The sequence below is a fragment of the Astyanax mexicanus genome, chromosome 13, assembly GCF_023375975.1.
Source record: "Astyanax mexicanus isolate ESR-SI-001 chromosome 13, AstMex3_surface, whole genome shotgun sequence".
Lineage (NCBI taxonomy): Eukaryota > Metazoa > Chordata > Actinopteri > Characiformes > Acestrorhamphidae > Astyanax > Astyanax mexicanus.
This window is the reverse complement of record NC_064420.1, coordinates 32,952,007-33,096,185: the sequence shown is the minus strand read 5'-3', so window position 1 is coordinate 33,096,185 and position 144,179 is coordinate 32,952,007. Positions and strand designations below refer to the sequence as shown.

Sequence of the window (144,179 nt, the reverse complement as noted above, 5' to 3'; positions counted from 1 at the left end):
TAATGAATCATGTGACTAACCTTAAAGTTATCCAATAGATTCTCTTGATTAGTGGTTGCTGATGTCTTCATAAGTTGAGTGGGTTGTGTGTGACTCATATAAAAAAAAGGAAAAACAATATCATCTTCATGACTGTCAAGGAAACCTCATATTGTTTCATCACATCATGTTTGATGATCTTAACGACTGAACACGAGAAACTTGAGATTTTTCTTTTAGTCTACAAGGTATAAACATTTTAAATAATGAAAAAATCAATATATATGTGTCCAAACTTACGACTAGTACTGTATACAGGTGTGTGCATTCCAAAGCTGTCCCAATCAATTTACATACTACTATAAGTCTCTAAGATAAGTGTTTACATTTGGAATTATTAATTAAAAGTATACAATATGTCTGCCTAATTATATTTTGGCACAGATGACAACACATTATTTACATTATTGCATGTACTAAAAGGCATGCGGAAATTCTCTTAATTAATCATATGTGCGTTTTATGTGTAACATGAAATAAACCAATCAGTGCACTCTAAAAAACAGAGGTACGATATGAGTACTTTTTTGTACTCAAAGGTACACTCTTCATAATTGTACCCTCCAAGGTACAATATTGGTCTTTACAGGGTCAGATTTGTTCCCTCTGAAGTACAAAGTCATTTCTAACAGCAATAGGTACAAATTTGTACCATTTAACCAAACAAAAGGTACATTCAGTATTCTGTATCACTGTACTAATTAACAATATATATTTTAATTGCACATTTTTTATTTGAAAGCCAGTCAATTTTGCATCATCAAGTTTTTGAGCCATATTTAGTTGATGATAATGTTTATAATCTTTATAATCTTAACTGGCACAAAAACCATGGGTACAAAAAAGGACTTTCATGGAAAGGTACTTTTTTGTACCTCAATATAAGGTACAGCCCCAGCGACAAGCTTTGTACTCTTTTAAGTACAAATCTGTACTTACTTTTCTTAGAGTGTGTGTCACTTGCCTCACATTCTCTTTAAGAGGCAGATGCTCACTGACTTTGGCATGTTCGTATCTTAACAGCACTTTGTGCGTCTTACCTGAACACACCTGACCTCCAGACCACCACGCCCACCAGTGTAGATGTATTTCTTAAACTCCAACACGTAATAATAGACGTAATGTTGACGGGGTTTAAGGTAGCAAAGAGCATCGCCATCGACATTGCCATGCCATCATCCCTGAGGTAGCACTTGAACACATGAACAATTTTACGATCAAAAGTCTTTATGCTAAGTCCATACAGTTGGAATGTATTATTTATTTATTTAAATGTAATATGAAATACGTTTGCTTAAATATGACATGATTTTTGCACAGAAAACATCACATTATTTACAGTTTTAGAGATAAAAAGACAAGACAAGAGTTTTCTTGTATCTAAGCAGGTGTGCATAATGTACCAAGATACTCACAGTGAAACAGTAGTGAACCATTAGTAGCAATTACAGTATATCTACAGGACTGTTAGCGGCATGTCATAGTGGTTCATAGTGACTTGCATACACTTCTTCTCTGAGTGTGTTAACATTTAAATAGAGGACTGAGGCTTTATTATGCAGATAATATAGATTGAAGAAAAAAATATGCATTGTCATTTAAAATACTGTCCAGGAGAACGAAAGTTGCCTTAGACCTTGTCAGGCCTTGTCTCAGCCAGCCAGCTCATTACCAATCATCATCACCATCATCATCATAATCATCATCAATTCATGTTCACACCTTTTCTCTTATCAACATGATAAATAGATTCTTCTCTCCTTCTGGCCTCGTCTCTTTCCATCCGTAAACATGAAAAACAACCCTGATTGATATATAAAACACTCTTTCAATCATCAGAACCGCAAAATGTCCCAGTTAAGCCATGCGCCTCCGCCATATTAAAAGCTGAATCAGTGCATTCCGGTTCTGTCCTGCTCCTGAATTGGCTGACAATGGCTGAAAATGGCCATCTCACATCCATGCAAAGCTGTATTGAAGATGAAAGTCTGTCTTTTCTTGTTCTCACTGTTTATGAGACTTGTTCGACGAGATTCGCTTTATGCAAAAGAGTAGATGGCGACAGGGGAGGTGGCCTCAGAGCTCTCCTGGTACTGGCTGCTGTCTCTGTCTCTCTTGCTGGTGCCAGTGTACTCGCCAATGAACGAGCCATCTTCATTAAATTCAATCTCATCCCCCTCTCCATATTCCATCAGGCTGTCGTCACTGTTGGTCATCTTCTGCATGTGTTCAATAGTCCCCTGACTACGACCCTGACGGCTCTCCTCCTCCCTAGAGAAACACACACAGACACACACACACATGTACTGTCATAAATACATTAATACATGTATGTTTGAGTAAAATTAACACTGTGGTTTTATTCTATAAACTACGGACAACATTTCTCCCAAATTCCAAATAAAAATATTGTTGTTTAGAGCATTTATTTGCAGAAAATGAGAAATGCAAAGAAAACAAGCCCATATTCATAATTTAAGGGTTTAGAAATCAATATTTGGTGGAATAACTGTTTTTTAATGACAGTTTTCGTGCATCTTGACATGTTTTTCTCCATCAGTCTTACACACTATTTTTGGATAACTTTACCCCACTCCTGGTGCCTAAAATTCAAGCAGTTTAGCTTGTTTTGATGGCTTCCATCTTTATCTTGATTATATTCCAGAGGTTTTAAATTTGCTATAATCAAAGTGGTCTCTTTTTTTTTGTCTAGAGCTGTATATGCACACAGACTCCATATCAGCAATACTGCAACAGTTATCTGATTTTGTCTGGATTGCTCAAGTTGTCATATAACATCTCATCAGATTAAAGCTTTTATTGTACATTTAACGTGACAGTCTGCCAGTTTGGGGGATTATTGGATTTAGAGGCCTCTCTAGTGAGAATGTGTAATTGCACAGTTTTTGAGTATATTGTTTTATTTATGAAATACTGTCAAAATCTAGAGAGCAATTACATCTAATGAACCTACCAGACCATTCTGTTTTTATAATGAATGTAATTAGATGTTGCAGAGATGATTGTGTCATAACTCAGATATCATCAATTAGAATATCTTGTCTCTTCCCAATTCAAAAGGAAAAGATCTTGGGGACTGCTGCTTTAAGCATTTAGCTTGTTATGTTTATTAGTTACTTATCTATGCCGTAAAACAATAATGATGTTTTTAGAGTTTCCTATCCATAGACTTGCTGCAGGGTAATGTATGACTTTCATTTACTCATTATGCTTCATAATGCTCCTGAAGAAAATACATACCGTCTGGAGTAGGGCAGGGTGGACAATCGTGTTATCCTACAGTAAATGACATTAAAAACAACATGTAGTGAGTAGAGAGTCTCCCAGTGAGAAACATGCATTCATATGGACTTAAATTACCATGTTGATAAAGCATGGCACATACAGTATACTGTACAGTATAAATATACATAAACACATATACATAGACATGGTGAGTTTGATCAAGAAAAGCCATAGTAAATGATTCTGTATAGCATAATAAATGACTCAGTAAAGCCATAGTAAATGATTCTGTATAGCATAGTAAATGAATCAGTGAAATTATAGTAAATTGTGTAAAATGTCTATAGTATAGTAAACTATAGTAAATAATTCTGTACTGCATTGGAAATGACTGAAACTATAGTAAATGATTATTTAAAGCCATATAAAATGATTTGGTGAACCTATAATAAGTGATTCTGTACAGTCATGTGAAATGACTCAGTGAAACCATAGTAAATGATTCTGTAAATTCATGTGAAATGATTTGGTTATAGTATGATTATAGTAAATGAATCTTTAAAGGCTATGAAATGACTTAGTGAAACATTAATGGAATGATTCTGTAAAGCCATAGTAAGTGATTCAGTGAAACTATAGAACATTATTCTGTAAAGCCATGTAAAATGACTCAGTGAAACAATAGTGAATGATTTTGTATATCCATGCAAAATGACTCTGTAAAGCCATATAAAATGAAATGACTTAGTGAAACTATAGTAAATGACTCAGTATATTGGAATACATACAGCAGTTGGTTACTGCACAAAATAATATAATATTGCACAAAGAAACAGACTTAATAAAAATCATCAACCCTTGTATGACATACATCATACCTTTCAAGAGACCTTCAGGGGCACGATGAGAATAGATGTTGGATGGAAAATAAGAATAAGGAAGAATGAACAGAGATGAGACCAATAAATGATGAAAGGATGAATGTGAAAAAGAGAGAATGCAAGTTAGGGTGGTTCATATTCTTAACATACGTTGGTATAACAGGGTTAAACCATGATGTTCAAGATTGTATTGTTTGTATGTAGCCCATTTTTCAAATAAAAACATGCTATTCAAATAATGACAATATGCAAAGTTATGAAAACGACATACCTGTAGTCAAAAGTGCCTTCCTCCTTATCGTCCAGCGGACCAAGCGCGAAATCTCGCTTAGCTCGTACTATAAAAACAAAAGCAGGTTTATATGCATTAGATACCCTGTGATATATGTAGATATATTCTAAGGCAGGGGTTCTCAACATTTTCCACCTCACCACCCACCAAGATATAATTATAACAATATATAATTCTGCAATATATTTTTCTTTTTGTGTTTCTATATAATGATATAATGTTTATAATTTGAACATGATTAATTGCTGCTGTGCTTTCAAACACATTGTTTTCAATGGGATGCATGATGGAAACAGTAAACAGATTTGCTTGCCTCGCTTCAGTCGAGACAAAAGCAGCAAATCTATAAAGAGCAGATGGTCTTCAAAAGTGGTGACCGCGGTGCATGTCAAGTGCAGCCCACTACAAAGTACTGCCCTCTTTAAAGGGTAACTAAACCCCCTGATTTTAGCTGACTATACCCTCAAATCAAAATTAAAAAATGGCATGTTCTCCTCCACCAGTTTTACACATTGCTTTTGGATAACTTAACGCTACTCACTCCTGGTGCAAAAATTCAAGCAGTTTAGCTTGGTTTGATGGCTGTGATTGTCCATCTTTCTCTTGATTTTATTCCAGAGGTTTTCAACTTGGTAAAATCAAAGACACTCATACTTTTTTAAGTGTTCTCCTATTTTTTTTCCAGACCTGTAGATTGGATAGGTTGGACGTCATCAGGGGGTGGTATTATTGATTGACTGATTTGCATATTGTGAGTGTCTGCGTACCAAAGTATACAGACACAAAATCCACACCTAGAGCACAATTGAACCCGAGAGGGTGCTGCAGAGGCGAAATAAAACCTTAAAAAAAGTTTTTTTAAAGGTTAGCAAATGTTTATAAAATTTTAGGCAGGACTGGTATATTTCACAACTTCAAATGAACACTTTTAGCTACTAATGATAGAGTTTAGTGCCTCTTTAAGGACCCCTTAAGGCAGACTACTAGAGTGTGCTTCACGACCCACCAGTTGTCCATGGCCCATTGGTTGAGAAACCCTAGGTTACAGATCCTGTCTAATGGTGCGATGTGCATAAGGATTTTCTATAATGGTGCACTTATTGTGCCTCGGAGATTTGAGTTAAAAATCCTGGCTAATGGTGTGTTTATTGTACCTGGGTACTTTCCTCCTCGACTCCTTTTGATGAAGAAGACCGTCAGCATGATGAGAACCAAGAGTGCAATGGCGCACATCAAGCCGATGAACCATCCCTGAGTGGCTATATCCACTTGCTCCCGGGTAAATTCTGTTCAAGCGCACACACACACACACACACACAAATATGATATGCGTGGACACACAAAAAGAAGGACAATAACCTTTTATAGTACGTGAATGGCCTGTGTATAAGCCTGTAGGAATATGTTTATACCTTCAGTTGTGAAATGGGGCGACTCCCCGGTGACCACCTCCCCGACTCCAATCTGCGTCTGGGCAGCCAGAGAGAACTTATAGCGAGTGTAGCGGTCGAAGCGGCGCAGTGAGAAGGAGGTGGCGTTGGGGGGAAGGTTCTCCACCTGCATCCTCTCTCCTGACACATTCACTGTCAACAAAGGGAAATCACAAATAATGTATATATATGCTTTGAAAATAATAAAAATAAAAAAATAGAGGTGCTTTAAATGTCCTTCAATCAATGCCATAGACAAACCATTTAAATGCATAAGTGAGAAGAGCCTTCAACTGGTAAAGAAGCTTGGTTATACCGTATTTTTAGCACTATAAGGTTATAAGATTAGAAGGCACACTATCAATAAACGTCTATTTTCTGGTCTGTTTTCATAAATAAGGCTCAAAGGATTATGCAACACTAGTAACTAGTAGTAGGAACAGGGGTGTCGCCATGTTTTCCTTCTAAATTCAGCAGGTCTTGCCCTTTAAAGCTAAGCTAAGTTAAGTAAACAAAACTGTAATTCTTAAAAAAAGAAATTTCAAACAAGTCAGACAAGTCATCGAATGCTGGATGTTAATCTACACAGATTTCTCTCCTGAAAACTGTTTATTTGGGTGAGTAAAGCGCTTCCGTTTATTTACAGTAAGCTTACATTTACAGATTCCCCCTAAAGCTAAACCATTAGCATAACTGCTAGTGCGAAAAATATGGTCCTTTATTTAAAGGCTACCTACATAGAGGCTTCATAACACACTCATAAGTATTGAATAATGTATTTATAAAGCAATATTTGGATATTTATGTCTAACTTATGCTAGTAAGTGCAACATGACATAAGCTCTATGGATGGATGATTTTAAGACCCTCAAACTAAAGTGGTGACACATTTTTCACTCATAACACATCAGTAATTCATTCATTAGTTCATCTTATGTATTGGAACTGTTCTTTCATGCCTTAAATAACTGTTTTTCTCTTTCATAAACCATATCAATGAAGTTTTAAATTTAATATTCAACACTCATGCACGTCATTATAATATATTTTCATTTATTTCATTCATATTTTAGAAGTATACTGAATTACATTAAACTAAAAGTGTACTTCATAGTAGTCTATTTATTTAAAATACACTATATTGTACCGTTAAAAAAGTATGATCAAAGTTTACTTTCAAACATTTGATAAAAGCATAATAATAAATTCATTGAGTGTTAGTATATTTACAGCATACTTCTCAATATGTTTTAAATACAATAAAGTATATATTTTTTTTCACCAGGGATAATTTGTTAAAAATATTCAGATTGTGTTTTTTAAGTACATCAATTATGCAAAAATTCTTCTGAACATATTATGAAGCCCCTATGTAGGTACCCTTCAAATAACAAGCTACCAAAAGTTTTTTTTTTATTATTATTAAGTAAAGGTTCCAGGGATTCTGGATTTTGCCCCAAGAACAACAATGGAAAGGAATTCCATGATGAAGTATGAGTAATTTTAATAAAAATCTGCAGAATAAATTAATATTTATTGTTCAGTAAGTGTTAAAAAGGCATGCCATACCATCACTTTGACCAAATGCCAGTAGCCATTAACTAATTGTTAGTCTTTGAAATGCAACAATTCTACAAAGCAAAATGGCAAAATTAATAGGGAAACATGGGGGTGTTTTAAAACTTCTGAGGATGTTTCATTATAGAACTGAAAAAAAAAAAACACTTAAAGACCCATATGTAGCACTTTTCATTTTATGAATGTGCTACTTATTTGAGGGAGACCTCTGTAGGCCAGGAGAGGAACTACTTACATACCTTTGTGGTCTGAAAGCTCTCTGCAAAAATTGTTGTCTTTAGACAGTATGAGAAGCTAATGACTGCAAACTTTTGTCAAAAAAGTTATGTCTGGCTACCTTACTTAATATCCAGAGAGAAGTCACTCATCAGCTTGCATAAGTTCTTTTAGTTTCTAGGCTCTACCAAGGGCTTTGGTGCATAGATTGGTTTTAAGAAAAAAAGAGCTAAAAACCTCCATATAATAACTTCAATGTTTTTATATAATCAAACAAACAAACAAACAAACAGAATAGTATGTTGAAGATAAAGGTGTCTCACATGTCTGGTATTTGAGGGTATATCCAATGAGGATGCCATTGGGTTCTGCAGGCTCCTCCCAGTCCACATACAGGGTGTCATAATGCCTGTGCATGATCCTGAATGACCTTGGGACAGATGGCACTGAAAAAAGAGAGACAGAGAGAGAAAACATCTTCATGTGATTGTGCTTTTTTATCTCTGAGTCCAGCAATAAAATGACAACAGTGGTCATTACCTCCTTCAAGTGTCTGGAACCCAATCCTGTTGCTAGGTGGACCCTCGTATCGGTTGTTGGCCACGACAATGTACATCATGTAGTTGCTGTAGGGGATGAGACCAGTAAGGGGGCCGGAAAGCCGTGGACCATTGGCTTTAAAGCTTTTGGATTTGATTCTTATGCTGACGGTATGATGAGGGAGACGGCTGCTCTCTCGCCAGTAATACACCTGAATAACAACATAAACATAAATATGACTCCATAGACCCTGTAGCCCACACCCACAATTACCATCAGGGTTCTTTCACCATTTTAAACCTTTTTAAGACCACAAGAAGTATAATATAAGACCCACAAATTTAGTCATTATTTCTTTGGTAGAAAATAATGTATTGGAAATCAAAACTTTACATTTCTTATTTGTTATCTTTTTTTTCATTTTGTTCCATTGTGATGCAGAACAAAGCCAACATAACATATGTAAGTTACATTTTGTTACGGACCACAAATAATTGCATGTAGGATCCATAGAGAATACAGAAAAAACACTATTCTCTATTATAAATGTAAAAAAAACTAAACTTTTGAGAACCGCAGTTGTAAAATACAGCCTAAAATTATTTATTTATTATAGTCTTAGTTAAGACTTATTTTGACCTTCTAGTTAGCTAGCTTGCCCCTAATGTTAGCTATAGCTTTCCACTAACCTTAGTTCTCTTCCCAGTAATGTAGCTAACTCACCGCTAACATTAGCTAGCTTTCTGTTAACCTCAGTTCTCACCCCGATAACGTTAGCTAGCTCGTCGCTAATTTTAGGTAGCTTTCCGTTAACCTTAGTTCTCTCCCTGGTAACATAGCTAACTCGCCACTAACATTAGTATGTCAGCTAGCTCGCCACTAATGTTAGCTAGCTCTCTGTTAACCTCAGTTCTCTCCCCGATAACGTTAGCTAGCCGCTGCTAATTTTAGCTAGCTCTCTGTTAACCTTAGTTCTCTCCCTGGAAATATAGCTAACTCGCCGCTAGCATTAGTATGTTAGTTAGCTCGCTGCTAATTTGAGATACTTCTCCGTTAACCTCAGTTCTCTACCTGGTAACATAGCTAACATTAGTATATTAGTTAGCTCACTGCAAATTTAACCTAGCTCTTCATTAACCTTAGTTTTCGAGTAGGTAACTCGCTTCAGACTGGCACACCAGACTTGGCTGGTCTTGTCCCCACCAGCATTAAATGCACCGTCTAAAAATGTAATACCTACTGTAAATTTACAGTATATTTAAGACAATTTAAGACTTTTTAAGGACCCACAGGAACCCTGTACTATATATTTCATAAGCCCTACAATTTAACCTTATGGTCCTCCAAAAGATATGTTTAATCAAACTGTTACCAACTAATTAACTCCAGTTTCTGCATGAAGACTAACAACTTAACAATAAACCCAGGCTTCATTGGGTTTTCTAGAAGTAAATGCCACCCAGGCCTCACCGTATACTCCTTAATTTCTCCGTTGATGCTGGCTTGGGGCACAGGCTGCCAATGAACAGTCAGTTTAGTACTCTCAACATCTGAGACCCGCAGATCATCGGGAGCAGCAGTGGGACCTGTAAACAAAGCTATGTCTGAGGTTTATAACTTCATGATGTATAATTTAACATATGAACATAAGTTCCTTTAGGGCAGTGGGCTAAGTGCATAGGGCATCGGGCAATCAACAACAAGGTTGTGGGTTCAATACCTGGGTTAGGCGGGGTGTAAATTTGTGTCTCCTGAGCAAGGCTCTTAACCTTCACTGCTCTCTTGGCACTAAAGCAATGGCTGCCCACTGCTCTGGGCACGTGTTCTCACTGTCTTCTGTGTGTACTCACTAGTGTGTGTTTACTGCATTAGAGGGATAAAATGCCAAATTTTAAGTATGGTGTACATGACTGTCTTGCCTTAAACACAATCATTTTGCTAACATCAATGATGTCTTTAGTTAGCATGAAGAATCCATTAATATAAATGAGACGGAGTTGTTGTTGTTTTTTTTTTTTTGTCTCATGCACTAAATGAGGTCACATGATTACACATACCCTAACAGACCTATGGTGTTCTCAAGATGTTTAGTACATTTCAGTTGGAAACTTGAGTTAACATAAGTAAAAGTGCTGGAAGGATCTGTGACACATATGTCAGCATGGGTGTTACGCGGGAGACGGAGGGATGGACGTAAGTGCAATATATATTATTTATTAAACAAACAAGATAAAATAAAACAGTAAACAAAACTCGGGTAACGCACAAAACTACAAAGAAAACAAGGCAAGGATAAACTAGAACTAGGAACACAAAATCAGAGTGCACGGAAGACGAGGATTCAAACGAATGGCAAGGATACAAAGATACAACGGATACAAAGGATACAAAGATTACTAAGGATACAAAGGATACTAAGGATACAAAGGATACAAAGGATACTAAGGATACTAAGGATACAAAGGATACTAAGGATACAAAAGACTCGACACTGAACATTCAAACAGAGGGGCTTAAATACAAGAGGAGAGTGAGAAACACCTGGGCTTGGATGACGAGGGGGCGGGGTTACAGACAGGACACAGGTGAGAACACTAATGCTATAGGGCAGGGCTGGGGCAGAGCTAGGGTGGAGACAGATACTAAATACAACAATAGCACATGGCTGGGAAACATGACAGGTAAACAGAGGGGCAGGAGCACAAGAGACCAAATGAGGGAGAAACAGAAGACATGGGCTAAGGTGTAACAATGGGCTCTATTGGGTTAAAATCAGTGTTTTTATTTAATTTTATTTGTGTTTTTTTCTTTTTAGGATTACAATAGCTGAATAATCGTAATTAATAATTATCGTAGGCCTACCCATACTATACAGTGTCCTGATATATACCGCAAAATCACAGTCTCCGTTCGGTTCATTTTAAAGGTATCACTAAATTGATTTTACCATCTTCATTTATTTGCTTACGTGTCTAATTGTACATGAGCGTGTGTAGTTGTGTGTATGGAAGATAACATTACTCACGATCCTCCCCAGAGAAGCCAATGATGATAGGAGACTCGGGTCCGAGGCCAAAGTAATTGACGGCCTGCACTTTGATCTCGTAGGGTGTGAAGGTGTCTGTCTCGTAGATGATGTGACTGCACCACCAGTAGGTGGTGTAATTCTTCCACTCCTCTCTGGAGTCTCTCCGCCTCCACCACACCATGTAGCCCAGCTTTGGCCCGTTCCACTCTCTGTACTCCAACGGCTTTACACACAACAAACACACACACACAGTTACACACACAGTTAACCAACAGTACAGTACATTAAATATGTTATACAGCCAAAAGCCAGCATCTGCATCTGTGTGCAAGCTGTGAAATTACTATGCATTTGTTAGGTCATTATTGTGGATATAATGTTACAAGTAAGTTGCTATTCTGTACCAGGTGGAAGATGAATAATAGGTAGATATAGGTAGTTAGGGTGTTGTTACATGGCTGCTGTGATTTTCATGGCAGTTGCTATATGATTTCACCATTTATTTTTTGATGGGTACAAATTGAAAAAAAATGAAACGTGAAAACCATAAAAGGAACACTGGCAAAGGCTCAGAGTAAATTATTTAGAGTAAATTCACTCCTTAAACTGTATTGTTACAGATTTACTACTTAGTAACAGTTACTACAAAGTATGCTACTTCATTTTTATTTAGGAGGATGAAGCTTAAGTTTATTAAATAATTTATTTTTTTTATTATTTGTATCTAATACACTTCAAATAAAGTTTTGTTCTGTATGTTAGTTAATGCCCAATTGGCATTGAGTGATGGGGAGAGGGAGGGCCATCCAGAGAGAGCAAGGCCAGTTATGTTCTTTGGGACTCCTGGCTAAAAATAACTGTTGCGTCACTGGGGACCGAACCTGCAATCTTGCAATGATACATCCAACACTTAGACAGTTGCGCCACTTAGAAGCACAAGTCTTACGTCCTTAATACATAACAATATCTGCAACAAAAAAAGTATGATTACTGAAAGAACTAAATTCTAAAAATAAAAGTAAAACATCAACACAATAAACTCTAAGCTCTACATTAAATGTTATTTATTAAATTATTTATTCATTTTTTTTTGTTTTTGTTTCATTTTTATGCTCTGCAGTCCTCTACTTCTGCCCTGCATATTGACTTTATCAAATACATCAGCCTTAGGGGCTCATCGATTATCTGATTATTAACTTAACGTGTGCCATGGTAATAAAAACTAAATATTAATAGTAGTGGTGTCAACAGGTTTTAAAAAAAATCATCTGACTAATTACAACAATACCCTGAGATAAGTTATGATTAATTCTGATTAACTGCACTTGTTCTTACTTCTTTTTTTTAATGAATAATGAATATTCATATGCATGAAATATATTATGTAATTAATTATGATTAAAATCGAGACAGAGAGGGATGGGTAGTGAGTGTTTGTTATGAGATTTAATCCATATTTTAACATAAGTAAAAAGTAATCGAGTAATCTAGCTACCATAAATGCACTAATTAGTTGTAAAATAGTATTTATATAATTTGTATGATGATGATTTACTATGAAACGGCTTGTTGTATGAGACAAACAGTCTATTTATTTATGTATCCAAACATCCATCCGCACAGACAAACTTAGTTATTTATGAATCTAAACTTCTCTTACCTCCCAGCTGATCTCCATGTTATTTCTGAAGATTCCAGTCCCCACTCCTTTGATGTTTTTCGGGATGGCATCGGGCACTGAAATCACAGTACGCACACAGATTATATAATCAGGGCTCCACAAATCAAGTACTAAACACTAGTATGTACTAGTGCATCTCAAAAATTAATACCATTGAAAAGTTACTTTATTTCAGAATTAAGTTTAAAATGTGAAACTCATATTATATAGATGTATAACACACATAGTGATCTGTTTTAAGCGTTTATTTCTTTTATTGTTGATAATTATGGTTTACAGCCAATGAAAACCCAAAAATCATTGTCTCAGAAAATTAGAATATTATATAAGACCAATTGGTACTTTTGGCAGTGTGTCAAGTCCTGCTGGAAAATGAAGTGATGGTTTAGAGAGACATGTCATCTGCTGGTGTTGATCCACTGTGTTATATCAAGACCAAAGTCAGTGCAGTGTTTTCCAGGAAAATCTTACAGCATCTCATACTTCCCCCAGCTGACAACTTTTATAGAGATGCGGATTTCTTTTTTCAGCAGGACTTGGCACAATGTCCACAGCACACAAATATATGAGTGTCACAATTTGAACTGAATTACTGAAATAAAGTAATTTTTCAATTATATTCAATTTTTTAGAGATGCACTAGTATATGTGAAAAACTAACCAGCTCCTCCAGTTTCATAGTATTCAGACGGTCTGCTGGGTCTGCTGGGGCCGATGCCATTAATCGCAATAACTCGAAAACGATACTCCACAAATGGCATGAGTTTTAGCACCACTGAGTTTAGATGTCCAGGGTAACTGGTCAGGTTCTTCCATCCACTCTGTACAAGCCAGTAGTCAGCGAGGAGATCTTCAGTATATTGCACCAGATACTCTGAAAGAGAGATTTTAATTTAATTTAATTTACTCCACATAGTCTATTGAATGTAACATGATCAACATCTACATGACTGTGTGTGACAATATGAGTGTACCTTTGATGGGGCTATGGTGGCTGTCTCCTGGTATCCAAGTGAGTCTGGCACTCCTCTCATATGGATCAGACACCTCTAGGTCTGTGGGAGGGTCAGGGCGATCTAAATATAGCACAGAAAATGGAGAATTGTTTTTTTTTTCACAACTGCCTCAAATAAATGCTTGGTTTGCTCATTTTTTTATTTTTTGAGCAACACAGAAGATAGCTTTTGCAATCCATGGCATTTCACTATTCAGGAACTCTTTAAACAAGCATCTGTTCTCGTATGCAAATGTTTTTATGCATGCAAGCCAGCATGAGACAAGCATAAGGACATGCAAACATGCACTCACTGCCCAAAGCTGAGCTTATTAAAGTACACTTACTCCAGTCCTATCAAAATGGGGATTTTTTTAGGATATACTGTTGAAAAGCAGAAGTCATGCTAAAAAGTTGAAGCATCATGTTACAAAATGAACCATTCACACAACCCCACACATAGCACAAGGAGCAGATATCTTGAAACAAATTCAAGGCCACTGATGTCAGGAAAACCCAACATTGTTAACCTCGAAAGCAGCATTCACGCTTGACCAAACATACCAAAATAAGTATTACCAGATCCAGAAAAGCTAGTGTAGCAAAAACACCCGAAAACACCCTTAAGGCATCTCCCACCATTACGGTTTTAAGTCTAATCTAAAAAAACTACTTGTACTCTCAGGCCTTTCAATGTTTGTAGTTCTGTAGTTCTAATGACTTATCTGTATGTCTGGGGTTAATCTAAATCTGGTTTGCTGATGCTACTTTTATTTACTTATCTTATATCTTATTGTTGTTACATTTTATTGTTCATACTTCTGTATTTTACAGCACTTTGGTTGGTCCTTGTGGTTTTTAAATGTGCTTTAGAAATAAATTTGACTTGACTTGACTTAATGTTCACTATATGCTTTGTTTTTGTGTGTGCGCATATGTGTGTGTATGTTCTGCATACCCATCACAGTAAGTTTGGCGGATACACTGACGTCCTCCACTTCAGTCTTAACTCTGCAGGTGTACACGCCCTCATCCCTCCTGTACACGTCAGCGATGGTCAGAGAGTCCTCGTCCTTTGTCATCCTGCATATAGAGCACACACAACACGGGTAAGTCATGAATGTTAAAATGTGACAGTGACATTTCAAATCCAGCTTTTGTAGATGGATGCATGTACCTTCTACCTAAGATCAGGAACTTTTTGTCCTTGAGCCAGGTCACAGTCACGTCCAGGGTTGAGTCAGTTTGGAACTTACACTCAAAGCGTGCCAAGCTCCCCTTGATCACGATCACGTTATGTGGCGCACGGAGGATTTTGGTGGGCTCTGGAAGAAAACGTGTGTTAATTGAAATAGAGGGGGAAAAATAAATGTATTTTTCTCACTGAAATGCGCATTGAAAAATCCTTTATTTTCCCCAAAATCATCAGCGCGCCAATTTTACCTGTCAGGTTGTAAGGAGCAGTAAAGCCCCTTTGCTGAAATACAGCGTTATAAAAAAGTTTCTGTTCAGTTCTCCAGCACCGAGACTCGAGACTAGAGCAGTATTAGCATTAGCCACTAACTGCGCTAAGCAGCTCTTTGGCCATGTAGAGGTGAGTATTATCGGCCTGTAGTCTGCTGGTAACTCTGGCTAGCACTGCTGAAGCAGCATTAGCCACTAACCGTGCTAAGCACTTGCTTTTTCACCATTCAGAGTTGAGTATTATGGAACTGTTGCCTGCGCCTGCGTGTTTACAGTACTAAAACAAGCTACGTGGGACGAACCACTAGCTACTATAGCCCTGGCTTACCGAAACACTCAGGGTTCTTCAGTGTAGCACTGACGGATTTAGCGTTTAACTGTGGCTAGCCTTAGTGGAATTCTGCAACTTTAAGCCTGCTGTAAATAAACAGAAGTTCTTTGCTCACCCAAATAAACTGTTTTCAGGTGAGAAATCTGCATAGATTTAGAATTAGAAGGAAAAAATGGTGACACCCATGTGCCTAACTAGTGTCACATAATGTGTCTTATAATACTGTTAAAATAGATAAAATACCAGAAAATAGACCAGAAAATAGATAATTGATAGGGCTCCTTATAATCCAGTGCCCCGTACAGTACCTAATATACCCAGAAGGAAATGTTAGATTGCAATGTAAATTAGAAACTTGACGGATATGGGTCATATTTATTGAGCTACACATATAGAAGTAGTAACGCAACATGCCAGAAATGTATTTATGGAGTGGCAGAGGTTCTTAATGGTGTCCTGAGATCTACCATTCCATGCAGCTCAAATATTCTTGCATATTTTTTGGTAAGGATGGATATGTAGGAATAGCCTGTGTGTAGCATTAGGTAAAATTCCATAATATGGTGTGTAACACTGGCTCACCTTTAACCTCCAGCTGTACATCCATCTCCTCTCTCCCAATGACATTGCTGGCACTGCAGACATACGTCCCTTGGTCCTGGAGTTTGGTGCGCCTGATCTCCAGTGTTCCATTGGACAAAACTTTAAAACGACCTCCCTCTAACGAACCCATCCCACCTTTAGACCTACATACACATATACATATATAAAATACAGTACATATAATATAAACACATTTATGTAAGCAACCATTTTTGTGATTTTCCACAGTAATTTACAGATTAATTACCATCGCAAGTCTGGTTTTGGGGATCCAAAATATGGACAGTGCAGAAGAGTCTGACTACCTTCTGTCACTTTAACCAACTGATTTCTAAAGCCCAGCAGTCGAGGCTTCATGTCTAAAAAAAGATACATGAAAAAGATACATGAACATCAATGATGAACAAAAATGAACAGCTATAACAGGTTCTTTACACAATCCTGAATGTTTATATATCTTACCCATGACTGCGAGAAAGGCATTGGCCAGTATGTAGCCATATGGGTTGGAAGCATTGCACTGGAACACAGCTGAGCTGTCTGGCACCACAGAGCGAAATGTGAGAGTGTCTCCAGATACCTGTCTGTCTGCACGCTTAGGAGCATCTGGAAGAATAGCACACAAAAAAAACCTTTATCTATAGATAGACAGATAGATAAATCACTAGATGGACTGCTAGCTAGCTAGATGAATGGATGGATGGGTTGTATTGGATGTATTGAGAAGTTAATAAATTAACCAATAGACAGACTGACTAATAGATGGACAGACAATTAGAAGAATGGATGAATAAAAACCAGGCTGAATCCTCCCTTGTTTAGTTAAGCTTTTGGTAATTATGGTTATGTTTACCCTTAGATATAAGCTGCAGAGCCAGAGGTTCGTGGACATAAGGAACTGTGGTAAACTGAAATGTTGGAGCTGGACAACTGTTTCGGAGTGCTCTTGTGTCTGTGTTACCTTCTCGCTCTTTCTTTTAAGTTACGCGGAATAACTCACCTATTAGGAGCCAAGAGTTTTTACTGAAATGGGAAAATTAGCTTGCTGGTGTCACTCACCATTTTGACCCACCCCATGCAGTCTGCACCAGTTTTAGCTTATAATCTTTTAGATTTTATCAATTGTAATTTACTTTTTCTGTAAATAATTTATTACATTTCTAAACTCTTTTTTTTTGTGATTTTTACTCTTAATATTTCATTATAATTTTAATAGTTTATTTACTTATAGTTTATTTACTTATAGTTCTACTTTGATTTTATTAATCTCTCTTCATTTTTTTATTGTACCTCTTCTTCTATATAATGCTTGGCTACACTGTAAATGAGGGTCACCCTCAATGTATTTCAAGTTTAAATAAAGGTTGATATTTTAATTGTAATTTTATAATGAATCGATTATAACATGTATAGACAGAAAGTTACTGGAATAAACAGAATGATGGATGGATGAATAGATGGATGAATAGGAAGATCAATGCAATTTACCACTCAGAGGGAAGGTCTGGGTGATCATGGTAACACTCTGTAATGTCTCTTACCCTCAATTGGTTCTCCATTAACTAGCCATTGTATCCGAGGTCTGGGAATTCCATCAGCCTGACATTCTATCTGCCCACCATCATCTCGAGAAAGAACCAGACTTTCCGGCTTCTGGACCCAAAAGGGAGTCGCTGCAAAAAAGAGAGAAAAAAAGTATTAGAGCGAGTGATATCTAACGTTCTATATGTGTACAGAGTAAAAAACATTTAATAACAGGCTATACTAGGTTTGTATTTGATAACGGGCCTGTTACAATAATTATATTATCGATATATTTCGACTTCAGTATTACTAACTGTGTTAAGTAAGTAAAAAATAGCCAATTGACATGAAAGAGCCAGTATATCAACTTTGTTTAAAACCATGTTTTTTTTTTTTTTATATTCATTTAAATGTTTTATATATTTCAAATGTTTTATATCAGTGTCTGAATGTTCTTCATAATTAAAAGTAGCTCATTCTTCTTTAAAAGGGTATAATTGCATTATTATGCTATTATATTTTCACTATATCACTTATAAAGACAATAATTACTTTAATTGCAAGTATTTCTGGATTATAGTATATCATCCCCATTTTTTTTTTTTCGTGACAGACCTAGATGATATAAATATATATAGTGATAAATATATGAATTTACATTTAACTCTAACAGTGATGATGTGGTCCAGGTAGCCCATTCTGTTGCTGGCAGTGCAGATATATTCTCCTCCGTCATCCATAGAAATTTTCTTAATGCGCAGAGTTTTATTGAAGTTCTCCAGCTTCATCCCATCCATGGACAACGGTTCCCAGTCTTTAGTCCATTTGATGGAGGGAGCTGGACTAAGACAGCAGAAAAAAACAGGAACCAGCTGAGGATCAGTGCAGGGTTCAAAAATATCTAACTAAAGATTTCAACATTTGTAATTTTTTCAAATACAGATCCATAGTAAATGACTCACACTCCAGAAGCAAAACACTCCAAGACAAGCTCCTCCCCCAGCATGCCGATCTGAGAGCTGGCTGTCCCTTTGGGCTTCATGAATTTGGGAGCAATCTGAGCTGCCATACGAGCTGAATAGTGAACAAACCAGCATCAGAACATGACTTCAACTTTCAATTAGCATGTAAGGTCAAATAAACGTTGATATATGTTAGTGGGTCAGTACCAGCTTGTAGGAGGAATGTTCTGGGCTGGACAGTTCTTGATTCTTGAGGCCATAATCTGGACCTGCATTGTGTTAGACAGTTAGAGGCAAGTAATCATACGTTATCTGCAAGTATGCTGGCATGCCACAAGTCATGGGACAGGAACAGGAACTAAATTCATGACGCATAACCTTTGCCATGTCCTAGAGCTGCTAGAGCTGCCTGTTTGTTTGCACAGGCAGTTCTAGCCAAATGTCCATGGTCATGATTATTATCAACCACTGTGTGTGATGAGCAGTGCTGCACCAATGGCCACAGCAAGAGAACTGGACAACGGAGAGGAAATGTAAGTGGAGTTGGGTCCCGAAACTCCCTGGCGGTGATTAGTGTAACCAGCCACACCTGTCCAGCACTCCATATAAACCCCAGTCAAACCACTCATACAACACATTGTATGACTTGAAGAGCCACTAAACCATAAATCATATTTTTTTAATAAAACATGCCTGTCCTGCTTAAAAGTTCCTAACCTTTTATTGCAGTCATTGTCTGCCTGATGTGTCCCTGTACTTTGGTATGCAGACACATCACAATATGCAGATCAGTCAATCAATCATGAGGTCCAACCATCTGCGTCTCAACCCCTATCAGAGGCACACTGCTGCTGCTGCACCTCAGCAAATTAACTTTCCCTCCCGCCCTGCCTCTCTAAACCCATACATCACCCAATGCCCCTCCCAAACTACCCCTCTCATTTTTTTAGCCTTTTTTCAAATTTGAGCTGCGGGTGGAGTCAGCTAAAGTCAGGGTGTTTGGTGACCCTTTAATCATACTGTTAATTGAAGCATTACAAATTACAAACCAAGCCCAGCAAAAATCCTAAGCTATTTTTTAGGATCCCTATACCAAGCTTACTGATCATTTTTATGCTAAAGTTTATAAGAAAATTTCTTTGAAAAGTTCTTTTGAGTTTTTTTCTCACCTGTGTGCACCTGAAGGATAAGAGGAGGTTTCTGCTGGATGGTGTTCGAGTTGGGGAAGCGAGCTGTGCAGACGTAGTTTGTGAGGGCATCCTCAGCGACGATGCTGGAGAAGTACATGTCTCCGTTCTCTCCCATTGATACTCTACGGTCCTGCCGGATTGGTACCATCGCTGCAACGACAGAAAAAGAAAAACATGGAAATAGAGTTTAGTGCACTTTATTTGACCTCTGTTGAATTTGGTAAAACTGTGTGAAATGACTCGACACTGTTCTGAACTTTGTGACTGTGCCCATTGTTCTTTCACAGTGGAGGCAGTTGGTGCTCACAGCTGTTCATCCAGTAGGTCTGGGGTTTGGGAGGGCCAACTGGAGGATTACACGGCAGAATAAGAGGAAGCCCGACAAACACCGACACAGGCTCCAAATACTCCTTCAGCCACGTACGAGCCTCTGTTTAAAACACAGGAAGACACAGAACAGAGGATTTATATTGAATTATAATAACATGTATTTTAAATCTATATTCTACATATTTTAGTTTGTTTTTCCTGAGATCCAATTATGTTGTTTGTGTGGGATTAGTATCAATTTTAAGAATACTATTATAATGTCAGCTTAATTTTTTTTTACATTTTAATTACTGTACATTAAGCTAAATAACCCCAGTTCTGAGTGGCGGCTCTTCATTGACCTCATTTAACTGACTAAAGTTTCCTGCCTTGCCCTTTTCCTGTATTTTCAATTTTTAGAACTAAATTGTTACTATATATATATATATATATATGGAGAGAAAGTTGATTACTATTCGCAGGGTGAGGGAAGTCTGTTTATTGGTTTACTTTCTAAGGTTTTAATATGTTTGTAGCGTATCAGGAACACTTTTTAGTTTAAAATACAATAAAAACACAACTTTTTGCTTTCACTTTTAGAGGTTACATCAAGCTTAAATTAATAATTAGTTATTTTTTTATTAGAATTCAGTTTTTCAGGACATGAGCACTTTGACATTTAAAGATCTTCCAAACTATTTGCACACACATAAAAATAAAGTTGACAAAAGTTGAGGGGTTTCATAAAAACTTTTCAGTTGATGGTCATTTCAAACAAAATGAGATGTTTAAGGAAGGTTAAAGAACCTGCTGAAGTGACGATTCTATTCCAAATAAAAGATTTTTGATCATTTGTCCATATTTGAAATAGTTTAGACTGAATTGTTAACATGTATTAAAGCTGTACTGCTAAGACTTACTGGAGACACGTAAATGAATATGACTGGACACAGCCGAGCCAAACTCATTAGTAGCTGTGCACTGGTACATGCCCTCGTAATCTTCAGGTCGTCCCCAAAAGAAAATCTCCAGCGTGCCAGAACGTCTCTTCATAGAGACCTGAGGGTCCCGCGCCACGTTCAGATACACTCCATCACGTGTCCATGTGAAGCTACAAGAGCAGAGAGACGAATTTCAGATTAAATTAAATTGCATTTGTACTTATTGGGGGTTTACAGTAATACCACAATTCTATATACACATGTATGAGCAGTAAATAATGCATTTGAAAGCAATTCATGAGCATTTATGAATAGTTTTAAGGTTATTATGGGTCTGAAAATGTAAGGAAGCCTCATAGATGTCTAGTCAAGAAGACAACTGTTTTACATATAATATCTACTTAAGTAAAGTTCCATTAAGGGTACCTGAGAAGCTGCATACAGAAACATCTTGAGTTATTTAAATGTAAAACCCCAAAACTGTTTGGTAACTAGGGTTGCCACCTTTCAGAAATTAAGATAAATGACACCCACCAAATAAATAGATAGTAACAAAAATATATTTATAAATACATATATATTTTACAGTACAGGCCAAAAGTTTGGACACACCTTATCATTCAATGGGTTTTTTTATTTCATAACTATTTACATTGTAGATTCTCACTGAAGGCATCAAAACTATATGAATGAACACATGTGGAAATTTATGTACTTAACAAAAAATGACCTGGCCTCCACAATCACCGGACCTGAACCCAATCCAGGTGGTTTGGGGTGAGCTGGACCGCAGAGTGAAGGCAAAGGGTCTAACAAGTGCTAAACACCTCTGGAAACTCCTTCAAGACTGTTGGAAAACTGTTGGAAATTTCAGGTGACTACCTCTTGAAGCTCATTGAGAGAATGATGCCAAGAGTGTGCAAAGCAGTATTCAACGCAAAGGGTTAAAAAAATGTATTATGTTTATTCATAGTTTTGATGCCTTCAGTGAGAATCCACAATGTAAACAGTCATTAAAATAAAGAAAACGCATTGAAAAAGAGAAGGTGTGTCCAAACTTTTGGCCTGTACTGTATATATGGACATTTATGGAAATAAAGAACAAATTGCTTCACATATTGGTACAATATGGGACGCAGCATTTAATAGCCAAATAAAAGGCGTTCTGTATTTTACAGAACAGGTGGAAACCCTATTGGTAACCTTTTTGTCACACATTAATTACACTCCCAAAATTTACATGCATCCAGCTCACTAGCTAGCTAGAAGCTAATTCCAACAGCAGCTTCAGGAGAATACACTGTTACCTATTTTTTGCTTCCTCTATTGTTTGAACTACAGTATGTAGCTGCTCTGTACTACACTGTGTTACTAATTCTGGATAAGTAAGCCAAAAAATGCTCTAAAACTATAAGCTCTTATTTTGACACTGAGCCTGACTAGAGCCTTTGCCTGACCAGGAACTGTGACCCAGAGCCTGGAGAGAGGCTGTAGAAGCTAGCCGGGTGCTAGCTGGGTGCTATGCTAAAGGCTAAACCTACCTGACCCTACATTTTCTTAAGCTAGCTAACCAAACACTGTGACAACTGAACACTGAGAAAAAATACCGATAGGACAGTAACACTGGCTGGTAAGTCTCTGAAAAAATTATACAAAAGCCAAACAGGATTAGTTTCTCAGGGCTACATCTGTAAAAAAAAAAAAAAAAATCACATTTCTACTCAGAGATAAAAATCTTTCATCCGGACTGCAAATGAAAAAAACAGTAGGACCTGTGAGGTAGCTTCAGTAGCTCCTTCTCCATTTCCACTTCCTGTTGTGTTTACGTGGATCTCTGTGGTAATGCGCTTCCAAAGTGTAATTATGGTGTGTAACAGTGGACAAATAGCTATTTTATTAAACGCGAGGTGATGAAAATGCGTCCGGATGCAAATAAAATCACAAAAGACCCCCCATAAAAGATAAATTTACCCCAGGAACCCCTGAGAAACTAATCCTGTACAGATGCAATGCAAAAGTCTCACACATTAGGCCTATATGTATCTTACTGTAACATACAAGGTCATTAAAGGTGCTAAATTGTTTACAAATATATATTTTTAAATTTTCACATTAATTGTCACATACACAGGAGGAGGGTTTCCAGTGGCCTCACACTCCACTATGATGGGGTCAGTCGGCTCCACGATGTGATCCTGGACACTCTGCTTGATTATCATAGGTGGCTGTCTCACTATAAATAGGGTTTTTACACAAACACACATTAGAAGCAAAGCCACTGTAAATATGGGACAAAGTCTTCTGAATGAATATTACACAGTGTTACTGTATAGCTGAAAATGGCTCACCATTAGGAGGGATTTCCATTATAGAATCCACTCTCCATATTAGCAGGAGGAGAGTGAATGTGGCCAGAAATTCCCACCATCTCTCAGTCCTCATCTCTGTTCAGACCAACCACCACTTACACCACCAACTCACTGCCTAGCAGTTCTGACTAGAAAATAAAAGTCATATTAAATAATAATAAAAAAGCCCAACAATTGACCAAAAATAAATAAACGTAGCCTACACATAACTACACATAATATAACAGGTCTCTCATAGTAAATGTCAGTTTTAAAGGCCCTAAAATCAAACCCTCCGGGAAAACTGTTATTAAAATTATAGTTGTATCAGCATTAGGATTAAAAACACGATAAACCAAATATTTAAAAGATTAAGATTAAGCTTAGATAGAAAACTGTGTAATAAATTCCATTATGAAACAATTAATTATCTTTAACCCTTTAGAACCCGTATGTATGTAATATGTACTGTTATACTTAACATATAGCTTCATAGGTCCCAATGTAGAAACTCAAAGAAACATTGTGTTTTAGCATAGTCAAAACTTTAAAGTAAGACAAGTCATTAGAAAGAAAACTACATATTCCAACTAGTATTTGTGACCCTGTATTTGTGGGTAGTATTTGTGACCCTGTGTCATTCCACAGCACACAAATATGACCATTCATGTGTGTTTTATTCTTGCACTGAATATACTGTATGCACATCTTTCCCAGGTGCATGACTGTAGTGAATAACTTTGGTTATGTGACCGATTACTGTACATTTCCCACATAATTTCATACAAAATCAAGAAAACTCTAATTCCTTTCTATAGTGCAGCTCAGTAGAAAATAAATTAAAATTCCAGCATCTTATGGAGCCTTAAAAATTATATCCAAACTCCAATTTTAATGGTAGAGTTACATCCAACATTTTGGTTTACATCACACTTGGACATTTTATCCAATCATGCACCCTGGACAATACTGTAACCAGTATAAAACCGGGATATAATGGCAAGAGTTGTGAGCTTCTGGTAAATAATAATAATAAAAACATATAAGGAAATCGGAATTGAACACAGTTCTCAATGCAAAATATATCTACTAATCACCAGGGATGAATTCTCAGAAAATGTATATTGGCTATATAATACACTGGAACATATATACTGGAATAAGATTAGTTAGATGTTTAATTGACTTGATCTTCCATGAATTTCATCTTATGCCTTGGCTTTTTACACAGCCCAGATTCATTAACAAAAATTGCTTTATACACTCAAAATCGGTTGGATTTAATGTATTTAGTTATGTCAACATCGTTTTGTTAGATATAATTAAATCATATTATTAAGATAAAAAAAAATAACCAACATTTCTTAATTAACAGGTCTTTGATAGCTATAAATCTGACCACCGTAAACTCAATAAAATGTTATTTCTTTTGCTTAATTTTGTTTAATGACAAATGAAAGACAAAATCTTACATTCTACTGATTTAACTCACTTACATAAACATAGCTTTTGCATCTCTGCTATAGTAAAACCAAAAAATCATCATAGATCCATAGTTCAAAATTTCCACGACTGCATTTCATCACAATAAGCCGAACTGACTCAAGTTTCACTCACAAACACACATGTAACTTAGGTGTAAGAAACCTGAGTAAAAAAAAACAACAGGGTGGGATTATTGGTTTTGAGTGTACATTCAATGTACTACCAAATTCTGCAGGATGCTGATCATCAGTGTTGGCCATGTCCTCGGTCAGGCCTTGCTCTTTCCAGAATTAGCATTCTACTCTCTACAGAGCATTCTTCTACGTGAGACTTCAACACCACAAAAGATTTAGAAAAACTTCTGTCTGTCTAAACCACAATCCTCTTAAACTCTCCAGTGTGACGCCTCTGCTGAGATCATACTCGTAGGACGAGTTTCCCACTATTTGGCATCCTCAGACCTTAGTCAAGAAATGAGCTGCCCACTTCATTTAGAATCGCTTCCTTCTGGCACAGCTTAAAAACTAATATCGTAAAACAATGATGCCATTGAATCTGCTGCACTTTTTATATAGCTAAATATGTAGCTATATTGTTCAAGCTGTTATTATTACATTACTAAAAAAGAAGCTTGGAATACTTCTCTTTTATGTAAGTCTTTAGAATGTGTCTATCTATTGCCTATACACTAAATCTCTGTAGATATAAGAGCTAAATAAATAAATAGTAAAAATAAATGAGCCACAGAATGACCAGTGTTTGATAGCTATGTAAAGAGAGATTTGTAAGAGTACATAACCTTTTTTGAATTGAAATATTCAGTAAAGTTATTTTCCTAAAAAAATAAATTATATGGGAGTTCTTTTGATTTTATAAACTTTAAAAAGTTCTTCCTGCATGTAAATCTCATTTTCAAAAGGAAGGATATTTTAGTTTGTTATTTTATTATACTATTAATGAAATCAATGTTTATGGTGCCTTTTTTATTAACAGTGTAAATATGTGCCGTGTTTCTTAATCTATTTAACCTTTAGGTTTGTGTAAACATTTTGTCAATGAAATCTTGTTGTCTTTTAGTGTTGATTTTTTGTTAGAAATGGGCAGAGTATCCTAACTCACTACAGAAGATGAATATTTCCAAAAACAGCTTGATTAGTACTGTACCGAGTACATTTACTGGAACTTCTTAGTACAGACAGAATCTATCAGCATAGAAACATCAGTTCTAGCATTAGTTCTTCTGTTTTTAAAAAACATTCTGGTTCAAAATAAAATGATGAGTATCAATAAGTATGAATGCTCGAAATCTAAACTTCTTACATTTCTTTATAGGTTCCTTAATAAAGGCAAGGGTTCTGTAACAGTTAGAGTTACATAACTCTAGAGAATCAGAGAATCAGCTGAATGCTTAAATGGTTGAAGAATTTGTCAGATTGGTGGAACATCTATTGTGGTTGTCTGTTGTTTCAAGCCTTATGATTTATTTTCATTACTACATAGAATCTTCTTGCTTTGAATACAGAATCAATCTGATTTTAACAATAAGAGTCCACCACCAAATTACCAAATTCAAAATTTAATCACAACATTTAGTAAACAGCACATTCATGTTTTTTTCTTATTGTGGCCAAATAAATGTAAATATTTTAAGGTTAAAATCTTGATGTGACATAAATGACAAAACAACCATTTATTTATATAATTTATATAACTTATTTTAATATTTTGCAATAGAAATGGTGTCAGAATGAGTAAATTGTAAAACATTTAATCAAACCATTTGAATTGTTCAAATGATTGGAACAGACCTGTAGAAGCCAAAGATGCACTTTTAAAAGGATCAAGTTTTATCTCAAGTACTAACCCAGCACACCTACATTCTGTAAATAATGTGAGATGAACAAACATTCTCACACACTGTCCTGTAATGATGCTATCAGGATGTTCAGTAAGTGTCACTTAGGGACTTGTGACTTTTGGTTTAAATTAGTACAGAGTACAGAAGAGAATAAATCCAGCATTAGAACTTCCTACCTCCAGGCCTTAGTAAATAGTAATTTTACATAAAAGTATACTCCTTACTGTAGTTCCCTGTGAAGCACACGCTCAAAATGTTCTCCCTTACTAAAACAGTTTGAGCCATCTGAGGCCAGGTGGGAACTCACTGATTAATGATTATCAATTCCTTCAAGAGAACATGGCAATCACACAGAAGAACCAAAGTGAATAGTACTAGGAACGTCTGAACAGTCTAATACTTTCATAAATGTTAGTTAACAGATGCTGTACACATTAATTACTACATAAAACCACAATTATTTGATGTGTTAATCTTAAGTAAGCAACAACAGCCCTAATACTTTGAACACTTTTACGTATACAGCATTGTAACTGCTAACATCTGTTAACTGAACAAATGATAATGAGTAAAAAGGATAAATGCCTACCAGTTTAAACAGAAGCATTCAGAATCCAGACACACAGCTGACCCATCTACATCTCCAGCTCATCACAGTGCTGAAAAAAAAGAAGATCAATCATTATAGCAAATGTAGAAGCCTATAAAACGATTCGACAAGCAATTCAGATCAAGTTCAACACAGTTCAAGTTAAAATTGCTACCTCCGATATTAGTATTCCTCTTGTGTAATTATTGATTATATCAATGTTCAGTTATCCTTATTTCAGTGTAATCCCATCATAGATGCCCATCTCGATCACGACCAACATTAAAAACAGCATCAACACAAACAATAGATATCTCAGCAGATGCTTCCTTCACTGTACTCCACTCAGACTAATGCTCTCTGTTTGCAATTGCAATTCTTATCCACCCTATTCATGTGCCATGAATGACATGCCATCCCCCACTCTCTCCCTCTCTCTCTCCCTCTCTCTCACTCCCTCATTCTCACGTGAACCTCTGACTGACAGATGATGCAAATACTGATTGATATCCTCTTTATTTGACAGCCATGGCATTTTTTGCTTTTTTTTTTAGAAAAGTAGGTTCTTAGATTATAAAATAAGAAAAATAATTCTACTATCTAACATCTGTCTTTATTATCGGGAGAAGAAATGAATAATTTACTAATTATTAAATTTTTAAGGTCAAAGAAGAAAAGGTCAAAGGCTGATTCCCATGATCAAACTTTTTTATTTGTACTCATTTTCAGAACAGTCAGAACAGCTCTCCTGGCACACAAAACCGCACGCAGCATAAAAACTATGTAGCATTCTTTTTGATCATGACATCAATGTGTAGGCTGCATTGTTTGGTTTTGAAAAATGAGGCTGGCGCTCTGAATGAAATGCTTGTTTCTCTCCAAAAAATTAAAATGCAGCAAAAATCCCATGATCCCATTTCTAGAAAACTGCAGTGCTATTTGCTTTTAGATGAATAGACATTAACCCCATTATGCTCTGTGACTATTAATACACCCTAAGGGTTACAATTTAATTTTAGGGTAAAATATTTGTGATAATGGGAATGTTTAGTTATACATAAACTATATATACTGCGCTGAAAAAAATTAAAAGACCATTTAGAGAAATGTATTTGCAGAAAATGAGAAATGGCTGAAATAACAAAGAAGATGCAGAGCTTTTAGACCTCAAATAATGCAAAGAAAATCAAATCAATATTTGGTGGAATAACCCTGGTTTTGGCATGTTCTCCTCCACTAGTCTTACACACTGCTTTTGGATAACTTTATGCCACTCCTGGAGCAAAAAAATTAAGCAGTTAGCTTGGTTTGATGGCTTGTGATCATCCAACTTCCTCTTGGTTACATTCCAGAGGTTTTCAATGTGGTAAAATCAAAGAAACTGATCTTTTTTCCAGAGCTGTATATATAAGGTTTAATTTCTTAAAAAAAAAAAACATATGTTTTTGCAGAGCTCTAGCTGCCTGTCTTGATTACAAAGAAATCGGTCACTTCTTTGGTTATTGATTTCCATCAAGAAAGCTCTCCCATCAAAAAAACCTGTTCCATTCACCCTTAATTCATCCTACATGCAAAGCAAAGCAAACTGGAACCACTATTCATTCTAAGAATTTAAAAAAGAGCAACTCTACATCTTCTAATATCTAATAACTACGTTAATGTTATGTATTTGGTGACATTCAGGACTATACCCCAAACAGTCCACCTTAAATCCACCCTTAAATAGTGAAAACTGTGTGAAACCTTGGAGGAAAAACTCAGAAAAACGTACCTCAACCCTAGAGACGCATTCCTATCCCACACTTTTGCTCGTTGGCTGACAGAGAGAACAATTCACTGTGCGTCCAGCTGTAGGCTTACTGTACATGAACCTTCTGTAAATACTGCCTGTGAGCAAAGAGATAAACTCTATTCCCTTTATTGTTATACAGTACAAAATACATTTCAGGGCCTGGGATGGATAGATATTGCATTTTCAGTATTATTTTAGTATCATAAAACAAATATGACAAATATGATATTATCACGAGTGTCATTGTTGTTTATTGGTCAGATTATAACTCATCATAATTATATAAACATGCAAAAGTAGTCTTTCACAGTTCGTCACATAATGTAGCTGTATAAACACATGTTAAATGCATGTAGTTTCTGAAATAATTAAGATTTGGAATTGTATGATTATCATTGGAATTTATACTAGAATTAAAACACATTTCCTGAAGACAATGTATCAGGATGAACCTGTTTTTGCTAGGTGGTTGATCTGCTCAGCTGTTTTTAGATATATGTTATGGTGTTGCTAGATGAATATTATGGTATCCCAGGTGCTAGCTTCAGAATTGCTATAGCACTGAATAATAATAAGTGGTTAATAAGTGAGGTGCTATGTTGTTGCTATGTGGTTACTATGAACTTGCTTAGTCTTTAGTTAGATGTTGCATTTGAAAACCAGTCACAAAGCAAAAACCATAGGTTCAATAAAAATCTCTATACAAACCTGGGGAAAGTATCCTAGGACATAGCACATCATTCTTAAGAATGTTCTTAAACTTACAAACATATACAAAAAAACCTTCATAGCTAATGTAGTACTTTTACTCATTAATCATTTTGGAGACTAAAGCCCTATCCAGACAGGATTTGTTTCTCAGGGGGTCCTGGGGTAATTTCCTCTTTTATGGAGGGGGGGTCCTCTGAGATTTCATTCCCGTCCGGATGGATTTTTATTTTCTGTGTTTCTGTTTTTCACTGAACTCTGTGATCCTCTGGTAATTTTAGTCACATCCAGACATACATATCTGAGTTTTGTCACCTCACGTTTAATAAAATAGCTATTTGTTCACTGCCAAACACTGTAATTACACTTTGGACACGTGGTTCCACGGAGATCCATGTAAACACAACAGCGAGTGGAAGTGGAGGAGCTACTGAACGTGATGTCATGTGACCGAGAAAGCTAAAAAACTCACTGGTCCTCCTGTTTTTTCAATTGCAGTCCGGATGCAAGTGTGAAATATTTTTCACAGACGTCCCCCTGAGAAACTAATCCCATTCGGATTTTAAAATCCGCTAAGATTAATCGTTATTGGGAAACGCACGTATGGAATCCACATTCAGACCAAACAAACTAAAAATGGAATAAGTTAGAATAAAAAAGACTCTAAATCTGATCAGTAAAGTCAAATATAGTTGTATTGTTTTGCATTCTGCAGTCATCATTAAAACATTCCCAATTCTGCGCTAAACCACTGCAGTCTCTATGTGGTTAAGACCAGTTTTACTTCAGGAATAAGACAATGAAAAAAAGATCAGTGTCATGGCAGAAGACAAAAAGCTCTTGGGTTACTGAGCTACTGAGCTGAAGCAGAGGAGTGATCTAACCCTGCTGATGGTTCCAGGCCCTACAGTATCCTGGGCAGCAGGCATGACATCAGTGGCGGGGCAGTGCCATGCACCAGACTGCACAGCACCGAGCACAAGCGCTCAATGAGCCGTTTCCTCTGAGTACAGGACAACAAGTCCTCTATCCTCTCAGCTCAGCCACATCTGCCCCCGCAGCACAGCCCTGCAGGAACTCAGCCCCAACTCCACATGTAGAATTACGCTGCTTACAGACCACCTTAGCATAGCCTTACAAAATATATCATACAAAATGGCAGGGATGGAAAATATTCACGTATTTACTTTAAGAATTACTTTGAAAAATTTGTGCTTCCTTTTATAATTATTATTTAAAAATAAAATAAAAAATACACTTTTTTATACCTTAAAAAAGCAACAGAATCTCATAATTTCACAAACAAAAAAGAAACTTCTGGCATTCTATACACATTATTCTACCATCTAAGGTGAATAGCATGACGATATTGTTTATTGTTTAGACTATATATCCTTATATACTGTATTTCCAGACCTTCTGTAAACTGATATCTTATAAAACATATCACAGCTTTTACTGCCATAATCACATTTATTCCCTCATTATTCAAAAAAATGTGGACAAATATTGAATTTTCTTCACCCATATAAAATATACAGCAGTGTACAGTGTATGCAATGTGTTATTATTAATACTGCAGTTGTTATTGGATTGTTTACTATTGTCACACACACACTGAACACATTGGTCAGGAAAAAAACATGATTAATTATGTCATGATTAATTACTGATAATAATTTATAATAAAGTATAAATTATAATTCATTATAATATTTAACTTTTAATGGAGCATTTCTATTGGTCCATTCATCAATTCACTATTATATCGTTTATAAAATACTACAGAAACAAGAACTTTGTAAATGTAGTAATAAATTACATGTATGTAATTGTGGAACTTTCTAAATATCAGAAATACTTGTAAATATAACATAATAACACATTTCAAAAGTTTTTCGATAAATGTGCATATTAAGATTTAGTTAGAAATACTTTTTTTTTTTTCAATTTTAAGATATAAGGAAAAAGAGAATTTTGCAGATTTTAGCAAATATAAAAATACATGTCTTGTAAAATGTGTTTTTAATGTTAATTTATTCAATACATTACAAAAATACTACTACTACTACCACTAATAATAATAATAATAATAATAATAATAATAATAATAATAATAATAATAATAATAATCAATCAATCTTTCCCAGGATTTGAATCCTCTTAAATTAACTTTTAGCAGTAACCTCTGGCAGCTTTTGCATTTGTATCAACCAGCCCCTAATGAACACTAACATTAAGACAAGGGGACACAGGTATTTAGTAAGCAGGGCAAAAGATGTCAGTTGTGTACAGTATCTCTCAATAAACCAATTCTGCTGGAGACAATATCAGCCCTCCTCCTGAAGCCCACACAAAGCAGCTGACTCACAAACACATCTCCCGCAAAGTCAGAATAAACGCCATGACATCAGCACGCACTACAATGTATAACAATGACAGCTAGCTCTTTGTTCACACATGATGACACATCAGAAATGACACATCTGTGTCTGTGCGTTATACTTAACCTCAACACTTAACCTCAACACTTAATCCTGAACTTTGACTTAAACTGCATTTTTTTTTTCATTTTCTATAAACATACCATAGAAATATTATATATTAGATTATTCATCTTACCAGAGATGATGCTCTAGTGTCCATTTCTCAAAGATAGGCTAGATCTTCAGAATCATACTAGTGTGGATGAATCTTGCCTGAGGTCCAGCGGGAGTAGAACTTATTCAGACACACTCAGAGTCAGGGCGGCTCTACACACACACACACACACACACACACACCAAACACACACACACACACACACACACAGACACACACACACCAAACACACACACACACACACACCCTTTATGTCCAAATGTTTGCAATCACCCCTTCTAATAAATATATATTCAGCTACTTTACGTTGCACCCATTGCTGATACAGATGTGCAAATACAAACAGACAGGAAAATAGAGATAATTACTCCAACAAATTACTCCAACAAATTACTTACCAACAAAATCAGGAAATTACTTTTTTTAATAGAGGAAATAATGAAGTAGGTGTCGCAATAGTTTTATTTATATAGTGTTGTTCCTATAATTATTATCAGATTTGCAATATATGGACTCAAATGCACTAAATGTTATATTGAAAGTGTTTTAGCAGGATTTTTCAGCAGGGTCAAACTTTAGTAGAATATTTTTATGTTCCAGAATTAATTCAGCCTCATCTGGAAATTTGACAAAACTGAATTAATAACCATTTTTCGAAAACTAAATTACATAGCATTCCCCTACATATTTTGTATATTAATCCATGTCAGAAAAAAAACTTGTTAATATGTTAGCAACTTCATAGGAAAAACTAAAAAAAAAAACTTGCAACAAAAAAGATTTTACATCAAGTAATTCAAGTCAAGTCAAGTCAAGTAGTTTTATTGTCAATGCTGCATATGTACAGGACATACATAGAATTGAAATTACGTTACTCTCCTTCCCAATTTTACAGCAAGTACAGATAATGGATAATAAAGAAAAATAAAGAAAAAGGGGAGACACTATGTGTACAATACAGCAGCAGGGACACAGACATACATGAGACAGAACAAGGTGCAGTAGTGGTGGGGGTGAAATAGATATATAAATAGAAATAAAAAGAAATAAATATATAATCTAAATCTAAATGAGTGGGAGACACTATATGTACAATACAACAAAAACACAATAGACATTTGTGAGACAGAAGATAATAGTGCAATATTAATGGTGATTAAGATCAAGTGACAATATAAATAGAACCCGTATAACAGTAGTGCAATGTTGTATCTAGCTTAAGGCTGGTAAAGTTCTTAAAGTTCCCAGTTCTTGGGAAATTCTGGACCATTTCTGTTGATCTGTTTAACAAAACAAGACATTTTAGTACAGTAGACATTTCCAATTATGCAAACGAAAAAAAAAAAAAATATATATATATATATATATATATATATACACACTACCGTTCAAAAGTCACTCGAACAATTTTGTGTTTTCCATGAAAAGTCACACTTATTCACCACCATATGTTGTGAAATGAATAGAAAATAGAGTCAAGACATTGACAAGGTTAGAAATAATGATTTGTATTTGAAATAACATTGTTTTTACATCAAACTTTGCTTTCATCAAAGAATCCTCCATTTGCAGCAATTACAGCATTGCACACCTTTGGCATTCTAGCTGTTAATTTGTTGAGGTAAGCTGGAGAAATTGCACCCCACGCTTCTAGAAGCAGCTCCCACAAGTTGGATTGGTTGGATGGGCACTTCTGGCATACCATACGGTCAAGCTGCTCCCACAACAGCTCAATGGGGTTCAGATCTGGTGACTGCGCTGGCCACTCCATTACCAATAGAATACCAGCTGCCTGCTTCTGCTGTAAATAGTTCTTGCACAATTTGGAGGTGTGTTTAGGGTCATTGTCCTGTTGTAGGACGAAATTGGCTCCAATCAGGCGCTGTCCACTGGGTATGGCATGGCGTTGCAAAATGGAGTGATAGCCTTCCTTATTCAGAATCCCTTTTACCCTGTACAAATCTCCCACCTTACCAGTACCAAAGCAACCCCAGACCATCACATTACCTCCACCATGCTTAACAGATGGCGTCAGGCATTCTTCCAGCATCTTTTCATTTGTTCTGCGTCTCACAAACGTTCTTCTTTGTGATCCAAACACCTCAAACTTGGATTCATCCGTCCACTTTTTTCCAGTCTTCCTCTGTCCAATGTCTGTGTTCTTTTGCCCATCTTAATCTTTTTCTTTTATTAGCCAGTCTCAGATATGGCTTTTTCTTTGCCACTCTGCCCTGAAGCCCAAAATCCCGCAGCCGCCTCTTCACTGTAGATGTTGACACTGGTGTTTTGCGGGTACTATTTAATGAAGATGCCAGTTGGAGACCTGTGAGGCGTCTGTTTCTCAAACTAGAGACTCTAATGTACTTATCTTCTTGCTTAGTTGTGCAACGCGGCCTCCCACTTCTTTTTCTACTGTGGTTAGAGCCTGTTTGTGCTGTCCTCTGAAGGGAGTAGTACACACCGTTGTAGGAAATCTTCAATTTCTTAGCAATTTCTCGCATGGAATAGCCTTCATTTCTAAGAACAAGAATAGACTGTCGAGTTTCAGATGAAAGTTCTCTTTTTCTGGCCATTTTGAGCGTTTAATTGACCCCACAAATGTGATGCTCCATAAACTCAATCTGCTCAAATGAAGGTCAGTTTTGTAGCTTCTGTAATGAGCTAGACTGTTTTCAGGTGTGTGAACATGATTGCACAAGGGTTTTCTAATCATCAATTAGCCTTCTGAGCCAATGAGCAAACACATTGTACCATTAGAACACTGGAGTGATAGTTGCTAGAAATGGGCCTCTATACACCTATTTAGATATTGCACCAAAACCAGACATTTGCAGCTAGAATAGTCATTTACCACATTGTAACGCGCGAGCAGATGGGAGGCGGACGTAAATGCGGGTAAGAGAGACTTTAATAAATAACAAATAAACAAATAAACAAACAGGGGACTCACGAATAAATATATATACATAAACAAACAGGGAAAACAAACAAAGAGCTAAGCTAAACAGATAAGTGGCTAAACTAAACAGATAATAACAAAACAGGGCTAGGGAATATATACAAGGATAAATACGTGGATATGTACAAACAAGGAAAATAACAAGACTAGAAATAAACGTGACAAAATATAAACTAGAAATAAACAAGAACGTAAGAACACAATAACATAGAAAGAGCAATGACGTGGCGTAGTACACAATGAGAAACCGTGAACGTGACAGACAACAGAGGAAGGTGCAAAGACCGACAGCAAACATTAACAAAGGGAGACTATTTATAGCAACATGAAACACAGAACACCTGGGAAGGGGCGGAGTTACAAATTAGACACACGTAATGGAAAATAACAGTGGAAACACCGGGGAAACAGAGGGAAACCTGGCTAGGGCGTAACACACATTAGCAATGTACAGAGTGTATTTGTCTAGTTAGGACTAGTTTAACGTTATCTTCATTGAAAAGTACAGTGCTTTTCCTTCAAAAATAAGGACGTTTCAATGTGACCCCAAACTTTTGAACGGTAGTGTATATATATATCAGTGCAATTTTTGAAGGAGCTCAAACATTCCTAAAACTAGTTCCAGCACCCCTAAAAGCGAAAGCAAAAAGTTGAGTTTTTGTTGTTTTTAAAATAAAAAATAGAAAGTAGATCAATAAACTACAATGAAAATACGTCAGTCTCCCCTCACCCTGTAAATGAGAATCCACTGTCTCTCAGGGGAGCATTAGCACACATGCACACAATATTAAACAGCACATTTTATGCTCTTATTGATTGGTGTTTTTATATTTAGTAAGTTAATGCTGCAGGCTAATACTGTCTGTATGAGTATCAGCTAATTAATGTTACAGAATTAAAGAAGATATGATAAGACAGGTGATGTCCCACTCTTGATACATAATGTGTATGTGTGTGTGTGTGTGTGTCCAGCAGTTCAGCCATGAATATTAGTTTGTTTATCCAAAGTAAAGAGCTGGTGCAGGTGAAAGAATAAGGTAAGATTTTATTGCTCAGTGTAAGCAGATACTCTGTACCACATTTGTCCCCAGTACATTATAGTTTGTGTGTCTGATTTGATTCTAAATCATTCTATTTATTCTGATATGACCCAATAACCCCTCAACTTTCCTCAAATTAATCTACAGTTTTCATTTTTTAAGGGCGTTGCGGTGTGGCTGGGTTTTTTGGGTGCTCAGCACCTCTATCCCTCTGACCCTACAATATATCAGATCTACACAAACATCTTCAGTTGTTGTTTATTACAAAAATATAACCACTATGATAAATCCCATAATCAAGTACAGTAATTAATTAATAAATACATATAAATACATAATGAATCAAGTAATAAATACAATCACAGATGCATGAGTTTGCAATGATTTACAACCATACTTAACACACCATGAGAAACATAATATTATCTTTTTGTCACTTTTTACATTCGGATTTGATTAGCAGCCATACATGGCCGTTGTTAAATGACTGCTGTATTTTTTTTTATTCCCCGGAATTTAAAGAACTTTGATAATATCAGTTATCCCAAACGTTGCTGCAGTTCCCAGCCTTTCACACTGATCCAGTCCCAGGTTTTCCCCAGAGCTGTGCGTTCCTCGCCCAGCACTTTGCACAGCTGCTCCAGTCTGAGGTGGTTATGCTCCAGGTAGTGCTGCGTGTCCTCCTGAAGCTGCTGCAGAGCACTAGGTCTGCTCTCATCCAGAGAAACCCCGGCACTCAGCATCGGGTTAAAGCGAAAATACACGTTTGGCTCCAGAAGGTCAGCTAGAAGAGTGTGAACACCTGAAATGCACAGAGATGTTTGGTCACTTTATCTCCTTAATGACAGAACTACAAGTCTAAGTCTAAGAACTACATGACTTTACAAAAAACAATGCACCAAGCGTTATCCTGCTGGAAAATGGAAGTTGGAAGCCTTTCCATCAGAGGCAACACATGTGGAGCCGGATGTCTTGAACATCCTGTAACTCTGCCTTGTTAGATACTCAAGTATCACTACTAGGGATGACCAATTATTGTATGGAATGGCTCCCCAGATCATCACACTGACAGTGTTTTGCTCCACAGCAAAGGCAGGATTAAAGCACTCACCACAAGGCCTTAAAACTTAGATCTGACTGCCATCGGACGCAAAACAGAACCTTGATTTGTGACTAAATCGGTACATGCCTCGTTTAAGACACAAGAAACAAAGGCTTTGGCTGTGGCTTTTTGACGGAACAGCCTGGATGGTGAGCAATATGTTAAAATTGACCATGCTGCTTCTCTCAGTCCCCTTCTCTGCACTCTTCCCCCAGACTGCAAGTCTGTCAATTGTGCAAATTGTCTTTGACTGCATTGCAGAGGTATGTCTAGTAGTCTAGACCAGGGGTTCCAAACCTTTTGCAACTCACAGCCCACTTAAGGAACAGTAAAACTTTCCACTGTCCCCAGGAATATTTAATTTCTATTTAAAATCAAATTTAACACAACCATCAATTTTGTTATTTTCTGTTCCTTGTCATAAATACAGTGCTTGCTTCACTTGTAGATGGTCCAGGTTCAGGGTATTTTGTTGACCCTGTTTTTAACCATTTATCTATAATGAGTAAAAAACATACCACAGCACAACTGCTTTACTCAGACTCTCACTAATAACGGAACTAGCTTGTTAATGTACTAGCTAGCCCACTCTGCCTGTCATGTCTCTCACATCTTAAATGACAACAAATTAAATTGCATTTGTTGGCAATATATCGGAAGGATTTTTACTTTGCAAAATAGGAAAATAAGTAACTCAGTGGCCCACGGGTTAAAACCATTAGACAATCACTCACTGATACATAACAGTATACGGATTATTACAGCACTCTCAGAGTGTTTTTTGAAAAAAAAAATCACATTAATACTGTGTAGACTGACCCTCTGTGTCGGTGGCACTGCTAATCAGGTTGCTGATTTTGGCCCTCAAGCTTGTGGACGTGGCAGGACCCCTTCTGGCATTATCATATCGACCTGTTCCCAGAGACAGCACACACTGGAAGGGCTGGTTTGGCCAAAGCAGGCGGCTCTCGTGAACAGCGAGGGCGCAGGGGTTATTCAGAATGAGGCCTCCATCCTGGAAAAGAAAATTTAACTGTGAAAATGTAGAACCTATATCATATTAGAATTTTACACAATATTGTGAATATATTTATGTATTCAACGCGACAAGTCTGACCTGATGTATGTCATTGTGCAGAGGGAACTCCTGAAAGTATCCCGGAGCAGCGGAAGAAGCTCGTACTGCCTGCCAAAGCTGGTAACTGGACCCCCCTGCGTAACGGCTAAGGCGGCTCGGACAGTGATTATAGTTCCTGAAGATGAAGGGTTTGGGACTGGTCCCCCAGTTCACCACTGCACTGATTGCAGACACCTACAGTAAAAAAGAGAGATATTAAAGACATGGAGACTAGTAGAAAAACCTATTGGCAGAGGTGCACAACTGCAGAACAGAGTTACCTTAGGGCTGAGCTCATCTCTGGCTGTTTTAATAAGGAGATGGTCACCCATCTTCTCCCTGCGAGCCAGTTGAAAAGTAAAGAAGTGAATAGCATTAGAGCAACAGTTTGGACAGTGGTGGCTCAGTGGTTCATGTGTAAGCTAAGCTGCAACTTTTGGGCCATTTGGGCAAGGTCCTTAAGTTTTAGCTTAACTTTAACTTTCATGGGTTATAAGAAGTTAAATTAATTTAATTTTGTTGTTTTCTGCCAGTGTTTGAAAACTTGCGCCTTTGGTTTCTCAATTTGAATTAGAAATGTCACTTACATATAGACTCATTGACAGAAAAACAAAAGTAAAGCATCTCAGGCAGATATGCAAATGTTTACGTATACACTGGGTCTTCCCACAAAAGGGGTGTAACAGTGATCCTCCACTGCCCTATAAATAATCTCACACAGAAATAGCACCATTATCTTTCACAATTTCCACCAAAAAAGTAGGTTCAGGAACCAAGAATATTCATTCACAGAGGGAACTGAAGAATACTAGGTTCTGCATGATGTATAGTTGATGTATATATGATGTATAGTTTTGACGGTTCCCCTAAAACTGGTGAAAACGTGGGCACTTTCGCTGAAAAGCACAATGGTTTTTATAAGCTCCTACGGAAACGGAACTTAACCAGAGCACCTAGGGGCTAGTATTGGGTAGTGTACCTCATGGTGAGAGATCATTTACTCAAAGACATTTCGCCCAATTGACAGACTTTGAGATAGCTAACTATGAGAAACAGGATGATTTTCCCTAATAAACATATCCTTTCTTGCTAATATTTTAATATGTAGGGTGATCACTTTTTTCATCTTTACATTCACACACATACAATTTCTAATATCTAAAAAAATAATGTATATATGTTGAATTTCTAGCAATTTATTTTGTTCTTTTTGTGGGTTTGTGTAATTTTAGTGCATTAGTTACAACATAGTTTTAGTGAGTAAATTTGTCTTCTGCATCTTATATATATATGCTTTTGTAGTGTGTGTGAGCCTGTTCTTCTTCTTCAAGTGTTTTAAAACCTACTTTAGGATTGTCTCCCAGGTCTCTGTGTTGTAGTACGAGTGAGTCCAGCCCATTTTCATCGTGCCAACTAGTGGGTTCTGTCTGAAAACATCTGACCCAAAACGCCTGTACATTTCTTCACACTCTTCTAAGGAGAATCGAGCCAAAGCCAGAGTAAACGCCAAAACTGCTCCTGGTGGAGACAGGTGGAAAACAGAGACTTAAAAAGATAAAGACCATGTTAACTATAAGCGGGAACGAATAAGACCATATGGAACACCTCCATCACTTCACCAGATATTTTGACAAATGTATTAGCGTTAAATATATCAATAATATATATATCAATGCCTCTCAGCAAAAACTAAGGAACAATGGGTTTTGGAAGGTAGTTATAAAATGATGGCTGAATGGCATAATGGTGCCATCTACAGGGAGGCTTGACCTGACCAAGCTGATTGATCAGCATGACCAGCAAGACAAGAATGATCAAGCTGATTGATCAGTATGGCCATGCTTGACCACAACCAAATACATATATTTTGTTGGTCAAGAACTTCTAGATGGCCAGCATTCAATAATTTTGACAACCAAAGCCCAGTTCACCAGACAACCTAAAATCGAATTATTAATATTAATAAAAGCAGTTTCTCCATCACATGTGCTCAATCATGCAAGTGACACTATTCCACTCTTACCCAGCAAATCACTAGGCCCTTTGCATGCTTCAGCCCCCAAGCCTATACATTATATATCATCATGCCCTGACTTATAGGGTGAGTTCAAATTATACATTTTTGTATGATTTTTTTTACTTTTTATTTCCCATAAAATCTATGGAGATATTTTCACATTTAATCGCCATGATATAGTTAGTCACCTGTGCTGACCCCACAGATGTAATCGAAGAGCTCATAGATGCGCTTTCCTGTCTGAGCCTCCAGCTGCTTCAGCACTTGCAGTGGAACCACACCTCTGTGAAAAAAGAATTACAAGATGAATATCTGACATCATAAATGTTTAGCTATTGAAAACAATTCAGAGCATAAAAAGGGTTTAATCCCCATTTATTGTCACAGTTCCTATACCTGGTTCCACCTCCGTCGATGGACAGCACTCGTATTCCCCGACCTTTGAGCGGATCCACATAACCAATCAGCGCCAGAGTTTCTCTAATGGCTCCTTGGAGTTTCTTATCCATCCAGAAAAGCTGTCGATGCTTCAGTATCTGCAGTACTATTCTTTCCTGAAAGAAAGACACATTTAGGTAAAGAGAATCTAAAAGGATCTACTGTTGAATCACGAGTTGAATAAAGTGGATTATAATGCTATAATGAGTTATAAAGAAAAGTCAGTGCAGATTCGTACCTGCCATACAGCATCTTTGCATGCTGGGTGCTGAATGAGGTGAGCATTTAGTTCCTCGACACAGAGGCTGAGGGATGAGCGTGTTTTTGCTTTCTTTAATCTGTTGAGTAGAACTTGAGTCCTCTCTTCTGCCAACCTCCTGCCCAATGCCTTCAGAATATCAGAAAGATGTTTGTTTTTTTATACTGTATACAATAAACTATACAGCTCTGAAAAAAATTAAGGCCACTTTTGTTTCTGAATCTCTGAGTTTTTGTTTCTCTGATTTTGTTATTTATAGGTATATGTTTAAGTAAAATAGTTCATATACATAAAGTTTTAAGAGTTCAGAAATCAATATTTGATGGAATAACCCTGGTTTTTAATCAGAATTTTCATGCATCTTGGCATGTTCTCCTCCACCAGTCTTACACACTGCTTTTGGATAACTTTATGCCACTCCTGGTGCAAAAATTCAAGCAGTTCAGCTTGGTTTGATGGCTTGTGACCATCCATCTTCCTATTGATTATATTCCAGAGGTTTTCAGTTTGGTAAAATTAAAGAAACTCATCATTTTTAAGTGGTGTCTTATTTTTTTTCCCAGAGCTGTATATAAAGTCAAGTAACAATGTTTCTACACTTGATGTTCATTCTTTCAGCTTCAATGAACATATAGTAGCCCTTTTTATTTTGTATTTAAATAATTACAGACTGTATTATCTAATTTTTGCATACTTTGTTATTCAATCTGTTCTTCAATGGCCAAGACCCAACAGGACCACCACAGAATAGCTATTATTTTGGTGGTGAATTATTTCTATTACTGCAGTTCTACTGACAAGGTGGTGTGGTGTTAAGTGTCTGTAGTTCTGCTAAGATCAGACACAGAAGTGCTGCTGGAGTTTTTAAACACCTTAGTGTTTAATCACATATCACTGAAGGAGGACCTCTGATTTTTACATCTACAAGATGGCCCATACAGGTATGAGTGTTTAATAGAGATGTTTAAAAACTCCAGTAGCACTGCTGTGTCTGATTTACTTGTACCAACATAACACACACATAACACATAACCACCATGTCAGTGTCACTGCAGTGCTGAGAATGACCCACGTCCTCTGTGGTGGTCTCTCCTGTGGGGTACTGACCATTGAAGAACAGGGTGAAAGGAGGATAATAAAGTATATAAAGCAGAGAATGAATGTAGTAACAAGGTGTTGGTCCTAATATTGTGATTTGACTGTGTATATTTGATTAAAAAAAATGCATATACCCAATTGACTGCCTTCTTTGTGAGTTGTATAGCTAGAAAACAACTGGAGTAATACTCACCACTCTATCCAGCCTGGCCTCTGGAGCAGTAGAACCACTAGAGACCTTTCCTAGGTAGCTGCCCACAATGCTGGGGATGGCTGAGGGGTTGAAAAAGCTCTGGAAAAAGAACCCAGCTTCTCTCGCTGGAGTGACTGTGTATTCAGACTGTCCTCTGTAAGGATCTCTCTCTATTTCCTCTTCTGCGGCTGCAGAGCCTTTGAAGTAATGGTTGATGTGGGTGCCCATATAGGCGTAGCTTTCTCCGAAGTGCGTAGTGAGGTTGCTTATGTGGAATAGGGATTTAGGTCTGAGGGGCATTGGGTTCTCTGGGCTTTCTAGGGTAGGCTGCTTATGTTTTGAAGAATATGTGCTTTGATTATTCTTGTATTTTTCTAAGGTTTCTGCTGTTTTCGCCCCAAAGTATTGGTTGATACGACGAGCGAAGTGGAGATACCCCTCTTCCCAAGAACAGGAAAGATCTGTATTGTGTCCATCTCTTGCTGCTGGGCTTGAATTATAAGTGTCTGAGCCAGTTTCTGAAATTATATTTTGTTGGTTTGTAACTCTTCTCTCTCTCGTTCTGCATCTTCGAACCATATCTGCAGGTGTTTGCAGTTTCGCATAGGTTTGTTTTATTGGATTCTTGGAAAATACAGAGTTTATATGATTGGCTACGTAGTTGTAGGACTCGCCAAACCTGGTTGCCAGTGAGCTGATATGGAACAGCTGTAAACCAGAATATTTGGAGAACAGTGATGCTTCCTCAGGCTTGATTGTGAAGGCTCCCTCAGTAGTATCTTTCACCATATAAGATCTATCTTTAATTTCTTGCCTCTGCACTCTAGTGGCAGGCTCCAGTACTGCAGATGCAAAGCTAGCCTGACCAGAACCACCAGACCCAGTCTTCTCCTTCTGCTTAAAGTATACATTAACACGTCTAGACAGATGTTTGAAGGAATCCCCAAGTCTCGTCTCCAATAGCCGCATTTGAAAAGCAGCCTCGCTGTTCTGGTAAACTCCGATGGGAGCTTCTGCTTTAAATGTGTCCCTGCTGGAGGTGGAATAGCTCTGAGAAGCCTGAACCTGAGCAAAGCACAGATAAGGGCCATGTTTTGGACCAGTATTAATGAAGATCAGAGGCCTCTGTCTTGACCTTTTAAGAGAAATTCTTCCTATAGGAAGAAGACTACAGGAAGAAACATGGCAACTCAAATATGATCCGTGAGGCCTCATGGAAAAGGACTCTTTTAATGTGAGACAATAACAAAAAGAAGTTCAGATGCTAGCAAGCTGATTTACAGTCTTGAATATAAACCAGAACCTTTGGAGTCAAAGGTGTACAGAGGTGTGTGCCAGCAGTGATTTACAAGCCAGTCAGATGTCCAGACAAGAGAAGATCCAAGAGAAATTCCAGTGTCCAAGGAAGTGCTCCACACTGGACAAAACCTGGGGCAAAAACAGGCAAAACAGGGGAGAATGTTTAAATCATGCCCTCTTGATGGTACAGAGTTAGCCTTACTCACATGGTCTGTGGTACTTGCCCAAAGTGTGGTACTTTTGCACACTACTTTGGTTCAAAGGCCTGTCACAATACTTACATTATCAACATTTTTTTTGTGGATTTCGTTTTCCAGCAGGAGTTGTCACACTGCCCACACTGCCAAAAGTACCAATTGATCTTATATAATATTCTAATTTTCAGAGACATTGTTTTTTAGGTTTTCATTGGCTGTAAGCCATAATCAACAATTCAATAAATAAGCGCTTAACATAGATATATATAATAATCATATAATATATGAGTTTCACATTTTGAACTGAATTACTGAAATAAAGTAACTTTTCAATGATAACTTTTCAACTTTTTCAATTTTTTAAAAATGCACCTGTATAGTGTCCCATTGCTTTTGTTAAAATTCTAATGCTGTAAAATGAATGAAATATTCATTTAAATAAAATAAATAAACAGAGCTCTTATTACAGCAGTTTAGGTAACAGCAGAAAAGAACCCTCTGTAAGTAAAAAATAGATTAGTCAAATGATTTTAAAACTCATGACCTACGCTTGTACTGTAAAAATAGTTAGCACTGTGCTGCCCCCTCCTGGAAAGTTTAATGTCTTGATTGTTTTACATTTTAACTTAAATTACAAAAAAAAAAAACTTTTACTCTAATACATTAGTAAAACATTGCACATTTCAGCACCAGGATTATTACTGGAGTATTGTTTATATGCTAGGTAAGACATATTAATATCAAACATTTTGACTGAATTAGATTAGAGGATAGATGGAAAATAATTTAATACATATACTATATAAAGATTTAGATATACAAACTAAAATACAGTGCTATAATAATAATTATGTAATTATGCTGCGCTACATACCAGAAAGGTGACTGGAGACCTAAGCAAAGGGAGAATTCTCTAACAGTCACTTTCCAAAACATCCACATTAATCAATACAGATTATCTGAAACCAAAATGTCTTTGTAAAGTATTGACTTTATGCTTAACGGTGTCATAGAATGCTACCTTTTATAGTTACATGGCAGGTAAAAGTGGACCAAATCAGATTTGTTATTTGTGTGGAAGCAAAAATGCACTGAATCTGACATTTTCAAAGCCACTTCCATATATGGAATTAAAATCTGATAAATATCCGATATTCAAAAATGCGACATTCACTGAGAACACGGAAAAATGAACAACAGCAGTGAGGGAGGGTTTTAGTGGTAAACTAATGAGTTAACACTTCATAATTTTCTGGGGTGATGTTTCTTTTCAAACTAAATTAGAAGACATATCGCAACCACTCTGTGTGAGAAGACACTTTTAAAGAAATGGGCAAATATGTCCACAATAGGAAGCCACTGCTGTTTCTTTTGCACATGCACATCAGTTCAGAAGTGTAAACTGCTCCGACAAATTTTGGATTTATGCGACAGCCTAAAAAACAATATCCGATTTAGTGGGAATTTGGTCCACTTTAACAACTTTGTGAACATACAGCTCTGGAAAAAATAAAAGATCACTTAAAAATTATGAGATTCTTTGATTTTACCAAATTAATCAAGAGGAAGATTGAACCAAGCTGAACTGCTTGACTTTTTTGCACCAGGAGTGGCATAACGTGATTGAAAAGTAGTGTGTAAGACTGGTGGAGAAGAACATGCCAAGGTGCATGAAAACTGTAATTAAAACCAGGGTTATTAGACCAAATATTAGTTTCTAAACTCTTAAAACTTTATTAATATGAACTTCTTTGCATTATTTTAGGTCTAAAAGCTCTGCATCTTCTTTGTTATTTTAGCCATTTCTCATTTTCTGCAAATAAATGCTCTAAATGACTATTTTTATTTGGAATTTGTGAGAAATGTTGTCTGTAGTTTATAGAATAAAACAACAATGTTCATTTTACTCAAACATATACCTAAAAATAGCTAAATCAGATAAACTGATTCAGAAACTTGAAGTGATCTCTTATTTTTTCCAGAGCTGTATATATGTTATATGCATCTAGGTTCAGTAATAGCTCAGTCAGAAAATTAAATTAGTGAAATTAGAATAAATTCAATCTAATTTAAGACAGGAAGAGTAGTATATAAATAAACACATTTTAAACAAATTTAGGATAATCCATTAATAAGTAAATATTATAGCATATTTTTGCAGTCATATAACATTAACCTTGAAACTGCTGTATGCTGTATATTTCATATTACGTCGCATTTTAGAAATGGCAACTGCCTTCAAGGTGAATAGACTACTAAAATTCCCTTTTTGTCCCTTAGAATGTTATCAGGTAGCTTTTAACCTACTTGCATTAGAAAAACATTTAACCAACTAAATAATCTAAACCATGAATTCTACTTTAGCACAACCAACACAACCTTGAGTTTAACTCTTGCTTATAATATCCCACAAAGATTATTATTTTTACCTGCGTCTTTAATGTCCTCCTGATGAAATTTCTGAATGTGCTCACTTTCCCTTCTAAGCTTATAAACAGAGTGTTTCTTATTGATACGCTACCATTTATTCCTGTTTTATTTACACCCAGTATTGTTGTGACCTCATGGGGGTTGTTGGCTTCAATCCTATTGGTTGTTTTGGCTGAGGAGAATCAAGTGACACTCTAACGCACCAATCCCCGCGCTCTCCTGTACAAAATAAACATGTGCTCGTGCGCCTGCTTGACTATAAATGTTCTATATTTAGTGAAATGTACCTTCAGTGTCCTAAAAGCTTGTCCACGAGATATCAACCCCTTCTAGGAAACGCAGACATGTTTTACAGTTGGACGAGGCCGGGGGTGTTAACACAGGGTGCTGCCTGAGATCAAGTTTCAGAAACTGTTGTAGATATTATGTAAATGCAATACTGATTTTTTTTTTTCAATAAAGACAATCAAGATATCAGATTAAGGTGTATTAAATTGTTTTATTTATTTGTATCCTTTTTAAAATTATGCATTCAGATGTGTGTCATTTATATTGATGTATATTGAGCCTATACTGGACAAATTTGCAATCTTATTTTTTATCGGCTTCCCGAGTGTTTAACCCTTTCAGATCCTGCCTTCATTACAATGGACATGATGTATTTTATTAATTTTATTAAATTATTTGTAGTACATTTTTTAAAAAAGCGACTTTCATTAGGACATGGCAGCACTAGAACCAGCAAGGCAAAGAAAGAGCTCATTTTATGTATTTTTTGTCTTTTTTTTTTACCTGTTTAAAGATGGTTTGTAAAATAAAAAGATCAATATCTAACATAAAATAAAATGAGTAAACACAGGCAATGCAATGGACAAAAAATATGTAGTTATATATTTATACATGATTTTTCATTTATATACACTGCCTAGCCAAAAAGTCGCCACCAAAAACAATTTACACACTCTAATGTGATGTTTAGCTTTGACTGCAGCATGCATTCGCTGTGGCTCTGTTTCAACAAGCTTCTGCAATGTCACAAGATTCATTTTTCACCAAGATCTTGCAGCATTGATGATGGTAGAATCTGACCACTGCACATGAAAATGATGATCTCATGCTCCCTGAACCACTCTTTCACAATTCCAGTCCCATGAATCCTGGCATTGTCATCTTGGAATATGCTCGTGCCATCAGGAAATAAAAAATGCATTGATGGAATAACCCGGTCTATATTCAATATATTCAGGTAGTCAGCTGACTTCATTCTTTCAGCACATACTGTTGCTGAACCTAGACCTGACCAACTGCAGCATCAAACCCAGATCATTTACTTAGTTAAATCCACGTGGCGACTTTTTTTGGCCGGGCAGTGTATTTATTTAGACATGTATTAAAATAATTTATCGGGGTTCTCTTTTGTCTCTCTTATCACACTGTCCTGTTGTGCATTCTTCTCGTCCAGTCCACCTCAGTCTGTTCCTGGCAAACACATCATATGCACTGTCCATCAGAGGCCTGATGAGAGGCAGAGAGATTAACCTGGCCAACCAGCCCAGACCCACAGCTTTGTACATAACAGCAAATGCAGGAACGCCACGGTGAACCTGCCATCAGACAAAAAGAGAAGAAATATAAGTAAAGAAAAAACTCTAAATTTAAATTTCTGATGCTGCTGATGTATTTTCCATTAGTATTGCCATAAACCCCTTATTCTCAGTATCTTTTATAACACTAATCAGTAAATACATGCAAAGCAACACAACTAGATATACTTTCTAGATATCAGTGTGGAAAAAAGCCAGGAACCACCAGGAATCTTTAAAAAGTACTTTAATATTTAGTATTACATTCCTATTTTGGTTTCTGCCTTTTTATGTATGGCTAATCATGCCTAACAAAAAAAACAACAAGATTAAAATGTTTGCAGGTTGATCTCTTATGATATATGAATATAATATATGAAGGTCTCTCAAGATGCAGGAGTAACAGAAGATCAGGACACTGACCTCATCGTTCTCGTCAATCACAGTCATCTCCTTCATGGCCACTTCATAACTGACCCCTCTGTACCTCCCACCATCGTACTCTGGTACAGAAATATCAACAAACTCCACTTTACCAGTCCTGTTCTTCTGCACAAACCGAAGAACCTCGATTTCCTTAACACATATAGGACACTCTCCATCGTACAGCACCTGTTCATATAAAAGACAAACTTAAACTTTTATACAATTAAATTAAAATTTTTAAAATACAATTACATTTTTTTAATTTATTTAATATTATTTATCATAATCATAAGACATCACACGTCTACACAGAAATAATTTAATCACTTTACATTTTAAAATTGGAGTTTAATGAAAACGTGGTTGACGTAGAATTCCAAGCTTTTATAACTGTTCACAAAGACCTTCTTCTGTTTCAAAGATTTACCTCAGCTAAATGTTTATTAATATGTTTATTAGGCCAAATGCAAAAATAGAAAATTGTATGTAAAACTTCATCATTTATTAAAAATATATGATATAAGTTCCAAATTTAGTTTTTTCATCTCTGCCCCTTACAATCGGAAAAAAAAAAAAAAACTTCTTTATTTTCAGATTTTTCCAAGTTGGATTATACAATCAGCTTTGTGTTACAAGATACAAAAATGGACAAATCAAGAGAAGATGCACTTTTTCACTGTAACGTTTAATTTTCGAATTTAGCTAGATAGTCAGAAAATTAAATGACAAAAGGTAAACAAACCCAAGAGCACGTTATACTAATATTAACCCAAAACCAGAACCGAGCGCTGACTCACCCGGACAGGCTGTGGAGCGGAGCTGCAGATCAGCCGCAGAGGACCAGCAGCCGCCGCGGACCTGAGACCGGGGTTACACCGCAGGGCTGTCAGGACTCGCACAGAGGCCATATCGGGGTTTTAAACCGCGAGTTTAACAATTTATTACTGAAGAAAATAAAGACTTCTCGCCACTGTTTCCGCTGCTCAGGTTTTAAACAGAGAAACGTTACTAACTAACTACTTCTCAAACTTACAGAAACCTGTTTACCCGCCTGTTTTAGACCATTCCAGAAAGAACACTTACAACATTTCAGCTAATACGTATTACTGAACAACATACAGCCGACTCAAATTTATGATCGTCTTGCAGTGACCTTAAATGCAAAGATGAGATTGTTTGATAACATGAGTGCTGGTTTGGTAACATTTCACTGAGGCAGCCGGTAAGAGCAGCCGTCACCAAATTTCAATATAAAAGTCCCACATATAACTATAAAAGTCTCCATTTCAATTTTAACATACAGAGACCAACTAATTAAATAAGAGACCAACTAAAATGTAAGAATGAAGAGACATCTTACATTTATGATTTTACCAAATTGAAAACCTCTGGAATATAATCAAGAGGAAGATGGATGATTACAAGCCATCAAACCAAGCTGAACTGCTTGAATGTTTGCACCAGGAGTGGCATAAAGTTATCCAAAAGCGGTGTGTAAGACTGGTGGAGGAGAACATGCCAAGATGCATAAAAACTGTGATTAAAAACCAGGGTTATTCCACCAAATATTGATTTCTGAACTATTAAAACTTTATAAATTTGAAATCGTTTTCTTTGCATTATTTGAGATCTGAAAACTCTGCATCTTTATTTCAGCCATTTTTCATTTTCTACAAAGAAATGCTCTAAATGAAAATATTTGGTCGTTTTACTTAAACATATACAGTTACCAAAACCAGTATAACTAATTTAGAAAGAGGAAATGAGAAAAGGTCTCATTTTTTTCCAGAGCTGTATATGTTGCAAATAATCTAGTTTACATTAAATGCATATCTTAAATATGTACATTTAAATATTTGTCCGGAAACAACATTGCATTTTCTGATCTAACAGACTTGGTAGTCCATGGAAGTCTATGGTTTTAACTCAATTAATGAAAAAAAAGGGGTAACGAACTACCAAAGTTTAAAGAGGCATGACACTGCAGGGTGGACTCTACTTTCTAGCAGTATTTTCTGTAAGAGCTGTTTGTTCATGTATGATAATGCACAGGGGAGTCGCCTGGCCTGGGCTTCCATTAGCCCCGAATGGTTTCTCTCAGCTCAGCTGTATTATTAGTAAGGAGACAGGCCGCTGTCCGCTGTGAATAGAAATTCTCTTGACGCGAATCACGGAGACCATTTAAGTATAAAGTTTTCAGGAGAAAAAGCCAATCAGCTTGCTAGTTTTGCGGAGCGCTAGTAGGGAAGCCCCTGCCCCAGCCTCAAATGTATCGAGTAAAACAATAGTTACTTTTACTGGTAACTAGTTACTTTTATAGAGAAGTAACTAGTAACTATAATGAATTACTTTTTCAAAGTAATGTGCCCAACATGGCTAATTGTATTTGCATTAATATTGGGACAGTTTACAACAATTCCACAAACCAACCATAATTCCTTATAACAATCTGATCCCAATTTCCACAAAAGTAAAATTTGAAAACATCCAATAATTTTTTCCTGATTTTTATAGAAAAGAAAAAAAATATGTATTAGCTTAATACTTTGTTAAAGGGGAGCAGATTTATTGCTCTCATCTTAAACAGCTGCAGGTGAATGAATATCATTAAAAAAGAAAAACTGCAGACAACAAATTCATCAAGCCACAACTTTATTACTTTCGGGTATAAATTGTACAAATAGTGTAGATCAATTCAGCAACATCTCTTTCTGACCCACTCTAGTCTCCGCCTACATCGTCAATTCCTGTAAAAAGAAAGAGAGAATAGGATGTTAGAATAAGCTGCAAAACAAATTAAATTTCTTTAACCCCAAACTCTTCTCAGAACAGATGATTGGCTTCAGGAGACTCAGAAGAACGAAAGTCATGCTGTTAACTCATCACAGAAGTCATTTAAAAATAGTATTAATTTGTGTGTTCACTCACCATGATGGCATTGACGATATCGTTGTTGTTATTCTTCAGTGCGCGTACAGCCTTCGCCCGTGACACATTGGCTTGTGACATGACCAGCTCAATGTCCTTAACCTCAACTCCGGTCTCATCAACCTGGATAAAAACGCAGAAACAATCAGTACTTTTACAAACAAAGTGGCCTTAGAACTTAAAATGGACGGGAGTCAACAGTAGAACAAAATGTGGTCACCTCTTCCTCTTCGCTCTCCTCCTGTACTGTGGGCGTCTGTGTGTTTTCTTGGATGTTTGAAGCTGCTTCTCCCTGGACCTTGAACTTTTCTGCAGCAGCCAACTGAGCTTGCTGGGACAGATCCTCAATCTGAAGAACACAAGCACAAATATAACAGTAAGTTGGGTTTGTTTAGAGTATTTAGATAAGTGTGTTTAATTCAGGGCAGTGGCATTAATAAAAATCCCCTCTCAGGACAGAAAGTTTGGCTTCATCAGACTCAGAAGAACGAAAGTCAAACTGTTTAAATCATCATGAAGAGGATGCAGCTTTTGTGGAATATTAAAACACCTTCTCCCTATATTAAACCCAAAAAAATATATAACCCAACAAAATCTTTACTGAAATTGCACAATATTCTCTCACCTTAGCCTCACCAAAGACAATGTAAGTGTCTGATGCTGGGCTTTTGTAGACGTCTGGTTTGGTGATGACGAACAGAATGTTCTTAGATTTGCGAATGGTTACCCTGGTAACTCCTGTCACTTGTCTGAGACCCAATTTGGACATTGCCTGGTAAAACACAAGATTATTAAAGGTTACATACTGAAAACAACACAAGTGCACAAACATGAAAATGGGAGACTGGTGAATACCTTTCTTGCTTTCTTTTCGCTTCTGCTCTGTTTTGCTTTGCTGACAGGTTCCTCATCGATTTCGGCAGCAGCTGCGAGCTGTGGAGAGAAGTAGTACATGTCAACAAAGCAACAGAACCTACAAATATTGGCTACCCAAATAAGGGACTCTGCTAGGCTGAAGCGTCCCAAAACAACCCGTGTTATACAAACACCAATTATCTAAAATTGCAGCTGGAGAAGTGAGACAGTCTTACCTGTGCCTGCTGTGTCTGTGTCTGCGCAGAATCCTGCTCCTCCAGATCAGGAACAGACTCGTCACTGTCGGATTCAGTGCCAGACCCTTTGTATAGAAATTTAATAAAAAAAGGAAAAAAAGTTACATTACAGCAATGAAAGATCAAGTAAGAACAAAGACAGATTGAAGTCAAACACACCGTTTAAAAAACTTGAATCTTCCTAATTCCCCCTTTATCAGATTCTATTTAGAACAACCTAATCTTAAGCACAAGTGTCAAACCACAGTTGCAGGTTTTCATTCCAAACAACCAGCAGCACACCTAATTCCACTTGCTGAATTAATGTCAGTCCCGTTTGTGCAACCAATATGTGCTTCTGCTTGGCTGGAATGCCAACCCGGCCTTTTACCCACATGTTCACCCTATAAATGTGGGTAAAATTGCATTGTCTCTATATATACACTATACATCAGAACTAGCAAGGTAAAGAGGCAGTGCATCAGAATAAATAAATCTATTGAGAAACATTCATAAACAAACAAAACAAATCAATGAAGTATATTTACTAAACATTGTCTTTAAATAATCAATAAAAATAAAAAGCTACAAACAATTATATAATCCCTCATTCGCATTTAATCCAAATCAGTCAACTCCAAATAAAACCTGGTCTAGATTTGTTTTTTAAAAATGGGTTTAAAAGAGATGGGTGTGATTTACTAGCTGAAACAGGCCAGTAGCTTGTAGAGGACTTCCAGTATTAGATGACTTCAAACAGGAAATTTGCTTTGGCTATTCTCTAAATCAGTATTAGTGAAATGTGACAATAACACCTAATGACAAAGCTACACACCAGAAAGGAATAGCAGCAGGCAGGAAAAACAGAGAAAGAGATACCCTTGTCGTTCTTGATGCCCGATTCAGGTTTGGATGGAGTTTTGACAGCTGTAGGTGCAGGGGCAGATTGAACTTTAGGGGCCACGGTTGGGGCTTTTGGGGTAGGGGCAGCAGGGGGCACAACATTGGCAATCACAGGGGCTGCTTTCGGGGGAGCCGGAGCCGGAGCCGCAGCCACAGGTTGGGGTTGGAAAACAGGCATGGTTACAGGTTTCTCAGGTGGAATGAGTGGGGGCAGGTCATCATCCTCCTCCAGAGCTGGAGGGGCAACAGTGGGAGCCACATCTGGCTTCTTTTTGGGGGACTCCACCTTTGGTGGACTACTTGCTACAACTTCGGAGTATGATTTTGGAGCAGGGACAGTAGGTTTGGAAACTACTTTGAAAGCTACAGGGGCAACAGCAGCTTTAGGAGATGTTGGGGCAGGAGATGCATCCTTTACAGGTTTTGCCTCCACTGGTGCTGTAACAGCCTCTTTAGGAGAGGCTGGGGCAGGAGCTGCGTCCTTTACAGGTTTTGCCTTTTCTGAGGCAGGAGCAGCAGCTTTGGAAGGTGCATCCTTGACAGCTTTTGCCTTCTCTGGGGCAGGAGCAGCCTCTTTAGGAGATGCTGGGGCAGGAGCTGCGTCCTTTACAGGTTTTGCCTTCTCTGGCGCAGGAGCAGCAGCTTTAGGGGATGCATCCTTGACAGATTTTGCCTTCTCAGGGGCAGGAACAGCCTCTTTAGGACATGCTGGGGCAGGAGCTGCTTCCTTTACAGGTTTTGCCTTCTCTGGTGCAGGAGCAGCAGCTTTAGGGGATGCATCCTTGACAGGTTTTGCTTTCTCTGGGGCAGGAACAGCCTCTTTAGGAGCTGCGTCCTTTACAGGTTTTGCCTTCTCTGGGGCAGGAGCAGCAGCTTTAGGAGGTGCATCCTTCACAGGTTTTGCCTTCTCTGGAGCAGGAACAGCCTCTTTAGGAGATGCTGGGGCAGGAGCTGCTTCCTTTACAGGTTTTGCCTTCTCTGGTGCAGGAGCAGCAGCTTTAGGGGATGCATCCTTGACAGGTTTTACTTTCTCTGGGGCAGAAACAGCCTCTGTAGGAGATGCTGGGGCAGGAGCTGCGTCCTTTACAGATTTTGCCTTCTCTTGGGCAGGAGCAGCAGCTTTAGGGGACGCATCCTTGACAGGTTTTGCCTTCTCTGGGGCAGGAGCAGCAGCTTTAGGAGATGCATCCTTCACTGGGGCTGGAACTGAATCTTTAGGGGAGGTTGGGGCAGTTGTTGCCTTAGGAGGAGGAGAAGCAGCCACTGGAATAGGAGCAGGCACAGATACTGGCTTAGCCTCTTGAGCAGGGGAAGTTGGGACTTCCTGCAGAGGCTCAGCAGGTTTAAAAGCATCTGCTTTTTTAGATTTTGCCTGTTTACCAGCCTTCACAACCTTAGGAGCAGCTGTCTCAGCTTTCCCTGCACCTGCAGAGTCAGCAGGAGGAGATGCAAGTGGGGAACAGGGTGGGGTGGCTTTAGGGCCAGAAGCTGATTTTGGGGAGGTAGGGGAAGAGGAAGAGGCAGAGAGAGAGGAGCGCTTCCTTCGGCCCACAGGCACTGGCTTGGGGGCAGAAGGAGAAGAAGATAGCTTGGAGTCAGCCTTAACCCCTTTAGCCTTAGGTTGGGAGGCAGCAGGAGCTACAGCAGCAGCTGGAGTGGCTGAGGAAAACAAAGGGCTTGAGTTTTTCTTCAGAAATACAGCAAATGTGCTGAGAAAATGCATGCGTATTAAGGTAAAGGGGAGAACGTCCTCACACTCCTTGCACAAAGTTGTTAAAATCACACGAAAGCTTCCAAAATGTCACAACAAGCAGTCTATTTGGCCATTGCTGCCACTTTGTCACACCACAGGCATTATAGCACTAAACAGCAAATTAAAATCCTTTAACCATTATTAAACGAATATTATCTTGCGCAAAAGTCTGGGCACCCTTAGACAAACAACCCTAAAGGGGTTGGTAGTCCCTATAGGTTAAAAAAAAATGCAATATCTTAAATCATAAGCCTAAAACCACTGTGGAATCCATGAAGAAATGGAAAAAAAAGGGTGTCAGAATTACACATCTTACTGCCAAAAGAGAGTAACCCCTTTTTATGTTAGACAGTAACCGTGCATGTTCTGAGTGACTGTTTAACACAATTAAATAAAACAAAAATACAGCATTTGGCCAAGGGTGTCCATAAGTTTGCTGTGTATTGTTGTACAAAACCCAGTACATTTTGCACACAACCTATGTGAAAAGCTAAGCAATCCAACTATGCCTCACTCAAGTGGAAAGAAGATGCTGGTAATATGCTAACTTGAGCAAAAGAGTTGCTAAAGTTTAACATTGCCGTTGACAATAGTGAGATAAAAGCAGGCTCACACACAAACAACCAAATGATTAAGATTAATACTGCTTGAAAACCACCCCTAAAATGTTTAGTCCAAAGCTCCAATGATTAAACATGCACATTTTATTAGTAAAAAAAAAAAATCAACCACCATACAAGCAAGCTTTAGTGCACACTTTCAGTGTCTAAAGGCAAAATTAACAATTAATAAATATACACATTACTCTAGGATCACTGTGGTGACCCCAAAATTGCAGATAACTAGCTATGGTTGGCACCATAGAGCAACACAGTAGCCACATAAATCCACACATTTGAGCTTTCTAGAGCAGTGTTTTTAAATCCTGACCTTCGAATACCCAGAATGTGTCAGTGTTTTTTCTGTTTTAGCACAATATCTGCCAACATCCAAGCCTTTCAGGCTGAATGTCTTACAACAGAAAAATCTTGAGCTGTTGGGCAGAGGTAGTTCAGGACTTAAAACACTGTTGCGTTGCAAACATAAGCATTAGAAGTGCCTTCACTCAGTTATACTAGAGGTCTGCACTTATTTGCCATTAAAATAAAATCTGGAATCTCTTCTGCTTGTTTACATCCGAAAAACCTACCCAAATTACACCTACTTGCTGCAACCAGGTGTAACCAAGTAATTTATTTCCTGCTTTATCATGACTATATCATGGGTAAAACCCACTTGTGCAGACCTCTTAGTTGAACCCAAGAAAAATAATAAAAAAAAGTCACAGATAACGCAGATTACAGGCCCATTTATGCTCAACATTAACAGAAACTAATAACGCTCATTTTGTCCGTATACGTAAGCTGTCTCTGAACGCTTCCGGAACAAAGCATTACTGCTGGAAATTGTTTAAGCAAAAATGTACCTTTTTTCTTTAAACAACAAATGTTTAAGTACACTAAGCATATGATTGTTATACAGACCAGGGTCTGTTACATCACTGCCTTTTTGTAGTAAGTGTTTATTGCCATAACCTCCTCCACAGTTTATCATTTATTTATGGTAGTCAGAAACTTTCTACTTGAGCCTCCATCCATGCCAACAAAAATGGAGTATAAATGAGCCTTGAGTGTGAACAGAGGATCTGGGTAAACTTGACATCTGGCCTGATTCAACAACAGTTCTGTAGATGTCTGAGACACCTACAAGAAAGGTCCCAAAATACTATTATATTCTGTTGTACAAATAAACTAATATTTATTTAACCTATTATGTATTTATTAATTAAAGAGGATTTATATAATGGCACACCAGAGCACTGGTGTGCAAGAGTGCACTGAAATATGCAAAGGTTAATAAGGGCTCCTGTTTTGAAAGCAGAGGGTCAAACTTCACACACACTGACCCACCTGGTAGGTGCTGAGAAGAAAGAGAAGGGCCAGCATGATTAGCCTGCACCTTCGCCTGGACAGCCTCTGAATGGGCTACGACTTCATTCTCTGATAAATTGTTGTTTTGAATGACCTCATCTACAGTAAGATAAACAGGTTTTTCTTCCATCGCTGCGGCTACTACAACCTGCTCTTCTCTTACATCTTCAGTGGTGGCCTCCACACTCATGGACTTCAAGCCATCAGATAATGCTTCCTCCCTCTTGGGTTCAGAAATGTTTTGTGGAGAAACAAACACACCATCTACCACATCTCCAGTGGCTAAACTCTCCTCAACTGCAGGTTCTGCAGATAATATTTCAGCAATCACAGGCTGTTCATCAGTAGTAACTTCTGGTACTTGGGCTGTAGGTTCCACCAGAGCTTCTTTCACGTCTTCAACAAGATCTTCTTGACTTTTAACAAGAGCGTCTTGGGCAGGTGCTTCTGGTTCTTCAGAGTCTTCACTAGCAGTAACAAGCTTAGTTTCATCCTGTTCCTCAGTAGCAAAGGTTGGCGCTTCACTATTGGACTGAATGTTTTCTACTTTAGGTGCTGGTTCTTCCACAGATTGTGCTACAACCTCAGCCTTTGTGATAGAGGCCTCAGGAACAGCACTCTCCACTGGAGTAGGCTTGGGAAATTCTGGAACTGCTGCCTCAGAACAGGCAGGCGTGTTTACCACCCCAGGAGCTAAGAGGGTGGAGAGGATCGAGGAAAGTAGAAAGTATAAGAAAGGAGGAAGGGCAGTCACAGTGAAAGGGTCAACAGCAGCTTAAGAAATCTCTCCAAGATATTCTGTTGCATATTTTTTATTATTTATTAGACCTCACCAATTTACACCTGGTCACAGCATGTTCCTTGAGTATAGTGCTGGGTGGTATGAACAAAAATGCTTATCAGGGTATTTTGCAAGATTCTGATGGTTTCACAGTATATGACTAATTTTTTTTATTACTTATAGTTTCATGACTGGGCTTAAAATAAAGTACAGAAGTACTTTGATTACTATTGGGTTTACTTTGTCTCAAAATTACAGAATATATTAAGAAATCAGACTTTATTAAAATAACAGCTGAAGAGTTTAAACAACAGACTTTAAAAAGAGAACAACTAACACATCTTTTACCAAACTAAATATCTTAAATAGTTCCATAACCTATAAATGAACCTAAAATACTCAATGTAAGTATATAGGAGATATTTCTCAAAAGCTCTATTGCACAAGTAAAACACAAGTTTATCAATTTACAGTGTGTTATTATTGAAGCCATCAGAGACATTACAGTATTTAAGGAGCTGTTTATTAGTTTATCATAATTCCCCTAGTTCTCCAGTTGACAAATGAATTAAGTCCGGTGTGCATTAATATTATCCTTTAAGCTACAGTATTAATTAATGTATTTAAACACAGCTTTAGTTACTCATATTGCAAGAAATAACAGCAGAGGCTGCAGGAGTTCTAATCTCATGTTTCTTTAGGCAAACCAGCGTGAGACTGAGCTGAGGTTACTGTGCTTCTTCTACATATATAAACAGAGCTCCGGAGCACCTCTAGTGGTAAAGAGAAAATGGTATGAGAAAAAAAAAAAAACATACTGTTTCAAAATCTCTCTCCGGTGTACCATACGAACCAGTATACCGCCCAGCATTACTTGAGTATCAGGATTATAGCCACATAAGGTCAGACTAAGTGTAAACACAATTCTGGTGGCTAAAATCTTACAGGATACAATCCAGATACTAGTCTGATGAAGTGACCAGTTGTACACAGAATCTTATATATGCAACAGAAAGTGATTAATGTTTTCTATCCACAGAAAACACATTTAACAAAACTATATGTATATTTATTTACACGCTTACAATGGCTTGTCAGTGAAACATTAGTTGGTGCCCATATACCACTCAAAAAATGTGTGTGGAGGAAGGTGAAGTTTGCCAACAGTGCCCAACATGTCCAACTTCTACCATGCAGTGCCCACAGTTAAGAATGGTGAAAGTCCAACACCTGCTAGTACCATATGTGATGCTACAAGAAAGGTCTTTAAGACAAGAAGTCAACCAAAACAGCTTTATAAAAAGAACAAGTAACATGTTGCTCCTAAAAGTACATTTTACCACATTTAAGTACTGCTGAAATGACCTCTAGCTTGGGTAACCACACAGCATTTTTTTTATTAAACAGATCTCTCGTCAGTGGCTATTCATCAACCATTCCCTTTCTAAAGCAGATGCAATATGCAGTCAAAGTTGTAGGGTTTGAGTCGAGAATCCAACAGAATTACTTGTACAAGGTTTGTTTTCAGGGAGAAAAGAGAAAAAAATAAAACAAAAAAAGGTTACATAAAAAAGGATGAACTGAACTAAACCAATACTGAAGCTATCAATGTAGCTATAAAACTTGACTATTCTCCCTTTCAGTATGACTAAATTATTTCACACTGTGCTCCTTAAAAAAAGGGATATGGTTTTTGTAGGTATACCGACTACACAATACATAAAACAAATGATCTACCCAAAAGAACACTCAAGATTTTAAAGTTTTAACACAGCTTCAGTAAAACACTCACTATTAAGTGTGTAAAAACCCTAAAATCAAGAACAAGCTACGTACAATGTAAAAGAAGAAAATCAATGAGTAGCTTCCAAACAAAATATTTTTTTAAGTAGTCTCAGACAGAGATGAAGCCTATCTTAGACCACAGAGTATTCTGAATGGAGATTCTCCATCAAAAGAAAAAAATATTCTATGACCAGGGTCAACCAGGAGTCCGGCCTTAGTGTGTAGGGGTTAGAAACTGACATTCCATAGAACAATGATTCATGCACAGTTGACTTATCCAAATCCCATGCACAAAAACAACAGTGAACACGTGCTTTAAAACACTACCACAATGCCTCGTGGTCATAAAAACAACAGGCATCGCAGGCAACTATTTTGCTTTCTGGAAAAGGAGGTCTTGGATGAACTCAATTTAAAAATAATCCCTTTCAGTCTAAATTTGACAAGGTTTGGTCGGCCATCTTAACCCAACCAAACTTGCATTCTCCGTTCAACAAAACCCGACACCACCCCCCACCCACCAGTCAAACCTGCTGCACAAATAATGTCCACAACAGCTGGTGACAAGGAGTTAAAAAAGACCAAGTGTCAGACATAGTTAGTTGTAAATACCTTAAGAGGAAAAGCTTTAACTTACTGCCATCAGGATTTTTTTTAAATCAATCAATCTACAGCAAATGAGCTCCAAGACCCCTAAACACAGAGGTTAGTCTACAATCTACTATAAATGAGCACTACATACCCGTCTCCACCTGGGGCTGCTGCATCTCCTGCTCTGTCACTGGGACAGTTTCTGTGGCTTCGCCTGGCATTGTTGTCTACAAAAAAAATAAAAATACATAAATAAAGAGCAAACTTTTTCAACTTTACTCACACAATCAGTAAACAAGAGTTTAATTAAGTTAAAATCAGTTAAATGATTAAAAAGTTACAAATTTCTTTAACACAAGCTGTACTAAACTGAACCAATGGTTAACAAATAGTGCAGGGTTTGGGGGAAATAAATTATATCTTTAAGACCAATATTATGCAAATCGATATATCGATATAATCGAATATATGTCTTGAGTTGACCATCAAGTGTTGTCATATTATAAGCAAATTTTCAAAGATCAGACACTCAAGTAATTCAACTAAATACATGTGGGAAAAGAACAGCATTAGGTGTGATCCTTGCCCATTTTTGCTGAATCATTATTTTAACAAGCCAATTCTCAAAAGCTCTAGTGGTTTACGTATTTATTTGTATATTGACATAACCTCGTAATATATTTGCTGACCTTAGTATTGCCCCCTGCGTTTACTTAGCTAGCAGGAAGAACCCATTAATGTGAAAGAGTTTTACATTAATGATGTTTAATATATTTAGGATATGTAAACAAACATTAAGAATAGAAGTCCGGTGCTCTGTAGAATGTAATGTGTAATGCTTCATTATGGTTAAATCAGTAGCATTACACATGGCTTGGAATAACTATTGCAGTTTTAGCAGTATTTTCTGGGACTACAGCTGTTATATTGTCCAAAACATTGGTGAGAGGCCTACTAAAAACCAGAGTAGATGTGTTAACCCAAAAGAGCATATGATGAAGTAGCTGTGTCACAAACCATTTAAAAGATGTGTAAATCTCCCTACAGCATTCTGTCATTTTAACCAAGTGTAGTTGCTAAGTGACTGAACTTTGTAATTAAGTTCATTACAGGACAGTGTGTGTGTGTGTGTGTGAATCTGACCTTATTTGGGTTATGTGCTGAAGATAAAACTAGCTCTTTTTAAAAGTAGATTTTTAGCTTGCAGCTGTTACACCATTTAAGTTAACAATTTAAAATGCTTTAACTCGACGTTTTAGAATATATACAGCTCTAGAAAAAAAAAAGAGACCACTTAAAAAAGTTTTTTTGGATTTTACCAAATTGTAAATCTCTGGAATATAATAGAGAGTAAGAAATAATCACAAGCCATCAAACGAAGTTGAACTGCTTTAAATTGTGCACCAGGAGTGGCATACATTTATCCAAAAGCAGTGTGTAAGACTGGTGAAGGAGAACATACATGAAAACGGATATTGAAAACCAGGGTTATTTCACCAAATATAGATTCCTGAACTCTTAACTTTATGAAAATGAACTTGTTTTCTTTGCATTATTTGAGGTCTGGGAGCTCTGCATATTTTTTTTTGTTATTTCAGCCATTTCTCATTTTCTGCTATTTTTACCAGAGCCGTATAGTTGGCTAACTTGTTCTAACACAAACTCTAGAAACTGTTAGGATACAGGTTATGAAATTGTTTAATCATTTGTGTTTTCAGGATTTTAACCTTAAAATATTTGAAGTCATGTGCTCATAGTGACAACATAATCGAATGAGCTACTCACATGATTTTTTCTGAATATATTTCTGAATTCAATAATTAGAAGTGGGTCTGAGCTCTTGAGGGTTAAAAAGTAAATGTAACAACGTTGGTAAGTTAGCTAATTAAAACATGACTAACTAGTTACCTAAGGTCAGTCCAAACTACGAACTATCTAGTTAGCTAAGCTAGCTAACGATCTAGTAGCTACCCTATGTATTAAAGTGCTTGGGGAAAGGGCTTTAAGTCATGTTTAGCTAACTATTTTGGCCTTTTAAATAACGTTGGGCTACTCAGGCTAATCTAGCTAACGTACTAAAGGAACTATAGAGCGTTAGGTACTGTAAAAAACGAAATACTACACATACATTTCCATGTGCCAACGTGACTAGCTAGCTTAGCTATCTAAAATGTTCTCCATGAACATGCTAGCAAGACCTGAAGCGCTGCTACCTATCTAGTTAGCTAACCGCTAGCTCTCCAGTTCACAGGCAGCCCAGACCTTAGTGTTCATTAGCTAGCTGGCTGGCCAACCTTACGAACCGGCTCTCTCACTCACTAAACACTCTAAAGAATTTTAGCTTCACTAAAAATCATTAAGAAAAGCCTATATACATATATAACTAACTATATTACTAAAAAACACAACTGTCATGTTCCAGCCCAGCCAGACAGAAGGCGCTGCCTCAGCTCCCCCATTTTGAAGAGTCTGCCGGCAGCATTGAACCACAATATCTAATATTTGGAGACGCGAAACGGGCCAATACTCAGCCCTTATCCGAGAAGAGCTTTTACCCAACGATTCTAGCCGGTTCTGGCAAAGCAAGCAAGCGTAGAAAGCTCGGATGCCACAAGATTGAAAGAAGGAACACTTACTAGGTCTGGGCTCGGGGTCCAAGATGGCTGTGAGAGAGGGTTTCTGACCTCTGCGTCACTGTGACATACACACCGCGCTTCCTGTACAGAGACAGGCCGACAGGAAGGAGCTGCGCAGTTTATAGCTGAAGATTAGCGCTGTCTGCTTAGCGCTATACACAGACAGGTGAGTGCTGCTGCTGCTGGTGCTCGTTTTCCTGATTTAAATTAAATTATTTAACCTAACGGTCTCTGTTGGTGGATGGGTAATACACAAACAGTAGGCCTAGCTAGCGAGATTAGCTAGCATTCGCTAACTTTGGGCTAACGTTACTATAACGCTGTTGTTGTGGGTTAGCTAGCTGGCTAACCAAGCTAATGTGAAGCTAGCTAGCTCATTTAGCTAACCTGGGTCCACACACCGAATTAGATACTATTTAGACGTATTAACGGGTTGCCGTAAGGATTAACGACCTCTAGGGTGAATAACAGCTGTGTAAATATAAATAAGCTAGTTAGTTAGCTAGCTATCTCTTTTATAAACAAAAAGCCTCCCCTTCAGTCTAGCTAGGTTAGCTAGTTAGCTTAGCTAGTTTAGCTAACTAGTTAGTAAATAAGCTGAGTGGTTCTAACATAATATCCCAGTAACTCTTGTGCTGCAGTTGTGCCTTACTCAAAAATAGGTAGGTTTAACCTCTTTCATGTAGTTTTCGTTTGTTAATTTAGTAGCTAATTGTTTCTATTAGTCAGTAGCTAGCTAGCCTGCTAATGGAATGTGTCCAAATGTTTAACTAACAGATGAATTAAATGGGTACAGAGTACCAATCAAACGCTTGGACTTCTCATTGAATGTGTTTTCTTTTCTTTTTATGTTATTTTTTTTACATTGTAAATTTCATATTAAAGACAGTAAGTCTGTACAGGAACAGCAACATGTGCAATTATTTTGTCAACAAAAAGTGTTAAACAAGCAATACTTGCTGAAAGAAATTATAAAGAAAAACATTAAATGAGAGTGTGTCCAAACTTTTGGCTTGTGCTTTCTGACTGCCACTTTCAGCAACTATTGTGCTGCTGTTGTGCCCTAGTGAGAAACACAGAAACTAGCTTGTGATGAAGTTCATCTATTGATTGTGCAAATTTTGTCTGTTAGTGTGTAGCTAGCTAATGATATGTGTTTTTCTCTGATTAACTGTAGAGACGTATCTAGCTGGTGGTTTAGCAGATTATCTATATGAGTGGGAGATATGTCATAAACGTAAAAACACAAAAAAATATCAAAATAAAAGACGTTTTAGTTAATGTTCTATAATATCTATGGTATGCTCAGAAAAAAAACAGTACTGTCACATTGCCCAGTCGACTGAATGCCATTCATTGTATGTGCTATTTTAATTCCTGCAGAATAATGTCTATGTCCCATCTGTATGGGCGTAGAGGAGGAGAGGAAGAGGAGGATGGGGTCGAGATTGAGAAGTTTGAGGTGTCTGAATGGGACTTGGCCAATGAGTTTAATCCAGATAGACGTCGGCACAGACAGACCAAAGAGGAGGCTACTTACGGAATATGGGCTGAACATGATTCTGATGATGAAAGACCCAGCTTTGGAGGCAAGAGGTACCCAAACATTACTTTAATTTCTAAAATTAATTTATGGTTAGAGGTTGTTTTTTTTCTGATACCACACTCAGGAAAACACTTATTGGTTTGCTAATACATAATGTTTGCTATAAACAGTGTGAAAAATGTGAAGATTTACATAGCAAATCTGTCATCACCCTCTCTAAATGTAAAATGTGAACATTTATGCTCAGAGGGCTTGATATGACCAAAATTTATATTGTGATATGTCATGTTTTGGTCAATGAGATATAAAACCTTTAATAGATTTTAACAGTATACAAGTCACCACCTGGGGTGTATTTAATCATGCACAGATTGAGCTGGGCAATATGGTAAAAGTATTTTATCTCAATATAACACAATACAGATATTTTCCTGACACAATATTTATCACAATGTTTTAAACCTCTTCTGCTGCACATCATCCAATTAAACAGGATATTTACACCCCTTGTAATTAAATGTAAAGTTGGGTCAGAGTACTTTAAACCCTGATGATCCTTAATATATTTATTATGATGATGTTAATATGGTAGGAATATTTATTACCTTCAGTTTAGACCCATTCTATTCTTTCATTGAATATATAATTTACCAATTCCCTATTTCCAGAACCACCACTTTTAACCTTTCTATAAGCAATAACTGAAGTCAGTTACTAACTAAAACAATTAGCATTAGGATGGTTTGCTTCTGTTTTTGCCACTGAGAAGATTCTAATTTTGCTCCATATGTGAAAAACTGTGTAGATCGAAGGACTACTCAGCCCCTGTGAACTTTATAAGTGCTGGCCTGAGGAAGACTGCAGCTGAAGAGAAACAACAACAGCAGCAGGGCTCTGATGATTCAGACGAGAATGAAGAAGCAGCAGCACCACCACCACCCCGTGCTACTGCACCCAAAAAGCTTCAGACGGTAGTGCAAAATACTTACATTTGTAATGCTGTTTTTTTGCCATTTCATTTTGCTTTGTGGGTATTCTAGCATTCACAGCTAATTTCACTGAATATAATCTGGCAATTTGGGTCTAATGTCTCATTTACGATCATGCTTTTTTGTAAGATACATATTTCAACACAATTGGGTATACATACGTTGCCCATGATATCGCAAGACAATTCTCTATGATATTTCAAAGCATCTGGATTACTAAAGAAGATTTAAAATTTATTTAAAAAAAAAAAAGGTAAAGACCAGAAATGATTGGATGATTTGGATTATAGATTTATTGGTGTCAGTTTCCCAGATTTTGACAACCATTATTTTTTAACCTGTTTATTTGATTAGTGCCACCACGTGGAGTAATGAAGCAGTAACCTTATTAAGTCAAATTTGGGGGGTTTACAATGTCTATGTTTCAGGAAAAATATTGATATTTAATGCCTTGTGCCAATATTATTTAGCTTTTCTAAGACTTATAGATTTCATTGTAACTATTCATTTGGTTTACATCCTCCAGGGTGGGAACTTTAAGACTTCCCATAAGACATTTGCTGGAAATATCCGACCAGGGCAGGATATCGGAAGCTGGGAGAAGCATACAAGAGGCATCGGTCAGAAGCTTCTGCAGAAGATGGGCTACGTCCCGGGCAAAGGCCTTGGAAAAAACGCACAGGGTAGAGTATCTTTGTCTGTGAAGGCTAATTCTGGGTTTTATTCAGATATGTTTATGTGTTCTGATGAGTGAATGTCTTTACAGGTATTGTAAACCCAATTGAGGCTAAAGTGCGAAAGGGCAAAGGAGCAGTGGGGGCTTATGGGAATGAGAGGACCCAGCAGTCCCTGCAAGATTTCCCTGTGGTAGACTCTGAAGAGGAAGAAGAGAATGTGAGTCAAAGATGCAAAATGACACACATTTGACCTCATGAATGAGGAAAAAAAAATTTCTTTTCTTTTAGATCCCAAATTAACCTTCAAGGTAACTTTTTGGGACCAGACACATTTGATAAACTAATCATTTGCTCTCTATATTTCTACAGGAATTTCAAAGGGAGTTGGGTCAGTGGCGTAGAGATCCAGTATCAGGGAAGAAAAAGCCCAAATATTCCTACAAAACTGTGGATGAGCTTAAGGCTCATGGGAAACTCACCAGTAAGAGCATGAGCAAACCTGCTGGAGAACTTGCCCAGGTCAAGGTGAGGCTATACTAACCTGTTGGCAGTTTTAAACAACATTAAAGTGCCAGATTATCTTTTAATCTTCATAAATCTTTGTCGTAACCTGTATACCCAGGCTGTGTCCAAAATGCTTTTTAACAAATTATTTCTATTGTCAGCCTATAATACCACCATACATATTTCTCTATTGTACATTATAAGCGTACCAATTTCAGAGCAATATTATCCAATAATTTGTATGTTTTGCTCCTGGGTTTCCTCTATATTTAAGAAATATAACCCATATTTTATCTACATTCATTGTTATATTATTAATTAACCTATTCACGACCCCTAAAGTTGAAGTCTTTTTGTATGATTTGATCATTTGATGGAGCATATCTGTATAGTGTTTTTTGTTAATATTATAATACTAGTATAATATTCCTTTGTGTCTTGAAGTTTAAGGAATGCATAAGTTTTTTCTTAAGCACCTGTCTGTCTGTCTGAAGGTGACAGATATGACTGGAAGGGAGCAGAAGGAATTTAGAGCGCCTATGATTCAATAAAAATATTAATATTTTATGCAATGTATCGATATGATATACGCGAAATGATGCGATTTATCAATGTTTTGTTCCACCCCTAACATGGTGTAGGTTATTTACACCATAGATTTAAAAGACAAAAGTTAAATTTTTCTGAGACATATTGATGACTTTGTAACTTTTCTTGTGGTCTGTCTGTATGTCTGTCAATCTGAAGGTGATAGATATGACTGGTAGGGAGCAGAAGGTGTACTACAGCTACAGTCAGATGAGTCAGAAGCACAGCGTTCCTGAGGAGGCTCCGCTGAGTGTGGTTGCGCGAGAGCAGAAGAGCACCACTTTTGCTCTGCCAGAGCTTGAACACAACCTCAAACTGCTGATTGAACTCACAGAGCAGGACATCCTCCAGGTACGTGTGTCACATTTTCCAGAATAAGTAGGAAACGAACACTGTCAGTACTGGCCTAGTCTGATTCCTTCTTCTGTTGTTTGTGTGTGTCTCCATTTGATTAGAGTGCTCGACGTCTGCAGCATGAGAAGGACACAGTGGTGTCTTTGACGCATGAAAGCACCGCTCTGCAGGCCAGGCTGAGTGAGGAGGCAGAGGCTGTGGAGAGGCTGGAGCGAGTGCTGGAGCTGGTGGAGCAGATGGAGACAGCTGGAGACGATGGCAGACCGCCACTCAGCCTGCAGGAGTGTGCAGACGCCTTCCAGCAACTGCAGACGCATTTCTATCAGGAGTACAAAACCATGGGTTTAGCTGACCTCGCTGTGTCTGTAGTTCACCCGCTGCTTACTGAAAAACTCAAAACCTGGGATCCTCTAAAGGTGAGCATGCATGAGGATACACTTGTTGGAGAAGGAACATTTTTCATACATTATTTGATTGCAATTCACAGAGATATATATTCTTTTTGTAGGACTGTTCATATGCTTTAGAAGAAGTAGGCCAATGGAGAGCCATTCTGGAGGGAACGCAGCTTCAAAATGCTGCACCAGATTCTAGCAGCATGGACCCATACCACAGGTAAACATTAGTACTGGAGTATTTTTTTATACTGTTTGCAGTTTTAAGCAGATTTTCTTATAGTTCCTTTTAAGACTGATAAACTACATTCCAAATGAAATGTTGTACACACCTCTAATAAACTAATAAATGCTCTCAACTACGTTTATATGCACCCATTTCTGACACTAGGTGTGCAAATGCACACACAGACACCTTGTCTAGGCCCTGTAGAGAACATTTCCTAAAAGGATACACACACACAGCTTTAGGAGTAGTCCTGCCAATAGAATAGGACCCTGTAAATCAGGTAAACATAACCCTACAGGCCCCATGCCGAACACCAACTGTGGGATAAAGGGTATAAAGCCGCCCTAGCATTGATCTGTGGAGCAAAGGAACTGTGTTCTCTGGAATAATGATGCTCTAACATATACTCACTACTTTTGGATGAGTTAAGGAATTTGTTATGAGGTAGTTTTGTCATCCAACATCCTGTTTTTTAGTGAAGCTCCGTTTGCTAAATACAATTTAATCCATTCCACATAGCAATGTTCTAAAAACTAGTAGAATCACTCTCTGGAAACCAGAGCCATTTACTCCAACAAAAGCAGTATGCACATTAAACTGTTTAATACCTTTTAATTTTTGAAGAAACAATAAATGTGTCCCAATAGTTTTGTCTATATATCTTTTTATTTATTTATTTTTTGTAATGTAAATAGCCCAAAATGCTTAGGGAGAGGCGATATGAATTACTGAATTTCGACTGGATTTTTGGGGCCTGATAGTGAGTGCAATTCAGTGGGTAGCAATGATCATGTTCGACAGCATCTGGCTATAATTGTCCATGTGAACCTACAGCTCTGGGATAAAAATACGAGACCACTTAAAAATGATGATTTTCTTTGATTTTACCAAATTAAAAAACCTCTGGAATATAATCAAGAGGAAGATGGATGATTACAAGCCATCCAACCAAGCTGAACTGCTTGAATTTTTGAAAGTTATCCAAAAGTAGTGTGTAAGACTGGTGGAGGAGAACATGTCTAGATGCATGAAAACTGTGATTTTCCAGAGCTGTATAAATGACTGGCAGAAATCACATCCACATTTAAAGTAGGAGGCCTCTCATGCATATCCTGTGGGTCATGACAGCATTCTTTAGCATTTAAGGGACTCTGTTAAAGTCATTGAACACAGTTCTAATCCCTTGACATTTAGCATATCAGTATAAAATTTAACATTTTAAAGAAAATAAACATTTATTTATGAAAATTTGATATAACATCTAGCATCTCCTGTTGTAAACTAAAACAGCGCATGTCAGATTCCAAACATGCCTTGGTTGATCAACTGCATCTGTGCTTAGAAAAAAAATCAAATTTAATGATGTAATGATTGAATCCGTATTATTGGTTTTCTTACCGCAATTTAAGATTGTAATTTAATTTAATTTAATAGGTCTTTCTGTGTGCAGATTAATATGGGAAGTGTGGGTTCCGGTGCTGAGAGGCTGTGTGGCTCAGTGGCAGCCCAGGAACGTGGGGCCATTGGTGGATTTGGTGGACTGCTGGGCACCTGTGCTGCCTCTCTGGATTCTGGATTACATTCTGGAGCAGCTCATCTTTCCACGACTACAGAAAGAGGTCAGTTTAAACAGTGTACTCATGCCCATAACACATTTAGCCTTCCAAACATAGTTCACAATAGTGTATGTATGTATTTTATTCACTTTATTTACATTAAGTAAACTCTGAAAATGTTTTAATTATATAATCTGTTTTGTTTTGTATTTCTGCAGGTGGATAATTGGAACCCACTGACCGACACGGTACCCATACATTCATGGATCCACCCCTGGTTGCCGCTCATGCAGGCACGCCTGGAACCGCTGTATTCGCCTATCCGCAGCAAACTGGCCCATGCACTGCAGTGCTGGCACCCCAGCGATGCTTCTGCCAGACTCATCCTGCAGCCATGGAAGGATGTTTTTACCCCTGGAGCCTGGGAGGCCTTTATGGTCAAAAACATTGTACCTAAGCTAGGTATGTATGTGTTGATCTGTCTATTAAGGTTCTTGGCATGTGACCTTCAACTACTTGATTTAGAATGAACAGTTAATGGATCAGTTTCCCAGAAAGGGATTAAGACTATCCACATAGCTACCTGATCTGGCAAAGTCTATTAAGGATGTTTTCAAAAACTTCAAAGTAATATTGATACAAAGCTAAATACTTAACTGTTGTTTTCTAATGTGTTGGTTTGTGGTGCAGCTTTGTGTCTAGGAGAGTTGGTGGTGAACCCACATCAGCAGTTGGTTGAACCATTCACTTGGGTGATGGACTGGGAAGGCATGCTCTCTCTCTCCTCAATGGTGGGACTTCTTGACAAGCATTTTTTTAACAAATGGCTACAGGTGGGTTTAGGACTGTTTGTTCTTGTTAGCTGTCAAAGTATAATTTTTTTCTCTAGGTTTTATCCTTTAAGATAAATAGTGATGGAACTTTGCTGTGTTTTTGAATGTGGATAAATTGTTTGAAAATGCATGAAACCTTAAAAAATTAAAGGTGTATTCAGTTTAATTTTTTTATACAATTATTTTCGTTTGCACCCACTGTGTTTATGTACTTTGCAGATAATACATCTATGTTTTTCTTTGGTCTTGTGATGTTCCAGGTGTTGTGTTCTTGGCTGAGCAACAACCCTAACTATGAGGAGATCACCAAGTGGTATTTGGGCTGGAAGAGCATGCTCTCAGAGACTCTGCTCAGTCACCCAGTCATCAAGGAGAAGCTCAACGAGGCTCTTGATATCATGAACAGAGCTGTGGCTTCTGGACTAGGTCAGTCATCCAGGCAAATGCATGCATACCCAGTATACACATACAGATTTTTCACTTGTTTAAAATGCAAATTTTTGTTCAGAAATGGAATTATTCTAAGCTGGATAATAAATGCTTTCTTTTAAATGCTTTAAATGAGTTGCTTACCAAGGAGCCACCTGTCACGCACTCAGCTTGTAATTTTATCCCAACCATGCTCTTGGAAATCTGAAGCGGCTTTTAAGCCAGTCATTATCATCCTGGACCAAAAAAACATAATGGTCACGGAAAATGCGCTTTCAACGAATTCAGCCATTAGCAATATTTTTCAATAATGCCAACGCTGCCATCTGCAACAACTCCAGCGCAACATTTTATGCATGTTTATATAATCTAGGCTAAGTGGAAGCACAATGAATGATTATTTCAGTAACCAATTGTCTGATTAATTTACTTTATTTTACCCAATAATGGCTTACTACAATGTGTGAATAAAGGATATCTAAATAGTTGTAATTTCAATGCGTCACCTCCAAGTGTTGCCAAATGACAAAAACACAATACATACGTACAAAAAAATACGCCTAAAATGAAAGTGTCGTGGGGAAACGCACTTTCTCACGTTTGTCACATTTAGCACATCTGACCATGAGCGTGAAATATGACGTATGCAATGTTTTTGTGCGTACGCACCTTAAGTACATGAAGCCCCAGGTGTTTTATTACTTTTGATTTGTAATATAAAGGATATTGCAAATCCAAGTATGAAATATAGTTTTTTGTCACATAATATACTTAAATTAATTTCACTAAAGAAATATATAATCACATTACACAATCACATCCTTTCTTGAACAACCAAGTGCAAATGAGAGACTTAAGTGGATGAGGGCTCATAAAAACAAGCTTTAAAATGCAAGGCTTAGCACTCAAAATGCTTATTTAACTTAAAACCTTTTGCTCTATGCCCCACAGGAGGCTACATGCAACCTGGTGCGAGGGAGAACATTGCGTATCTGACCCAGACGGAGAGGAGGAAGGATTTCCAGTACGAGGCTTCAGCTCAGCAGCAGCAGCAGGAGCGGCGTGAGGTGGAGAGTAGTGTCCCACGCCCTCCAGGCACTGTCTCTGTTCCTCCATCAATACCCACCCACTTCAAAGACCTTATCCAGGCCAAGGCTGAAGAGAATGGCATCGTCTTCATGCCCTTGGTGGGAAAGCGGCACATGGGCAAGCAGCTGTACACTTTCGGCAGGATCATGATCTACATTGAGCGGGGAGTGGTGTTTGTTCAAGGCAAAAAGACATGGGTTCCTACCTCACTACAGAGTCTTATCGACATGGCCAAATAAAAGGAAAACATCTCAGCCTGACAGATGTTGTTGAGTGTGATGCAGATTCAGTTTGTTAGGTTTAGGTGACCGTAAGGCATGTTTTATACATTTTGTAAAAATGTGAAAAACTTTGAAATAAATTGAGAGGTTTTGTAGATTAAGCTTTTAATGACTGAAGCATTTTGTGCTGGTTTGGATTTCCCAAAAGGATCTTAAATGTTTATCACGTAAAAATAAAGTGACTTACGCTACTCAAGTACTCAAATACAGCTCTGGAAAAAAAACTGAGACCACTTCAGTTTCTGAAACAGTTTCTGATTTTGCTATTTATAGGTTTATGTTTGAGTAAAATGAACATGACATTAAAATATTGTCATTTAGAGCATTTATTTGTAGAAAATGTGAAATGGCTGAAATAACAAAAGCTTTCGTACCTCAAATAATGCAAAGAAAACAAGTTCAGAAATCAATATGTGGTGGAATAACCCTGGTTTTTAATCACATTTTTCATGCATCTTGGCATGTTCTCCTCCACCAGTCTTACACACTGCTTTTGGATAACTTTATGCCACTCCTAGTGCAAAAATTCAAGCAGTTCAGCTTGGTTTGATGCCTTGTGATTTTCCATCTTCCTGTTGATTATATTCCGGGTAATATAATGATGGTAAAATCAAAGAAACTCATTTTTAAGTGGCCTCTTATTTTTTTGCCCTAGCTGTTAAAGATACACTTATCCATTTCAATTGGGTTAAAGGTTCAGAGATGGTGATATTAACCCCAAAATACAGCTTTTACAAATATCTAGAACTACACCCAATAATGTGTTCTGTTTTGTTGGAGTAACTGTCACTACTGTTAAGGGAAGAATTGCTGTAAGGATTTGTCTGCATTCAGCAACAAGAATGTTTTTGTGGTCTGGATGTTTGATCATCAATATTGAATGGAGCACCATCATTTCAGAGAACAGTTCCTCTGCTCTGCTGAAGAACTGGCAAAACACAGGCAAATTTGCTGTGTTGGCTTCATGCTTCTCTAAGGCAGGATGAACAAATATCTTATGCCTATTCCTCTATAAATGCTAGATATTTGACAGTCATATCAGGGATGAATATTGAGCAATGTGGACGGTACAGTGCTACCTGTGCATTCAACATTCACACAGTGTATAAACAACATCTCAGTAAGTTAAATTTTTTGGTCCAATATAACTCGTTATATAGTTTGTATTAACTTCATAAACATAATTTGCCATTTCTATTCCACAATATACAAATTTCCAACAGTTATTAAACAAACATCTTTATTAACACATGTAAATATACAGTACAGTAACAATACTAAGTGATCAAAACAGTAACAAGTTTTAAAAAAATTAAGCAGGTTGAACAAGCCCAAAATAGAGTAATTATTTATTGTACAAAATCAGATGCTAGAAATTATGTACAAGCACTTGGAATGTACACTGCTTGGAATTTTACTGCTTTTCCCCAAATCCTTTTTATTCATCTTTTCTTAGTTTTAAACATGTTTGCTGGAAACCCCCCAAAAAGAAGTGCATTTAAACAGAGCTGAAAATCCACAATTTTCCTTTTATTCTCTCCAGGCCAAAAGGGATAATCTATTGAGACAGAAGCAACACATCTCTCTGGAATGATGTGTTTGGACCATCACTGACAGGTTAAAAGTCTTTCTGGAGATCTACAAAAAAAAAAAAAAAAAACATAAGACAGCAGAAACTTTGTCAGATTATAAAAGCTGAATAAAATCTGCATGAAATCAGATGAACTCTGGGAAAAGCGTGACTGATTCTTAACATACCGCTTTTCTTCAGCATATCTCCTTTCCTAGAGCGAGCCACAGAATCCAAAAACTGATCGAACAGTTTTATGTACTTGGCCAGGCTAGTACGCTTAAAATCTGTAAAGCACAAACATGATGCATGTAGTCAACAATAGAGAGAAATTTGCAGGAATCCATCACATGTAAAGGATGCTTTATATACTGCAGATGCTGCCTTGTTGAAGCACTCAATGTTTGGAAACATCTGGAGTGTTAAATGAATGTAAAGTACATGCTCACCTCTGATTTTACGCCGTTCTCCAGCTTCTATTTCATTCTCTTTATCCTTCGTATCGTCCTCCTCTTCTTCGTCAGGTCTGGGCTTGTCCAGCTCTTCACATATAAGGCTGTAGACATTGAGAGAGGGTTTTTATAGTCATTTCTTCATATGCTTCAGGATTAAGCACAACTTTTCAAATACAAGACTTTCTGAATGTTAATATTATTGACGCAAAATTTTCTCAGTCATAATGGAATCACTGACAGTTTTATCATCATTCAGGACATCTATTATTGCTTATTATTAAAGGTGAACTCTGGTGTACAGGTAAATCTCCGGGCATCGCAATAAAAGTCACAATTCAACAGTCGAGCATGAACGAACAGGATAGTTGAACAGATTGCAAAATTAAATCCTGGAAAATGCATGAATTTCAGCTGTTCTCCTTTAAATACTGTTTTTGGACTCAATACCCGTCTTCATTTGCTAATGCTAGACACCACATTAACCATTCCACGGACTGGGACAGCGTTAAAAGCTTCCCACAAGATTCATGCTAGTAGTACACATTTACAAATTTGAAACTTCGAATCAAACATTCAGCATAAAGAAGTGTGATTTCTACACTGGCTTTGATGGGAATATGCAATAGTGGACAAGATCTGTATTAGTTGAAAGAGAATCTGCAGGGTCTTGTGCCCTTGCACTAAAGCTGCAGCAACTCACAAAATAAGGAACATATGAATTAACCAACTCTCAGTTTTGGCCAAATTATTAGACAATGACAACATACAACTAACTGATCCTTATATCTCAATTATAAAGTGGATAATTTTACGAAGTAGAATATGAAGACAAAAGCTGGCATTATTAATTATTATGCCACAGTCAGTTCCAAACCTGCAATGTGATTGGCTGAGAGGTGTTCTATGAGTGCCATTATCAGCTGGTAATGCACTGTAACCGAAGCTCTCCATGTATTACTATGAAACATCCCGGGGTATTTATAACCAAACAGATCCGCACGGCAGTGCCAATATTACATGTTATAGCACTCCCTCTCGTGTAGTATCGCTTTAATACTAATTTAAGTTTCTATTTTTTATAAGAAATAATCTGGCATACAATGTCAGAATCCAGTTGGGCTGCAAGTCCATCTAATATTTCTGACATGGTTTTAAGAAAGTTACCCCTTTTGACTGACTAATAATAGAGAACAGGCAATATTAGTATGCATTAGAAATCAGATGCAGAACACTAACCTTATTGTAGGCACTTCAAAAGGGTCAAACTTGTCCAGATTTCTTAGGTCAATTGGCACAGAAATCCGGCCTAGAGATACAATTATAAATCATAAATGATACATTCATCCCGAGAACAATCAAACAGTTCAGGCAAGAGATATATATTATAAAAAATGAAATATACTTCAATAACTATAATAATTCTCTTACCTGTTTTAGGATGGACGCTGAATGGACTTTTCAGTAAATGGTTGACTCCTTTGCTGACGTTGACATCCAGGCGTGGGTAACAGTACTGTAGCATGATCTCCTTATCAAAGTACTGACCGCCTTTCTTACTGGTGGCCTGCTCCATTAGAAACATGTATGACCAAGTATTTTTAAACATTTTAAACATTCCAGTTATGTACGCTGCATTTAGGCCTGTCACAATAATTCAATTATCAAACTATTGTACAAAAAATAACATTCCAGCCTTAAAATTTGAATATTCTTTTAATAATTAAAGGTGTTTCGCTTTTTAAAAGGGTGCAATTGCATTATTATGCAGTTATATTATCCTTATATCAGTGGCATAATATGATTTTACAAACAACAAATTACTCTGACAGGCTCATTTACCCTTTTCTGATGCACCAGGGTCTTCAGCCTCTCCCAGCGCTTTGTTGGATTTTTCTCACTCTGATAATGAAGCAGCAGATCCTTTCTGACATGTACATTTATAACGTTAAAGAAACAGCACCACATTAAGCCCTTAGGGTTTCTGAAGTATTATTTTCTCCCATATTTCAAGGTTGCTCTACAGTCAGTTTACTTGACAGTAAACAAAGCATAGTGAACAATGTACTACAACACCAGACTAGTTAGCAAGGGAACCATTCCAGACACAGCACAAAGGATATCTTCTGGCAGCAGGTTGAGTACTTTGTCTACGCCCTCCTTGCTGCTTAGCAGCTCCTGTCCCACAATGGCGTACTGAAGGAAGTAATGCTCCACCACTGAGAGAGACTGGCTGTTTAACAGAAAATGATACACATTAGAAGCAGAATCAAAAGTAAATAGACTATTTAGGTACATTTAAATGTATAAACACGTTTAAAGGATATTTTAAACGCTGGTTAACGCAAGATTTCAGAATATTGCCTGATGATGCAAATAGTAGAGAAGGCTAAAAAAAAAAAAAGCTTTTTTGAACAAATAATCGATTATGTTTGCATGCATATGCAGACTGAAAAACTAAAAGAAATCAGAATAAGAGAATACATGTTATGAATAGATTATTGTGAATGTAAATGTGCTCAATGGTTTGCACTGATGGCATCCATAGCCAGTAAGTGTTGGCATTCAGAAAAGCACTAGCACAAAAAGTATATATATAATAAGGTTATTGCCTTGCTAGAATAAACCAGTCTTTCTAACGAAAGTCTTCCTTTACCTGATGAAGGGATGAATTGGATCGGACAGCACAACTTTCTTCACTGTCTCCTCGCCACCCTAAACATATGCATGCAAAGTCAGTTTTTGGAACAATGTCCATTTTAAACAAATCCTTATCAATTCCAGAACTAAAGAAACCTCTTTAATAAAAATATTACTTCTAAACATCCATCAGGAAAAGTTAGAATAGATAAGAAATTTAATATTTAGCAACAACAGGGACAAAATATTGCAAATATACTGTAATAAGGTCATGTGGGTGCCAGCAAGCAAACATTTACTTTGTAAGTATTTATTTTGATTATTTACAACAAATTGAAAGTGTTTAACTAAAGATTTAGTGGAGCCAAACATGTATTAACTGTGTAGAAGAACTATGTTGGATTGGTACAGTTCTAAAATCTACTTGTTTTTAGCATATCCCAAGCTGCTGTAAAATGTGAACTAGTATATAGTCATTGTCCAATGAAAAACATGTTAATCTTAATTTTTGACAATTTTTAGTTTACTACTTAATTTGAACACACAAACTGTGCCTTACATTGTGTCAACATTTCTTTATGATTGGACCAAGAGAAATTCTCTAAAATGCCCTGACATAACATATTTTTACATTGACTTCCATTAAAAGTTAAGATGGTTTTATCTGCTTTTTTGGAGAAACATGTTTTTCATTGGACAGCAACAGTAAACATTACACAATCATTGACAAATTACAAGTACATGTTTTAACTGCAGTTTGTGTGGATCAATCTTTGACCCTTTGTGTTTCTGTATTCTATAAACACACATCTTGGGATGTATTATTCAACACATACTACCCTGCTTACTGTTTATGCTATAATTGATGTATAATTGATATGGTTTTAATGCTGAGATGTAAGTATTGTTTTTTTTTTTTTTTTTTTTTCTCACCTTGACTAAACTGAGGTACTCTGCCACAGCGGAACGAGCAGCAACTGAGAGCTTCCTGGCAGCTTCATCACACACCCAACAGTGAACGCCTCTCCTGCCAGAGTACACCCAGAGGAGGTGCTGGAAGCCAAAATCCTCTAATCCACAAAAACATAAAATATACATTGTGTAGAATTGTTTTTCCACGTCACAACTACAGAGACAGTTCTGCTTTACTTGTTGTATGGTATGAGAATGTGTGCAGTACATTAGATAGTAGTGTTTAGCCTATAAGACAAAGAAAAGACAACTTTTACCTCTCAGTGCTCGGTCTAGAATTCGAATGGCAATGGTCATCAGTGTCCAGCACTTACTGCAAATATCTGCAGCACTGAAAATAAAAGTAAATAAATTAAATACCATATAAACACACAGTAAAAGTTATAAAGAAAAAGGTTTTTCATATAAAATAGTAGGTAGGCTGAGGTACCTGCAGCAGCTTCTGACATCATCATAGTCAGTCATATCAATATCAAACACCAGCTCCTTTTCCAGGGCCTGAAACGTTCCAGATTTCACCGTGTTGTGTTGACTGGGCTGTCAGTCACAGAAACACACAGAGAGTAAGATAGAATAATTACACATGCTTAACAACAGGACATTGCACATAGTGAAAGAATCATTAAGTCTCCTCACCCTGTGGCTGTAGACAGCTCCGATGTCGATCTTGTAGGGGTTCATTTTCTGCATCTCTTTCTCCAGTTCGTTCTGTGTGCTGAAAGACTGGTATCTAACATAGATATCATCTTTCAGGGTGAACGAGAACTCACGGTTCTGGAAGTAGTTCTTGGTCACTGGTGAATAGAACATTCACAGTGTTAAGATATAAAGAATGAACTATTAGCTAGACGGGTTATGTAATATGGGATAAGCATGATACTTCTTTGATATTTCTTTCTATTAAATACGCTTATTCAAAGAATCTTAATATAGCATTACAAACGTACAAATAATGACCAAATATTTTGTGGACACCGCTTTGAATGAATTTAACTGCTTTGGCCTAAAAGAACCCAAGGTGACATATCACAGACCCTTTAAAAGGTGTGAAAAGTTTATTACAGAACTTTGTCCTAAATCATGAAGTCCCATAAAGTGACATCTACTAAACATCCTGAGAGAATCATTACAGGACAGTGTGTGAATCTGTGTTCGTTTAAGTGACCTTATTTACAGAATGTAGGTGTACTGGGTTAGTCCTTAAGATAAAAGCAGCTATTTATAAAAGTGTATGTTTTGCTTTTACTGATCTGTTCCAACAAGTTTAACAATTCAATTGCTTTAATTTTTTTTTTTTTATGTTCTATATGACTAGTTCTGATAAGATTTCAAGAACAAAATGTTAAAATACATGTTATGAAATTGCTGTTGTGTCATTTTTGTTACATCAAAATTTAACCCAAAAAAAACATTGTCATGTTCCCACAAAAAGACAAATACTCACTAATTTTATCTTACTCGGTTTTAAATTTGGCTTTAATATGAAAAAAAAAAAAAGACTGTTAATAGAATAAGCCTGTCTGATGCGAATAAACATAAACCTATTGGCACTATGTCGTAGATCTGTGTGCCCAGGCATGATGGTGCTCCATCCTGTACTTTTGGGATGAGGTGGAGTGGTGACCATCCACCATCCTGATCTCACTAAAGCTGCTGTCACTGGATGCAATCAACCATCAGAGCAATACTCTGAAATGTAGTAACGTTAGAAAGTTTCAAAGTAAAGAATGAAAGAAGGAGACCATTTAAAATTGTGAGTTTCTTTGATTTTACCGAATTGAAAACCTCTGAAGTATAATCAAGTGGAAGATGGATGATCACAAGCCATCAAACCAAGCTGAACTTCTTGAATTTTTGCACCAGGAGTGGCATAATGTTATCCAAAAGCAGTGTGTAAGACTGGTGGAGGAGAACATGCCAAGATGCATGAAACCTTGGATTAAAAACACAGGTTTATTCTACCAAATATTGATTTTTGAACTCTTAAAACTTGTTTTCTTTGCATTATTTGAGGTCTGAAAGCTCTGCACATTTTTTTTTTAATTCAGTCATTTCTCACTTTCTGAAAATAAAAATACAGAGAGACAATTTTACATTTGGGACCCAGCCTTTGTCTACACTGCTCAATGAACAACGAGATAAGAGTTTTGCAACAAAAAGCTGGGTTATTAAGAACAGACTTAATGAGCCAGTAGTTCACATTATAAAGTTAAAAGAGAGGAGCAGCTTTTTAGTTTCTGAACTTCACTTTCTTGCCTCTAAGCTGCAGCCAAAGAGTGTTTATGTTATATTTACAGCGTTGTTAGTTTAGGACTAGACACTACTCTTATTCGGCTTAGAAAGGCAGTCGGTCAGTTACTCTATCTAGTAAGTAGGTTAGTTTGCGTAAACTAGTTATCCTACTGGTGATCCTCACTGAGATTATATTAAATTATAAAGATTAATGTACTCACCACCTCCGTAGCTCAGCCACCGGTAATACTGTGAGAAGGGGAAGAGCCGGCGGTAATAGAGCGGCAGTAGATCAGGTAAACAGGCAGGATCATAGTCTGAGTTTGACATTATTATTATTTATATGTTAAAGCCGCTGTCACTGCTCTAGCTGTATCTGTAGTACACACTGCAAACCTGAATCCGAGCGCAGCGCGGGAAACCCGGGGAAATGACGAAGCGCCTCCCTCGCCTGTCCCGCCCGGAGTCCCGACCGCTTCAGCTCAGGAGGATCTGCTGCCCTCTGGAGTCCTGGCTGACATCAACAGCCATGTCTGAGTTTCTCTGCAGTTATTATAAAAGCTATGAACATATAACATTTCTATATAAAACAGGAGTATTAATTGGGTAAAAAAAATCTGACACAATAAAAAAAACTCTTGAAACGTTCTTGAAAGCTTTTGCTATTTATATTTTTTATTTTGTTCATACCAAATCAAAGACTTCATAAGTTTATTTAGTTTCTATTTATGAAACTATAATACTTAAATTATTTTATTCTTATTTTGTTACAGAGTAGCATATTCTTGAAATTAGTTTAATCATTGTCAGTGTTTTGTCATGTCACCAAATATATTTTCACAAAAATACCCTGAAATATTGTGATATAATCTTAGGGTCGTATCGCCCACCCCTAGTATAAATGATTTAATATCTAATGTAACCTGACAATAGCAGTGTGTGTACTAATCTTAATTTACAAAAGATGGTAGGTTAACTAAGCTAACTACCTAGGTTACCTAGTGTAAAATAGAGCCTTTTTTGTAAATAAATAATACAACACAGAGATAAGAAGAAGCTCTAAATAATCATAAATTAGCTGATTTACCCACTGTTTAGTTTTGTCAGATTTCTTTATTTGTTTTTGCTCCACAGTTCCTTGTACATTCAACTACGGGCATGAAGGGGAAATAACCTCAATAAATTAGTTGCAATCTTGTAAATAGTGGATCTTGTAAATACCCTGGACGATGTTCAATATATACAGAGTGATGATAAATGTTGAGATGCCTTAAGATGTGTGAGAGTGTCACACTTTGGTATTTTAAACAAGCTTTCAGTCTTTTCAAATTTTCTAATGTATGGTTGGATTAAATTGTGAGATTTTTTGTGATTATTTGTTGTGCAGGGCCATACTGGGACAGTGGTTCAGGGCAGAAATGCTGACAGCCCACACACATTCAGTCTGCCCCCCTATTAATTACCACCCAACAAACTTTTTTTTTTTTTTTTGCACACCACTGTAACCTTATTATGGACCCTAAGACGTGCAAGAGAAATGCTAATTTCTGTCACTCACTCCACATAAGTTCTCTACACTATATTGGCAAAAGTATTGGGACACTTGCACATTCACTGTTATTTAGCCTACACCAATTCATGTTAGTAAATATGATATTAAGTCATTTATTACTTTCGTATTATATTGGAGAATCCTTGGTCAACTCTTCAATGCTTTAACCTTCATATACATTTCCATGTACATAGTTTTGACCCTGGTAGCAAAGAACAGTGAATATACATTTATTGGTACCACTTTAAAATAAGACTACCTTTATAAAGGGTTTACAATTAGTATTATTATCAATGGTTACTAATAAGGTTGTAAATGCTTTAAAAAATCATTAATAATCAGTTATAACACATATGTCAGGGTTTCCCCCAGGATTTCCTTGAAGGTGCGGTGGCAGGACCCCCCGGTTGGGAACCGATAATTTATATCACGTTAATGATATCACGATATAACACAATTACACATGTTTCCAGTTATTTTCTTTATTTCCAACTGTCACTGAAAAATGCCCACTTAAAACAAAAAGTTGCAAAAAGTAGGTTTCTTTAAAATAAATCCTTATTGTTCTTTTTTCAGATACGGTAAACGTAAAAGTGTGCAACACAAAATGTTAAATTATACATAACAGAGGAGAAAGGGCACAACAGAATATATATGTATTATTTATTCGCTCTTATCTGTATTAGGTATTTTAAATGTGAGAATGAGTAAATAAAATAAAAAATATTATTGAATTTAATTAAAAATTGTGCTTATTAAAACAGACAAATAATATCTTTAATCTTTAATTTAATTACAATAAAATGTTTACTGGACCGTGAAAACAAATGCATCACAGAGCTGTTCTAGGGTGCCTCTATTCTAGGGCCCTACATCCTTGCTTTATGACAGCTCCAGAAACAGAAACATAGCGTGATTTTCACTCCACCAGGTGAGTGAGCCTGAGTGGACACCTGCGTAAGTTGAAGCTGTTTAATCACTGTTTAATTCATCTCTCTCTCGCGCGCGCGCATTATGTTTCAGTCTCTCTCTCTCTCTCTCTCTCTCTCTCTCTCTCTCTCTCTCTCTCTCTCTCTCTCTCTCTCTCTCTCGCATTATGTTTCAGTCTCTCTCTCTCTCTCTCTCTCTCTCTCTCTCTCGCATTATGTTTCAGTCTCTCTCTCTCGCTATTTACAGGCGCGCTCTCGCTCTCTTCTCTCTCTCTCTCTCGCGTTATGTTTCAGTCTCTCTCTCTCGCTGTGTCCTATACTCACACTCTCTCTACCGATTTCCACCCCCGAAGGGGCAACGCTGATCAAGCGCGGGAAAAACGCCGGGCTCCGAATTTTCACGAAGGGTGGCGGGGAAGAACGAAGGCGTGGCGGACCGCCGCACTGAAATGAACGTGGCGGAAACCCTGTATGTAGAAAGGGCAACAATGACCTGTTGTTTGTCAAATAGTAAACCCACATCCTTCTATAGTGTTGCCCTTTCTACGTATGTGCTATAACTGATTATTAATTATTTTTAAGGCATTTACAACCTAATTTGTAACCATTAATAAACTTATTGTAAACCAATTATAAACCCTTTATAAAGCTAGTCTTATTTTAAAGTGGTACCCATTTATTTTTTGGTTGCATTACATATTTTAAGGTTGATGATAGAGGGGTTTCTGCTTTTAGTTAAAAGGTGTCTCTCACACATAATAATCTTAATATTAATATTTATCATTTAAATGTCCCTTCTACATGGTATAGAAGAGAATGCAAACAAGATGCATTAGCCACAGAATTGGTAATCTGTAATATGGGTAATGTGGGTAATCTATATTTGCTTATTCAGACCTTTAGAGCTCCTATTACATGTACAATATACTTCAAGTCTATTAAAAATTATGACATACTTAAATCTACTTACGTTCGCAGAATATATACAAAAAAGCACTCAAAAGCACAACCTATTGTATTTTAATATATCTTAATTACCATTGAAATATACTGAAGCTGCCGTAAGTTCTTCCAAAATAGTACATTTAGTATGTATTTAAGTACGTATTCATTTTAATGCTAAAATATACTTTTACTATATACTTTTAGAAAATATACTTATATGCATTTTTCTTTAACAAGGATCTCTATTGTAAAAAAAAAAAAGGATTATCAGGCTTAAGTAATATATTGAGCTCCATGTATAAATAAAAGAGACTACGACAAACCAGTAGCAATGTTGCTGTTTCATGTGCAGCTCTGCATTTCAATCACTAGAGGTCAGAGTTTAGTAAAGAAAAGCCTCTCCTGGTCCTTTTTATGGCCTTCTCCTCTTTCTTCTGCCAACCTGCAGTGCAGTGGTTGTAGACACTGGAGTAGCATCAGTAGTGGGGATGTCTGTGACTCCCTGTGAGCAAGTCTCACTCTGTGTGTGTGGTGTGTGTGTTTGGAGAGATGAGTCATGCGTTTCCATAGGGATCATACATCGCTAGCTTTTCTCACATCGCCTCCCTCCCATTGCTCTACACTGATGAGGAGACCTGTGTGTAAACTATGCTCACAAACACTGTGATCTCTCTGTTGTCCTCCTTTTTACAAAGTAATTGTGGTGTTAAAAATCTGACTAACTGCAGTGTCTGTTTCGAGACCTCTAGTACATTTAATAACCTTTAAGCTATCACACTGTTCACTTTCCAAAAAAATCATTCTATAGCATTGGTTATCTCTTTAAGGCTAAACTACACACAGATTGTACACACAGATCCTGCACACTGGTAGGTTGCTGGAATGAATCTGGTTCCATAAATGCTTGATGAAGGCAATAACTGTCGTATTTTTCGCACTATAAGGCGCACCAGATTATAACCCACACTATCAATAAATGTCTATTTTTATAATAAATAATAAATGTCTCTTTTAATACATAAGGCGCATTAAATTATAAGGCTAATTCAGCAGGTGGCGAGACCTGTAAAGCTAAGTTTAGTTAAGTAAACAAAACTGTATTTCTTAAAAAAAATAACAATTTCAGACGAGACAAGTCAACGAGCACTGGTTGTTAATCTACACAGATTTCTCTCTTAAAAACTGTTTATTTGGGTGAGTTAAACACTTCCGTTTATTTACAGTAAGCTTAGATTCACAGATTTCCACTAAAGCTAAAGCATTAGCATTATCGGCTAACCACTAGCGGTTAGCAGCTAATGCTACCCAACAGCGCTACACTGAGGAACCCTGAGTGTTCCGATAAGCCAGGGCGATATTTGCTTATTTATTTGTCCCACATTGCCTGTTTTAACACGGTAAACGTGCAGGCTACAGTCTAATATAACATTACTCACCTCTGAACAGGTAAAAGAACTAGCGCTGTGATGAGCCGCTAATGCTAATGTGCTGCTTCAGCAGTGCTAGCCGGGGTTAGCAGCAGGCTACAAACCGATAATACTCACCTCTGAACGGCCAAATCAGCTAATGCTAATATTGCTGTAGAACTAAACTGAAACTCTTTTATAACGCTGTACTTTAGCGGATTATCTTTACTGCTGCTTTCAACCTGACTGGTAAATTTCATGCATAAGGTGAACTGATGATTTTTGGGAAAATTAAAGGATTTTAAGTGCGCCTTATAGTGCAAAAATTACGCTAAGCTATATGGAGGCAACCGGGCAGGCCAAGGAAGTGTCGCTATATGGAGGAGGCATTATTGTAAAGCCCTTGCTGTGTGTGGGTGAGCATTATCCTGATGAACAATGCCAGTTTGATATATCTGGCTGCAAAATTACGTGCTCATTTCACTGAGCTGTTAGTGTTTCTTGTATCACTACTAGGGGTGTCCCACTGTCAGATATATAGTAATATAACTATGTCAAATGTAATAAAGCACGCTCTGGAATTTAATAATATTATAAAAATGAAAATGACATGCGTACATACAAATTTACATTAGTTAGTAGAGAACTGGGTTATTGATGACAGGGTTAAAGGTAATAAACACTGCCTTCCCACAGAAAAAAAATCCACAAGTTCTATCTGTTTTTGAGCCTTGTCACATTTCCACCCCTTAACAAACACTACTGTTTACGATCAATGTTTTTACTTTACTACATATATATAGTGGTAGTAATGTCATGGCTGATCAGTGCATGTTGTCTATTTCACAGTTAGCAGCATTCAATAGTGTGTTTGTTAGTAAAATGTATAAATGATCAAAAACAGGGATTTTATAAATATGAAATGTTCTTTTTGGTCTACACTCCCATGTTTTGCATAACAATCTAACAATTTTTGATTGATTTGTTTTGAGAGACATGTGTGACCAGTTATCAGTTGGGACCCTTTGACACTAGTTACGGTGGCCGAGAAAGCCCAGCGCAGTGCAAATTGAAAAGCGCTGCAAAAGCACAAAACACATCCATCAAAATTACAACACAGGCGCAGCAAATAGAAAAACGCGCTGCAAAAAGAAAAACATGTTGCAAATAGAAAAACGAGCTGCAAATACAACCACAACACAAACGGAAGTGAGTCACAACACAACAGAATTTTCCCGGGGGACCTTAAAAGGACCTTAAAAATTTCATTCACATATTGCTCTAAAAGTCTTAACACATGATTACAAATAGGGATCAATATTTTTCATTCATATTTTCTTTCTCATATATGTTTTAGAGCATATGAACCGTATTAGTTATGCAGTGGTATAATACAGGAGTCAAAGGGTCGCATGTCTCAAGAGAGGGATGGAGAATGAACCTTTATAGAGTGGTGCTTACTGTTCCATTTCCCTGAACACTCCGCTCCTAGAGGCTCTCATCCAATAAGAGTCCTCCCTCACACTCCCAAAGAGGACCTCACTGAGAGCACTTGTGAGTTGGAACGACGAGCACATTTTCCCCACTCACTAAAGATCTGTCTCTAATAGGTGCTTTTGATAATTAACTAGTTTGATTTGGTCAGTGTGCTTACAGTAGATATAAGGTAATGGCCTTTACTGAATAGAGTGAATACTCCGTACTTCAGCTAATTGAATTTACGGGTTTTGTTATTGTGTATATTTCCACAAATGCAGCAAATCAACGTAAGTACGCGCTGTGTTGTACCATCAGCTTCGTTTTGGACTGAACTGCAATTGGCTGAGGAGCCAAACACAAGCCTTAGATCTATACACAAAAAAAAGGCAGAACATCAGCTGGATTGGTGTTAAGTGTGCCAGCACTGGACTCCAGTGGAGAACCCTTGTGGCCTAAATGTATTGTGCCAGCTGTCAAATATATATTGGAAAGAGTAATACTGGTCTACTCTTTTCTATTGCTTGGTCTGGATCCCATGTTCTTCCAAGCTAAGGAACATAAAGCTACAGCCTGCAGTGACAACTGAGTGCTGCCAGTTGTGTGGCAACAATTTGGGGAAAGCTTTTTCCTGTTCCAGCATGTCCCCTTCAGGACAAAGATTTGCCAAGTTCGGAAGCTATTTGGAAAAGTTGACTACTCTGATGTATAGCAACATTATGTTGCATACCATTTACTATGAATGTTGAAGCTGGTAAGGACATCACACCCCTTTTGATGGTGTTCCAGTTAAACATTCCAAGTTTTTCATTAGGATTTTACCACAACTGGTTTGACAGATATTTACCAGTATTTAGTTTTTTTTTGTTGGTCATTCCAGTCAAAGTAATTCTCTCTTTTATGACATAGGTTATCACTGTTAGCAATGATAGCAGACCCCATTGATGACAAAACACCATTAAAACATGTCCACAGACAGAAGTTGGACAGTACTTTGAGTACAACTTATTTAATTAGGCACAAAAACATATAAGTGGTGATAAACTTTATAAGTCTTCTTTTTTCACTACTGTTGCTGTGCAGTGCTGCCATCTTGGACTCTGTCCTCAAGGTACTGGAGGAAATCTGACCTTGCTCTTCCTACTTTAACCTAGGAAATCCTGACATCCGAGTTCAAATTGAAGATAGCATTAATGTGGCCTGGCCAACATCCTGCTGGAAATGATGGCCCAGAAGTGTGCCAAACTCATTCTTATTGTTTTTTTTTATCTCTTAATTTACTGTGAGTAGAGCCATCTTTAATTGCTCATTAGTAGCAGAGCATATATACATTAATACCTCCCTGTAATACCTACTTGTAATAATTACTTGTTACACTTGCCTTGAATAGTGTTAAAATCCTGTAATAGGGGAAAGACACACTGAAAGAACCTGAAAGAAAAAAAAGAAACATAAAGCTTTGTTAATTTAATTGTGTACACATAACTAATTTACTTACTGGTATTTATAGAAGGATAGAAGGCCTAAGATTCAACTGATTGTTAAAGCTCTGTCATCTTTTACCTTTGTGGGTTAGCGCAACTTAAAGGAAATTAAATGGTAAACCTATCCAGTGACTTTGTGTCTTCCTGCACAGGGGTTCAGCAAATCAATAATGTCACATTTAGTTTACTTGTTCTTAAACTTCAGTTAAAAAAGTTTAATTAATTTCGTAATGATACTTTGAATCACATAAATTTACTCCAGAATTTTTATTCAAAATAGATTTTTGTACAAATTAATTCATATATTTAATTTAATTTAAACTGTTGTTTACATGACCTTTTGTAAACTCATTTTTATGTAATATTGCTATTATTAGTTGGAATTTTGTTTGTTCCATCCTAGAACACCTTAAAATACCCACAGACAATTCACTTTCCTCTCAAAAGGCTAAAGAGTGGAAAATATTCACACACACATTGTTTGCGAGGGAGAAAATAATCAAAGCTGTGGACTCTTTATGATAGGTGTGTTGAGTGTTCAACATGTTTATCACCAGTGTGTTTACTTAATCCACCATTCCAAAAATAGTGTGATAATGTCCAGACTTCTAACAATGGGTGTTTATTGTGGGGCAGGACAGAGGTGCAGTTAAGGGACTGCAGGTTATCTGAGTGTCGAGGGGCGCTGTGGCAGAGGCCAGTGTGGTGGGCCATCGCCCTTGGAGCCCCTTCGCTCCAGGTCACAACAGCCTATTGTTCAGCCTTCCTGCTCCTGCAGTAGTATCCTCGGCACGGGGGCGGAATGCTCTCTTCCTCAGTGGAAAATCCCCATGCTCGGCTTTTGCTTTATGAGCACTTCCGTAGAACCAGGCAATGAAGCTTCCTTCATAAACAGCTGCTGGAGCTTGCCTCCTTAACTTCCTGCTGCACCAGCAAGTACCGTCTCTATGTAGAGGTACCAGGCAAGCTTTTAGAAGAGACATTTTGCGCCCATTTACACATAACAAATATATATCCACTGGTGGATATTCATTAGCCCCTCTTGCCCAAATAAACATGTAGCCCCAAGAAAACTATTAAGGGTTATTGTTGTTCTTTTAATTGATGAATTAAATGTGTTTTTGTTTAAAATCTTTGAGGCATAAAAGGTTAAGATATTAAATATAATTCTCAAGTGTTAAATGTTGTTTTTGATTGGCTATATTTAGCTGTCAGTCACTACTAGACAGACATGTTTAAGTCTGTATTGGTAAGTATGCTAGTCCAGTACTTAGTCCAGTCTCACTACTGTGTTGAGAAACGGATTTAATCTTAGAATAGAACTCACCTGTTGATTGGTGTTGTGTCTGGGGGGGGCGGGGCAAGTGAGGACAGTGGAGACAGAAAGATAAGGAGAAGTGAAGCTGCTATGTGTTGTAAATGTAACGTAAAAACTATGGCTGTCAACGGTAAAGCGTTAACGCACACAATAAATTTAAAATCATTAACATGTTTTTATTTTTTTACACACATCAACACAGCGTGTACTGATGTTGATTTGCTGCATTTGTGGAAATATACAGGTTTTTATTTTTTTACTTACATCTCTAAGTTTGACCCCAACTTCCGCAATAATCTGCCCTATCCCTATGCTGCTGGTCAACCTGGCGCTCGTGGACCTGCTGCACTATATCATTAAACACCATGGCAGGGATCAGCCAATAACACCACCGAGCCGCCACAAAACCCTTCGAGGGCAGCAGCGAACGGAGGAAGTGTGTGACCATGTGGATCCTGCGCACATGGGCCACGTCTGCACTAGCTTTGGGGATAAGCATGTGTTACACATATGCATGGTGTAGGGGTGTACCCACATCCGAATTCTACACCTACAACTCATTGGGTCGGTACTGTACATCCTGCCGTCCGCTTAGTGAGGATGCTTGAAATTCATAAATCCTTACAACCAGGCTGAGATGTTTACAATACAGTAAAAAACTATTTATTATGCATTCTTTATTCCAGCACCTCACCTTGGTTTTATCTTCCCAACATTCAAGTGTATACTAGTATTTTAATTTATACCACTTAAATAAATCATATAAAGGCATTGAACATTTTTTACATTCATTCTTTTATTTAAATTTAAATAACCACTATAAAAACTTGCGTCTTAAGAAGAACAAGTGTGATTAATTGCAGTTAATCACAGAACATTGTTGTGATTAATCAGATTATTTTTTTAATCGATTAACACCACTAGTAAAAAATTAAGAGATCACTTAAGTTTCTCAATCAGTTTCTCTGATTTTGCTATTTATAGGTATATGTTTGAGTAAAAGGAACATTGTTGTTTTATTCTATAAACTACGGACAACATTTGTCCCAAACTCCCAATAAAATATTCATTTACAGCATTTATTTGCAGAAAATGAGAAATGGCTGAAATAACAAAAAAGATGCAGAGCTTTCAGACCTTAAATAATGCAAAGAAAACAAGTTCACATTCATAAAGATTTAGGATGTCAGAAATCAATATTTGGTGGGATAACCCCGTTTTTTAACCACAGTTTTCATGCATCTTGGCATGTTCTCCTCCACCAGTCTTACACACTGCTTTTGAATAACTCAAAAAATACAATCAGTTCAGCTTGGTTTGATGGCTTGTGATCATCCATCTTCCTCTTGATTATATTCCAGAGGTTTTCAATTTGATAAAATCAAAGAAACTCATCTTTGTAAGTGGTCTCTTATTTTTTTCCAAAGCTGTATATAATTCATTGTAAAGTCAGAGGCACCAGTTTTCAACGTAAGAACCTGCACAGTCTACTGATCTTTCAGACAGTGAGAGACAATGAAACTTCTCCTCAGATTAAAGAGTTTAGTCTGGGCGTGAAGCTGTAATTTAGAACTAGGAAATTCTCACGTCTACGTTCAAATGGAATTCAGTATTATTGCACAGTGATTATTCAGAGAAACCACTTCAGAAATTACCTTTAAGCCTGTACCTTAATAATCACAACACAAATCTGCTTGTGCATATCAGTAAATCTGACTCTCTGAAAGAAAAACTCTCTGTGTGAATTGTGAACTGTGAGGAAATATTTGGTGAAGTTTACAGTACATATACAGCACCTTTTATACATATGCAAACATATTACAAAGTACATTATGAAATGAACGGTCAGTGCAAATATGATGTGTTTTATTCTTCGAAGGTTTAACTGCATAGTTGTGCAGTAAGCTATGATTATTAAGGTGGACTGAAGGTGTTGCTGAGAGCCTCTGGGTCAGAGGCAGAGCTTTTGTAATTCTGCAGCGGTAGATAAGTGTTTGCTCTGAAACGCTTTCATCTCCACATGGGGAGTGGAGACCAATCCTCACAGAAAGAGAGAGAGAGACCAGAAAGGTGTACATTAAATATTAAATTTGGCCCGCTCTTCTCTTTTGAATCTACAAAAGTAAATCTGTATTCATACTTCATACACACGCACACACACACACACACACACACACACTTAGAGACACTTAGACTGTTGCTATGACTACATTCCTCCTGCCATAAGGGCATTGTCTGACATGGAAAGAAGAAATAGAATACTCATGTTTTCATGTTTTCGCTCTCTCCCTCTTTTTTTCTCTCACTCAGTCTCTCTCTCTTTCATGTTCTTCATCTCTTTTATCGCAGGCTCTGCAGGGTAGTTGTGATCATGGTTGGGGCTCTCTGACCTTGAGTCAGGTCTGTTGGTGTAGTCGGAAACTCAATGGCCTATTGGTTAACACTGGCAGCTTCACAATAGTCTTCAACAGTGTATTACTCCTTCATCCCGATTCATCCACATTGAGTTATATCTTTACATGAATATAGAAGTTGCTCAGTGAAAGACACAGGCTTATTAAAATTTCAAATGCTGTTAGTTGCTATGTAACCTTCGTCTCAATGCTGCAATGCTGCACACAAATGTTATTTGGTCAATAAAAAATTGTGGGTTTACAATAACCTAAAATGACACATAATGTATTAAATATATTCTTATTTGTCCAATGTTTGCATATTTTTCAAAACAACATATTACCGCCCCAACTTTACCATAATTAATGCAACAGCCTATGATTGTATTTGAGGATTTTTTAATCCTCAAGGTAATACTGGTTTATGTCATAATCGTGAGGTCAGCTATAAGAGAGGAGAGGCATTTTCATGTTTGGGAATGTTTTAAAAATGTACTTGTGTATTTCTTGTGATCTTGTTTATATGGCTGTAGCACATCAGTAGAGGACTCTAGAGAACACTGGGAAAAAAGAAAAAGAAAGAAAAAGTAAGTAAAGCCTTTAAAATGACCTTAATTGATGCATTTAACCCTTGTGTGGTGTTCGGGTCTGTGGGACCCGTTTTCATTTTTCATCATATGATACTAAAAAAATATTTTTTCTAACTCAAACTCATTGGCATTGGCTCATTTTTTGTGAAAAACATATATCAAAACACATTTTTGAAAACACACACTGTACACCCCCAACACACACATTTATATTATATACAGTATGTTTGGCCAGGGGTTAATAGACATTGCTTTATTTGTAAATTTGAAACTAAACAAATTTTCTACTCATATTTTGAGTTTAATTCATTGGCAAATAAATCTAAAATGATTAACTCCTATATAAACTAAGTCTTGGGCATCTTTAGTACATTTATTCATTCTTTATCAAAGCCCCTTAATTCATTCTGGACCGCGGAAGAGTCAGAGCTTTGGACGGACAGGCCACAACCCCATTATCTTCTTCTTCTTAAACATTATCTTGACAAATTTAAAAACAAATTATTACTAACCACATTTAAAGAATCACCACCTATACATTTACTTTTCAAATAGCAATTAAATATTATTCATTTAAATACTTTATATTAACCAATACAAATAAAATACAAATGACTAGATGAGCAAAAGTAATATTGGCTGAAACCTGAAAGAAACCTGAAAGCCTAATCCCATATCACCCCTTGGCCCTACTACTTACCCCTAGGTAGGGGTGTCCCAATTCTTGTTAGACTGGAGTGGTAGGGGGAAATGATAGAACTTGTTATCCCTTCACACAGAGATTTTACAGATGCACAGTTCAAAGCTATGGGTATGAGAATCACTGGTACGAAAATCACAAATGTAAGTATTTTCCTTGTTAAAATGACAATTAGCACTATATTATCATAGTTTAATGTGTAGTTTCAATGTTTTATGGCCTGATTCTTCATAACAAGCATAAAATAAAAACTCTAGTAGTTTGTCTCAGTAGCTAACTAGCCAGCTAACTTACCCGTTCCACCTTAAATGGTGCAACAGAGGTGCAGGGCTGTAGATTTAAGGCAGAAAAAAGCTAATCAAAGCTAATTTCAGCTCCCCATCACAGAGGAAATTAAGGAATGGACAATAACAATTAATTTCTGCAACATTTCCCCTTTTTCTGATGACATACAATGTCCTAAACTAACTAGTTAACCATCAGCAGCTAGGTTACTGATCTTTAGTGCTCCTGATGATGTATCAGGTGCTTGATGGGTTGTCACAATTCTTAGGGGGAAGATTTTACCCCTTCCCGTTATAGCTCTGTTCCAAGGGGAAAGGGTACACTTAAAAAGAAGGGGTAGAGGTAAGTGTTAGGGCCAAGGGGTGACATGGGATTGGGCTTAAAATCTCCTGTTTTGTCTTTTACAGTCTTTATTTCTTTGTTTTTCTTCCCATCAGTAATGGATTACCGTTTTGTACAAATAATAGTGTTGATTATGTTGGCTTTCTTTAGCTGCTTTTCCCTGCAGACAGGATGCCTAACTGTTTCTGCAGTTTTAAAAGCGATTACACTATTCTCAGCGTATGAGTCAGACATCATCTCCAGAGAGAATGAAAGCAGAATTAGTAATACATAATAATGCTCAATATTGATCTCTCAGATCACTGCTCCACCTCTTAATCATAGAGCAAAATAATGAAAAATGCTCTGTAGGACAGTGAGAAGCATTGTGCTGAGCTTTACACTTCCTTAAAGAGAAAATGTTAGTGCTTTTTGAGTTACACAGCGTTTCATACAAGTAAAAAAGCTGTTTCTCAGCTCAACACAAAACACAAATGTGTAGCTTTTTTTTCGCAGAATGAGTCACACTACTACTGCAAATCATATGCTGTTTTGTCAGGCAGCATTTTTCAAAGAAAGAAAGCACACATTTAGTGATTTAAAGCAGCAGGATTTAGATTTGTACAGTGCACAGTAGCAGCCAGGTTGTCAAGAGGGGTTTTGAGGGAGGTTTCTTTTGGGTTTAAGTGCTTAAAGGTGGTTGAAGAAGAATGATTTTCATATTTTTATTTCCAGTTTTAAACAAGGATGCATTGAATAAGTCAAGCATCCATAGGGTCAGTTTCTCAGACGGGAATTAAGCCTTTTAAGCCGCCAATGAAGGAGTAGAACCATCTCAAGGAGAATCAGAAGAAATCATGAAGACAGCATGTGAGGTAAATATGAGTGTCACAGCTCCATATCTCCATATAATTTAAATATATTTCTAGACATTCCATCATTCCATATTTCCAACATTATCATCATTACTTCAGCAGCTTATGATATCTGTATGGAATTATTTATAGGTAACACTTGTTTTTGTCAAATGCACGTCAGCCATAAGAGAAACATGACATTTTGATGTGGGGGAAAGTGTATAATTTAATCATGTATTTCTTATGGAGTAGATTAATTCAGCATCATTACCATTTTGAACTGTTTTGGCAAAATGTATGCTATAAGCAAAAATTGCATAAATTTCTTCCTCTGCTGTGTATATTATTATTAAATGATTAAAGGAATTGGAAAAAATATGCGTTATATATATAACGCATATTTTTTAGTAGTGTTAGGAAATCCATGTACTGTGTTTTTTTTTTTTCAGAAAAAAGTTAAAATTGTCATTACTGCTTCACATTATTATCAACTAAATAGGTAATAAAATGATTGGAAATTTGAAAGTGTGTATTATAATCTCTTATTAAATTACAATAAGCCATTGTGATTCATTTTAGTCAAATTCATGCTGCTATACTGCAATAAACACAGTAATTGTAGATAGCCTCCACCCATTTATGGTTAAGGACACTGAAGCACTGGCAGAGCACCATGACCCAATTAGTTATTTAGCAGCCTGTATAAATCATGTTTTGCGCTCAGCTGCTTTGCTCACTTTGCTTCTGATAAAATGTGTGTGTAAACAGTCAACTCCCTATTAGGAGAACATAAGTGACTTAGAGTGTGTATAAGTACAAATGCACAATATTTTACTATGAATGCACATTTATGAAATTGAATAGATATAAGTTTATTCATCACTGTTATGTTGTTAAAAACAAACCAAAATAAAATATGTCTTAAAATTAACTCATTTTCACAGAAATAGATGCACTCAGAAGAAAGGGTCAGACTGTAAAGCGATTTGGAAGTAAGAAAAAGGTTACCAGGAACGGTAAATTATTAAACTCTAGACCAATATGGGCAAAATGTATTGAGCATCACATACAGTATTGCCCAGGAGGGGCTGTGAGTAAAAAAAATTTAATCAAGTGAACGATATAGCAGTTTCGTGCTCAGGTTTTTTTTTTTATTTGATTGAACGATTTGCTATTTGTGCTCGCAAATTCTTTAATTCATGCTCAAGATTTCTTTCATTCAAGCAAATGATTTCTTTAACTCAAACAAGCTATTTTCATGCTCACTAAGACAAGAAGCCTTTTGGGAAAGGAGAATTTTTCGCTCTTGACCTGTTACAGGGCTGCTGTGATGATAATTAGTTATCTACATGTATAACCTGCTGATAATTAATGCTCTAGTGTTACATTTAAATAATACAGTGTCCAGATTTCGCCTTAGTGGCAATTAATTGAACATAACTTCAACTTGATATGGATATATATGGTTATATATACACAGACAGTTATCCTGCATCAGTAAAATTTTTGTTTCCTTTATTCATGACTGTAATTGACTGTATTGCTCCACGGTGTACCGCGCCCTCTCCACACATGGGACAAGTCTTACTGTGGGGGAGATGCCACCAATACGACAAAATCTGCACACTGTATTCAGCAGGTTATAACTATATCTATCTGCTAATAATAACGCAGCTCACGAGCGAAAAAAGCTTCTTTCCGTCCTAGACTCTTGTTGTAGTGTGCAAGCTAAATCATTCGCTCGAATTGAAGAAATTGGCAGCACAAAGTGCAAATCATTAACTCGAATTAAGAAAACGTGAGCACAAACTGCTATATTGTTCACTCAATTTATTTATTTTTTTATCCACTGCCCCTCCCGGGCTCCGTATAATGTAAAAAAATAAAGTGTATCACATGGTGTTGTAGAGGTTCCTCCTAATGGTGCCATGCAATAATCCATCCAATCAGCTTGAATTTTCTCACCACAGTTCCTCCTGATGTTGAGGTAGGGGTGAAGTGTTGATAACGTCACACACATTTACAATTGTGGATAGGTCTGGCGATGTGATTGGTCATAGCATAGTATCCATGTCTTCTAGACAAGCTCTTTAGATGGCAGCAGTATGTGGACAAGCATTGTCTTGTTAAAACAGCAATAAAGACTACAAAATTGGACCCAACACTGTCACAACAAGTCTAGATGTGTATCACGTTGACCATGGAGCCGCCACAGAGATTTATTTGTTGGTTGTCTCTTCTTAGACAAAAGCTTAACTCATCAATGAAGATGACCCACTGCCATTCTTGCTATTCTAACTTTGGAAGATGCATGTATGTTTGATTAACTGTGGCAGTGCCATTAAGTACATTAAATTATATACATAACTGTGTGCAAGCAAAATAATGTCAATTTTATCAAACAATTCATTTAATTAAAGTGAAAACACTGTTTTATTGCTAATACACCAGTCAAATGCTTATGTTACCACAACAGTAATACAAGGTTGTTTAACAATAGACCCATACAAACAAGACTCCAAACTATTCCTCCATTAATACATACACCTCTAACCCCAACATTTCCCCCAGTACACCCCCCCACAACTGCTCACAGCCTCTCCAGCTGAGCCCCTGATGCCATAGACATCATAGACAGCTAATTAAACAGCCAAACATGAGCATCCATCATCAACGTACCCCCAGGGCATCTTCATCAACATGCCCCCGCAGTACGAGAGCGTGTACGAGAGTGTATGAGTGTGTGTGTGTATATGTGTATGTGTGCTGGGGGAAGGGTGTGCCTTTAGAGTGGGGGAGCTCAGAGGCGTCCCCGTGGCATAGCATTAGTCTAGAGTTATAGAGAAATGAGGGAAATGGAAAACAGGGGTGGGATTATTGTCAGAAAACATGTCAGTATAGCACACACATCATGCTTTTTATACATCACGCAACTTTTTTTGTTGTGTCAATCTTATTTCTGTTTAATTTATTAATTATGCAAATTATTTACATTTAGCAAGTACAACAGAATCACTGTGGACGTTGACATGTTGTAAAAATTTATATTTTCAGTGTGAAAGTCCAAGCAACCTGCTTTTGAATGAAATGTTGGGATCATGGTTTTTACCAATGATTGTATTTTATCTAAACATATTAGGCCCTCACAGTTTAATTTAGGGCGTGTCACCGTGTCCTAGCTTGCCACTTACCATTCCCTTTAAGAGCCAAGTGCTCTCTGACATTGGCGCATTGCTATTTCATCGGTGCAACTACCTGGACATGTCTAATGTTTCTCATCAGAAGAAACTGACTTGCTCCTTCACACTGCGTAAATTACATAAATTACATGTCCATGTGTGCCTTAAGGTCAATTTATACTTCTGCGTCAAACCTATGCCATAGCCGACCTATATTCAGCGAGAGTGTGCTACGCAGTGGAGCAAGTTTATACATCTATGTGCACATATCAACGGCTCTGTGTTGCTCTGCAGTTTAAACTGCGAAGGTGGGAATGTGTGGGCGGGAGTGCGAGGTCTAGCGGACCAATCACAGCTGTAGCTGTCCGCATTACATTTCCAGGGATGTGTGTTTCGAGCTAAGGCATAGGTATCGGCGTAGGGTACATGGCAATATGTAGGCTATGGCATAGGTTTGACAAAGAAATGCCTGCATTGCCAAGACAGCAAAAAACGTTTTAGTGATGACTGTTCTAGTTTTTCTTTTAGACAGTGGGGCGCCTGTGTTTTCTGCTTGCAAGATAGCAATACGCCAGAAATTTACCTGAACACACATCACTTTCAGACATATTTTCATAAGCACCTTTGCTATTTAATTGATGCAGATGCAAGACATTTTATCTCCAGTGTATAATTCTAACAGTTATTTTTCCCTGTGCTAATAATACCAAATATCCCCCAAAAATCAGTTTTAAAATGTTATTTTGATATATCATAAGAAGGCGGGGGATACATTTAGGAATGAAGTGATTGACAGAAAGCTTTGGCTAACTAGTTAATCATAATATTATAAATCATGTGGTGTTATTGTGCTGTTGGTTCCAGCAACAGAAACTTTACTTTACTTTAGTCTCTATGTATATTTTTGGTCTGATGTTAGCATGAAATGGCCAGTCTGATCTAATGTCAGCTAACGTTAGTGTAGTTTGGAATGCGCTAAACTTATTATATCAACCATTTTTAATTAATTATGCCATTAATGTTCCATTTAGGTAAGTAGGATTGACTGTGGATTGTGGATGCTGACATGTTCTAAAATGTCATATTTTTACTGTGTAAATTAAGCAACACCGTTATTATTCCTCCACCATTAATGGGTGAGCTAAACTGTAGACTGTAGACTGAATATACAATATATTTGTATATATCAGCTGAGTTTTCTAAACACATATATATCAATCACTTAATAATGTCATACTAAACTCTGTATTAAGGTCAGTAAAATAAATGACAAAAAAAATGAATATGTCAAAAGTTACACAACCAAACAATACATATTTCAAATGGCTTCTGTTAAGTGTTTGTCTGGGTACAATAAAAATTCTATTTATTTCAACCAATCAGAACACATTCTGTCGCATTCTGACAGTTTAGCTGTTGACCACGAATAGGTCAATAGAGATATTATGCAGAATTTGCAGATTTATTTTGAATTATTTATGGTGATTATGTACATTAATCTTCCTTGGGGGTGCAACGCCCTGCAGTGCTGTGTTTGTCCGTGTGTGTGTGTGTGTGTGTTGTCTGTAGAGCTTTCTGCATGGTTGGGCAGCTTGTAAACAAATTGACTCAGTAGGGACAGTTGTGCTGATTTCATTAAAACAGATCTGGACAGACGAGTCTATTTGGTGCTGCAGTAGAATTACCACAGATGTCTGCTTCTCACTGCTGTTAGTAGATCTGTACCAAACTGTTAAACTTGCATCTCAGCAGTGAACAAATAAGCCTTTATAAATATAATGGAGCATATTTTTTGATAAAAATAAAAACAAATTGTTAGCAAAGATTAGTGCTGTGTAATTCCACAATGTAATTCTGATTATATATGTTTAGTTTAGATAGCAGTAATACGTCTGACTAATCATTTTACACTATTTTCAAACATTTCCTAAAAAAGTCTAAAGACTTGAATTTGCTACAAAATTGAAGTTGTGGGGCATTTCAGTTAAAATGTCTTATTTGGGTGGGATTATTTTATTTATTTATTATATTTCATCATATCATGATTTGGGGTGGAAATCATAGGGCACCTCACGATACAATATGATACAACATTATGTTGCCCACGACAACTATAATATTGCAATACTGTAATTCTACAATACTTGATATATTGCAAGCCAATTATGTACGATATTCCACAGCATCTGTGTTACTAAAGAGGACACTTTAGAATACTCCTAAATAAACAAATACCAAGAATTATTATGATTTACAGGATTTGGACAGGATTAAAACTGAAACACCTGTCATTTTAGTGTGGGAGGTTTCATGGCTAAATTGGAGCAGCCTGGTCTTCAATCTTCATTAATTGCACATTGCACCAGTAAGAACGTGTGAGAGTGTGAAGGTTCAATTAGCAGGGTAAGAGCACAGTTTTGCTCATAATATCGCAATGCACACAACATTATTGGTGACATACCAGAGTTCAAAAGAGGACAAATTGTTTGTGCACGTCTTGCTGGCGCATCTGTGACCAAGACAGCAAGTCTTTGTGATGTATCAAGAGCCACGGTGTCCAGGGTAATGTCAGCATACCACCAGAAAGGACCAACCACATCCAACAGGATTAACTGTGGATGCAAGAGAAAGCTGTCTGAAAGGGATGTTCGGGTGCTAACCCGGATTGTATCTAAAAAACATAAAACTACGGCTGCCCAAATCACGGCAGAATTCAGCGTGCACCTCAACTCTCCTGTTTCCACCAGAACTGTCCATCAGGACAATAAATTATTGTGGTCTAAAACCAGGTGTTTCAGTTTCATTGTCCAACCCCTGTTTTTATTGGTGTCGGTTTCACAAAATTTGAGAACCAATATTGCTACTGATGCATTTGACTGAGATCACGTATCAGAATAAATATTGTGAATTGTGAAAATGCTTTCACCCAGCCCTAATTCAATGTTCTTTGCTATCAGGGTACACATAATAACATGATCTCTAAAATGAGAGATTTGAGAGTGAGAGATCTATGTTTTTAGTTTTTTACAATACTAAATACTTGAGTTAGGCTTGTACTGCTGGTGCATTTCAGGCTAAAACAACTTTAGCCATAGTTCTATCCAGTTCTGTCAGCTCTACTTGTATTTAAATTCCCTACAAAGCCAAGAAATGAAATTATGCAGAAAAAACAAACACATGTACACGTGAACCCTCATACACGAGGTGACAGGGTGACTCTACACTGCTCATCAGTAAGCTGAGAACATAACTCCTCTCTGTCGCTTCTTATCCGCCTTCTTCACTCACACTCTGAGCTCCAGGGTGAGTCGCAGTGGCATCACAGAGCCCGAGCTCATTACCAGCTAGGAGGGAGAGAGAGCGAGAGGGAGATAAAGAGAGAGGGGTGATCTCAGGGAATGATAGCTCTTAGGAGTTTAAAATCCTTAAATCCCCTCTCTTTCTGTTGGTGCCTTATCCAGCGTTTTACTCTCGCGCTGTGTGAGTGGAGAGCAGGAGAAACTGCTTTAAAATAAACGGCCTGGCCACTTGGTCCACATGTCCGGTCTGCTGTTGGCACAGAACCAGCTCTGTAATCAGTGTGAGCACAGTGTGAGTTATGGGAGGTCTGCACGTGTTAGAAGGACACAAGATGATTAATAAGAGGGGTTTTAATAGCGCTTGAGTAACAACCTTGCACCAGGACCTGTATAGATCATAACATAAGCTTGACATATAGCTATAGGACTCCATTGAAGGGAGGTCAGGACTGGGGGCTGCAAAAATGTGCAGCATGTTGTTGCGCATTGTCTTGCTGAAAAATGCAGGCATGTATAGAATGTATTAAATATGCTTTTAAATCTCAATATACTTTTCTGCATTAATGCTGCCATCACAGCAGTGTACTGACACAATCCCATACCATGATATACCGTAGCTTTTGGACTTGTTGGACAGCCAGGATGGTGGTTTTCGTCTTTGGTGTGGAGATCACATCCATTTCTTCTAGAATATTGATTAACTGGCGCACAAAACATGTTTTAAGCTAGCTCTAGTTGGTTTCTATGGTCCGGATCAATTGATGAGTTTGATTACTTGAAGCATTTTCTCCCTCTGTTTGGTCTGTTTTCACGCAGGCACAAACCTAAAGGCACCAAAATGCGCACCAATAAAACACATTGTCTCTTCTGACTGGTCAGAGCTGTCTGGCTTGTGAGCAAGAAATTGGACCTGCAGTGCAGATGTACACATAGTAAACAGAGTCGCACAACTGTGGGTAGTAAACACAGCACAGACTAACCGTGTAAACAGCATGGAGCAGAGACAGCATTTCATAGTAGGGCTGCAACGATTAGTCAATATAATCAATAATGTTGATTATTTAAATTTGTCGACTACAAATTTCATTGTTGACTAATCGTTAATTTGTAACAGTCCTGCATAACACAAAGTGCTGGGGACAGAAGCGCAGTGGGAGATATATTGGGGTAAATGGCCCACTCACACAGGTTACACTTAACTTAGTCTGTGTCTCCAAAAGTGCCCATAGAGAACAGATTACATATTTACTCACTAAATATCAGTACTTTCCATGTTTAAACAACATCTAGACAACTAATTGCCTTTTTAAATCTTATGTTCAGCTGTTTCTATTGGGTTTAGAGATCGAGGACATGGCAGAAATAATCGTTGACTAATCGACTAATCGAAAAAATATCCGCCAGATAAGTCGACTATCAAAATAATCATTAGTTGCAGCCCTATTTCATAGCTTTGGTAATTAGTGTTATTTGACTAATATATCAGATTAAACTGCGTCTTATTAGCAGTTAAGCTCAAATAAAAGGAGTATATTTGACTTTGGCGTATTGCTATTTCAGGGCTGCTGCAACCTGGATCAGGTCCAACGCTTCTAACGTGCATGTTCACGCTTGTTCATTCTGTTTATTTAACAAGCAGGTGTGTATGCACATTGAGTATGCGGCTGTTGACAATTCACTGCCAAGATAGCAATGAACTTCTGACTGTTGACGCCTGCCTAGGTTTACTTCACTCAGTGACGCACCTGTGTTTTCTATTGCCAAGATAGCAATATGGCAGAAATGTACCTGAACACACCTCATTTCGAGACCACAGTGCCACAATGGCATTGATGTATTCACAAGTAGCATTGCAATTTAAACGACGTAGGTGCAATTTTGAATAATCTTATACCAATGTGGTTGAATATAAATGTATGCAATGATTCTATACCACGCCCATTTGCGACTTAATTGATTTCAAGCTCAGATGTAGTTAGAACTGATCTGAAATGCTCAGAAAGCTGTATAACTGTGGAAGCTGCACAACGCTGATTATGAATTAAATTATACTAAAAATCCACATTGCCTCATATTTCATCATTATTCCACTGCACTTGCAGCAAACCTCAAACTGCAAATAAGGGAAGCACTCTGTTGGTGGAGGCATTCATTCGCGTAGAGGCAAATCCTAGTAATACAGTGGGAACAGGGTGAAGCATTTTAAAGCACCCGAGGGAGCCATTGGGGTGAGTGGAGATGTCATATTGAAAGAGAAAGACGTAGAGAGAGGCTGAGGCTTCTTCCACACTGGAGCTATTAGCCTGCAGAACCACTGCTCCCAGAGACCACGCTGGTGAAGGAGGGGGTAACCCTTCATCCACAGCCGTATCGCAATCACCCTTAAGTCTGAACAAACATCCAGTACAGCCGAGTTTACAGAATAAAGCCGTTTTTAATGAAGTCAAGAACCACAGCTTATCTGATAATCAGAAAACATGGACAAAAAGTGGAAATAAAACCAACGTTTTTTTGTCAGTTTTTTTTTTTCTCAATAAATAAGAAACAAACAGCGCACAGAACATTTTAGGCTACATTTCACACATAAATACAGCAGGTATTTAACTTTTTAAACTCATTTGCAGACATTGTTTTTTGGAAGACTGTACAAAGATTATACAAAACTAAGATATGTATATCCAGACCAGTTATAGAGAAGAGATGATGGGGGAAAAAAAATAAGAATGTTGAAGGTGCAAAGTTATATTAGGACCTGACCGATACTTTTGTAGATTTCTAGATTTCTTAACAAGCTAAAAATTCAGAAGAATGAGAATACTGCAGGTATTACTGTTATATATGTTTAAAATAAGTTTTCGCCAAATTAACAGTCCCTACAGAGCTAGATAGAAAAAAAGAGAATTAAACCATTACATAATAAATATCAATTTAAAGCTTTAAGGCCCTTTCACACAAAGTATTTTTTTGAATGAAAAAACTAAATACATGTTAACTTTTATGTATTCAATAATTTATAAAACAATAAAAGAAAAGTTTACTTTTGTCCAATCAGTGGGATCCAATGAAAACACTGCTATATAGTGTTTATCTAGAATTTAAACACAATACAAAAAAATAAACCACTGATACTTCTATCAATCTTTACATGCAACCTAATGATAACAATTGTTACAAAAGTGTTTTTCAAAATCGATACAGTATTGCAGGACGCAATTTTGTGTTACAATACATTATCGATATATTTTCTCACACCCCGAGTTAAAAAACTGGTGGAGGTTATTTTAATATAAATATATTGAGGTCAAAAGCAGCAGTAAAAAGGAGCAAAAAGCAGATAATGAGCTGAGAAACAGAAATGATTGACATTTACAGAACAAAAAATGTGTCAGACTCAGAGTGAAGGTTCCACACTTCAATATTTACATCCGAAAAAATTGTAGTTTGTGTGAAAGGACCTTAATATCGGACAAATAACTTTTTAGCTAAACAGTATAGGTATACAGTATAGGTATCGCCCAAGTCCTCAAAAAAGTCCTAAATAAAAGATACCTAATAACTTATACAGTATAATACTACACACACTATGTTAGCAGGAATGTCTCAGGGAGAGCTCGATAGCCGTTCCATTATTTCCAAGTTATTTTATATGTTTTATATGTTCCTCCCTGCCAACTCTTCATAGCCATGGTCTCAGCCATAGGACGATGTGTAATGCTACAATGAGGGAACCTGTCCTCACTTCTTTTCGCTTCCCAGCAGCCTTGGGATGTGCTGTTCGCCGTGGCTGTTGCTAGGCAACGCTGTCGAATTCCAGCGCAGTTTGTGTAGGGTGATGCAAAAGACTGGGTGCATATCAAATTCACAAAGTCTATGGCTTCCATCTACGGCTTCAGAGTCTACCTTTCCCCACCCGCCGAGAGACAAAAGACCAGGAGAGAAACACACGGGCAGACCGGCGAGTTTTAACACAGAGACTGAGAGGATAATAAAGCAAAAATTTAAACAAAATTACAGAACGTTCTAAGATTAAAAAACAAAACAAAACCAACAAAAGAAAGAAGACAGGACCAGCCTGTTCGTTTTACACACTGAAGCCCACTTGTGTGATCCAGTAGCTTGGCCTACACTCACCCCGCCCTTCTGTGCTCGTCTCACAGTATCTGATGCTACCGTTGGCAGAAGCTTGAGCCAGGGGGCCCATTTGTCTTGCTGAATTAATAGAAAAATCAATATATGGTTTACAAGTGGGTTTCAAAGGGAATTGTCAAACCGGTTGTGATTTTAAAAGCTACAATACAATCAGTAGGTTTGTTTTTTTTATGAGATCAGTTCAATGGCTACTTGACAGCTTCATGAGGTCTACCATGGGTAATTCAAGGTAAATAAGGAACATGATTAAGACACATATAATAATGTAATCCTAAAAGGAACCTACCAAAAATGGAAGAAAATGTACTTATTAGACCTTTAAACCTCCTGTAATTCTCATCTATCAGGATAAGGATTTATACATATACAGCAACAGTAATTTTCCTGGGTCAATTTGACCCAATACATGTTTAACCATCTGAAAGTAGATTTTTTCTCTATTGTTCTACATAGTTTTTAACTGAGTTAATCTAAATTTATTCAATATTTATTCAATATTGTCTTGTTTTTCAATGATAAATAATTACAAAAATGACCTGCTGCTACTGAAAAAAATCTGGCTTTTTATTTTTAAATGATTTAGTCTTTTTACATGTTCAGTCGCACACTGGAAGTGCTTTTTTTTGACAAAATAAATTTGGTTGCCAAATATTCGTTGCATCCTTAAAGTTACCATTATTTATTGTGCACTATTTAACTGTTATTATTATTTTTTAAACACATCAGATTGTGTCTTCATTTTGAAAAGAAAACCAATCAATTTGGATTAAACTTTATGTTCTACCCATTCTATTATATGTTATATGTGACCTGAAGAGTGTGTGTGCAAAACAAGTCATTAATTCCAGCAGAAAATTAATAACAGGAGGGTTAAGCAAAGAAAGTACAAATTCCTATAAAATGGCACTAATTCCTATACTGATAATAATGTCTCTAATAATGTCTCACAATTTCAACTGAGGTACTTTAAGCTTTCCAGTAATTGCTACATGTCCAAAAGCCTCAAATGAAAGAAAGATTCACTTTCGCAATCTGTCGTGGAGGGATTTAAGGGAGCGAGAGATCACCCAAATAAAGAGGGATCAGAACTCTCTGGCTCTAAAGAAACAGAGCCGATTACAGGGGGTAGTGTTGTTCAGACCAGACAAGAGCATAATCATATTCTACTTAAAAAAATAGAGAACCGTCCAAATCAACCAATTATAGGCATAATATAAAGACAGCATCTCTGCAGTAACATAATGATTATCAAATTAAAGAGAAAGTGGGAGAAAACAATACAGGAACATTCAGTGTGGATGTGTCTTATCTAACCTCTCATCAGACTGGGCTGGGCTGAAATGGCCTCCTGTCTCCTGCTCTAATCCCTCTGTCTCGGGCCTGTTCCGACTGGATTTAAACCCTGCAGTAGCTTTGGGGTCATGCACCATCCCAGCTGAACAACTGCTCTTATTTCTGGCCATGCTGTCCCATCTCTTAAGGGCTCCAGGGCTAAGATTTATGGACAGATGTGAGATAAAGCAAGGGAACGTGTGTGAGAGAGTGTGTGTGAGAGAGAGAGAGAGAGAGAGAGAGAGAGAAAGATGGGGGTAGGGGGAAAAAATTGAGCAAGTGTCAGCATTTTAAACACGTCCTAACTCCCTAAATGTGATTGCGTGCTCTATATAGTGTAAGATTTATAACTGCACTAGCCCGTCTCAACAGGAAATAATAAACCTCTCTCTGGCTCCTCCCCTTACCCTTTCATGTCCTCTAACCAAAAGGCATCACACTTTGGCCTGTCTCACATGTTCGGTGTGTGGTAATCAGTAAATCTAGCTTCCTATAAACTGCTGCTGAGAGTCTTCATTTTTTAGTTCCATCTAAGCATTGGATAAGTCCAAGATCTCAGCCTTTTTTGTCTATGGGAACAAATGGAATCAGATGAGCTCTGCTGCACACTGTGGTGAGCCAGTGAAGTCCAAAAAGTGAACTTTTTATCTATAATTATATACTGAAAACTGAAATTGCTATTTTTGCATTTCTTCTGAATAATTCTGGTTAATAAGTGAAAAAATAAAGTCAATTATTTTATCACCCTGTGCTTGGTAACTACATGTCATTAATCTGAGCTTCATAACTCAAGATCAGTATATGGTACAGACATCACACACATTTCTTTTCAAACAGCAATGTGCATCATTATTTCATAAACGTAAAAAAATCAGGAACTAATTCAGCTCAGAATAACAGCTATCATCATAGCTAACCGCAATTCTATGCTTCCTAACTCAGGTTTATTTAGCAGGACTTACTCTAACTTATCTAATCAGCATGGTGCCCTTGACCTGTCATCGAGGGTCAGTGAGTAATCCAGCTCAGAAAAACAAACAATAAAAAATGTGATTTAATCGCATTTTTATCCAGTGCATGTGTGCCACTGGCTTTTGTCATATTGTGCTTTGCTGGTAAGCCTGCTTGTACGTTAAAATGAAGTGTTCAAAAATTAGTTTTGAATCATAGTTTTGTAATTGCATTTTTTTAACTCTTTGAATGAGGCAATTCAATTTATTCAATGTTAAAAAAATAAATAAAGTGGGACAATTAATGAAAACCTGCAAACAAAAACGTGTTCAGTATTCGGCCTTCAGCTGAAAGATTCCTTTTCAGCGCATCACTAATTATATCCTAGTTAGACTTTTCCCTATTTCATACCACTATTTCATATGAATTTCAAGGCCATTGAACTGCAAGGCCAATGTCACTACATATAATACATGCAGGATAATGTGCGAAATCACCAGCTACATGTATAGCTGCACTCATATTTTGATTTTTTATTTTTTTTTCCCATAGACAAAAATGCCAAAGTAAATGTCCTTTTTTGGGCATGTTGCAGGCTATAATATATATCTATCACACAACTTAAAGTGCATACACCTTAGCATCAAAGGCCTTCTTTTTGCAGTGTAAATGCATTCACAGTTCCAAATCCTATTACACACACACTCATACACAACAATGAATTTAAAAGTCATAATTGTACAAACCATGTTCCTTAAATACAACAACACACTTCATGTGAAGCTATCCCTCAGCAGGCAGAAAAAAGACACTCAATATTAGAAAGTGCGCTAGAAGAAAATCCAGAATACCACACAGCAAACCTTCAGTGGAACCCGCCGTTCGTTATGAGCAAAAGGAAGGAAATAAATCAAATGAAAAAGGCAAAAGGTGAATGTGGTGGTGGGTGGGGGAGTCCGCAAAGGTCAGAAACCCTCCTCTCCCCAAAACTGGCCTTCTATTGGTCTGTTTCAGCACGCAGAGAGTCACATGATGGAGCAGCTCTTGCTCCTCTCTTTCCCGAGGGAGGAGCTGAGAAGCTCGGCCTTGCTGGGCAGGTGCAGCAGGCGTTTGGACAGTCGTCGGCCGGGGCTGGGTTTGACTGACGGCTGTAGCTTGTTGAGGCAGGCGAGCGCTGCTGAACGGAACACGCTGTGGATGCTTTTCTCTGATGTGAATGCTGAACATTCCAGATACGCCTCCGCTCCCAACTGTTTGGCTAATAAAGATCCCTAGAGATAGAGAGAAGCAATAGATTATTCAATAAATAAACTCTTTAACCTCTTTGCACGTTATACAATTATTCATCATTAAATCAACTGTTTAGTTAAAGCAGCAGTCCCTAAGATTTTTCATTTACATTTACATTGAAAGCAGTAGTATTCCTAGATTGGGAGGAGACCAAAATGATCGTATTAATGGTATCAGTATCCTGCCATAACCAACGCTAAAAGGTCTAAAATGAGTGAGAGTGGTCTGGTAGGTTTGTTGGATGCAGTTGCTCTATACATTTTGACTGTATTTTAGACATAATAATTTATATTAACTTGCGGTAAAGCTGCTCTTCCACATGCTCTGTGCAATTACACATTCTCACCAGAGAGGTCTCTAAATCCCCCAAATCCCCAAAACATACAGACTGTCACTTTAAAAATAAATGTAGTAAAGAGTTAGATAAATGTTTGAGTAAAATTGACATTGTTGTTTTATTATCTAAACTACAGACAACATTATTCCCAAATTCCAAATTAAAATATTGTCATTTTGAGCATTTTTTTTTTCGCAGAAAATTAGAAATGGCTGAAATAACAAAAAAGATTTTAGAAATCAATATTTGATGCAATAACACTGGTTATTAATCTCAGTTTTCATGCATCTTGGCACCTCCACCAGTCTTACACACTGCTTTTGGATCATTTGTTTGTGAACAATATTTTTTTTTTATTTTGAGCTTTCATCATACAATTATACATCACTCATCTCATTTTGTTTTGTTTTAAAACTATATACATAGCTTATTTTGGATAACTTTATGCCACTCGTGGCGCACAAATTCAAGCAGTTCAAGCTTGTATTTATGGCTTGTGATCATCCATCTTCCTCTTAAGTGGTCTCTTATTTTTTTCCAGAGCTGTATCTAATAAATATAAACCACAAACTTATGTGGAATAACTGCATGCCTAAATCATGCATACTTTATTTTTATGTCTACTTGATATCATATTCTTACTGATTTTCTGACACTGAGTGGGCTAGCAGTACATAATTTCATCAAGAAGTATTACCTCCTTCAAGGGCCAGATTGGGAACACCCGCACATGTTTAAGTTGTGTTATCCTGTGAGAGAGGCTGAACACTGGCCAGTGTGTTTATGGCAAGGCTACATTAATCATTGGAATTTAAGGAACGCCTCAGTTAGAGAACGTGCAAAGCGACTCTGGCACATCCATTTGAATCTACAATGAAGGATGCCCAAAATGCATATCCCATAGTTCAGTGCAGAATTCTTTAACTTCCATGGTATGATACAATGTATGTTACAAATGACGAGACACAATTCAATTCCTGTCCCATTCATTTTAGCATGTCTGCGTATAAACAATATTGACGTTAAAGAACAGGTCAAATATTTCATATTTTGTCAGTTTTATGTCAGTCTACTGGCTCAAATGTTCTAAATATGTCTTGGTCTATCAATAACAAATGAAGAAACCAAAAGAAATCAACATTTTCTCATTTGTCTTTAAATTCTACATTTTACTAACTAGGCCTAAAACAAATAGAAAGAAAATGGACAGAAACCACACAAAAAATAAATTTGGTTAAATTTTAGGGGATAATGAAAGGATACTACTGGCTGACCTGTTCATGAGAAATGGGCACCATTTTCTGATTGGACAGCTCCATCAGCGTACACACATCTGTGCGCAGGTCTGTTTTGCAGCCGACTAGGAGAATGCGTGTGCTGGGACAGAAATCCATGATCTCAGTCTTCCACTGCAGAAGGAAAGAAGAGCGTTACAGTTTTAACCTGACATTTTCTGTATATTTAATGTGTGCCACTTTTGGCACCTTGCAGTCTTATAGAAGCTTTGATCTCCTTTACCTTTTTCAGTGAGCTGTCGACGGTGTCAGGTCGGCTGATGTCGAAACAGAGCAGCACGGCATCAGAGTCGCTGTAGCAGAGTGGCCTGACGTTATCATAATATGGAGAGCCTGCGGGAATAATAACAATATGCACCTTATTGCCAAAATACTGCATTTGACAGATACTGAAGCCCCTGATACTGTTACTACTGCTGACTTTTATGCCTGTATTGTGCTACGTTTTCAATAATGCTTTGCTAATACCCGCCCATCCAGCATCCATGTTTTATGTAATGTTGCTGTTGGACCAAAAATATATATTTTTTTGTTTCTTACTTTTTGAGACAGGTTGAATCACACATCGATATTGGATAATCCAATAGGTGTTTTTTAGGTGTTACCCATAATTGACTTCCATTTACTTTAAGGGTTTTATCTCTAAAAAGTTACTATTTTAAACATTTGTTTTAACAGCAATTGGAACCATGCAGTCTGCCTTTACACAAACATTAGTGAAAGAATGGGTGTTTCTAAAGAGAAAATCTCACCCATGTAGGCTATTTTTATTAATTAAACATACTACTGCCTTTGTAATCACATGACTCTAACCTGTCCAGAAAATCTTTCTATAATATTAGAAGGGTTAATAAGGTAAAATGTTGAAATAATCATGATATTTTTTTATATCACCCAGCACTACTTGGTACAGTAACAGGCTAATGTAATAGGCTAATACTACTGCAACATTTGTTGGTGAAATGTCTTTATGACATTATTAAAAAAGTAAAACTCCAGTTATACATGTAACACCATGTAAAGTTACAGAGCTTGGTTTCTTGAGCATAATGCACAGAAATCACCGAAACTCTTTTAACATAATAACTTCAGAACTAAACACCTGCTATCAGAGCTGTAAAAGGGGGACCAACTTCACACTAATGGTTATAGATTTAGAATGGGATATCATTAGGGATGAATCAAATGTTCAGCAACCAAAACTATTAATTATTAGGACAAAAATGCTAAAATAGTACTTGAAAAGAATCTTCCTTTACTTCCATACTTTAAGGCTATTTAACCCATAACAGGGCACGATTTTTTGTCAATATTCTGCATGACATTATACCCCTAAATCTTGAGGATTTCTATTCGAGCATTACATAAAAAGGTTTCATGTTTGATAAACAAAAAACATTACTGAAAGTCATAATTGTGATAAAAAGTATAGAAAAAATATTCAATAAAATCAATATTTTCCTGAATACAAATCAAACAGTTCATTGCCTCCAAACCTGTCGTGTCATTATGGTTGTCTAGTTTTTTCATCTATTTTTCAACATGCAGATTTTTTGGTTGATTGAAATTATTAAGTAAAGTAGAGAAAAAACAAGCAGCTTCTCTTAGTGTCCTGTAGGTAGATTTTAAAGGTCTCAAATTTTTAAGCGTGTGAATAATTTATTTTACTGCAGAAAAGAAGGGTTTTGTATCACCGACACCTGTAGCCCCTATATGGGTCAAGGCATGGTAATATGTTAATTTATGCAATGGTGAAAAAACAATGTTTTTTTAGATGCTATAAAAGCTCCTGTTGGTGTAACGTGTAGGTGTTGATAATAATTCTGTTCATACAGAGTATCTCACGACTTAAAGCATTAGCTTAAGCTTTCCTCAGCCTAACATCTGTCTACCACAGATACAAATTACCCCTGCAACAAGCCCCCTCACTTTAAACATAATTACAACAGAGGCCAATTGGCAGATGCTTCTATTGATCTAAAAAGCTACAGAAATTCTTTAAACATGCTACTGGCCTAACCCAGCCTTATACTTCAGTTCTTGTAAATATAAAGAGCAGATTTAAAGCACTGTGTATTCCTCTCAAGGTTTAAGAATAGATGAAAGTGCACCCAAGCTGCCATGCAGCTGCTCATCCACCATTCACTTTGATATGGTGAGTGTATAAAGAGATGTTTAGGGCCTTGTGAGACAGATGAACAAATTCTATAAAGAATGTGTAATTAGTGAGTGAGCACGTGCATGTGTTTGTATGACTGCCAGTCTGGAAATAATCCTCCATTCTGTAATCTCTTAATGAAAGCATGCACAATTAATGGAGTTCTCCTCTCAGTCTTTAATAAACGCCTGGAAGGGTGACAGAGTACTGATGACTTTCACACACTTTGAAAACTCACACACACACACACACACACACACACACACACACACTAATCTGGGAATCAGCTCTGCATGTGTATGAGTAAGAGGTCAGTTCAAAGGGCAGGACTTAAGCTTTTCTTTTCTTTGCAAAGAAATGCATGATTGTACAGCAACTCTTGAAACAGCTTTGCGAAAAATTAGGGAAAACCGATCATTAAACATCAAACAATGTTAATTTTATTTGATACATGTTTCAGTTTCTTAGACACCTGAAACATCATGTGTTTAATGATAAAATAATTATCTTTGCTAATTCATTAATATTGTTTTTATACAGTTCAAAATGTGAAACTCACATTAAGTAGATGTATTACACTACTTTATTTTTTGTTGATAACTATCGCTTACAGCCAAGGAAAAAATAAAATCAGTGTCTCAGACAATATGAATATTATATTAGACCAATTGGTACTTTTAGCATTGTGGGCAGTGTGCTAAGTCCTGCTGGAAAATAAAATTTGCATCTTCATAAAAGTTGTCAGCAGAGGGAAGCATGAAGTGAGGCAAGATTTTGCGGGAAAACACTGCACTGACTTTGGACTTGATAAAACACAGTGGATCAACACCAGCAGATGACATGTCTCTCCAAACCATCACTGATCATCAGTAAATTTTGCATTTCATTGGACCAGAGTCTGGAGGAAGTTTGAAGTTTGCCAACATAGCATTGTAGATATAGTATAATTCTTCATCATTTACATACTTTAATTTTTTATTTTTTTGTGTACGGTGTGTGCTGCAATTTCACATTGAGTTGAATAGAAATTCCGTCACAGGAGTATCTTTAAAGAAATTATCAGTTAATCACTTAATCTGTTCCCATATTTACATTTTTACATGTTTTATGTGGGTTCTTTTAGTGGCTAATATACAGATATTTTAGACTAATCAACAATAACTAACTAATCAAAGTTTTGCATAACAAGACAAACCAATCACAGCCATCATCAATTGACTGCAGCACAGAAAGCCACCCCCTCATTCATGCTAGACAACAAGAGTGCACTTGAGCAATCAGGCGTTATAATTAACACCGATTCATCAGGCGCTGCTAGCTGACGTTACACAACTCATAGGGTAGTTTGACCCCAAATACTCTTGTTTACTTCAAAGCAAAGTCAGAGACAAACAACTGTGAAATGGAGTCGAATTCTGGCCAAATGCGGACGTTTTATTACAGAATTTCTGCTCCTTAATATCTCGAAAACAATGAACCTCAATCACCAACTATTTTTAGGCGACATTTCTTCATAAAGCACAGCTACTTGGTTTTTACTTGGATATTCTGACCTTTAGCAATGTTTTTATTTGATTTTCTTATTTTATTCAATTTATTCAATTTAGGAAGATAGTGGGATCCCTCAGTTAGAGCACACCATCAACATCAACAAGCCAAATGTTCAAATTAAAAGCTGAGCTTAATGAAAATCTCTTAAAGAATTCAAACCTATGGCATGAACAGCATTTTGTAGCTTTCTTGCAGTTTAACTTATCTCACCAATTTAGTCATCCAGAGACAAACACACACACACAGTCCTGCCTACCTACCACCTAATTTCATCCTTAAATCAATCATACAGCATGAGACATCAGTACAGGATCTTTGCCAAATATCAGTTATCTCCTCAAAACAGTTACATCAGCATTCTTCTCTCGGCTCGTTTCTGGAGAAGATGAATCACAGCCCTATTCTGTTTAATTTGCAGTAGATACTGCTTCACAGATGCTCGTCAGATAGCTTAATTATGATCCAGTAACTGCTGTGACTAACTTGGTTCTACTGTGAAACCAGTCACAAACATTTACTCTAGATGAACAAATAAATTGGGGCAACTGCTTATTCATTGCTTCTTGACAGACAACCAAATTCACATTTGTGTTGCACACATGATATGAACAAAAGTCACAGGACACCTGCGCATTCTTTGTTTATTCTAGAATCAAGGATGTTAAATAGGGAGGCACTAAAATGTTTTTTTTTCCTGTCGGAGAATGAATACTAAACATTTGTTCAGTACTAATTTTCTCTACTGAATAAATTAAATAGCCTATGTGTATTTTGTATTGCTTTTTAAAGAAAAAATAATTAAAAACTACAATTTTAAAATATTTATTTACCACAGAACATGGTTGGAATCTCATTGCAAGTATATTGTCCAAAATAGTGTCAATTAATAGTAAATTGAGACACTGTATCATAAATACTGTTCATTAAAGTAACCGTAAGTGTAGTTGTTAGCTGTGTTAGCTGATTGTGTCATCAAATAAATCACTGTTTTGTAAAAATATGAGTTTTTTTATTTGCCAAATATTATGTGAAGAATAGATTATCCTTCTTTTGGTGGTGTTAATGTCTCTACTATCCAGGAAAGATTTTCTATTAGATTTTGGGGCATTGCTGTAAGGATTTGATTGCATTGAGTGACAGTGGTATTCGGAAGGTCAGAATGTTTGAGATCACTAGCTCACCTCATTATTATCATCATCATCATTCCCAAACTCATCCCAAACGTACTGGAACACCATTTCAGAGAACACAGTTTTTTCCACTGCTTCAAAGCTCAAAGCTGAATAGCTTTATACCTCCTAGCCAACGCCTGGCATTAGACATGGTGCCAATAGGTTCCTGTTATTCTACTCCAGAAATTTTGATTCTATTGGTAAAACATTCATTCATAGCTAAACTAATTTATTAGATAGACATATAGTGTAGGACCAGGAAATAAATCAGCACAGAGTTTTTCCTTTTTTTTGCTCTCAGGTCTCAGGTGCTGTGGGCTAGTCTCTGCTAGCCTGCCATACCGAAACTGTTGTCTGCCTGTAGGCTTCTCTGTTCTCTTCACAGGCCTAACCCATGCCTCAGGTGCTCCACACACTAAGCTCTGCTAGGGGACCTTTCTTATTCCTCAGAGAACACAGCTGACCTACTGCCCTACTATCAGTCATCGAGGTAAACAAGCGAACACACACACACAAGCCCAGCAGCGCCTCTACTTCCTGCGGAGACTGAGGAAAGCACATCTCCCACCCCCCATCCTCACCATGTTCTACAGAGGCACTGTAGAAAGCATCCTGAGCACCTGCATTACCGTCTGGTTTGGGAATTGCAACACCTCAGACCGCAAGACCCTACAGCGGATAGTGCAGACAGCTGAGAAAATCATCGGAGTCTCTCTTCCCTCCATCACCGAGATCTACACCACACGCTGCATCCGCAAAGCCACCAGCATTGTGGACGACCCCACCCATCCCTCACACGGACTCTTCGCTCTGATGCCGTCCGGCAGAAGATACAGGAGCATCCGAGCCTCCACTACTAGACTCTGCAACAGCTTCATCCACCAGGCAGTCAGACTTCTCAACGCACAGAGACAGAACTGAACCCCCACCCCACCCACCACTCACCCAACACACTCGCACAAAACTAAACTGTACACCCCCCCCCCCTTTACACAAAACTAAACTGTACACCCCCCCCTTTACACTCACAAAGAACTGAACTTCACCCACACACACACCCAGTCAGCACACAGAGGCTGACATGACTTTATTTGCTGCACTCTTAAAAACTATAAACTCTACCTCAGTAACTGCTGTGATTATATATGTTCTATATGTTACAGTATGTCACACATCTCTGCACCTTATCCCCACTATACACTTTATTATACCGTATCGGTACTGCACTGTCCTGTCTTTAAATTGTCTCGTCTTTTGTATTTATTGTATTTATTGTTATTTAGTGTTATAATTTTATGTTGCACTGTCGTCACTCCTGCACTTTATGTTGTCTATTGCTTGTTGTTCTATGTTGCACCATGGTTCCGGAGGAACGTAATTTCATCACACTGTTTACCTGTACTCAGATGTAATGACAGTAAAAGCCTCTTGACTCTTGACTTGACTTGACACTAACAAATGTATGGTACATACAATTTAGCACACAGATAAGGTTGGTCAACTTAAAGTAAGGCTCCAGCACAATTTGATAAATTTTTTTGAAAAAAATTAACCAATAATGTTCATTAAAATATTATTAAAGCATCATTATACTTGCAACACAATGTAACATTTATCCTGGAACAAAAAGGGTTAAGTATCTTGCTCAAAGGCCCACCACAAAGAGTCACCACTCCACCAAACAAATCCAATTTAAATATGTCCTTCCACTAAAATCCACTTTTTCTTGTTCTTTGTAAAATACAACAAGTCTTTCAGAGTTGTATTTGCATGCTGCACATGAAACTCTTCCTCAGCCTCCATTGTCTGCAGTAGCTAGTAAAAGAAAATATTCAGAAAAACAAGTCGATCAGGAAAAACACTGTGTCTATGTAAACCTGTGAATTAAAATGTATGGACCCGGACCTGGACTACTCACCTCTGTGTGTAAGTAACTAGGTTTACACCGGATCTCCGGTGGATTGCACGTTTTGCAAAAACTCTTAAGACTAGGTCAGTGGCTGAAAGGCACGTAGCAGGGCATTGCACATGTTGTAAAGTAACATATGACATTATTAGTGTAAAAATGTCTTTATTTTAAATTGTTTCTAACTCTTGTCCGTCTCACTGCCTCTCAGTGCTGTTAGCCAATAAGAGGCAATATGTTTGCATGGATGAATATTCATGAGCAAGAGCCGAAATCCTATCGTTTCTCCCTGCTCACTCCTCCACCGGACTAAAGCAGCATTATACTGAATCACCGTAGCACATTTTTTCACAAAAACCAGCTCACATGACATTCATTCATTCTAGAGAAGACAACTAGACATTTTAAAATGAATTAAAAAAACTATATAATTAGACCTTTAACACAAAATGAAATCTAATTGCTAAGCAGTTTGCCCTTTTGTTCTCTTCTACCAAAGTAATTTATGTATATGCTCCTTTTATGTACAAAAATGAATGTCTTTTTGAAACACTGTAAGAAGTCGCAATGGATGTTAAGAAATCAATCCACTAGAAGGAAGTATAGAGTCAAATGTTTCTTGATAACAAACAAAGACAGTGGCCACAGTGTAAAATGTCATAGCACTATAATTCTAATAAATGGGACTGAATAACAGTGGTTTATGTATTTTATTTATTTTTAAAAGTATTTAATGTATTTTTCAAAAGTGCTCAACACTGCTATCTAGTGGTCGGGGTTTAAACAGAACTCACAATGAACCACTGACTGATAGCAATCTTTACATGTAATCTAATAATAAAAAATTGATACAATACTGATGTTTTAAAAAAAATACAGTACTGCAAAACATTTCAAGATAAAATATTTCAAGATTTACATATATTATTCTGACATCCCTAATCTATTTTAACATTTTCAAAAAATGTACATACATATGAACCAAAAGAACAAAAAATGCAAACCATTCATTATCATTCGTAATCATTTTTAATGTTCAGCCTATTACTACCTTACTATTATAATATAATATGTTTATTTTTTTCCTAAACAAAAAAAAAACCTGTTGCACAATAAATAAACTTTATATCATCATAATAGCTATATTATTGAGTCTATTGTCTACTTGTTTTGCTATTTACTGTATTTGGTTTTAATTGTTTGCTTGCTGTAAGATGTATACAATCAGTGATAGATTTTTGTTGTTACATTATTTTATCAATAAAGTGTATTATTTATCTGATATCCTAATATTGCCAAGTTACTGTTTAAGAAATAGACATTTATAGATTTGTTTGTTTATACTGAATGTATAGAACTGTTATGTTTATACTAATTTATATATTGTGATATTATTTTAGGGCCATCCATATCGCCCACCACTGCATCAGAGCTCAGAAGCACCACAGAACTGAGTTTAAACTAAAGAAACATGTATTTTATTTTATTTTTTGTTGCAGTTTTGTATTCTTGAAATTAAAAAACAAAAACCTATGTTTTGTCATATCGCCAAGAAAATACCTTAAAATATTGTGATATTATTTTTGGGCTATATCGCCCACCCCTACATCACAGAACTGAATATATGCTACAGCCAGAGTGTAAACAGCAGTAAATCAACAACAGCAGCAGCAGCAGTTTTCTCACCAGACGTGTCCCACAGGCTGAGCTCCACGCGCTGCTCCTCCAGGTCCAGGCCAGCTGTGTAGTTCTCGAACACGGTGGGGACATAAGTCTGTGGACAGGAGCAGCAGCACAGTCAGACTCTGATGTAATAATGCACTGCAGAGAGAGGACACTACACAGAGTAGCTCATCTCAGTCATTCAATCATTCTCTACCTTACTGAGCACGAGCTGAGCTCACAGTGCTGATGCGCCATGACAGATACTGTTGTCTGTATATTTAGTTGTTCACTTGTTTATTTGTTTGTTTAATGTTCAGATTTTTTGCAACACGTGCTCAGTAATTCACAGTGCAGGTTCTGTTCTTAGTGCGTGCGATCCGTTCACGTGCGCTGCGTTTTTTTTTTGCTTTGAGGAGAAAGCACGCGCACATCTGAGGCAAAGAAAAAAATCACTGACGCAGTCTGCGCGTGATGGAACTCATTAATCTGTTATTTTCAGGAAGGAAAAAAACGGCTTAGCGAAAAAAATATCGTACACTCTGCATTAAACAAATGGGAAATAGCTATATAGTTACGATACGTGCGCTCAGGGACGTCACTAGAGATTTATGAGACGGGGGTGCTAAACTTTGGGGGTCTAGGGGGGTCTAGAAAATGCCTAAACATCACAGGAGAATTAAAAATGATAGATATATATTATTTTATTTTAATTGTTTAAGAGAAATTGACTAACAGCAGTAATATTGTATTGGATTTATAAAATATATAATCTATATTCTGTAAAAAAAAAAAAAAAAAAAAAAAACAATAAACAAATAAATAAAAAAAACAGAAAAAGGTATCTGCAGCAGGTTCTAAATATACTCAATTTTATTTTTTGTGATTTAAAAAAATATTAACAGTGTTTATGGTTGAGCTCTAGCCCCTTAAAACAGTTCTAGCAACCTCTATCTATGCACGAGCATGAGTATAAAACCCCACAGTGTGTTTGTTTGTGCAGGTAGGCTCTCAGTTTTACCTCAGGGTAACAGTCCTTCGCCAGCACTTGCAGCATCGCTGTTTTCCCGCACTGAACGTCCCCCACCAGCACCAGTTTACAGCGGACCACCAGCGGCTGGCTCACCCTGCGCTCCTTCATGTTGGCCGCGGCGGGACGGAAGCGTACTGTGGCTCTGGCTCTTTTTTTTTCCTCACGGGCTGTGGTCGCGTTCACGTGCTCGCGCAATCCCGAGCGTCGCGCGCGCGCCTTAACTTAACATAGGTGTGGGTCAGTTCAGCCGCCAGCTGTCTAGGAAGAGTTACGAGACTGCGGTTCTTTATACTTCTCAGCCGGCCAATCAGAGCGCGCAATTACTAGACGCGTCCCGTAGGCGTTGTTGTCCGTTCAGCACCTGTTTTCTGATAAGACCCGCCCTCCTGCACGGGGATTGGCTACTTAGCTGCCCACACTCAAAATACCCCGTATGAAGATTCGCAAATTCGCAGTAGTTTTAGACCAGCTCTGTTCATGAGTGCAAACTATTAACCAATCCAAACACAGGAGGGCGGAGTGTCCCAAAAACGGGTGGAGAAAACTTAGATATGCGCACATTGCGCTTGTATTGTGGATTATTTTGGATTTAAAGTATATCCATACTTGATATTTGTCATAAAGCAATACGAATAAATTTCACTGATACTAATAATTAAAAAAAAATATTTCATGAATATCAGTTTTAATGTTTTAATGTCTGAAGATCTAGGAAAAATAGTTTTTTTTACTTGTTCTGCTTGCCTCAATTATTTAATAAAAATATAATATGAAAATGGTTAATCTCACATATTTGCAAACACCCCCTACAAAAACTAAACCTAAAACAAAATTGCAATGTTATGTTTCAATGTTATGTGAAACTACTCAATGCATTTCAATGTTGAATCAACATTGATGTTATGTTTGAATCAATGTTGGATTTGGTGTTAATTTTGAAAAGTGAATCATAGTTGATATAGCTCACCAAAACTAGAAAATCCTATGGTTATCAGAGGGTTAACAATAAACTTACATAACTATAGCAAAAAGTAAATATAAATGTTATCCACCACAAACAATCTGACTGAATATCTTATCTCAAAAACACAACAGTAAAACAAATAGAAAATGAACATACCCCCAGGTATGGTAAAGAATTGGTGACAAATTAAAAAGCAATTACTGCAAATGGAAGTAAAACCACTTTTCATCCCTCCATCCAACCGGTTTTTGAAATTATATGCTGATGAAATGTAAAATGCTAATTCAAAAGACAGAAGGTTCAACATTAAAATTTTAAGTTTTGCACAACCATCTGACATTAAAGGTTGTTTCAACCTTGTTTCAACGTCGAAACAACAATAGACATTACTTTAATCATATTTCAAACACATTTCAACGTTGAAGGTGGGTTGTGTGCCAGCTGGGGTGTTTTGTATGTTGGTTTTTCAAAAGTAATAAAGTTGAGAAACATTAAAAAAAGTTAAACATTTTTTTTATGAAAATCGAGTGAATTATCCTAATTGAACCATTACCTGTTAGAGGACTAAATAATGATAAAACAATTAGCAATGTAGTTAGTAATTAAATATTTTTATATGTTTTTGTTCCAGACATCTTTTGGATACAGGAGGGTTAAAAAACAACCTTTTTTTTTAGGTAAAAAAGAAAAACCTGCACTTAAACTACAGAAGGACTAAACAGCATGACAGCAAGCTGTTGCATAATAGCATCAATAATGCTGATACACTGTTTTCTACAGACAAAGGCGGGATCTTAAAGTAGCATGACATAATATGTAGTGTGTTAAAGTAAAAAATCATCATTAGAAGTAGATTAGATGTTTATACAACCTTTCATATTTTGCTCACAAAGAAATAAGTATGCACTGTAAAAAAAATGACCATGCACAAAAAATGTTTTCTTGCTGACTCAACTCAAAATATATTGTTGCTCAGATGTTTGTAAATGCTTTTTGCTTTTTTCATCTTCAAACATCATGTCATTCAAATTTTGTTAAATTGTATTTTTACGGTGAGATAATAATACATTCATTTTAATATCATAATATTAATAATGATTGGAATAAACACGTGGAGTATCAAAAAATAAAAATACTATGCAACCTATATCCTGTACTTATTTTTAATATACTATTTTATATCTTTATTTATATAGTTTAAAAGACCTATTTGCCTCAAAATAACAGAATTTAAATGGAATAATTTAAATGGAATTTGACTTTTTCCCTCTGGTGAGATGGTGAGTTTCTATTTTCTTATATGGATGAATAACAAAATCCAGTCTGACCAGCTCAAGCTTAGATTTTGACCAGCATAGGGTATGCTTTTGTATGAATTGTTGGTTTAGCTGTTGTTCATCATGACCAGCATGTATAAACTCAATTGCCACATATGCTACACTGGTTAAAAACTGGTTAGCAAGCAAATTGTTCAGAATAAAGTATGTTTTCACTTGTATGACCAGCTTTTCAAATATAAGACCAGATATAAAACCATCTACCAAAAGCTGTTTTTGAGTTGGATTTTTCCACAGGGTAGAATGACCCAGTGGATGGGTTGTTACACCTGGCGAAGCAGGAAGATGGATCTTATCTGCATCGTCTCTACTTTCACTAGTGCAGCTGTGGGGCTACACAAATCTACCCAGCACTCTGCAAAACAACTCAAACAAATGACCCCCTTATATTTAGTTAAAAATAACCCAGCATGCTTTAGCATCTGTGTGTGTAGTGTAGTGTTTGGTTTTGGGCACAGCCAAAGTGATATTTATATAGGGTTTTTAGATTTGAAAAATAAATACAGTAGTTGTATCCAGAAGGAAGTGATGGATTGCAATGTTATTCGGAAAAAAGATACAAGCTACCAGAAACAATAAATGATAAAAAAATTAAACTGATATGGACAGGATTTAATATAAAACGCTTGTGGAAATCTAGAGCGTGGAGCTGTAGAGGTTCCTAATTGTGTCCTGCCAAACTCCATCCCCTACAGCCTTAATATTACTACAGATTTGCTGTAGTTGTGTTGATAGGGCGTCCAAAAGCATCCCACACAAATTTCAATCAGGGATACCTCTGGTCATTCAGCTGGTCATGCCATAGTATCCATAGCTTCACAAACGAAGAGTTGGCTTTAAAATACAGATGCTCTGCCATGGCCAGCTGCACGGGATGGAGTATCACAGGACATCATTAGGAACTCCATTCTGTATTTTTTCCCTACTTAGCTCAATTATTTATTGCTCCTGGTAACTTTATCTTCCTTTTAAACATTAAAAATTCCTTTATATTCTGTTTTTCCTTTTTAGATGGTAGATGGCCCTTTCTCCCAAAATCACTTCAAAGGGTGATGTCGATCAGCACAAGGCATCTGTGAGCTGATGCATCGGAACCGAGTCGCTGCACTTTCCTCTAAGCGCGCTGTGATGCTACTCGGCAATGCTGCATCAGCAGCTGTTAAAAAATTGGCGGTGGCTGAGGAGGCATGTGCTAGTTTTCAGTCTTCATCTTCCTGGTGTTGGGGCATCGCTAGTGATTGAGGAAGCCCTAATGGGTGGGTTGCGTAATTGGTCTTGTAAATTGGGGAGAAAATGAGATAAAAAAAAAAAGCAGAATATGTAGACTTCTAATTCTAAAGCATTTTACAGTGCTGTTAAGTTAGCTGTCTGTGAGTAAATGCATTTAATTCATGCCACGGATTTATTGACAGTGTTGTGTAACACTTTTATTCACCCTGCCTTTCCCTGCTATCACACTGGCTCGATTCCCACAGTCGGAAGTGATACGGATCAGTAGAGCGCTAATACATGTGCAGATAGAGCAAACAGTGGACAGAAATAAGAACAGACAAACAAAAATCCAGCTATAATGGCAATAAATAGATACTATTGAGGAAATCACACTGGGGCTAAATGTGACGTGTCCCCCCGCCTGTGTAATTGCATCTGTGACAGTAGATTGGAATCGTGTTAGATTAGAAATGTTATATTTAGTACGGTCAATAGAACATCATGTCAGCGTTAGTGTTGGTACAATTTGTTCTATTTTATATGTGTGTGTGTGTGTGTGTGGGGGGGGGGGTGTATGAAGGATGAAGGGAGGGAATTGATTATGTAACTGGCTTTATTTGTTTCCTTTGTCAGCTCTTTCCTCCCACATCTCTCTCTCTCTCTCTCTCTCTCTCTCTCTCTCTCTCTCTCTCTTCTCTCTCTCTTTCTCACACCCCCACTCAACTCAACCTCCTCATTTTTTGCTTATATGCCAGGCCACATTAGTCATCTTTAGGATAGTAGTAGGTTATCAGGACAGTAAGTAGCAGAACTGACACTAAGTGAGGATGCTAGTGTTTGTATGTACACTATCAGTCGGTGTACAGTGTAAAAATCAAGAATCTTCCTTCATGTATTTTATTTCTAGGCAAAACTGTAATTAAACATAGTATATTAATTTCTTAGATGCTGGATATTGACTAAACCCTTTAACTTCTGCACAACCATTTGGTAGAGCACATTTGGTAGAGTCACTATATCTTATCATAGAAGGTGTTCAACTTTACAATAGTAAAAATAGGCCAACTTTACAAATTTTCAGAAGTGATACATATATATAAGTACGCAAAAGCTACAATAGTAAACATAGAATATAGCAAATTGTACAATGTAAAAATAGATTAATTATGCTATGAAATATGTGCAAACTTTACAATAGGGTAAATATAGATATGTTATGCAGTGTAGTATGTGTCATGTTTTAAACCATATAACCCTCAAAGAGTGATGCAATGTAAAATATAAATATAAAATATCCAAACTGTATACATAATCAGCAGCATGCCAGTGAAGGTAAAACAAAATGTAAACACACAATTGCAACACTATTGCCTGTATAAAGCGTGGGAGTGTTGGCAGGTAGCGAGCATGTCTCACTGTATGAAGCTCCCTGACTGAGATGAGATTTTACTCTTTCCTGTTTGAGTTTAGGTTCAGGGAAGACCAGACCATCTGTCTCTGACTGAGTTTGGCCTGTACACAAGTTCTCTCACACACACACGCGCACACATGCAGACACACACAGCGAATAGAAATAAAGAAGCTGCCTGATTCCTGTTTTGCAGGGTAAATGAATGTATGATCATGTGGATTGTATTTTAATCAGAACATAATTACAGTTTTTAAACTTTTTTTCCAGTTATCTGGGCTAATTAACAAACAATGACAGCTTATTACTAAATACCCCCAAACTCTGCTTCTTTTTTAACATATATCTGAATAGTTTCATATTAATTTAAAAGGATCCTTTTTTTTCCTTTAGGAAGTTTGCTTTAAATGAGTAATGGGTAAAATGTCATTATTCGACCCATAAGTGTTAAAACTAACTTAATTTCCTTTTATAAGTTTTATTTATAATGTAATGTTTTTTTTATTACATTTAGACTTTACCATGTATACAGATTTAGATAAAAACAAATAAAGAAACACACAGTTGTAAAGTTTACACACATTACACACTGCAAAATTCTTCTATATTTCCACAGTTGTAGAGTTTAAACATGCTACACAGCATAATTCTCCTATACTCCCACACTTGTAAAGTTAACACAATGAAAAACCACATAATTTTTGTACAATTCCTCTATAGAAAACTTCACAAAAACTACAACACATAATTCTTCTATGTTTGCAATTTTGTAAAGTTTGCACATACTGCATTGCACTATATTTGCATGTTTGTTTCAATGTCCCTCTCATATATTTGCAGTGTAGCTATCACTATTGTAATGATCACACATACTACATTATATCAGTTTCCTATATTTGTATGATTGTAAAGTTAGCACAGTACTTAGTGCAACAATGCACATATACACAGAGAGAAACAGAGAGAGGGAGAGATATGCTGAATCTGAACACCACCAGTGTTGTTGTGCAGAAATGTAAATAATAATAATAATAATAAATGGAATGTAATAGGAGGTTTGGAGAGCAGGTCATCAGAGTTGCAGTCAATATCCAGTCACATCCCTTTAGGAATAGATTTTTAGATAGTCTGGGGTGAGAATTTGAACATCGATCATTGTATTATGATGCAGTGAGAGCACATGCATAATACATCCTGAATACTCCTCACAGAACGATCTATCTTTAATACTTTAAATTCTCTCTCTCTTTTTTCTTTCCTTTGTCTTAAGAATGTGAAATTCTCTCTCTCTCTCTCTCTCTCTCCCTCTCTTTGTGTGTCTCAGGCATGTTAATCATCATCTCTATAATAGTGCATTGCATAATGCTCTGAGTTTCTAGCCTGTAGGCGAATTCATTCCAGTGTCTTACATTGGGAATTCTTTATTAATCATTTTGAGTCATCTTGAGGAAATTTCATCATTTCAGGCTGGAAATGACAGCACACAATTACAGAGATGAGAAAGAAAGAGAGATGGAGAGAGAGAGAAATTTGCAGTATGATGCTGCATACAGTGTAGACAGTGGAAAGTCCTCTAGTTTAGATAAAGCTTAAACAGGGATAAATGAAAGCTGTCACCAGGGATGATATCATGTGTCCCTGGCTGATCCAGGCTGATTCAGTGAATGGTCTTTTTGGCTCTTGCCGGCTCGTATCCATTTCCAAGTAATTCCGATAGCAACCTGCTGCTGTGTGACCTCAATGAAGTGTTACACAACCCGAAAGAGAGCATCGTCCACTGACATTATGTCATCTCCCCTCACCCACACACACACACTGCACTAGCCTACTTCACTAACCCACTGCTTTGCTTATGTAGCATCATTATATCACCAAGCCGATACACACAAGACCCTGCACTCTCTGCCTCGTGGAGAAAACCATCAGATTGCATTTAACAGAATAAATGACCACAATTAGATGAGGGATAATAAATGAGCTCACATGCTAACAGGTCACAGATTAGTTTTAGATGCATGTGTCTCATTTTTGACGTTAGCTTATACAAATACAAAAAGAGGCCATTATTTGTTGCAGTTATTAACAACAACAGCAAACTATTAGAAGAAATTTCAAAGATGAATACAGTTTGCATTTAGTGGGAATGTTAAAAAAAAATTGAATGCAGAATTAACATATTAGAAGGCAATTCATTAATATAGGGATAGAAGTCTAGGAACACCTCTTAATTAATGAATTTGGGCCTCAGTAAAATATTTTATTTTTACATTTGAAAAATCTCTGGAAATAATATATTTGTGATTTTACAAAAAGAAATAAATTCAGCAGTTGGCAGATAGTAACCTAGAAGGAAGATAATATATATATATCATAAAAACAGTGTGTATAACAATGTGTGTAGTATCAAATACCATATATAATGAAAAAATATGCAAGGAACAACTGTCAGCCCAGTCACCTCCTGTCTGCCTGCCATGGACTCTGTTATCCCTGACACAAACTACATTTCCCAGAATTCACCTGTGCTCTTTCCCCCTGACATGTGCCACTCTGATTCCCCATCCTCTGATTCCCCATCCTACTAATCAGTGTTGATTGCTCACACCTGTCCCAGTGTGTATAAAAACCCCTGTTTCCTGTTCCCCAGTGCCTGATATTCAATCTAGTTCCTAGCTTTTCTACCTCGCGTTCTCTTTATCTTCTCTGCCTTTCGACCACTGCCTGTTTGTTTACTGACTACTGCTTTAGCTTAGCCCCTTCTGTTTATGATTGTGTTCTGGTTTAGACACTTGTCTGTTTTTGGACTTTGCTCTCTGCCTTGTCCATGGTTAGTGTTGTTATTCTTCTGTGTATGACCTTCGGGTTCAACCACTCTGGCATTCTTGACAATTACTGCTATAAAACAATAATTTCCTGGCAGCAGTGGTGCCAGAATATGTCTGCAAAAATGATTGAAATACTTGCTAAAGTTAATGATAGTTTAGAAACATTTTACCATATTCTTTGCTTTAAAGATCTGAGGAGCATAGTGCATAAAAGTTTCCAATGCTGTGTTGATTATCATAACTATGTGAGTGCCCCATCTTGCTATTTAAGCTGCACCAGGGAACCAACTCCATACTGATGATTTGGGATGTCATGTGAAGGTGTCCCAATACGTTTTTCCATAAAATGTAACATGGACACATGTATTTTTGATTACTCAAGTCAAGTTAATTAGTTAATTGCTTCATTAGTGCAGGTATAAAATCTGCATCTCGTTTTGATTCTCCTCAAACCACAGCATCGCATGCACTGAAAAAAAGATATTTATTGGCTCAAATTATCTTAGTCAAGTCATCATATTTTTAAAGAACTGCCAATATTGACAATATAATACTTCAGCAGCACAAGAGTGAACACTGCAGCTCCAAGCCAACATACTGTGATCACCAGCAACACAGAATAAGGATGATTTGCTCTTACAGCCTAAAACACTAAGGCCTGCAAACTATCCAACATATATAATACTAATGCATGCCCAGGATAAGGTAGCTTTTGTCAACACACAACACAAAGAGGGTAAGTTAGGGAGAGGCCACACCCAATATGCAAATATATAGTGCCAAGAGCCTATGAGAAAGCTGAATGACCCAGCACTGATCAAAGAGCCTTTAAATTTCCTTTTTTCATTGGCTATACAGTCAAGTGGAACTAATTTTATTGAGTTGTACTCTGACTAACACACAAAATAATTTTTTAGAGTGCGTGTATTGTTAATATGTCATAGAAGCTATTACCACCCACAGTGGACAGTGCAGTGAGTGGTAAAGATTGTGTCTGTGCAAACAGATGAGCAGAAATCTCAAGCGGAAATCACATCCACATTCAATGAAGGGGACCATATAAACATACTGCATAATATAAAAGTGCCTTATGTTGCAGTTTTGTGTATAGAATAGTAGAAACAAACACACATATTACATATACTTTTGATTTAGCTTTTGTTCATTTTATTGTGTTAGAATTATATGATACGAAAGCGACAATAGAAATGCTCCAAAGTAGCTTGGAATTATTTTTTTTTTCACATTGAATTTCATTAAAAGTTCAGATGTATTTTCCTCCAAATGTTGATGTTTTATGTTTATATGCATATTTATGGCTTTTGTAGCCCTTTCAATTTACGTCTAATTCGTCCTCTCCCTTTTTGCGCAGCTGCATGAATCACTGAATATGCAGCAGATCCTGACAAGAATCATTGTGTAATTCATTTTAATTTAATTCATTAGCAATAAAACTGAAAGACTCTGGGGTCATATTTATTGCAGTCACATAATAGGCTCAAATGAAAAATTGAATTTAGTGGTTCTCTAATAAATTCTGGTAACATTTGATGCTCAACCTCGTGTAATCTAGTTTACCTTATCTTTTGCCTTTGCAGACAAAATTGCATTTACTCTTGGTGTACGCGAGATAAAGTGATTGTTCTTTGTAACATATATAGTGCAGCAGTAAAATCTCATATAGTGTCTGTAAAATAAAGGCCCAAATTGAACAGCACCACTAGATGTAATGTCGTTGGAATGAGCCATGAGCTCTAAAAACAGAGCTGCCAAAAAAAGGCTGTTTGTGTCACATGTCCCTCCCTCTGGGGAGAATCTGTTTGGACTCTCTCATTTAGTGAATGGGTCATTCCAGTCACAGTCCCACCCTGGATTTACCTTCTATTACTTGCAGTTAATTCTAGCAATGGAATGACTTATTCAGAAACTGCTCTTTTACTCATCTTGAGTTCTATGATTTTTGGGGTTTTGATGCCTATGTTTGGTCTTTGTCTAGTTTTTATTTATTTATTCGTCTAGTTCTAGGTTTTCATATAATGTGGTAGGCTCACAGTGCGTTTATCAGGGTTTATACAGTTTTTAAACAATACACTTCCATGACTTTTCCATGAATTTAAAGCGAATTTTCATGACCATACAATTATTAAAACATCAGTGCAGACATGGACAATAAAACCAAAATTTATCAACTATAATCCAACCTAAAATAAATCTGATAAAGAAAAAAAACTTCAATAATAAAATATTAGAAATAGTCAGATCCAGAGAGCTTCATTGTGTAGGGCTTAATAACTAAATTAACTCAGAGCTTATGTATTTGTTAGCTTAAAATTTGTAGAACAAATTTCCATGACTTTTCCAAAATGTTTTTAAGTATATTTATTTTTCTAAAACTTATCCACACCTGGAAATTGCCATTTTGAAATCCTATGACTTTTCCAGGTTTTCAAGACTGTATGAACCCTGATCTATCCTTGCTTGCTGTGACTGTGTGACTATTTCAATTGATAATTGTTAAAGAACCATTTAAAGTATGGATCTTAAAGAGTCTGCATGAACCAGTGTAATTAAATTCAATTCAATTTAGTTGTGGTATTAGTAGTATAAGTAGTTGCAGTATTTTTCTCATAGCACTATAACGACACACTGTACAATTTAATAAGTTGATTTGGGAATCTGATGGCCTAGAAAAGTTAACTAAATATATAACTGTTATTTTCAGGTTATGTATAACATGGAAAGTTAATATAGCTATAGGTTCCATGCATCATTTATTTTCACAGTGGGTGTGCCCCTACACAACAAACTTCTCAGTGTGTAGTCTTGCCAATAAGGGCTACCTTCACTTGAGTATTTAGTTAATACATACCCAAAAATAAGAGAATTGGTAGTATATTTTATTAGCCCCTTAATAAGACTAACTACTGCTTATTCTGGCAAGGGTAGCTTGTATTTTAATTTATTAGTAGAGGACAGAATGGCACTGTTTGGTTTGTGCCAGATTTTGCCAGAGTTTTACTACTGCGTGAGAAAATTAATCCATCCCCCTTCCAGTGAGCTAAAACATCATGTGGGAGACTAGGGTTCAATTCTGGGTCTGGCTGACTGAATGCTGCGCTACACCAATAAGAGTCCTTGGGGCAGACTACTTACACTACACTGAACCACCACTGTAATAGAAATAACCTTGTAAGTCACTCTGGATAAAAGTTTTACCTAAATGCTGTAAATGTAAATGTCTAGAAAGTTCTCCCACAGCGCTACTCTGTACATGTGCAACTTGTGTAAACTGAAAGAGTTAAATGTAGATTGATCATGTATTTAGTTATAGGCAAAATAAGAACTTTACATGAAAATTACATGAGTTAAACCAAAAGGTTATTACGAAATAAGTAAAGTTCACTAATGTTGTTTGAGAAATTAGTGATGTTAGCTTTTACAGTGTAGAAGCAGTAGTTGTAGTAATAGTAATAGTTGTTGTAGTAGTAGAATAAAAAACAATAAAAAATAAAAAAAATAATTGTGGAAATTACAATTTCCAGTGTAGTTGTAGTTGAAACATTTGAACGTTCTTCTTACTTGTTTGTATTAAACATTTCAGTTCTGTTGTGACACTTTAATGCTATGCAATTGTTTTATTTAATATAAACCCCAACATCTAATTTTAGTTTTTTTTTTTTTTAAAGAAACCCTCATATCCCTAAGATACTGCAACACATCAGCAGTAAAAGCTATGAGTTATTGGTGTGGCTGTGTCAGACAGAGAGCAGTGTTTTACCGCAGGGCGGCGCTGCACACCGCCGTTGAGATGGGTAAGCTTTCAGCGTTGATCTACTGAGCTTTATTGTTCGTGGGTTGAGTGGACCGATATGAGAAAAATATGTGTATTCGTTTTCTAGTCGATAGAAATGATCACTTATGTCATAAAAGCCTACATTTAATTGTTGATAGATGGTGCAGTGCTGATTTTCATTGGTTTTCTACAGCGCATTTTATCATATTTAGCTTTGCGAGGTCATGTGGAGCTCTCCAAGGTGCTGAGTATTTTGTTGGCGCTTCAGGCACGACCCTGCTTAGAACTACAAACAGGCCTAACGGATATCAGGACATCCCTGAGGTAGAGAAAACCCTAAATGGACCTATTAAAAGCTAAAACCCAGATACTTATATTTTTGAAGGAATTGAAAAATAATTTCGAGAGCTATGCATTTATTTTTTTCGAATAACATAAGGATTGTCAACCTAAATATTAGCACACAAACGGAGGCCTGTACGCTAAAGATGGGCCTGTAAATACCTATTTTTCTGGTGTTAATCTTTTATTTATTTATTTTAAATTTGATATTGTTTTATTTAAATGCACAAAATGTGCCTATCTAATAAAAGGTTGTGAGTGACTGCAGCATACAAAATATAACGTGCAATATTTTAAACTACCAAATATACACGCTGCTACATTAACGCCAAATTCGGTTTAATGACGATACTTTTAATATCACATAAAAAAATCCAACCTGAAACCGCTTCTGATTTGTATTTTATCCTTCTCGTTGTTTTTAACCAATATCTAGACAGCAATTCTGATGCATTGAGCGTAACAAACACCGCTAAGGTACTTTTTGTGTGTTTCTGTCATCTTTTTTGGACACATTTGTTATTGCCCAGTTCTGGGTCGTAGGCTTAATCCATTTTATGTGTAAACTTTAAAAATAAAGGTTCCAAATCGATGAAGGTTTATGAGATTTTAGTTGCCTAAAGAATCTTTCTTTAAATAATCATATTTGGGATGGAGATAAATGCATGTACATTTGAAGATTGTTAGAACTCCCATATTATGATGTTCTCTAACAACTGGAGGTTTTATTTAGAATCGTATTTCTAAACCGAAATTCCTGCAGAAAGAAAATATTTTATTAATTGTAGCCAAGACCTGTAGACCTACCCGAGATATTTTATCTCTCTCACGTTAAACTAGAAATCAGGTTTAGCTTAAACGCTGTAAACACTTTGACACAATATTCAGTGTTAATATGTCTGGGGCCGTTAATCCAGGCCTAGACAATGAACTACATTACTGATTAACATTGTAAACTTAAATGTGGTTTAAATATGCCCCAACTAAAGCTAAATTTGACCAAAAAGTAAATGTAAATTGTTCTAAAAAGATGTACCATATTAAAATCCAATTAAAGAACAATTCTGATCAAATGAAGGCTAAAGTCTGGAGGCTGAGTGTTTTTTATATATCTTTGGTGTAAATCAGTGACTAAAAGGACGCTGGGTGATTTTGCAGTTAGATTTGTGTGATGTACAACAGTCTTATTGAATTGGTTTGATGAACTGGTTTCAAACGTGTACGAAGGAACCACAACAACAAAATGGGATTTATCCATTTATTTGCAACCACAAAACAAACACAAAGCACATTATGGAAAACAAATATGCATTTCTATGAATAATACTTACCTTCCACATTTTTATTTATTCGCCCCTGTATATTTAGATGAAGTTTTCTGTGTGACTGACAGACATTTTAATTCACAGTGTATATAAAATGTGTATTCGCTTAAACGCGGTTCAAGAACCAAAGATGCATCGTAGCAATGCGCTGAGGATGTTAACTGCGAGTGGGCGTTACAAATAAAATAAATATATGAAAATTTTGACTGTAAAAAATACACCATGTGTAAATATACTAGATTTTCATATAGGCCTAACTGAACTATACGTGTTTGCATAAATTGTCAAAATATATATCCCTAATCCTGCGCAAAACGTCCAACCGTTTGTTGAGCCTTCACATTTACCACTTCGCTTCTTCTTAGCCTACAAAATATTTTATGTACAATTTATTCTGCAGTCTGGAATCGAAGTCGTTTTTCTCCTCTAGAATTATTCCACTGCGTCTAACATCTTCTGGCTTGCAACTTCACCACCTGGAGCAGCATTTGGCTGGAACAGTTTGTCCCTGACAGGAGATGAAGGAACACATTGCTCCATGCAGGACAGTGAGCATGGTGCTGTAAACATAGGAGCCTAAATATAACCAAACACAAAGATCTTACTAATTATGCTGTGTGATCAGAAGAACAATACATATTTATTTTTAGGATTTCAGAGTTTCCCCCTTATTTGCCAATGCGATGTTAGTGATGATACTGGGATGTATAATGTCATCTCCAACCAAAATATTGGAAAGAACGCAAAATACCAGAGTACTAAAGTGCCAAACACAAGCCCATCTATCTTATTGTTCTGTCAATTTAAAGCTGCTGTTTACTTGATGGCGTTTCAAATTAGAATAATTGCTGTCGGCCTCCATAGGGGGCGCACTCACACAGCAGAAGTTGAAGACCTTGTCACATTGCTACATATAGATACATAAATATATATTTTTTTTCTTTATAGTGATAGATTGCTCTACAAAATCGTATATTTCCCTTTGGTAGACGGTTTACCCAATCTTACACTGAAACTTGAATGGATGAAGTCGCAATTGAAATTTTACGGCCTTCGAAATCGCGCCCGCTGCAATGAAGATGAAATTGGACAACAGCTGTAGACTGGCTTAGAGATTAGGAAGATAAAGCTTAGAGTTGACAAATGTATTTCTCTAGGCCGGATCTTTGTGTGTGCCCCCTCCCCTCGCCAATTCTACTTAATATAGACTAGCACAGACCTGGCGTTTGCATTTCGAATTCTCTTGGTAGAGTTTTTTTGAGCTTCTTATCCAGCCTACTTCTCATAGCCTAGATTAACAAAGTGGACGTTTAGCAATTATCCTGCTTGAGGATAATTGGATAAGGGAGGATAGAGGCCTGTTGCACTGAGCTAGAGAGTGGGGTGTATGCAGGTATTATAAGCCACCAGGTCACATGGGACAATGTCTTATGTGGTAATATAGGGCAATGTGCAATACAGTGCTACAGTGTCTTATAGGGTAATATGGTATAGTAGTACATCACTATTGAGCAATATGTTAGTGTGTTGACATATGATAAGATATGATAAGGCGCACGTCATAGGTGGTCGATATAACATTTCGCGCTAGTAGTGACACTTGTAATATGCAATCTGATACATCATAGCCAGTTTGATTGATTCTGTCAGCTGGTCTTTCACTGTAATGAATGTATCCAGCTTTTGATCTATCCTTGATTATACCTAATGGCCCAGACTACCTGAATCCGTTCTATTTAGCAATTAGTTTAATATAAAAACACAAGAAAAAATGCCGGGTGTGAAACCTGGTTAAACCGTATTATATAGGTAGAACTGACGTCTCGCGGCAATGCACGTGCTCATATACCGTCAAGGTCTCGCATTGTAATTAAACATGAATCCCCGCCTGCCTAAATGGCCGATGGCCATCTCTGCGGACAGGAAGCGCGGCGCTCGTGGACATTCCTCTCTTGGCATTCACCGCGTGCCTTAATTGTTTTGGACATCAAATCAAGGTCCGCTGTGAACACGCAGAGTGGTAACCCGGTCGCTGTTTCTGCATTGGTATAATAGAGACAGGAAAAGAACGATAAAGAAAAAACGTGAAAGAAAGAAATGACCGACCCCCCACCCCCAATATCCCCTCAGTTAAAATTAAACCCCCTGTTCGGGTCCAAGCACACGCGCTGCCAGTGTGACGCATAGATAGACAGCATTGACGCCGCAACCGCGGAGAGACACCGGCGCTCGCGCACAACCCACAGCAAATGCACGAGCTGCAAGGAAATGTGCAAACATACAATCAAATGACACATTTGCCGCCTACGTGCGTGCTACTTTTGGGCTACGGCGGAGTCCGAGCTGCTACAAATAGCCATTCCACCATCATTACGCTACAGCACCTTTACAAGAAAGACCACAGGAGAGCAGCATGAACCGACTCACACAATGAAAACAACAAACAAACATACAAGCAAACAAACAAACAAATAAACAAAAGTCAATCGATTTCGGCGATTATCTCCTCGATGGAACCAGCACAGCATTCACACGCTGTTTTTTCAGAGCTTGCTTTAGTCCCTCAAAACTGCTCCTTTGTCCGCAAAAACAAGAGAGAGATGAGCAGGATTTCATAATAGAAAAGAGAGAGAGAAAAAGAGAGAGAAGGATAGACAGAAGCAGGACGTTGGTGCTCGCGTTAGTAGGAACACACACTACTATCCTTTGGTGAGAACCGCAAAGCTTCCCCAAGTCTAGCTGCATGCGTCTCTCGTCTCTGCAAATAACGCCCTCCTGTCTCGGTCTCTGCAGTCCACCGTCCGCTTCACTACCTGGGCTTTTATTGGATGTTCACTCATAGAAGACAAAAAAATACGCATCAAAACAAAGCGCGGGCGATAGGATAGCAGCATCCCTCTACTCTGGACTCTGGACGACACAGCTCGACTCTGCAGCTCTGCAGTCAGACAGGTAAAACTGGGAGGAACTCGACGAGCCTCTTCTTCACCATGACTTGCTTTTTTCTTTCTTTCTTTCTTTTCTCCTCCTTTTCCGTGCAAAAGTGTACTTCTCAGCATCATCCATCCTCCACATCCCCCCTCCTCTTTCGTTGCGACCTCATCCGTGCGTTAGCGCTCCGTGAAGCCCCCACCAGCACTGGGGCACGTCCCTCTTCGGCGCATCCCCTTTTTAATCTCGCCCCGTCCTCGGCAGCAGCGCTTGTTTGGTCCAGCCCTGGGTGGGTGTTTTTTTCCTTCTTCTTCTTCTTCTTCCTCTCTCTCTCTCTCTCTCTCTCTCTCTCTCTCTCTCTCTCTCTCTCTCTCTCTCTCTCTCTCTCTCTCCTCTGATCCAGTCTCGCGGATTAGAGATTTCTCTCTCTTCCCCGTCCCAGACACGCGCAGCCCCTTCTGCTGATTGGGCTCAACGCAAGAGGATTACATGGGGACATAATGACGTCATGGCCCGGGCCCAAGTACCCCCACCCCCCCTCCCATCCTCTCCCCTCCCCTTCGCCCCATCGCCCCTCTCTCCTCCCCCCCATTAGCCCAGAGCCTCATCAGCGAGGTGCCCTTGAAACGGCGCGCGCCCTCTCACGCTCCCGCACGCACGCGCGCGCACGGGCGTTCTCTACCGGACTTGTGTGAAGCACATAAGCACGTAAACGGACTGATTATTGCAAGCATGGCTGCTGCGTCCATTTTTAAACCCAACCATATTACCTGTGAAGAGAGGGGATATTATATACACACATATATTAGGGTCTGCTTTTTGTTTTTGTTTTGTTTTTTATTCCAAAAAAACACTACGTATCTGTAAAAAAAAAAACCTTGGAGTATTTTTTGTAGAATATGCATTTTTCTTGTATTTATTTCTTGTTTTTATTTTATTGAACTGTTTTTACTTAAAATATATATTCACAACATTACCTGTTTGAAGCCTGGTAATTTCTTTCAGAATATAAGATATATCTATTTTTTACAATTAGGTTAAGACGCTGCAGGGAAATGTTAGATTTTAGTAAAACAGGTTAGCCTGAAAGTGCTCCACCTCTTTGCTTCATACACTGAAGGCTTACACAAAGATAACCCTGGATACTGGACAAGTTAGGTTTTTAGAAAAAAAATATACCCAATTCATCTGAGGTGGTTCCAACATATGTATGGTGACCGTTTTCGAGTAATAACTGTACTTTTAGTTAAATTTACTATTATATCTGTGCATATTCTCTTTTTTTGCTTTAAAGTAATTCTGTATGTCGCGTGGAGTATATTTATATTGCTTATCTCATTCATTATTTAAGAATAAGTGCACATCTGGACTGCATCTTAACATGGGTTCTTACTATTTTCATATTTCTTTTATTTTTGTTTCTAAAAGATGTACGTGTGTGGAGGGCACTGCAGCTTTATATATTTTAAATGTTACTACTTTTGTCAATTTTACCAATCCACATTATCAAACTGAGAGGCAAAGCGTACACTCTTAATTGTAAAGCGTTGGGTCCTATTTTGTAGTATTTACAACTAATAAATAAATAACTGATACATTATAGGATGTTTACTTATTTTCAACACCACGTGGTGCAACTTGGACACATTATCAGTGATGTATCCTAGTCTCTGTCTATTATTTTTTAGATAATAGATTTCTGTATTTTTCTGAATATTTTGGCCTGAATAAATTACAAAATCATATTAGTTTTCTGTTTTTGGTGTTGTTTTTTTAAACGCAACATTAGTTTTCTTTTACAACTTCCCACAGAAATAAAGAGGTCAAACGGTTGGTTCAATTATTTAAATGTTTCTTTCAAAAAATTTAAAGTTTGTTTATGATAATTTTTTTAGGGTTAATAATGTATTAATTTGAATATGATTTTAATAGTAATAATTATTTTAGATGGGAAATGTCTTTTTTGTTTTATAACATATTAAATGCCATAATAATTTACAACCAAATAATTGCACACTTATCTCTCACAATTTTGTGTTTTGTTTGTTTGCCTTCCCCACAGTTAACTAAACAAAGACAGTTTCCTGAATCTTGCACCTGCAGTACGGTATATATATGTATATATACATTCCGTTATGACGCCACATTTGGTAATTTGTTTGACTTACTTGATTTATTCTCACTTTTGTTCTTGTTTATCTAGGAAGAGTCTATTCGAATTCGACTGTTGAGGCCTAATCGAGACGAATATTAGTCGGTCCCATACTGAGCGCCCTCTTGCAGCCTGGCGAAGAAAACCAAGCAAAAAGGTGGCGAATAATCTTTAATTGGAGAAAGCTGACTGTTCCGACGACCAGACTTCCGACAACAACGATTTATACAACGAAGTTATTTTTTTCTTACACGACTTTGTTTTTGTGACGTTTCCTCCAAGTGTGTTAGTTCCCACATCGACTCCGAATTTAAGTCATAAATGTAGACGCCGCTCTCAGGCCTGGTCGAGATGTTTGTCTGGTCTGGGTGAAGATATCTCTTTATCCTGAGGGGGAATGAAGCTCAGGTGTCCAAAAACGACGAGCAAAAACATGGCTGAGGTGGTGTAGAGAGGAGCCGAGGAGAAAGTGTGTTGCTGCTGAAGATGTTTTTGTCCCCACTCCTCCTCCCAGCTCGCTTTCTCCGCGCTGCGGCCTCTCCGTCTTAAACTGGCGTGAAGGAGGAGCTGTCCCGTTGCATTACAATGACATTCAGTCCCCCCATTCATTCAGGCGCTGCCTAACGGTCTTTGGATGGCAAATCCACCCCATCGGGGGGTCGCAGCCCTCTCATTACGCCCCCCAATCCCAACACACCCTCGCCACAATGGACTGAACAAAAGGAGAGGAGAGAGGGGCCCCAGGCCAGCGTGGCCCTGAGCGCTGGGAAAGAAACCCCCTCACCGCCAGCATGCGCTCAGCTCACTGCGCACTGCAGACTCCTCGCGCTTTCAGCTGTTTAAAGAGAAAAGCAGAAAATGGGAAGGTGGCTACATTTCACACTAAGCCTTAGGAGCGGCCGCTCTGGTGGCCCTTCTTTCCCTAGCTGCTGTTTGTACACAACTACTATGCTTCTGAAGTGAAGTAGGGCAGCTGCTATTTTATTCTTCATGAGGGGAAAATTAAGGTGGAAATCTGTGTAAAACTGGAACTGTTTGGAAGCCCCTTAACAATTAAACGTGTGTAAATTAAAAGTTATAGATGTCTCTTAAACAGGACACTCAATTTAGTCCACACAGTCCTCCAGTGTGCGTACTGGAATCGTTATATATTTGATTTGATTAATGCATTAGCCATACGCTAATATGTTAGCCAATATAGCTTACAGTGTGCTGCTCCTCACTGTCAGGGAGGGAAAGCACTACTTCACTGTAGTCTACTTCATATAGGCATGCTTGTGTATTTTTTACACTTGATGTGCTTAAGTCTGCATAATCTGCTCCAGCCCGTTAATTGTATATAGTGCAATATATTGCAATATTTCAAATGTACGTGTTAAGCAATATTTGGACAGCCTGGTCAAAACACGTCACATGTCTTTTTTGAAGTTCCCATCTCCAGAGACAGATTTTGCACGTTCTACAGAAAAATATACATTTTTGGACAAAATGGTAATTTATAAAAAATAATACAGTTTAGGACATAAACAAGAACTGTGTTTTAAAATAGCAGAAATATGTCATATTTACCTTTGTTTCAGAGATGTATTGACTTTTAAAATTAAACATGTGACGAATTATTCTGAATATATAAAGATGAGTATTTTATGTGAACAGAATATTCATATTAAAACAGAGTGTCTAATATCCAGTTCAACAATCTGTAAAACAGACCAGTCACGTGTTGTGAATGTAACATGTGACAAGACTCGGCCAATCACATCGTTGGATTATGGAGCACGCTGAAAGCGGAGTGTGTGATACAGGGAAGAAAGGTGAAATGCAGAATAAAGCCAGGGAAAAGTTAAATCTGTTTTTAAACCGAGAATGGACACTTATACACGCTTATTATTCGAAGAACAGTTCGAAACCAATATGTTCTGAAACCATGACAGTAAATTAAGCAGCAGTGTGAATAAACATTCTGTTTTTTAAAAGCATTCCGTTTTTAAATTATTTTTAAATGTTCTTAAAACTCGAAAAAAACATTTATTTGGAGTATTTGTTATTTTCATTGTTATTCGTTCAGTTAAGTGTAAAAAAATCAATAAATAATAACAGTACATATTGTTGCAATATAATATGTAATTGGAACGTAGATATAACTATATATATATTTATGGCCCGGTATAAAAAACAAAAGCTGTTCAATTCTGAAACAATAATATTATTTATATTCTTTATTATAAATTTATATAAATTATCTATATACATATATACAGCTCTGGGAAAAAAATAAGAGACCACTTAAAAATATATTTTTTAGATTATCACAAGCCGTCAAACCAAGCTTTTAAAACTTTCTGAATATGAACTTGTTTTTTTCCATTATTTGAGGTCTGAAAGCTTTAAATCTTTTTTGGTATTCCAGCCATTTCTCATTTTCTGCAAATAAATGCTCTAAATGACAATATTTCTATTTGGAATTTGGGGACAATATTGTCCGTAGTTTACAGAATAAAACAACAGTGTTTATTATTATTATTATTATTATTATTATTATTATTATTATTATTATTTTATTATTTTATTTTTATTATTATTATTATTATTATTATTATTATTATTATTATTATTATTATTATTATTATTATTATTATTATTATTATTATTATTATAGACTTTGGTGCTAGAGATATTTTCCCAGGGAAATCATACCAATTTCCGCAGTGACGTTGAAGGATCAGACAGGCACAGCTGGGCGCTTTACTGATGTGGTGGACGGGGAGGTCACGTGTACGGGCCGCTGCGCAAGAGCGCCACACACACACACACACACACACACACACACACAAATGTAAGGGGCCACTTAATAGAAGACGTTACAGAAGTGCATAAATGTGTGAGTGTGTGTGTGTGTGTGTGTTATGTAACTCAGTAAGTCAGTCATGTTGTCTGGACTGCATGAAGAAGCCTGTATAAGGAGTTATCATCAATAGAGCTGATCAGAGGTGGAAAGCTGCGCTTCAGCGGCGCTTCCAGCGAGAAGCTGGCCTGCTGGCTGCTCGTTTGGAGAGCGGAGTGTAAAGGTGTAACTTTGCAAACATTTCCTGAGAGCAGAGGCAGAAGGGCCCTCCAGCATTGTGTGAGGAAATAAAGAGGGACACCCGCACAAAAGAGCGCATTGTTGGAGCGGCGGTGTGAGGGGCCTGGGACGCTGCGCCTTCGCCGCATTCACCACAGCGCAGTGCAGTACAGCGCAGAGAGCGGCCTACACACACACCCTAAACACACACTCCAAAACACACACCAACATCACTCTCTATATTTCTCTGTGGGGCATTTACACTGACTTCTGGACTGCTGAAGGTGAAGAATGTGTTCACTCAAGCCTGAGCATGGTTATCCTTTTCAAATAAAATAAATAAAAGCTGCACCGCTGCGGCCTGCGGGTCCTATAACCACACACACACATACATACACACACACGCCAATTTCCACACATGCGAACACTTCAAACAGGTCAGAGAGTAAAAAAAAATAAATCTCATATATATATATATATATATAGGCAAAAGTAGGGTGACTGGGACTTCAGATCATATAAGTGCGTTTTTGCTAAAAAAAAAAAAAAAATCAAACTAAATCTTCAGTATTACAAAAATGTATTATTTGTTTGGCTATTTTTTTTTCAGATAGTGGCAATATAGCTAAAATCTATCCCAATCACCTTTATTTCATCCCATACATAAATATAAATTCAGTCGTTTTTATTGGTGACAAAAATGTAACAAACATTTGTTTTCCCTTTCATCCCGACGAGGATTTCTGGTCTTAACAATCAATCATTTAAGGCATTCGAGTGCTCGTGAAGGAAGAGGAACGTGTACCCCAGGTTTCGGTCATTTTAGTAATTGTAATAAAAGCTGAACCACTGACATCGTGTCGGATTTAAAAGTACATGTATATGTTCACCGTTTAAGCTACACACTAAGAAAAATAAGTACAGATTTGTACCTAAAAGAGTACAAAGCTTGTCGCTGGGGCTGTACCTTATATTGAGGTACAAAAAAGTACCTTTCAGTGAAAGTCCTTTTTTGTACCCATGTTTTTTATGCCAGTATAGATTATAAAGATTATAAACATTATCATCAACTAAATATGTGTCAAGAATTTCATGATGCAAAATTGTCTGGCTTTCAAATAAAAAAAATGTGCAAATAAAATATATATTGTTTATTAGTACAGTGGTACAGAATACTGAATGTACCTTTTGGCTGGTGAAATGGTACAAATTCGTACTTATTTCTGTTAGGAATGACTTTGTACTTCAGAGGGAACAAATCTGACCCTGTAAAGACCAATATTGTACCTTTGAGGGTACAATTATGAAGAGTGTACCTTTGAGTACAAAAAAGTACTCGTTTCGTACCTCTGTTTTTTAGAGTGTAAGAAACAGTGACACCATGACTGAAGAACTGCCGGCTGTTTCATATTGAAGGTCCGGTGGAAGTGTGTGTGCGTGTGTGTCCGTAACTGACTGTTAAAATGACAATTACAAATTCATACTTAAAAATAACGAAATTCGTTAAGTAACAGTGCTGATCGTGCAGTTCGAGTAAGAATCTGCTATTTGGATGCGACGTATAAGACTTTGTTCATAATGATCTTTATATAAAAATAATAATAATAATAGGAAGAAGAAAAGAAGAAGAAGAAGTAATAAAAGGAGAAGACAAAAATAAGAAGTATTAATTTTAAAATGCAATTAGAAAAAAACTAAAGAAACTATATTTCCTTACTGCATTTAAATGTGCAGAATATTTTTTTTACATTTAATTTAATCATAGTATTTAACTTTTATTATTATTATTATTATTATTATTATTATTATTATTATTATTATTATTATTATTATTATTATTATTATTATTGTTGTTGTTGTTGTTGTATATTAGTAGTGACTGTGGTTGTGTGTACCGGACCGCTGAACATTTTTATTGCCTTAGTGCAGCAGCTGATCCTTCAGTCCTCTCCAGAGGTGGTTCCACATCCAAACACACACACACACTGAATTCCTGCGCCCCTTTGCCTTTAGTTGCTAGGTAGATCTGAGGGGGTGTTGTTATTTTTGTTCGTTGCCATTTTCCACTGTAAGCATTAGTGCACGGTCTATTTCGTGCAGCATCGCAATGGCCAAAGAATATCTCCTCTGTGTAGCCACTGACTCCTGTTCATCACCAACAGCTAGAGCGCATCCTAATAGCTTCATGAAAAATACACAATACACACAATCATACACACATATATAAAGACTATAAAGACATTTTATGGAGAATTGTGGATAGTTGCTTATTTTTTTCATTGTAACCTGAGTTAGAGTAAAATAATAATAATACAGATGCCAAGAATGATGGTAGCGTCAGGCTGCCTAATTACAGATACATATAAATATGCCTCTACTTCAGGGCTGTCAAACATGACCCGCGAGGAACCAGTGTGGCTGCGGCTTTTCATTCCAGTCAAGCAGAAGCCCATAGCATATAATCAGAAGTTTGAAGGCTGACCAACTGATTAAACAAGTGGAATTAGGTGTGCGGCTCTGTGCTTAGAATGAAACCCTGCTCTTTAAATATATACAGCTCTGGAAAAAAATAAGAGACCACTTCAGTTTCTGAATTAGTTCCGCTGATTTTGCTATTTATAGCTATATGTTTGAGTAAAATGAACACTGTTGTTTTATTCTATAAACTACGGACATAATTTCTCCCACATTCCA

At 37.1% G+C, this 144,179-nt stretch overlaps 7 protein-coding genes and 2 non-coding genes across 17 annotated transcripts; 1 reads left to right on the top strand and 8 right to left on the bottom strand.

The window, feature by feature from the left end:
- Positions 1–1,277: 1,277 nt before the first annotated feature.
- On the bottom strand, positions 1,278–32,762 carry nfascb (neurofascin homolog (chicken) b). Of its 3 annotated transcripts, none has more exons than XM_007249977.4 (28): positions 32,652–32,762; positions 27,530–27,599; positions 23,598–23,746; positions 23,377–23,482; positions 21,229–21,419; positions 20,307–20,429; positions 19,979–20,149; positions 18,810–18,921; positions 18,506–18,690; positions 17,865–17,996; positions 16,786–16,929; positions 16,571–16,682; positions 16,303–16,466; positions 15,103–15,250; positions 14,884–15,008; positions 13,906–14,007; positions 13,593–13,805; positions 12,911–12,987; positions 11,248–11,473; positions 9,693–9,808; positions 8,223–8,433; positions 8,006–8,128; positions 5,871–6,041; positions 5,613–5,744; positions 4,438–4,504; positions 4,164–4,175; positions 3,301–3,336; positions 1,278–2,310 (listed from the first exon to the last, which is right to left on the bottom strand). In XM_007249977.4, exons 3-28 carry the CDS (start codon positions 23,689–23,691, stop codon positions 2,079–2,081), a joined length of 3,525 nt encoding a protein of 1,174 aa, XP_007250039.3. In that variant the 5' UTR covers positions 23,692–23,746; positions 27,530–27,599; positions 32,652–32,762; the 3' UTR covers positions 1,278–2,078. The 3 variants fall into 3 exon arrangements, with proteins under 3 accessions (XP_007250039.3, XP_007250040.3, XP_007250041.3); XM_007249978.4 differs by lacking the exon at positions 32,652–32,762 and adding an exon at positions 27,705–27,880; XM_007249979.4 differs by lacking the exon at positions 4,164–4,175 and having other exon boundaries at positions 32,652–32,761.
- Positions 32,763–36,873: 4,111 nt separating this feature from the next.
- LOC103037602 (calcium-independent phospholipase A2-gamma) lies at positions 36,874–44,436 on the bottom strand. Its single transcript, XM_022677362.2, has 9 exons — positions 42,854–44,436; positions 41,542–41,691; positions 41,262–41,419; positions 41,054–41,148; positions 40,195–40,366; positions 39,130–39,187; positions 38,849–39,043; positions 38,551–38,746; positions 36,874–37,431 (listed from the first exon to the last, which is right to left on the bottom strand). The coding sequence occupies exons 1-9, from the start codon at positions 44,066–44,068 to the stop codon at positions 37,169–37,171; spliced, it is 2,502 nt and encodes an 833-aa protein (XP_022533083.2). The 5' UTR covers positions 44,069–44,436; the 3' UTR covers positions 36,874–37,168.
- A 2,822-nt stretch (positions 44,437–47,258) lies between these two features.
- Positions 47,259–50,338, bottom strand: LOC125780570 (uncharacterized). The gene is made up of 3 exons (XM_049462937.1): positions 49,586–50,338; positions 48,786–48,974; positions 47,259–48,383 (listed from the first exon to the last, which is right to left on the bottom strand). Exons 1-3 carry the CDS (start codon positions 49,694–49,696, stop codon positions 48,180–48,182), a joined length of 504 nt encoding a protein of 167 aa, XP_049318894.1. The 5' UTR covers positions 49,697–50,338; the 3' UTR covers positions 47,259–48,179.
- A 1,085-nt stretch (positions 50,339–51,423) lies between these two features.
- On the bottom strand, positions 51,424–63,339 carry naca (nascent polypeptide associated complex subunit alpha). 7 transcript variants are annotated; one of them, XM_049462934.1, is made up of 12 exons: positions 63,227–63,339; positions 60,742–60,817; positions 57,413–58,126; positions 54,800–55,369; positions 54,446–54,676; positions 53,687–54,322; positions 52,808–52,893; positions 52,572–52,649; positions 52,342–52,488; positions 51,937–52,065; positions 51,717–51,839; positions 51,424–51,535 (listed from the first exon to the last, which is right to left on the bottom strand). In XM_049462934.1, the coding sequence occupies exons 2-12, from the start codon at positions 60,809–60,811 to the stop codon at positions 51,521–51,523; spliced, it is 2,799 nt and encodes a 932-aa protein (XP_049318891.1). In that variant the 5' UTR covers positions 60,812–60,817; positions 63,227–63,339; the 3' UTR covers positions 51,424–51,520. The 7 variants fall into 7 exon arrangements, with proteins under 7 accessions (XP_049318891.1, XP_049318889.1, XP_049318890.1 ...); XM_049462932.1 differs by having other exon boundaries at positions 53,687–54,676; XM_049462933.1 differs by having other exon boundaries at positions 53,687–54,553.
- Positions 51,607–51,680, bottom strand: LOC125780704 (small nucleolar RNA SNORD59). Its single transcript, XR_007423982.1, has one exon. It is a non-coding gene; the product is annotated as a small nucleolar RNA SNORD59 (small nucleolar RNA).
- LOC125780703 (small nucleolar RNA SNORD59) lies at positions 52,162–52,237 on the bottom strand. Its single transcript, XR_007423981.1, has one exon. It is a non-coding gene; the product is annotated as a small nucleolar RNA SNORD59 (small nucleolar RNA).
- tfip11 (tuftelin interacting protein 11) lies at positions 63,303–72,797 on the top strand. The gene is made up of 14 exons (XM_007249971.4): positions 63,303–63,392; positions 64,610–64,822; positions 65,578–65,743; positions 66,288–66,444; positions 66,528–66,655; positions 66,808–66,963; positions 67,690–67,881; positions 67,986–68,300; positions 68,393–68,499; positions 69,959–70,127; positions 70,283–70,526; positions 70,755–70,897; positions 71,158–71,323; positions 72,278–72,797. Exons 2-14 carry the CDS (start codon positions 64,614–64,616, stop codon positions 72,652–72,654), a joined length of 2,529 nt encoding a protein of 842 aa, XP_007250033.3. The 5' UTR covers positions 63,303–63,392; positions 64,610–64,613; the 3' UTR covers positions 72,655–72,797.
- Positions 72,798–73,919: 1,122 nt separating this feature from the next.
- Positions 73,920–81,018, bottom strand: prim1 (DNA primase subunit 1). Its single transcript, XM_015605947.3, has 13 exons — positions 80,784–81,018; positions 78,967–79,124; positions 78,761–78,867; positions 78,588–78,661; positions 78,292–78,428; positions 77,375–77,433; positions 76,842–76,951; positions 76,561–76,652; positions 76,150–76,285; positions 75,958–76,027; positions 74,716–74,822; positions 74,455–74,553; positions 73,920–74,334 (listed from the first exon to the last, which is right to left on the bottom strand). The coding sequence occupies exons 1-13, from the start codon at positions 80,890–80,892 to the stop codon at positions 74,315–74,317; spliced, it is 1,278 nt and encodes a 425-aa protein (XP_015461433.1). The 5' UTR covers positions 80,893–81,018; the 3' UTR covers positions 73,920–74,314.
- Positions 81,019–103,710: 22,692 nt separating this feature from the next.
- rnd1a (Rho family GTPase 1a) lies at positions 103,711–120,408 on the bottom strand. The gene is made up of 5 exons (XM_007249981.4): positions 120,121–120,408; positions 119,124–119,211; positions 110,874–110,983; positions 110,630–110,764; positions 103,711–108,999 (listed from the first exon to the last, which is right to left on the bottom strand). Exons 1-5 carry the CDS (start codon positions 120,238–120,240, stop codon positions 108,754–108,756), a joined length of 699 nt encoding a protein of 232 aa, XP_007250043.1. The 5' UTR covers positions 120,241–120,408; the 3' UTR covers positions 103,711–108,753.
- Between the last annotated feature and the right edge of the window lie 23,771 nt (positions 120,409–144,179).

Bases quoted from the DNA above. Each gene is read 5' to 3' on its own strand.
- prim1 (XM_015605947.3), bottom strand. From the start codon at position 80,892: ATGTCAAACTCAGACTATGATCCTGCCTGTTTACCTGATCTACTGCCG. The intron at 77,434-78,291 runs GTGAGAAAAAAA...GCATATGTTTAG, and splicing joins AGTACCTCAGTTTAGTCAAG to GGTGGCGAGGAGACAGTGAA. The intron at 76,028-76,149 runs GTAAGAGAATTA...TTGTATCTCTAG, and splicing joins CAGCGTCCATCCTAAAACAG to GCCGGATTTCTGTGCCAATT.
- naca (XM_049462932.1), bottom strand. From the start codon at position 60,811: ATGCCAGGCGAAGCCACAGAAACTGTCCCAGTGACAGAGCAGGAGATG. The intron at 52,894-53,686 runs GTATCTCTTTCT...TTCTATACAAAG, and splicing joins GGGCATCAAGAACGACAAGG to GGTCTGGCACTGAATCCGAC. The intron at 51,840-51,936 runs GTGACCACATTT...GTTTTTATCCAG, and splicing joins AGGAGAGCGAAGAGGAAGAG to GTTGATGAGACCGGAGTTGA.
- rnd1a (XM_007249981.4), bottom strand. From the start codon at position 120,240: ATGAAGGAGCGCAGGGTGAGCCAGCCGCTGGTGGTCCGCTGTAAACTG. The intron at 119,212-120,120 runs GTAAAACTGAGA...TCCTGTCCACAG, and splicing joins CGAAGGACTGTTACCCTGAG to ACTTATGTCCCCACCGTGTT. The intron at 110,984-119,123 runs GTGAGAAAACTG...TTATTCCCGCAG, and splicing joins CAGCCTGTGGGACACGTCTG to GCTCTCCATATTATGATAAC.
- tfip11 (XM_007249971.4), top strand. From the start codon at position 64,614: ATGTCTATGTCCCATCTGTATGGGCGTAGAGGAGGAGAGGAAGAGGAG. The intron at 70,898-71,157 runs GTGGGTTTAGGA...GTGATGTTCCAG, and splicing joins TTTTTAACAAATGGCTACAG to GTGTTGTGTTCTTGGCTGAG. The intron at 71,324-72,277 runs GTCAGTCATCCA...TATGCCCCACAG, and splicing joins AGCTGTGGCTTCTGGACTAG to GAGGCTACATGCAACCTGGT.
- nfascb (XM_007249977.4), bottom strand. From the start codon at position 23,691: ATGAGGACTGAGAGATGGTGGGAATTTCTGGCCACATTCACTCTCCTC. The intron at 17,997-18,505 runs GTAAATTCATAT...TCTTTTTTGCAG, and splicing joins CATCACTGTTAGAGTTAAAT to CGACTCCCTTTTGGGTCCAG. The intron at 15,251-16,302 runs GTGAGCCAGTGT...GTTTTCTTCCAG, and splicing joins TGTACAGCTGGAGGTTAAAG to AGCCCACCAAAATCCTCCGT.
- LOC103037602 (XM_022677362.2), bottom strand. From the start codon at position 44,068: ATGAGGCCTCACGGATCATATTTGAGTTGCCATGTTTCTTCCTGTAGT. The intron at 39,044-39,129 runs GTAACTCTGTTC...TTTTTACTGTAG, and splicing joins GAGATGAGCTCAGCCCTAAG to GTGTCTGCAATCAGTGCAGT. The intron at 38,747-38,848 runs GTCAGACTTGTC...TTTCTTTTCCAG, and splicing joins TGCACAATGACATACATCAG to GATGGAGGCCTCATTCTGAA.
- LOC125780570 (XM_049462937.1), bottom strand. From the start codon at position 49,696: ATGGCCTCTGTGCGAGTCCTGACAGCCCTGCGGTGTAACCCCGGTCTC. The intron at 48,975-49,585 runs GTGAGTCAGCGC...TTATATGAACAG, and splicing joins CCGCTCCACAGCCTGTCCGG to GTGCTGTACGATGGAGAGTG. The intron at 48,384-48,785 runs GTCAGTGTCCTG...GTCTGATGGCAG, and splicing joins TGATTGACGAGAACGATGAG to GTTCACCGTGGCGTTCCTGC.